Raw genomic sequence first — 144,179 nt, forward strand, 5'->3', positions numbered from 1 at the left:
TTCTACCATGTGTTAGTGCCCGATGGATGGACGAGAGGAAGAAAGGAAGAAAGCAGGGAGGAAAAGAGGGAGGAAGGGAAGGAGGGAGGGAGGAAGGAAGGGCAATCACTCCCGTAACGTTAAAACTGGGAGAAATCAAATGTCAGCTAAGAGTTCGGATATACACTGTAAGTCAGGGGAGACAACCTGCTCCTAAGAGTTTGTGTCATACCCACCCAAAGGCAGAGAAGAAACAGGTGATGTTGAAGAGGATACTGGAATTCTGTCTTTTGTCCTTTACAGACTAACACTTAGTTTCAGGATTTAGAACTGTACCGATATTTTAATCCTTTTCTAATTTGATCTCTTCTCTTTCCCACACCCACTCAGAACCCCACTGAGATCTGTCTTCTGTATCCTCCAAAGTCAACCTTGGCTTAAACTCCATCCTTGTGAAATTAAGGGGAGTGAGGGGGGGGATGAAAGAGGAGAAGAAGAAGAAAAAAAGGGGGGAGGAAGGACAAACACCCAGGAGGGAGGGAGCATTCAAGCCCCTCCAAAGGCCACCCGGCACTCAACAGGTGGCACTCCCTACCCTCACCTAAACCCCCCTCCCCCACCCTCTGTGCCACTCACACCCCCCAGGTCAAGCACACTGTCTACTGCTGGCCTCAGGTGTGTTGGCATTTTTTCTCCTCTGGTCCCTCACAAATGCCATCTGTCTCCTGTCCCTGTACACAGCTCTTTTCCTTCTCTGCCCCCTGACGTTCCCACTGTTCACAGCCAAGTCAGGCCTCCTTTTGGAAGGGGCAGCACCATCCTGTGACCTATCTATGGCCTCTGTCATCTGCACCAATCCTTTAGATGTTCAGTAAATGCTCACGGATGCTGCTGCAGATGGCGACAGAGAGCACACAAGGACGGACTGACAGGCACCTGAACCATCAGAGTCGGGAAATTGAATGCTTGCTCATAAAGTGTGAGGGAAAGAGGAGGACGTGCTGAGTCTTCCGTGTGGCAGGCACAGTACCTGCCACAGCCCCACTTCGCATCGTCCCCACTTTATGGATGAAGAAACTGAAGCCCAGAGACTTGGGGGAGGTCACAGGACCAGGAAGCAGGCGAGCAGGGACACATGAACACACAGGTCTGCTCGGCCCTGATATCTCACCCCCATTCAAGACATTCCTAAGGTCAGTCCACTCTGAGACCTTCCTCTGATTCTCCAGCTACACAGCTGTTTGAGAAACCACTGTGCATGTTTAAGTTTGTGTCTCAACAAGAAGCTATGGAAATTGCAAAGCATATGAACGATCATGCAATACCACTTGCTGCTGTATTTTCCTAACATGATTTTGATGGGAAGAAATTTCCATAAATTATGTGACTCGGGAGCTTAGAGATCCCTTCACATCCATAACAATTCTCTTATTACATGCATGTAGAATTTATTCTTTCCTCCACTCATTCACCTGTGCCAGACACTGTGCTCGATGCTGGTGACACCGACATAAGCAGGACATATGCACATCGTCAAAGAGCTCACAAAGTGACTGGATCAAGGATACCACACAGACAAGGTGTAGTGTCACTGGAAGAGAGGAAGTGGTAGGTGTGGAAAGAGGTAGTTACGTGGCACAGCCTGGACCCCACAGAGCCCTGGGTTTGAGATATTGTGACTTGAGGGTTGAGTGGCCTTGGACAAATCAATCTTTGTGAGCCACCATTTCCCCGTGTGCAAAAGAAAGAGAAAAGGACTCTCCTTTTAAAGTTTTAGGAGGAATTCATGAGACAAATAGAAAAACTACAAATCTATAAGGACTTAGAAAATTTCTCAGAGGAGGTAACAGCAGCTGGACCTCAGAGAATGAGGACTAGCTGGTGAAGCAAAGCAGTGAGGGAAGGTCACTGACATGGGCAAGTACAGAGAAGACGGAGCTGGGAGTGCTGGGGGAGTGAGTGGTAGGCTGGGCTGGTCCACCTGTACAAGGCAGGGACAAAGGGAGAGGATGGGAATCAAAATAATGACAATAATAGGAACCGTGGATGATAGCTCTCACATCTTGAGCAAGCACTCCGCTAAATGCCTTCTGTGATTTTATCTCTCGATCTTCCCAACCACACACAGAGAGATTAAGTAACCTCCTTAAAGCTGCACAGCTAAGAAGGGCCCTGGAAGTCACTGGAATCGAAAGCCACTTGTGGACCATTGTGCCTTTGGTACACATGAGTTAGGAGCCATCGTTACTCTCTGCTTTCCCTTCCTCTCTCCCAGTGACCTCAGTCACGTCACAACAGCAAAAAGGGAGGGTTAATAAGGGAGTCACACTGCAGCTAAGAGGTAGGTTCCCCACGTGGAGTCTTGCTTTCACACATTTTTGTGACATTTGTGCTGCTTAATTAAGGAGGCACCTGGCTGCCACAGCAGGTTTCTTGTTTGTTCTGCAGCAGCAGGAGGTACAGGAGAAGGTCCTTAAAAGGTCCCAGAGTGGTCACATGGTCTCAGAGACAGGTTAAAATGACTAGATTTGCTACTGGAAGCTAGCTTGCCTTTGGTCGGCCATGCAGCTGGCAGCACAGAGCCTGTCACTAGGCCTGGGTGACCTGGGCTGGCAGGAGAAGGCAGGCTCCTGAGTCCTGCCAGCCTGGTCTAAGAGCCTCGAGCAGCATCACGAGTCTAGATTTTATGCTGAGCCCACACCACCTGCCGAGAAAGTCCCACTGATATCATCTCACTTAAAGCCTCTCAACAGTTCTGAGAGTTAGATGTCACTCCTGTTTGCCCCATTTAAAGAAAGACAAAATGAGACCCAGGAGTTAAGCAATGATGCCAAGAGCTCACAGCCAATGCCTCTTAGGGCCAACACTTGAAGGAGCAGATGGGGGGGGGTTCAGTCAGGCCTCCTGTGTGCCCCCAGGAAGCCTGTTCCCCCCTCGTCTCCCACAAGTGGAGGCGATAAGGACCGCCTTGCTGGGCTGCTGAGGGATGCCTGCAGATCTGTCCTACACGCCACTCCTCAGGTTGCTTTAAACCAGGTCAGTGCTCTGTAACAGGAGCTACACATATTGAACAAAGGGGTGTATTAGTTTTCTTCAGCTGCTGTAACAAAGTACCCCAGACTGTAGGGCTCAAACAACATAAATTTATTTACATACAATTCTGAAAACTGGAAGTTCAAGATCAAGGAATTAGCAGAGTTGGTTTCTCCAGGGGCCTCTCTTGTTGGCTTGTGGGGTCATCTTCTCCCTGTGCCCTCACAGTGTCTGTCCCTTCCTCTTCCTATAAGGACAACAGTCATCCTCAATTAGGGTCCACCCTAATGGCCTCATTTAAATGTACCTGCCTCTTTGAAGATGCCTCCAATGCTGAAGTGGCTGGGGTTAGCACGTCATCACATGGATTTTGCGAGGGACAAAATTCAGCTCAAAACACCAGAGAAGCCAGACAATCTCTCTCTCAGCATCTGGTTCCTTTATTCTCATTCCTTAGCACTGGCTAGACTGACCCACATCATCCTTTTACTCAGCGATCACTATGGAGCGTGAACAGGGACTCTGCCAGATGCTACAGTGACAAAGCTGAGCCACTAGCTGTCCCTGCCCTCCAGAAGCTGGCAGTGTCCTCAGTGACTGAGATGTGTGGCATGATTTGTAGTTCATGAGTCATTTTTCACATTCTTCATGGCATTTAATTCTCCTAACACTTCCAGAGGGGAGGTTCTAGCACGGTCCTTCTTCATCTGTGAAGACGGATGCTCAAAGGCCAACCAATTGGCCCCAGGCCATAGTGACCATGTATTAAAGCTGAATCCCAGGTTTCTGATCCCTAGGCCAGAACAGTCCCCACTCTGGAATGTTCTTCATCCAGCCACAAATGTTAATATCTGGTCATATTATTGAGAATGTATTGAGCTCTTACTTTGTGCCAACTTTTATGGAACATCCATAAAAGCAGAGGGTGGTGGGTGGCTGGATACAAAAGAGGGAACAAACAAAAGAATTAGAAATTGCAGAAATGAACAGGTTGATGCAATTGATTGTAAAAGGGAAGAGTGATTTTAGATGACGCTACTGGGAAGTTCCCTCCAATGAGGTGACATTTAGGTGAAGACAAGAGTCAAACTGAAGATAAAGGAGTCAATGCAAAGGCTCTGAGGTCCCTGCTAGGAGCTGGTGTTGGGGAGGTAGGCAAGGCCCAACTCACATGTGATCTTGCCAAATTTTTTTCTAAATAGGGTGGAAAAAAATAACGTGGACTTGAACTAAGAGAATATGAACTATCTATTTGATGTTTGATAGTCTCTCTGATGTTACTTCTAATTATTGTGGTAAATGGGAGTGGAGTTAATAGTTTGGGGGGATGTTAATGGTAGTTAAAACGTAGGTTTTCTGAATTCAGGGGACAATGACAGCCAACGTCCCCTTTGCAGGGAATGCAAGAGGAAGCTGCTCGGAACACAAGGGGTTTCAATGGACCTTTTTTCCAACTCTAACCAAGGACACTATAATAGTCAAGTCGAGTCCACACAGAACCCATTGTGACCTTGCGACCTCAGTCTCTAACCACCCTCAGGGGGATACAGGTCAGCTGGGGACTAACATGGGACAGCCTGTGCCCTGTGACTGCGGTTGAGGCTGCATGAGTAGAGCTATGGACGAGAAGCAAGAGCAGGAACCGGGCTGCCCTCCCAATAAACGTGTGTGAGCAGTGGATGAAGGAAAATGAGCCGCAGTCTCTGGCCTCATTGTGCCTGCTCCGCCAACACGAGGCACATCACGCCTCTCTAAAACAGCAGGACTATTTTCTCCGTCCTAATTGATGAACAGCTGTGCTTTAATAGACTACAGCGCAGAGCTTCACTGATCTCTCCTTAGGCCACCCCAGGAACTAAAGGCACCCCAGGGAATCCAGAAAAACAAAGTTTTGCCTTTATGTGTGAGGGAGGAGTGACAGTGGTAGAGGTGAAATTGTCACTAATAAATTAATAAACAGATGAATGAGAAATACAACCAAGATGTTTTAGAAAGTCAATTTCTTCCCCTTTTTTACTGGCCATTTCATGATAGACACCACCATGAATTTCGGTTTCCCCTTAAGGAGCCACATGGTGATTAACACTAGGAGAGAGAGAATTTTAAGACTTTTCAGTGACGCAGCCCTTTGTGGTATTAATCTCCTTTCAGATCAAGGGTTACAATCTCCATTATGCAGGTTTTGTTTATTCCACAGTGTCTTGGTTTGTGTTCTGTGGTAATAACTGAATCCCTGAGACTGGGTAATTTATATAAAGAAAGGAGACTTGTTTTGTACAGTTATGGAGGCTGGGAAGTCCAAGGTTCAGGGGTCAAATCTGGTGTAGGCCTTCTTGCTGGTGGGGTCTCTGCAGAGGCTAGAGGTAGCACAGGGCAGCACATGGTGAGGGGGCTTACCTGAGACGGCCAAACTGGCTTTGATAATAGACCCACCCTTGTGATAACTAGCCTGCTCCCAACTCCAAATGAATTAGTTGGATTGGAAAACCAACTACCCCTTTTAATCCATTGGTCCATGGATGGGTTAATCCACTCATGAAAGCAGAGTCCTCAAGACCCAGTCACACCCAAATATCTCACCTCTCAACACTGCTGCATTTGAGACCAAGTTTCCAACACATGAACTTCTGAGGGACGCAGTCAAACCATCCCAAACAAGTATGTATTACACATCTGCTCTGCATAGAAAATACACTGGAAATACTGTGAAGAGCAAAGTACATGCTATCCTCACCTACAGGAGGCTCAGAGTGTGGGCCCAGTCTTGCTTGCTTTTCTGTGGCCCTCAATCTGAGAATGTCTTGACATATATAAATGATCGGAAAACAAAAAAGAAAAAAAGTAGAATAGCCTTTCAGAACTTGTTAAAATTATGTGAAATTCAAATTCTAGGGACTTTAACCTTTCCTGTATAAATTATATACTCTAATGGTTTGTACCCTCATGTTAATCTGAAACTAAAAACATGAAATTCAAATAAAGTTTTATTGGAACATAAATGTTTGATACTTTTGTTCATATTGTCAGTGGCTGCTTTTATGCTACAAAAGTACAGTTGAACAGTTGGGACAGAGGCCATAATATATTTACTCTCTGGTCCTTTAAAGAAAAGGCTTTCCACCATCTGGTTAGGCAACACAATGATTCTGAAGGAAGGTAAAAGGAAGCCCACCTTTACTGAGTGCAGGGCATCTTAGAAACATCAAGTCACTTAATTGTTACCACCAGATAGTTGGGACTATTTTCCCCCTTTAAGAAGAGAGACCAAAGTTCAGAAAAATTAGCAAGTTGCCCAAACTTTTAGCAGAGTATGGTTAACGTAGTGTTGTTAATTGCCAGTTCCTACAATAAATAGAAGGAACAGTATCATATCAAGTAGAAGAGTGAACATCACCTAGGGACTTTGCATCTTCTCTGAGGACAGGGAAAGTGCATTTCCAATTATACACAGTATAACTTCATGATGTTAGGTGTACCTATGACCCATTCTCTATATTTACAGGTTAGGTGTGGCTTAAGGACATATGTGTAAGTGTCAAGTTGAAAAAGGGTGAACTTGTGCATGTTAATTTTATGTGCTCACTTGGCTGGCCCATGATACATAGATATTTTGTCAAGCACTACTTTAGACATTTCTTTGAAGTTATTTTTTTTTTAGATGTGATTAACTTTTAAATCAGTAGCCTGTGAATAATGCAGATTGCCCTGTGTAATGTGGGTGGGCCACATCTAATCAGTTGAAGACCATAGGGAAAAAAATTGATGTTTTCTGAGGAAGAGGGAATTCAGTCAACAGATTTTCTTTGTACTTGAGCTATAACATTAATTCTTTCATCTCCAGCCTACTGGCCAGGCCTGCAAATTTTAGACTTGTTAGCCCCCATAGCTGCATGAACCAATTCCTTAAAATAAATTTCAACCTCTCAACTCTATGAAGATACAGAGATAGAAATACAGAGAGAGAAAGACAGCATGCTCAAGAGAGACAGAGAGAGAGACCCTTTTGCCTTGGTAATATTCTGAAATAAACAAAATTTAAAAAAAGAGAGAGAGAGATCCTTTTGGTATATTTCCCTGGAGAACCCTGGCTGATACAGATCTTGGTAAGTAGCAGCTGCAAATTGAAGGCAAGTCCATGAACAGAACCACAGCCAGGACTACAATTTACTGAGTCCAGTTCAGTGCTCTGTGAAATAAAGACTGGTTTTTAAACAGGTCTGGCAACTGCTGAGCTCTGCCGTCTGTAAAATATTGGGTCATAAAAACAGCAACGTCTTGATGATGTCATGAGGATTTAATGAGATGCTGCATATTATAGCCCGTACAGGGCAGCCTGGTACACGGACAGTCCTCAGTAAATGTCAGTTAATGTGATCATTGATGTCACTAATTCTGAGCCCTGATCTCTCCCAGTGGACAAGAGCCAAGTCTTTGCTTTCCAGGCGGCCACTTACTGCCTTTACAGACAATATCTCACTTCATCAAGTCCCAGGATCTGTGTTGACGATCAGTTCTCTACATCTGTCTAAACCTTGAACACACATCACCTACTGACTATTTGAAAACCCACTTTCTATGTTTAGAAGTGCAAGAAATAGTTAAATGTTTCCTATTGTTGTATCAGTGAACCAGTTCAGTATTGCCAACTCAATTCAATCAAAATTAGTGACAAGAGAGCAATTTTCCCATTCCGTTCAGCTCGGAGAGCTTTTTGTTTGGTTTTGTTTTATTGCAGGGGATTCACTGTATCTTTCCTGGAGGTAAGCTGAGTAGCTCCGACAGCTTCGTGTCTCCTTTTGTCTAGGTAAGTGTTATCCAGTAAAATGAACACAATAAGACCATGTTTACCTTACTGCTGTTTAAAAATCACATCGCAATAAGAGATCAATAGCTCTCCAGGACAATTTACCAAAGACCTGGCTGGGGAAGAGAAATTCAAATAGCATTGATTTTTTTTTTCCCCCATGAATGTGGGTGTGTGTACCCAACAGTAATAGTCCATGAGCCGAGTGTTGACAATACAGCACAACAGCACTGAAACCAAAACACAAGGCAGAAGGGCCAAGAGGAGCATCGCTAAACTGCTGCGGCTGTTACCATTGCCCTGAGAATGGGTAGAAATTCAAGAAGACAGGAAAGAAAAGGGATTTTTCCCACACATTTCCCATTTCTCCATAGGTCATAGCTTTGGAGAATGCACTTCTGGAAAGGACTTGAGAGAAGGCCCCAGACCTCGTTTCTCATTTGTACAGGTGGGAAGTGGAAACCAGCGGCCTGGGGTCTGTGCATTACAAAGGAGTTGTGTCTCTGAAGGCACAGGCCACCTCTCACCCAACTGAGACCCTGGAACACACAGGAGGTGCTCAGAATATGTCTAGGAAGGGGAGGGAAGCAACTGACACCCCAAGTTGACCCGAGATAGGCTATGCCCCATGTTAGCTGTCTTGCCTCTCCCAGTCCATCACAGCTGGGGGTGTAAGCAGTAAATGAATTGTCACGTATGCACTTCCTGGTATGCAGTGTGTGCCCAAGTAATGACAAAACAGAGCTGGGACCAGATCTTACTCTTTCTGCTACAAACATCGCATCAAAGTCTGAATTGCTCTGGAGGAGAGGTTTCTTTGGCCGGTGAGCAGTGCCCACGCTATGCAAGGGGACCACCCTGCTCTGTGTCTACAGCCAGCAAGCTAGAGGCAGGGGCTGGGCGTTTGCCTGTCTGATAACCCAGCATCCCTGCTCCGACCACTTGGAAATATGCTTTGGAAGAAGCAGAATTAAAAAAAAAAAAAAAGAAAAGAAAAAGAGGGAGGGGATAAGGGAGAAGGAATGTAAGTGGAGAAATTATTGGAACTGGAGAGGAGTTTTAATGGTAACGTTGGCATCCTGCAATTTCACACATTAAAACATATTTTTAAAGAAACGACTACAGGGCTGATTGTATAAGGGCAAAGCTTTCCACTCTTCAGACTATTAATAAGGGCTTCCCATAGAGAAGACAAATACATGCTTGATGCATTTTTAATCCTTTGCCAATACATTTGACTAAAGCTGTTTGCTGTTTCAATGACAGGATTTAACTTGCCCTTCTGTATTCAACGTTCCTGATTATTAATGACATTTAGGAAACACAAGCTATAGAGTTACATTCCGGTTGAATTGCAGCCTCTCCCACAGAAGGGAACACACATCTGAAGTGGGGGGAAGCCCTCTTCTGAAAGAACCAGGCACTGTGGACCAGGGTGATGGGGGACCCCCAACCCTGTGCTGCCTGCAACCCCTCTCCTGCCCATTCTGCCTGGGAGCCAGTTCAAGGTCAGCGCTGAGCACAGGCACCAGTGGTTCCAGCTCCTTTGGTTACTTTTGCATGTGTTATAACCTTGACAGCCATTTCCAGGAGAATCTCACCGCTATCGGGCAATAGCAGCCCAGCAATATTAAACCAAATTCACGGAGGATATTTAGATTTCTCAGGGTCCCCCTCATTCAAATGCCAATAATGAAATCTTCCAGGAAGAAGAGGCGGTAAGAAACCTGAATAACTTTGAAACAAGGGATGAAGGGATCAAGAGAGAGCTCTTGGATCTTAATAGAATACAAGCAGAGCGAAAAATCCTTACCCGGACACAGCTGATTAGTTTGTGCTTTTTTATTATTTTAAGAAATAAATTAATGCTCAGGTTAAAATGAAATTACATATGCTGATACCCTGCAGGCCACTTCCTTTATTCAGCAGGGTTACAGTATGTTAATAAGAGCATTAACCAAGCGAATGTCACAGAACACCCCCAAGAACTGGTATGTATGAAAAAGCCAGGGGGTGAGGGGCCACTCTGCTTTGGTTTTAAACTATTCCCATTTTTTTTTCTTAGGGAATGGGGACAGACACGCAGATGACATCGCCAGAGGAAGGGAAGGAGAGTGTTGGATTTACAGATAGGATCTGCAGAGGACCCCCTTTTTCCATCCATGAAGAGTCATTCTCACAAAAGCCTTTCAGCCTCCTGGTATTATATGCTCAGCCCTGACCCCCTATTGTAATGAAAAGCATATCCCCCTATGAATCACAGAAAATCAATACCTCATTTTACTAAGTTCGTGTTAATTTTACACCTTTCAGCCTCCGGATGGGAATTATGGCTGCAAAGATGAGAAATCCTCTTCTCCCCCACTCTGTAGCGTCAGGGTTTCAGGTTTGGAAAACCCTATCACTATTTTAAAAGAAAAAAAAACAAGACGATGGTAAAGAAGGAGAAGAAAGAAGGGGTGTTGAGGGGGTTGCAGTTTGAGAGATTTTAATAGCTAATAATAGGAGAGAGCATAAAAGCACAGATCCAATTTAAGCGAAAGAGTCCCTATGTAAGCCTTGCTTGTCAGTCTTGGGGTGTACTGTATAGGGGCCAGCTCCTGAGCATGGCAGCCCAGAAATATAAAGTCCAGATTTAATTCTGATACAGAGAAATACAATTTCAAAACCGGACGTCTTATCATCGGCATGTCCCACTGGAGAACTCATTTCCCTAGCAAAAGGCTGTCAATGCCATTATGTTGTACAAGGAAGCAATTTACCACTACAGCTAAACAGGGCTACCAGGGCTGTGGGAACTTAAGCATTTGAAGTTATCGCTCGGAAAAAAATAGCATTTCAAATGTCAGTGAAATGGGAAGGAATAATTGAAAAGTATCAATCAGAGAAGCAAAGGGGTTTTGGAGGCCGACTGCGGCTGACGACTGAGCTCTGCTCCTTGTCCTTTCTCTCCTGTCCCTTCCCCAACCCCGCTCCACTTACAGGCCACCCCCTCCTCACTTTCTCTCCCTAACCCTACATCTTCCCTGCGGAAGTTCAGGTTCAACTCAGGAGAAAAAAAGATTGCAGCTTGGTCCTTGTTCCCTGTCAGACATCAAGGGCAATTTGAGGGTCTCCTTCCGGACTCCAGGGCCTGGGATTTTGAGGTGCAAATGGATTCCCTGCCAGGGTCCTGAACCTAGAAAGGGGAGATCTAGCTCCCCAGGCCCTGGTAATTGACACATTTTTGTGAAACACCGAGATGGTAGCCCTGGGCTCAGTTCCCCCTCGTGGTGACTGAGAGCACTTCAGTAAAGCTTGAGTATAAAGACCCACCATTGATCAGTCCTGATTCACCCTGACAAGGTAATTCCTCTCTCTGCACCTCAGTATCCTTGTCAACAAAATGAGGATAATGGCATCTACTTTGCAGGGTTGGTGTCAGGATATGACATGAAACATATAAAGTGGCTGGGACTCTGCCTTGCATGGGGGCTGTCATCAATATAACTACCACCATCCCAGGGCAAATCAAAGAACATTCAAACCTCTTGCCATGCGCGAGGCTCTGCATGATCAGACGTCTCCTGACTCTTTTCTGACTGATGGCAATGCAAGTTCATTCCCATTGAGGACATTTACACTTGCTCTTGTCTTTTTCTGGACTGTTCCCCCTTCAGGGTTTTGTAGAGTTGGCCACTCTTCATTCAGTTCTCAGCTCAGATAGCATTTTCGGAGAGCCCTTCCCCACCAACCTACTGGAGGTTGCAGCAGCACCTAACAATTGCTTTCCTGCAGCCGAACTTTGTTTTCTTGTAGTACTTACATTTGAAAGTACTGTTTGTCTTCCCCACTGGAATATAAGCCCCATGAGAAGAAGGCCCTTGTCCATCTATTTCTCTACTGAGGACTTTCCTCTTGGGTCAGGCCCCTGGTACAAAGTGAGCAATATGTAAACACCACCATTCGTTGGTGAATGAATGAACGAGAAAGGAAGACCATCCCATTCGAGTGAAATCTGAATGTGCCCAACATAGAGCCTGGGAAACAGAAGATATTCAACTCACGTCCACTGCCCTCCCTTGCTGAGCAGCTGGGCCTGCACAAAGGTGGGGCATAGGTGACATGCCTAGGGTAAGCAGACGCAGGCCCAGCCCTTTAGCTGAAGCTCTTCGGGACAGGATTACAGAGCCCAAGTGGAAACCGCAGCTTGGCTCAGGCGAAGATAGTTATTCTTTGCTCTGGAACACGGGTCCTCAAACTTTTCAAACAGGGGGCCAGTTCACTGTCCCTCTCACCATTGGAGAGCCGGACTAAAGTTTAAAAAAAAAACTATGAACAAAATTCCTGTGCACCCTGCACATATCTTATTTTGAGGTAAAAAAACAAAATGGGAACAAATACAATCACACCGCCTCATGTGGCCTGCGGGCCGTAGTTTGAGGACCCCTGCTGGAAAGTCCCCCTGCCTCTTCCTTGAAGAAGCTGTAACCCTTCAGGCCCCACACTAGGCTGCTTCAGCCAGCGTGGTGCTCTAGACCCCTGGCAGGGCACCGGTTTCTGCTGGCCGTCATGTGTTGACGCTCAGAACTCCAATGAAGCAGCCCCCACTCCTGGCCTACCACCTGCTCATGTGTCCTGGCCGTGTTGGCCATCCTTGCCCTCTGTGCACTGGTTCCTCTGGCTTTCTCCAACTCCCACCTCTGATGGTGCTGAAGAAGTTCTTCCCACAGTCTGTCACTTGTCCCACTCCTCCCTGCCCTTCCTGACCAGACCCAGGGTCCTCCTCAGGACAGCCCCTCTGGCCTCCGGATGGTTGTCACCTGCCTCACCTGTGTACTTCCTCAATTTACATTTTTCTGAGCACTTGGAATTATTTGGGTTCCCCAGGTATTTCCCCACTGCCTGTGAGTTCCTTGAGCTCAGGGACTTTGCTTATCAGCTACATATCAATCTACCTGGCATGGTGGCCAAATGATACTAAGAATCATGATAAAAACTGTAGTGAGCAATTCCTGCACACCAGGCCCTGTGCTAAGCCTCTGAGCATCATGTCATTGAACCCTCATGACCCAACCTGAGATTGCAGCCACTCTCATCCCCATTTTGCAGGTGAGGGGACAAGGCTTAGAATTGTTACCTTAGCCTTGCTCCACATGGAGCCCAACACTTAGTGAATGGAGAAAATGAAATGAGAAAACATAAAATAATAAAATTCAACTATTTCTAACTACTACAATTTTTCAACTCAAAAATATACATTGCTTCACATTTTAAGATTATTGAAATTCAAAATCACCTTATAATTCATGGGAATATTTGATTTGGGTATGTTTCTCTATTCTAGAAAAATGTGTTGTTATGTCTGACCGTGGCTGGCACTTCAGAAATGAGAAGACACAACCAAGTTACCCATCATGATGTCTGAACTCAGGAACTCTGACCCTCGTTCTCAAAGCTGAGCTGCTCTTGTCCTGGGGAAATCCTGCCACCAGGTAAACATCTAGGTATTCCTTTCAGGGAAACAAGTTACATGGTCTTTTGCAGGTGGCAACTTTTCCCCTTCCCCAGTATATGTGGGGTATGTGTGTGTGTGTGTGTGTGTGTGTGTGTGTGTGTGTGTGTGTGTGTGTGTATCTATGGACTGAACTATGTCCCCTCCTTCTTATATTTATATATTGAAGCTCTAACTCCCAATGTGATGGCATTTAAAAGTGGGTCCTTTGGAAGATAATTAGGGTTAGATAAGGTTATGAAGGTGGGGCCCTCATGCTGGCATTAGTGCCCTTTTAAGAAAAAACACCAAAGATCTTTCTCACTAGCTCTCTGCCCTGCAGAGACACACAAGAAGGTGGCCATCTGCAAGCCAGGAAGAGAGCCCTCACTAGAACCCAACCATGCTGGCACTCTGATCTCAGACTTTTAGCTCACAGAACTGTGAGAAGATAAATTTCTGTTGTTTAAGAACACCCAGTCTATGTATGGCATTTTGTTGTGACAGCCCAAGCAGACTAAGACAGATATAGATATAGATACATAGATATAGCTATAGATAGATATAGATATAAATATAGATGTAGACATAGATAGCTATAGACACAGATCTAGATACACAGACACATCAATAGATAGAGAAAGATTGAGATTTACTTCAAGGAATTAGCTCAGGTGATTATGGAGCCTGGCAAGATCAAACTATGCAGACTCACTCAATATTCAGATAAGAATTAGTGTTGCAACTCAGTATGAAACCCACAGGGTAGGCCAGCAGACAGGAAACCTTGGCAGGGTTCCTAGATTGCAATCTTGAGTCAGAATTGCTTCCTTTTGGGGAAACCTTGGTTTTTGCTCTGAAGACCCTCAACTGATTGAAGGTCTGCCCACATTATGAAGCATAACCTGCTTTATTCAAAGTCTACTGATCCAAATGTTAATCCCATCTTAAAAATAGCTTCATGGCAACATCTAGATTAGCAGTTCTCAACCTGTGGGTCGCGATCCACAGGAACTGTTAAAGAATTGCAGCATTAGGAACGTTGAGAACCACTGATCTAGATTGATGTTTGACTGAACAGCTGGGTACCATGGCCTAGCCAACTTGACACATATTAACCATCACATATGGTTAGATTAAAGGATTCAATAGGAAATATTCTGGAAATCTCCATCAAATATTCCCCATGAGGGAAATCCCTTGTGGCATTCATTGATATCACATTAGGTATTGAGACATCTCCTTTGTATTCTGACCCCTGGGTTTTTTTAGGGCTCTACTGCATGCTCTTAAGTCTTAGGAGGCATTGCCTCTTGGCTCTGGAGTGAGTGAGCTTCTGCTGACTTCCTCTCCACCAGAGTCAGCTCTATCATCTCAGCGGTGTCGAACTTTGGGCACCCCTTTCCCAGCATCCAAAGACTGCTGTCAGCTTCTGTTGACCCTCTCCTAATCTACTTTTCTATTCAAGGCCTGGAGGAAGGGAGCTATGGGAACCCCTCTTTACCTTTGAGATTTAAGTTATCCAACCCTCTTTCATTTTTGGATATGATCCTCTTTTCATATCCTACTTTTTGCTTTGCTTTTCCTTATGTGACCAGAAAAGACCCAGGTGTTCTCACTGACCTCCACTGGGTCCCTTGAGTCTTCTAATGTCCCAATAGCATGACCATGGGTCCTATTTGTTACATTTAAAATAATTTTAACATGAGAGATGTTGCTGAATGCTCTTCATGGAGACCCAAAGGGGTAAGTATGGTGATGGCTATTCTGCTCTGTTTCTGTGGGTTTCTCTTACTTTGCTCAAAGTCCCCAGTTAGACGGAAGAATTATTCTAAGAATAGGTCTGCCAGGCAGACACCCCAGCTCCCAGTCTGTTGACTGACAAAGTGAAATATCTCATCCTTCAGAGAAAAATCTGTCCTGAACCTGAGGGGATCATGTTGGTCCTCAAAGGACAAAGAAGTGCTGAATCCACATCTCTTGACACATAGCCAACATCTGTCCAAGCTGAACTGGCTTGGCATATGGCTCCCATTCTAATAGGTGAAGGTTGGGTGGGAAGGGGATTGTAATGAGGAGAACGATTTTTGCTGCTATGTGACCTTGGCCAAGCCATTTACCCAAACTGAATTTCATTACTTCAAATATAAAATGAAGATAACAGCACTGCTTGCCACAAGTCACACAGTTGTTGGTGAGGATCAAAGGATGCTTGTGAAGGTCATGTGTAAAGTGCCATACAAATATAAAATGAAAAAGGATGTCATAGTATCTTTAATTTACCCTATCCTATGCTATGGTCTCTGAGCCCCATAGACAATGAATCACATAATCCTCACAACAGTCCTCTAATGGGGGCCCTATTCTTCCCATTTTATTTTATTATTATTTATTTATTTATTTATTTTGGATTCCAAGTAATTGAAGTTTTATTGTATAACTGTGTCAGCCCTAATATTTATTTATTTTTTTTAGAGACAGAGTCTCACTTTGTCACCCTCGGTAGAGTGATATGGTGTCACAGCTCACAGCAACCTCCAGCTCTTGGGCTTAGGCGAGTCTCTTGCCTCAGCCTCCTGAGTAGCTAGGACTATAGGCACCCACCACAACACCCAGCTATTTTTTGTTGCAGTTTGGCCGGGGATGGATTTGAACCTGCCACCCTCAGTATTTGGGGACAGCGCCCTACTCACTGAGCCACAGGTGCCACCCTCTTCCCATTTTAAAGGTAAACACACTGAGGCTGAGGGAAGTTATGCAACGTTCCCAAAGTCCCACAAAGAGTTAGTGAAGGTTGAGTGGAGGCCCAGGCCATCTCCTTCAGGGTCTGCGTTCTTGGCCATTACCTAAACTGTTTCTCCCACTGCCTTGCATAGCTTTGACACACAGTTGATGCCCCACAACCATTTGTCAAAGAAAGAAATGTCCAACATAAAAAATACCCAAGTTTTGCAAAGATATAAGGAATTATAGCTTTCTTCACCAGTGCCTTGCTCATAGCCTGCCCTTAGTAAATATTTGTGTCAATGAGTGATGTACTTGGAGAACATTTCCTTAATCTCTTTATTAGTGAAAACTCTGACATCTGAAATTTATTGCCATTAGAGTTGGAGTTTTCACACAAAATTTCAACAAGCCAGGGGCTTCCTGATAAGCAAATCACAGAGAAGTGACTAAATCTGCCTGACCAATTGCTCTCTCTTTTTCACGCCATGGCAAGACCAATAAGTTTCCGTTTTTTCTTTGAGTGATCCCAGTGTAAGACACTGCAGAGTGGAAAAACAAGCAAACAAACAAGAACACCTCTACTCTGGAGAGTGAAAGGCCCAACTTCTATTTTGAAAAAAGTGTTTTTGGACGCTGCTTTAAATACTTGGCATCTTAATTGATGTTAGTTGTTTGTCCTGCTAAATTTTCTAAATCTTTCTTATACCAAATTAATTTATTTAGTATTTTTTAAAAGTTCCACATACTACTACCTTCAGACAGAAATTCTGATGTCAGAATTAAATCCTTACCCTAGAACTCAGGGTGGTGACCCTGGTTCTAACTCAACTTCGTGGGGCAAGAATTCAAATCAGCTCACCTTTGGACAACATGAACCAGCCATTTTGGGGACCCAACAACAGATGTTTACACCTCTTCTAGAATAGCCTACATTAGTTGTACTTCATAGGGAAAAGTTTTGGGGTTTCTTTATAACCTGTTCACACCAGCCTAGAAGTGCCTTGTCAATATCCCTTTTTTGACTGCCATGAATCTCAGGTGTGAGCCAATCTATGAGACAGATTCCTCCTCTTGTTCTGGATGATATACAACTATCAATGCCATTTTAGATACCACTAACAAAACCAGACTGGTAACCAGCCAGGGCAGCCAGTGGCCCTGTTACAGGAGAATTTTGCATATAAATGAATATCAAATCAAAGACCTCCTTCCTATGCATAATTTGTACCTGAAGTCCCTAATAAAACATTTGGGCTAGGCATGGTGACTCACAACTGTAATCCTTGCACTTTGAGGGGCTGAGTTAGGAGGTTGGTTTGAGGCCAGGAGTTGGAGGCTGCAGTAAGCTATGATGGCACTACTGTACTCCAGCCTGGACAAGAAAGTGAGACGTTGTCAAACCTGTGGCTCAAGGAGTAGGGCGCCAGTCCCATATGCCGGAGGTGGCAGGTTCAAACCTAGCCCCGGCCAAAAACAAAAAAAATTAAAAAATAAATAAATAATAAAAGAAGAAAAAAAGAAAGAAAGAAAAGAAGGAAGGAAGGGAGGGAGGAAGGATTGATTTGACTTGAACTTATCTATAAAGAAATCTATCCTTAATAAAACTAGCAAAAAATAGACCTAACACTGAATGGATAGATTTGACTGAAAGTGATCACAATGTCAGCCTATCTGGAGAAGGGAGCCTTTGGGGTATAATACAGCAAGGGTCAGAACACTTTTTCTGTAAACTGAGTATTTTAGGCTTTGCAGGTCAAACAATCCCAGCTGCAACTACTCAACTCTGCCACTGTAGCACAAAAGCAGCCACAGATGATGAACAACAAACAAATGAGTGTGGCTCTATGTCCATATGTCATTTTTTTCATGGATACTGAAATTTTCATGTGTCTATTGGTTTTTTTCAACCATCTAAAAATATGAAAACCATTCTTAGTTTACAGGCCATACCAAAAATAATGAAAGGTTAGATTTGGTCCATAGGCTGTACTTTGCAGATCCTTCATAATGTCTGCAAAGATAATCTTGGAGAAGAATTCGAGTCCCAGCTCAGCCACAAACTCACTGGAAGCTTCAAGAAAGCCACTTCCCATTCAGAGCACTCCATCCCCCACCAGTGAAGGGAAAGGTTATAACACCTGCTCTCTGAGGTCCTTCCAGCTCAGATGTCATGACAAGCTCACCCTGTGAGGTTGTCATACTGAGGACTGCCCTGGCTGCTTCCAAATCACCTGACACAGCTCAAGGATGCCTCAGAACACCTTGTTCTCATGTCACACCTTTCTCTCACAGGGAGGCTCTCACACTTTTTGAAGAAAAAATAATTAATAACGGGACTTTATCATGAAAGACATCTACCTAAAACTTCACTGCTCTGAAGCTTATTTGAAAAGGAAGCCATGGGGGCTGGGGTGCACCTTGGAAGTGCTCAGACAAATTGAAAGATGGTATGCTTTTCTTCATAGAAGATGCAAGGCTCACCAGAGAAAATAAAAGTAAAAGATATTGATACAGCACTAAAAAAACACAGTGTCCCTCTTGCTGTTTCAAATAAAGAGAAAGAAACTCCACGCTTTTCCTTCAAAGTGAACTAAAAACAGCAGGATTAATATTGATGCAGCAATGGGAAAAGCAAACAGACAGGCAGGGACAAGACTGCATCCAGCCTCCAAAACACATGTAAAGTTGGAGCTAAAATGTCATATGCATATGTAATTTATATGCAAAACTCTCCTATAACAGGGCCACCGGCTGCCAAGTCTCCTTTTGCCACTTCCCGATACTCACTGAAACTCTATTATTTCATATTATCAGTCACCTACCAAGGGTAAGTCTGTCTGAGGAGAACACAGAAACTTTCTTAAGGCCAGGATATTAAATTCTTCTCGCTTTCCTAGTCGCCCAGCAGGTTTCGGCAGGAAGACCTATTTTTGCTCCTGTGCGGGCTCTGTCCCTGGCAATGAGTGACTGGAACAGACTGCAGGCAACTCTGCCAAGAATCTGAAGCTCTGATGATGTGAGCCAACCTCAGACTAATAATTTTATATCTCAATATAAGCAAAAGAGTTCCATAAAAATAGACCGTTTTAACAGGATGGTATTCTGTGCTGAGAGAGGGCTGAAGAACGCCGTGCCATGCGAACATCTTTCCCCTATCTGCGGTACCTAACTTTAGCAACTTCCATATGTCTATTTGTCTGATCGCTGAACTTGGGGAAAGAATGTTGAATGAGATGTGACTCTTCAAACTCCACGTCTGGGATTCTTCAGAGGTGACATACCTATCAGTGTGTATATAACACTTCCTTCTTTCAAGTTCCCAGGAGACGGAAAATAAACAAACCCAAGGCTCAGACTATCAGTATTCTTCATCAAATGTAGACATGCAGGAGACCATGTGCATGTGCTTCTGCTTTTATATTAATAAGAAATGCATCAATGGCATGGAAGGCCAGTGTGTCAATGGCCAGGTTACTCTACAACATGTTTTTTTCGACTTTCAAAGCGAGGATCACATTCATTCAGATCTCTTAATTGGCCAAATCTCATGGCATATACTTATTCAGGTGATTTCTTCCTAGGAAGTTTCCCCTATTTGAAGGTGAAAGACTCGCTGCCACAGAGGGAGAGGCAGAAACCACAAAAATGGTACTTTTTTGTCTTAGTGGGAGATGCGGCTCAATCACTGACATCTATCTAGAGAGCAAACCAGCTGGGCTGAAGGGAGCAAAGAGGGTTTAAAGGGATGATGTAATGTCTTTTGTGACCTTGTATATCAGTCAATGTACCTTGGAGAAACAGAACTAATAAACTACATATGTTAGGATTCCTATTTTAAAGAATTGGCTAACAGGACTTAAGGGGCTGGCATGTCCAAAATCCACAGGGAAGGCCAACATTTGGAAACTCAGACAGAATTTGATGTTGCAGTTGATGCAGAATTTCTGATTCTTCTGGAAACATCCGTTTTGTCTTCAAACTGACTGGAGAGGTTCAGCCACATTATCCAGAGTATTCTCTTACCTTATAGTCACTTGTCATAAATGTTAACTACATCAACAAATACTTCTGCAATCACGTCTAACTTTGTATTTGGTTAAACAGCTGGCCTAGCCAATTTGACACTTAAAATTCACCATAACACCTTGCATGCAAAAATTACATTAAATATGGCTGAGAGAAAAGGATCTACTTAGCCAGAAGGAAACAGGTACTCCTGACCACACACCTGAGATATATGAGGCTGTTGGTTCTGAGGATCAGCCAGCAGACACAAGGCTGAGTTCCCACTGCGTGCCAAGCCCTTCAAATGGGAGAGTTAAAGATGGAGCTTCCAGTCTGGGGGAAGCAGACAAGGGGACATACACCAACCATCATTGGATAAGACAATGATTATTCCTCACCTGAATATCTTCCTCGGTTTTTAGGTATGTTTGTGCAGAGGAATAAGCAGTGTTCTTTGGTCTAATTAAGGAATGGAAAGAGTTAACATCTTAGAGGTAGGGAGTGGTCATCATTTTGGGATTCAGGAAAAGTCCTGAGCATGCAAATCTTTCCAGACACGTAAGTAACCCTGGGCACCATCACTGGGACATAGTGACATCAGTGATATCAGCACAGTTCTACCTCCTCCTTATCTTCTTGCGACTCATGTGTTGCTACCTGCCCAGAAGCTGCCACAAAACTTTCTCCCCATCTGTTAATGAGCTGGAAGAGGAATCCTAAGGAGTAGTGAACTAGGCCCCTAGAAACCTGGTCCCAATGCTGTCTCCAACCCCAATTTTGTTTGTGACCTTGAAGAAACCACTTCCCAAGCAAAACCATTATTTTATCATTTTTGCTGCAAGATGTTTAATCCTGGACAGTGGTGGTTCTCAACCATTTACCCAACACCACACCTAGTGGGGTTGGGAAGATCTGGCAGGAAAGTCCAAAGAGCAAAGCCAGAGCTTCAGAGAATGTGATGAGAGGGGTGTATATTGAACCCAGTCACACTCACAGTAATCTGCCAGGTGAAGCACACCTCCTAGCTCTGGGTTCCTGAACACAACTGAGAATTGTCACGAATAAGGAAGCAGCAGTGGACCATGCCCAATGTGTGCTCAGCTCCAGAGTAAGACAGACCTGAAGTTCCAGCTCCAGCACTAACTAGGAAATTCTGTTTCCTCATCTATAAAATGAAGATAATAACAGTGACCATCTCATAGGATTCTCGGTATGAAGGTTAATGAGTTATTACCTGCAAAGCTCTTAGGATAGGGTCTGGCACATAAGAAACACTTAATAAATGTTAGCTAGCATAACTAATAATATTAAAATTATTGCATATTATCTCATTTCATCTCATATAATTGAGTCATTTAATTTTTCTAACAACTTTGTGAATAGATCACTATTATTTTACAGATGAATAATCAGAGGCACAGAAAGGTTAAAATATTTGTTCACAACTATACAATCAGAAGTTTATGAAAGTAGGAACCAAACCTAGAGACAAAGTTCTTAACCTCCACACTATATTGTCTTTTGGTTCTTTACCATAATTCTATGAATATGTGGAAGACAAACAAAAGGATAGAATGACCCACCTAGAGCAGTGGTTTTCAATTGGTGTGCCATGAGAGGATCTTAAGTGTGCCACAAAAATTTTTAAAGATAATTAGCTAATTTTCAAAAGAAGTTGAAAGCAAAGTAAGTATATTATTATTTTCACTCTTGTTTTATTAACATAATTTAAGTGAGTCACAGAAGTTTAACTATAGGTTCAAGTGTGCCGTAAGATAAAACAGGTTGAAAAACACTGATCTAGAGAGATGGGTTTTGAGACCATACCAATCCTAGTGTTCTACAATTAATTGAAAAGTGGAGTTTCTGAGGTTGTTTTTGCCACCTTAGCCTGACTTCCCGGCATATTTCAAACACTGTTTGCTTCTTGGATTACATGTGTGTACTCAGAAAATGTCACAGTTATATTAATAACTCCAATAACTCAAAATTAAGAAAGTATTCCTGGAAAGAAGTTCCATAAAACATACATGCCATTCATCGGTGGTGATAGTAAAGATGTCCACCATTTTGGATTCTCTGTATCCTGTGAATGGACAATCTCAAGATTCTGAGTGTCTCCAAAGAGAAGCCACATAAAGTGGACCTGACATAAACTCAAGAGTTTTCTGGGTGGGCCAAGGGATTTACTTATTACTGCTTCTTTTCCCATTTGAGTTCCATCAGATAGGAGACTACTTCCCCCATTACATTCACAATGAGAAAGGGCAGACCTAAGGTGCTCATTCATATTTTATTTTCTAGAGGGTCCTTGGAAAGGAAGAAAAATGGAAGTAAGAATAAAACAGTAAAAATAATAATTATAATAACATTCAATTCAACTATTTATTGAGTGCCTACTCTCTTCCTGCATTTTGTTGTATAATGTAGTCCATAGAAGAGTAAATGAGGTAGCTAGGTCTACAAGAGAAGGACAGGAAAAAAGGATTGAGCTGAATATGCCCATTTCTACTCCCAAATTCATTGATCAGGTAACTCACCCTAAGCACTTGAGAATAGTTGGTGTAAGGCAAGAGGCTGACAGCATTTCTCTAATTTGTGTCTCTCCATTTTGAAGGAAACATTAAGCATGGAGAACAAGTGCTAACACTTATAACTCACATAACACTTACAACCATTCCTGCTAACAATTTCTGTCAGTAACTCATTCATAGTACCTATAATAGACCTCCCTAAGAGTTTATGTTCTCCCATTTCATTCCTTTATCCTCTGCCCAAGCAGTAGCCAGGAAAAGGGCATTGCCCAATATTTTATTACTTGTAAATAATCACCAGTTACTTTTTTTTAAAAAAAGGAAAAGAAAACTTGGTTTTGAGGTGGTTTAGAACATCCACGCACTGTAATTGAGGAAGAGACAAAACTACTCTTGACCATGATAGAATAGGTGGTACTAGATTATCCCTATTGTTAGAACCAATTATAAAAGTGGGCTACATATATGAATGCCTTCAGATATTGTGCAAGAGTCATCACAGGATTTTGTACCCTGAGATAAATGAAATACATGAAATGAAGTAAATGCTATGATTTCTCAGGCTTTCTGCCTGAAGGGACTTTATGCTCTGCAACACATAAAGGTGAAGCCAAAAAAAAAAAAAACAGAAAAAAGAAAGAAAGAAAACAATCCCATAGTGGAATTACTGAATTTTGGAGACAAAGATCAGGGTTTGGGATTGTCGAAGGACACTGGAATTTGCACAGTTGGATACCAGAGAGGAAGAAGCCGCACAGAAAAAGAAATCCAAAAATCTTCATAGGGGTCCATTGGCCATCTTAATAATATGTGCATGTGCATGAGAAGACTCTATTGTGGCATGGCAGATAACAACCGCCAGGAAGCTGTAAGGCGAATAAAGATTTTGAAGATCACATAATGCTAATAGATGTTGATATTCTGAACATCCAAGGTTCAAGGACCTCAATAAATCCTTCAGGCATTCAGTCCACACTAGACCCACAATATCAAAGCTTAGAAACAAGCCTCAAAAGGCATCAAGCTAATACACTAATGAATTAACTACCAGCTAAAGTAAAAGCTAGAAATTCTTAAAGGAAGACAACCAAATCTAGACCTTCATCAGTGTAACACTCACAAGGTCCAGCACATAATCAAAAATTGCTAGACATGAGAAGAAGCAGGAAAAGGTAACCAATAACCAAGAGAAAAAAGTCAATAGGCACAGACAAAGATATAATAGAGATGTTGGAATTGGTATAAAATAATAAAAAACATAAATATGTTTAAATATTTAAATGAGACAATAGATATAACAAAGAAAGGGATAGAAAAATCTCTGTAGAGAAATATAAAATGTAAGAGAAGAAATGGAAGTTCTTGAACTAAAATATAAAATATGCCAATAGAAAAAGATCCCACTGGATGGATTTATCAGCAAGTTGAACATTATAAAAACAAACACTAAAATTGAAGAAAAGTCAATAGACATTACTCAAGTTGATGCACAGAGAAAGAGGGTAGAAAGAATGAAAAGAATCTGAGGAACAATATCCACTGAAGTACTATATGTATAATCCCCAGATATATGCAGGCCACAAATGGAAAAAACATCAGGCTAAAAAAAATTGAAAATATAATGGTCACAATTTGATGAGAACTAGCAACCAATACCACAAGAAGTTCAGCAAACTCCAAGAAGAATAAACCAAAACAATAACAAAAACAAAAGTAAAAACACACAGACAAGTTATAGTCAAATTGCTGAAAATGAAAGATAGAGAGGAAACCTTAAAAGCATTCAAAGGCAATATTCATATTACTCACAGAGAAAAAACAGTAAGAATAATTATTGTTCTCATCAGAAATAATGCACACTAGAATACAATAACACATCGTTAAAATGCTGAAGGGAGATGTCTATTTAGAATTACATATCCAGCAAAAATATCCTTCAAAATGAAAGCAAAATAAAGACATTTTCAGATAAACATGAGACTTAGCTTTTCTGCTATCACTAGAAAACCAACACACTAAGAAATGTTAAAAAAAAAAATCTTATTGTTAAAGAAAACTACTTCATGTTAAAGAATAGTATACCAGATGGAGGCTTGAATGTATACAGACTAATTAAGAGCCTCAAAAATGGTAAATTCATGCATAAATTTAAAGGAAAAATTTGTCTTTTAATTTTCTTAAAAGGTAATTGATTGTTTAAAACAAAACTAATACTCTGTTTAATATATATGTATAAGGAAGTACAATGTATAACAAAAATAATACAAACTACAGAAAGGGTAAATTGAGGTTTACTTTTACAGAGTTTTTACAGAATATGTAAAGTGGTATAATATTAATTCATGATAGATTATGAAAAATTAAAGATCCATATTGCCATCCCTAAAGCACCATTTTTTTAAAATAATAAAAAGGTATAGCTAAGGAGCCAATATACTAAAAAAGACTCAATTTTAAAAAATGAAAGAAGGGAAGAACAAAAAGCAAATGAAACAAATGAAAAATGAATAGCAAGATAATAGACTTAAACTTGACCACAATAATAATAATTGTATTAAATATAAATGGCCTAAATATTCTAATTAAAAGGCAGAGATTTTCAGCTTGGGCTAAAAAAACACTAAGACTCAACTATATGCTTTTTATAAGAGATGTACTTTAAATAGAAAGAAGAATATGTCTTAAGCCTAAGAGTTTCTGGGAGACTGTTGGGAATGTAAGAAACCATCTAAACACAGCCACCCTAAGATAATCTCAGCATTCATGGGTCCCAGAAGATCTAAATCAGATGATGAAGCCAGAACATGAAGGACTAATAAAAAGACATGGGAAGCAAAAGCATAGCTTTCAAGGCCAGCAATTTCTCTGAAAGATCCCAGCAAGTGTAAAGCAGGAGAGGATATAGGTCAAAGTGAGCTGGGCCAAGATCTGGGGAAAAATTAATGTGACCTGGCTTGATTCATGATAGTTTCCAATTCCAGAATGATCCTTTCCAGAAAGATGAGGCGAGGTAACTGGGCAGACGATAGAGTGGGGATCTGAAGAGAGTCCCTGGCTCAGTATCATGAGTTATGGTAGAGTAAGCAGGGCTTTGGCTTAGATCCTGCCTGGCACCCAACATACGCCCCTAGTCTATCCAATTCTGAGTATGGCTAGAAACCCAAGTTTTTATTTATTCAGTTCCTACACTAATTCACAATGAATTTGGGGCAATGTATAAAAATATAGTCAACACTAAAGAAGAAAATATGTTCTTGAGGAAATCAGGCAGAGAGAGGAAAGGAAAGCAAAATTATAAAGCCTAGCGTCTGCATGCTGAACAGACTCACAGAATTTTTAGAAGTGAGCCAAAAAATTGCTTATGAGACTCCACAGAAGCAAGACAAACAAAGAAACACAGCAAGCCCCTTCTGGAGGGCAGGTTGGACACAGCTGGATAAGCTCATGAGTCAAACAAGATGCAGACTGGAGATGAGGTCCCTCTGTTAATACATCCTTAAGGAGCATCCCCCAGATGGGATCAAAGAAAAATGCCAGGGACTGATATTTTGCAAATGGCAGTTATTCCTTTAAGAAGTCATTATGGAGCACATCCTGGGTGCCAGGCACAGAGCTAAACATAAGAGGAAGTATGTGAATAAAACAAGAGATCTCTGCCTTGCAAACAGTAAAGTCTGGCAGAGAGGCGTGTATTTATTTATTATTTTGGGGCACCTAGCTACTGTCCTAGATGCTAGCTTATAATAGTGAACAAATAATCAGAAAAATAAATGTGACAAATATCATGAGGGGCCAATACAGAAAATGCAGGAACTGTGACATCAAATCAAGATTCTAGCCAGGCCTTGAGGGAGTAGGAGGCTGCAGAGAGGAGGCGATAAGGGATTGTGCCAGACAGGGACAAGCGCACACCACGAAGGACATACACAGTAAGACAGGAAGCCGCATGGTGTGTCTGAGGAGCAGACGGGCCAGTGGGGCTGGAGCACAGGCTGTGGGGGTGGAGCAAGAACTTTGGAACAGAGGACAGGGGACCCGCCAGATGGGGTGGTGCTGCTCCATGATGAATTCAGGACTTGATTCTAAAAGCCATAGGAAGCTATTGAAGGATTTTAAATTGGGGGATGGTGGTATAGTCAGATTTTATTTCTGTAAGACCATTCTGGCCACTACACAGGGAATGGCTTAAAGGGAAGTGGGGTGGACGCAGAGAGCAAATTTGTGTAGAAAGCTCTTTGAGGAAAACAGAAGGGCTGAAGACACAGATGCAAGAATTTCGGGAAGCAAAACAACAGGCTTCAACTTTATTTCTAAAGCCTCTCTTAAGGAATGCTCAGACATCTTCACATTGAGCCAGGAGGTCCCTGGGCTGGTGGAAGCAGATAAGTGCAGTGGTTAAGAACATGTACACTTGGTCCAGTATATAACCTTGCTCTGGACCTTGGCCGGCTCATCTGTGTGGTTTGGAAGATTACATGTGCTCATGTGACTACCTTCCTCTTCTCTGGACGCAGCAAGCGTATGTCCACCTTTGACCCTTGTACCTCCTGTTGCCTCTGCTCTTCCCCAGGCATCCCCATCTCAGAGCTCCTGAAATGCTCACCGCCCACCTGTCTTGATGATGCTATGTAAAAAATGCAAAGTACACCTGCCCCGTCCCTCAGGATGCCCTCTCCCCCTTCACCAATTTATTTTTTCTGTAGCACTCATCACATTCTATAAAATCTACTTATTTTGTATATTTGCCACTAAAACAAAAGCTCTGTGAAAGGAGAAATCAGTCTTTTGACAACACCAGCAATACTAATTTTTAAATTTCTTATATAAATCCCTTCTTATGATGCCATCCACAATTCCAGTGTTATGTTTGGAATGATTTCTTTCATCCCAGTGACTACTTGTTTTAGCATTTGTGAGAAAAGATCTTTCCTGGTGGCCTCAGTTTATTCATTAAAATCATGACTTGACTTTTCAATTAAAAGAGCAAAACGCCACAGCATTCTAGGTTTACAGAAAGATCCCTTAGGATGAAACCCTGCAGAAGTCCCCACTTCCTGTCATACTTCCCCAAGGCCCAGTTTCCTAATGTTGGGTTTATCTGAGGGTTAGTTACACAGAGCTACATGTTTGCTGCTCACCAGTGTATCATGTATTTATATATGTTGCCATTGTGTGTAAGGAACTGGAATTGAAAAGAAGGTAAATAGGACATCTTGATTCTGAGTTACATTTTCCCGTAGTGCAATCGAAACACCATTCATTCTATTCTTACTGCATTGATCGGTAATTTTCATTTTCTAATTTCAAACAAAACCTCTTTCTGCAGTCAAAGTGGCCAGCTCCTGCATGTAACTGCACAGCTCATTTTATCTTCATGGCTTAAAGACATTCTGTTACCATCAGTCTTAAGTGGTAATTCCACTTTTCCAATTAGATTCTGGGAACGAACCAGATAAATGGACTCTTATCCCCGAAGCCATAATCTCAGCCCAGCCATCAAGGCTGGGACAATGAACACCCCAGAAGCTCTTCCCTGTCATTCTGCTCCAGAGCCAGAGCCCTCCCCCGTGAGTCTCTTCCAAATAAGCCACCCTTTTGAGGTAATTGCATTTTGGAAAGTTGACTCAAGTAATAAGAACTCATTTTGAAGAGCTACCATGGTAAAGGTATAGGTAAAGGTAAAGAGATCAAGTAGACCTGGGCTTATTTTTACCATCATTCAAAGGCTAGTCTCTCTCCTTTCTCAAGCCATCATCAACACACACACACACACACACACACACACATACACACACACTCTCTCTCTCTCTCTCTCTCTCTCTCTCTCTCTCTTCATCAAAACCAACTGCAAATACAGAGTCAGCTATTTTATAGTAGAAAGAGCAATACGTTTACATCAGCAGACAGGCGTTTGAGTCCTGGTTGCACTGTGAAACCTTGAGCAAGTCATTGCCTTTTGTCCTCTTGTTCTGGGTTAATTTTCTATATCTGTAAAATGGGCAGACATTTTTTCAAAACATCTAGCACCTAAGCCTTTTGGGAGAGTCACATAGCATAATGCAAGTAAAAGCTTTCTGTGAGAACTCATGGTCAGGAGGCCTCGCATGGGTGGTGGTGGTGGCAGGAGCGTGTCTTTGAGAATCCGATAAACGCTGTGGACACAGCATGTTGCTCTACTCCGTGTCAATGGCAACATTCCATTTCTCTGGTCCCACTGAGGCTCAGTTTCTTCAGCAACAAGATGAAGAAAATGAGCCTTGTCCTCAGTATCTACCCTGTTTCCCCAAAAATGAGACAGTGTCTTATTTTAAGGTGTGCTCCCAAAGATGCGCTAGGTCTTATTTTCAGGGGACATCTTATCTTTCCTGTAAGTAGGTCTTATTTTCAGAGGATGTCTTATTTTCGGGGAAACAGGGTAGTAGTCGGCTGTGAGGACTTAAGTGACATCTTATATATGAAAAAATTATAAAAATAAATACCATATTTTTTAAGAATAGATTATTTATTATTGACATCCATATTGGTATTTAATTACATAACACAAATGTGTATTTGCTGTTTTCTATGAAGATCCTATGTCAAGCATGTCTGGGTTGAAGAACAAAGTAGGGATTAAGATAAATTCTCTCCTCTGAGAAGCAGCAAGACAAAAACACAGTCAAATCTGGGGGTCACACTGCAGGAGAGAGAGGCTGCTCCTTTACCCTTGGCTTTGGGCTGATTTCTTTCCTCTGAGTACCTGTGGCCCTTTTGTTCACTGCTGGTACTGTGACACTCCAAAACTCTCCTTCATATATAACCAGCAGTGATTTTCTTATGGTCTTAAGTCAGATTTCCTTCCCTCTACATTTTATGAACTGGTATGCTAATTCTGCTTCTTGACTGACATTTACCTGATTGCCCAAAGCCCTATTCTCTTTGCCCCTGATAGCAAGTATGAATTTCTTACACAAAAGGCAGAGGGGAAAAAAAAGTTAACTGAGGGGCTGTCTTGGATAAAGTTCCTTCTCCAAATGTCTGCCCCAAGGAGTACCTGGAAATGCTTAGAAATTCCAACATGATGCCATGGAAAAGAAGGGACTTTAGGGTCAGGCCCCCTGGATGTGAATTCTATCTCTACCCTTTACAAACTCTATAAACTGGGGCCTGTTATTTCACCTCATGAGTATTAGTTTTCTCAACTCTAAAATGGAAACATCAGCCTCAAAGGGTTCTAGCGAGGAACCAAGAAAACAACGGAGGTGACGAGCATTGAGCAGTGAAATAAGCGTTAATTTTCTTCTTGCCCTTCTTCTTTGAAGTGTGGAAGGATAATTCTGGTGTAGGAGAGGTTGGAAATGAAATTATTATAAAAGGAAATAAAGGCCTACAAAGGAGAGATGGACATTGCTAGAAAAACAACTCCATGCCCTACAAAAGATAGTACTTGTTAGCTGGGAGATGCAGAAGCCTGAATTCTCTGGAGGGGTGAGCAAGCATCAGTCACTCCTGCCTTTGACCTGCACTACTGCCCTCAGCCAAATCCTGTGCCCTCTCTTGGCCTCAGTTTATCTGAGCCAAAAAAAGGATAATTACCCTTATTTCACATCTGCATGGTGCTGACAAAACGTGAAGAGATGATGCGGTTCTCATTTGGAACCCTCAGGAAGGACATAGTCCAGAAGAGTTTAAAAGTCTATAAAGTACTGTTTTTATCCTTTTATTTGAATAAAAATACAAAATATTACCATTTAGAAAGCGAAAGTCTTTTTTACTATAATAATACAGAATTCTAAAACATTTTCAAAGAGTAAGACCATCATTTCTTATAGTTTCTCCTTTACTTGGGGAAATTCCAATTTTCTATTTTGGAGAAGATAACATAACCCAGAAAGTCTCTGTTACATTCAGTATGAAGAGACCCGAGAGAAGACACAGAGTCTGTGCTGCCCCCACCCCTGTCACAGTTGCCCAGGGTGTGTCGCAGAGCTCACCAGGGCGGTGGCCACAGAGCCCTCCACCAGGAGCAGCGTTGATCTCACTACTCAGCAGCCCAGCTGCCCCACCTGAAGTGCACTCTGGAGAGAAAATCTCCGAAGGAACTTTCTGCAGAGAAGACTCTTGAGGAAGGTCAGGGTCTCAGGTCTTCCTAGGTGAGAGAACTGGGTGAAGACAGAATGGGTGCGGGTGGAGCACAGAGGGAAATAATCCAGTTCCACAAGACGTGCATCACAAGATGGAAACAGTTTCTGTCTCCATTTGTTTCAAGGGCAGCATGTTCTAGGCTGGGCCTAACAGTGGCCACTGCAGTCCCCCGCATTGCAGTGTTAGTACACAGTGAAGTGTGGCAGCCACCCAGCCCAGGTGAGGGCACCTGTGGAGAATATAAGAAACCTCAGATACCCACAGGGGTCTGAGTTGGAAGTGGCAGAGGAAAGACTACCAGCACCTCCCTTCTCCCTGTCTGGGATGGGTCCCCTCGGCTCTTTCAGAGTCTGCAGTTAGGGATCTTGAGTCTTCTGTGCTGCCTGGGAGCTGGGACAATGAAAACCCTAGTGTCCTTTCCAGCCTCTGGATTTGGATCCTGAACACAGGCTGGGTGCAGGCGAGAATTGGAGAAAGGGCGGGAACCTCTTCCCGCCAGCTCACCAGGGGATTCTGTCACAGAAGTAATCTGGTCCCATGGGGGGGCAGAGGCGATGACACAAATGCCCACCACAGCAAGCAGCCTGTGTCACCAGCTGCAGCACCAAGGCCAGAGGAGACAGAGTGACAGGACCTTGGAAGGGTGGAGATAAGGACACCTCTCGGCCACCAAGAGCTGGTGACTTTGGGGGTGGGAAGTGAGAGATGGCGCCTGATGGGTGCTGTGCCCCTCAGCCTTGCGAAAGGGAAGGCAGCCAGCAGTGGCAACGAGACCATGGGTGCACGTGCTGCGGAGAGAACCGCTGTGACTTCCTAGAGAGCTCGCTGAGCCGTGGGGGTGGCTGGCACTGGGGTTCGCTGCACCGAGAGGAAGCCTGGAGGAAGGAAAGTCTGCATTCCACACACAGGGCTGTCCAGGGTCACCACCAAACCCAGCAGGGCACCTGGAGTCAGGGAGCAGCTCACACAGCTCTGTGGTGTCACCAAGTCCTTCTGAGACAAACAAGAGATTCCAGGCCTCGTTCAGTGGCTCTTGACCAGCATTCCCTGAGGATGGGCTCCCGGCCCCCCTTCCAGGAGCAGGAACAGGTATTCTGGGACACAACCCCCACATCACATTGTGGGGACTTCTCACTCCCCAGACTCCTCAGACTGCTAGCTGTGAGCTCCCCAGCCCACTGACCTTATTTGTATGTGTGATAAAATTCACGTAACATAAAAAACATAAAACTCACCATGTGAACCACTTTTTTAAACTCTCTCACCCTCAGTAGAGTGGTGTGTCATCATAGCTCACAGCAACCTCAAATTCTTGGGCTCAAGAGATTCTCTTGCCTTGGCCTCTGGAGTAGCTGGGACTATAGGCGCCTGCCACAGCATCTGGCTATTTTTAGAGATGGGGGTTTCACTCTTGCTAAGGCTGGACTTGAACTCCTGAGCTCAAGGGATCCACCTGCCCCTGCCTCCCAGAGTGCTGGGATTACAGAAGTGATCCACCATGTCTGGCCTACTTTTAACCATTTAAAATGTACAACACAGTGGCTTTTAGTACACTCGCAGTGTTGGGCAACCGTCACCCCATCTAGTTCCGGAATAATTTTATCACCCTATACCCATCAACAGTCACTCTCCACCCCTGGCCGTCACCAGCCTGCTTTCTATCTCTATAGATTTGCCCATGCTGGGCATTTCATATAAATGGGATCATACAACTTGTGGCCTTTTGTGACTGACTTGTTTCACTTGGGGTAATGTTTTCAGAAGGTTCCACCATGTGGCCGCGGGTGTCAACGCTTCATTCCTTTTTACAATTGAGTAATACCTCATTGTTTACGTCTACCACATTTTATTGCATCATTCCACAGGTGGTTGGGTTTTTTCCACCTCTTGCTATCCTTAATGGCACTGAAATGAACATTTGGTGTCCAAGGTTTTGAGTACCTGATTTCAATTCTTTGGAGTATGTAGCTAGGAATGAAATTGCTTTGTCATGTGGTAACTCTGTAGTTAACTTACTGAAGAACCAACAAACCTTTCCACAGTGGTTATGAACTTCCTTTCTGTTGCTACGTAATAGTTATATGTATCAGGGAGGTACCTGTGATGTTTTAAAACATGTGTACAATGGGTAATGCTCAAATCTGGGCAATTGGGACACCATCACCCCAACATTCACCCCTTGTTTATGTTGGAAGATTCCAGGTCCTCTCCTCCAGCTATTTTGAACCATACAACAAATTGTTGTTAAAGTATAGTCACCCTGCTGTACTATCAAATACTGCACCATCTCCCTTCTGTCTAACTGCGTGTATCCACATTTACCAACCTCTCCTAGTTCCCCACACCCCTCCCCTTCACGGGCTGTGGTGGCCACCAATCAACTCTCTATCTCCTTGAGATCCACTTTCTGAGCTCCCATATGTGAGTGAGAACATGTGGTCTTTGTCTTGTCCGCTCCTGGCTTATTTCACTTAACACAATGACCTCTAGCTTCATCCTTCTTGATATAAGTGATGAGCCTTCATTCGTCTTTATGGCTGAATAGTATTCCATGGTGCATGTGTGTTGATGGACACTAAGGTTGATCCTGTCACTTGCCTGTTGTGAATAGTGCTGCCATGAACACATTTTATAAATAGCACTTGCCATGAGATATAAGCATGAGTGTGAGTGGTTACTTGATCAGTATATCCTGCCTGGAGGATGATAGAGACATCACCCCAGCCGGAGGCCAGACATGAAGGAGTCAGTTCTAGAGAGCCAGCCCTTCCACTGACCACCAGCTGACCTCAGAGATACAAAGGTGCCCAGGCCGTAAGATCAATGGAGACCCGTCTAGGCCAGCAGACCCAACAGCTGATCCACAGACTCAAGGGCCCTAATAAATGAGTATTCTTTTAAGCCACTACATTTTGGGGTGGCCTGTTATACAACAATAGACAATGTATACAAAATGCTTTTGGAAAAAAACTTAGTACGTATATCCTCTCACTGTTGAGGCCTCCTCCCAATCCTGTCTCCTCTGATTCCTGTTCTTTGTTCAGCATCCAGTTCAGTCATCCTCCTTCAGGCAGACTTCCCTGCTTTCACCAGCCCACACTACACTTCTCTAAACTGCTATAGCACTCAGTGGCATAGAGCCCTGCTCAAAAGACTTTCCTACACTGTCTTGGTTTGTATGTTAAGGAAATAAGTGATCGACTAGTTTCAAATGCCAGAAGTGTCCAGAGTTGACGTCTCCCTTTGTTGGACAGCTTCGATGTCCTACACACTGGGTTTAAATCTGGCCTTTTCCCCCTTCCCTTAAAGAAGTTGTACATCTGAAGAGGGATGCAAGGATCTCTGGAATTGGAAGCTGAGGTTGTGGGTTTAAATCCTGGTTCTGCTCCTTTGCACCTGGGTGATGTCAGAGCAATCATGTAATAAGTGGTCCCCGGTTTCCCAACTGCAAAATGGACACAATAACTGCCTCAAGGAGGCCCCACAGTTTAGATGAGTTTGTTTATTAATATGCCGTAAGAGTGAAGCTCTAAGCAGACGTCAGAATTTCTTCTCAGCTTCCCATCACTGCCCTTGCTATCTAGACCTGACTTCTGGACAAAACTGTCTTCAAAGAGAAGTGAAGCATCTCACCCCAAACTCTCAGGTCATCCTGGATGCCAAGGCCGGTGTCATGGTTTGGGGAGAGGAGGCATGAACTGACACTGCAGGATTAAAGACTCTCAGGGCACTGCCCTGTCAGCTGGCTGACCAACTATGCAATGGGCCCTTTGCTTCTGCTGCTTCCATTAGAGCAGAGGTGCTCACCACCCCTCACCCTGACATGCTGATTCACTTAATTTGGGATGGACCCCAAGCATGGATACTGTTAAAAGCTCTTCAGTGATTGTGACGTGCAGGCAGAGTTGAGAAGCACTAATTCAGGGCAAGCATTGCTTCTCTCTGAGCCTCATTTACAGTCATCAGTCTGTCAATCAAATATTTATATACATAGGCCAGGCCAAGCATGGGTACAGGAACCACCAACAGCCAACAAAGCGATAAGCCCATGTTGAGAACTACTCATGGAAGGAGGTGGGGAGGGGAGGAAGGAGGGAGGCCTCACCCTGCACTGGCTCTATCACCCTACACCTATTTCACCTGTTTTCCTATCCTCCCACCTCCCAGTTTCCACCCCAGGAGCCTCAGGGAACAGGAGTTTGCTAGGGACTAGACCAGTGGTTCTCAACCTGTGGGTGGCGACCCCTTCGTAACAATGAAAATACATCCTGCATATCAGATATTTACAATTCATAACAGTAGCAAAATTACAGTTATGAAGTAGCAAAGAGGTGGTCCCCAGAGAAAAGGAAGCTACACCAGGGGAAAATAACTTTATGGTTGGGGGTCACCACAACATGAGGAACTGTATTAAAGGGTTGTGGCATTAGGAGGCATTAGGAAGGTTGAGAACCACTGGACTAGACACAAGTAGCTGTCCCTCCTCAGCAGTGCCAGCACAACAGAGAGAATGGGGCTATCTCAAGCACGGCACTTAAGCCCCCTGGGCAAAGGAAATAAAGACCTTGGTGCTAAAATTGAATCATCCCCCAAAAGACACAGTTACCTCTGTTGCTTGCAATGCAGCCCAAACACATTGAAATATAAAGGGAGCCACTAAGAGCAATGAAGTTAAGTGCCTTGCTGGTAAGTGGTAGCAGGACATTGAATGCCAAATTGATGTCTTTTCCAGATGCCCACTGCTGGGGTGTCCAGGCTATTGACAGAGGGGTAGGCTCTGTGCCCTGCCTCTCTTCCTTTATGATAATGATGACCTTCCAAGCACCTTCTCTGTGCTGGGGCCTGTGCTGAGAGCTTTGCACACCCTCTGCCATTCAGCCTTACCTAGAGGTGGCCTTATTATCCCTTCTAGGGTTGAGGAAATGAGGCTCAGAGAAAACTCATCCAGGAAGTGCAGAACCCATGTGAGAAGCGGGTTCGTCCTGGAACCAGGGAGAATGTGCTTCCCTGTACACCAAGCTGTTTAGAATTTTCATCACATGATTGTTCTTCTTCTCAGGGAGGGTCTGTGTCTTATTTGTCTTTGGGTTCCTAGCTCTTTGCACCCTGGGGTCATATATGGGCGCTCACTAAGTGAATGTAACTAGCACTTACTACTGTCGATAAATCTATACTCATCAGGTATTTATTTAACGCTTGTCTCTGTCAACAGCCCGGACACCCTCAAGAACAGGGACCAGATCTGTTTTCTGCAGCTTGTATCTCCAGCATCCTCCCACCAGGCCAACTTTTGTGCATGGATGGATACGTGCCTCTGCTGAGGTTCAGGGACAAGGCCAGAACCCAGTCAGTGCCTGCCATCTCACTTCATGGCTGCCTTCTGATCATCCTAGAAAGAGGTGGTCCCCAGAGAAAAGGAAGCTACACCAGGGGACAAGCAGAGGCCCAGAAAGGAATGAGAAAAGGGCCAGAAGCAGAAGTGGCTTGCTTTGCCAGCTCTTGGCACTGCCTCCACCCCTCCTCAGCCACACACCTGGGGCAGGTGGTTAGCCGGAACCTGGGTGTGTGCTTCCACATGCTGAGCCACAACTCAAGATCTTGGAAGTCACAAGCAGAGCTCCTGGCCTAGGCTGCTCATGCCACAGCTGGGCAAGCCAAGGGCAGGCAAAACGCTCCCCAGCAATGCAATCCGGATGCACCGTGTGTGTGTCTCTGTGTGTCTGTGTGTGTGTGTGTGTCTGTGGGGGGGGGGGTGTGTCTGTGTGTGTGTGTGTCTGTGTGTGTGTGTGTCTGTGTGTGTGTGTGTCTGTGTGTGTGTGTCTGTGTGTGTGTGTCTGTGTGTGTGTGTCGGTGGGTGTGTGTCGGTGGGTGTGTGTGTGTGTCTCATGTTCTTTGCCCTTTATTCACCCAGTTTCAAGGTCATTCTCAAATCCATCAGGAGAGACAAAGGCACTAAATGATGAGTACTGTCTTCATTGTCCTTCATCATAGGTGCATGACCCTTCCCCCTTACACAAAAAGCTGTTACCATAGGAACAGCAGAGGATCTGCCAACTGGACAAGAAGTGACATTCAAGTCAAGAGGGGCACTGACCTGACCTCCTACCCCCAACTCACACACTCCTCTTAAGTGCCAGGGAAGAAGGCACAAAAGAGTGTCCCTTCCTTTACCCAAAGCCCTTGCCTATTCATATGCATTAAAGGAGGATAACAAAGACATAACTTTCATTATAATTTTCTACCAGAGTTAGAGAAAAAAATTGGAGAGGACAGGGTGTCATTGCTTTACGCACCCTTGAATCTCCAATTATCCTTATCCATTAGCACTGGTTGGGCAAAGGGACAGCCCCCTCCAACGGAGGCAGTCCTTAATCAATAAAAGAAAAATGAAACAGTTTTTCCTCAGAAGATGTGTCTGGACATTTTCCTTCTGTTACCAACTCCCTCATTGCGGGGGGTGGGGGGGGTGGGAATCCCAGGAAACCTACCTGTCCTAGCTCAGAGGCCCTCAATCAGAGGAATGATTTGTACATGGGCCAAAAAGAAATCAATAGAGGAAAAAGATTTTGTGACGCCTGAAAATGATGAGAACCATACCTTTCTGGGTCTATCAATAAGTTGTGATTGGAACACAGCCTACCTGTTCATTTCTCTGTCATCTGTGACTGCTGTGACACTGCAGTGCCAAAGAGGGGTGGTGGCAACATGGACATCCTAGCTAGCCAAGCAGGGCCATATGTCCACTAGACCACCAACAGCCATGCCTAGGACCTGAATCACTTTCAAGGGCACGAAAATGTTCTAACTTTATTTCATTTAAAAATCAGAAGACAAACATAAATACATAATAATAATGAATCCAGTCTTCAGCTATGTAAAATGTAATTGTTAGTATTTTCTCATACACAAAGTGACACAAGAAGGCACAAGTGTCTCTGGCCAATGAAAGTGAAGCTGGGGCCCTGCTCCAGCTCTTTACAAAAGAGAGGACCAGCAGATCAGGTCCCCAGGAAACCAAAGCACTCATCCTTACTGACACGGTGAGTGACCTTGAATAACTCACTTGCCTTCCCTCAACTTCTGGGATTAAATCCCTGGTCTACCAACTTTATAGCAGTGTGACTCTTTATGTGGGATTTGATCCCTCTGAGCAATGTGGAAAACAGGAGTGATGACAGCCCCACCTAGGGCTGGCATAAGGCTGGGTTAACAATGGCCCTCCACCCCAGGACTTGGCACTTACAAAGTAGTTGATTCACAGTGACAGAGGTTACGTAGAGATTAGAAGGCAGCGGTTTCTGGATGCGGAGACACCCACCGGTGTGATTCACAGTGGCAGAAAAGCAGGACAAGCCCCTGCTATGCAGGGCTCCAGTGCCACATCTCACGTCCATTTGGAAAGCCTGCCTTGCAAAGGGATCAGGCCCAGATGTCCGTCCATGTAAGGGAAGGCTCTGGAAGTCCCACAGAACATCCCACAGATTCAAGGGGATGCTGGTAGGGTGAGGGGAAACTCAGGGCCTCACCCCTGCCCATCATCACCCGCCCTATGTACGGCTGCCTCAGACCGGACACCGGTGGGTCTCTCCGCATCTGGAAACCGCTGCCTTCTAATCTCTACATAACCTTTGCAACGTGCCTGCATATTTCACCCTTCCAGGCGAGCACTCCCATTTTTTTTGTCATTCCAATTTCATTTCCTGGGCTGTGTGGACTGCGGGCTCAGCAGTCGCTCCGTCTGAAGTGACTCCTGGGACCTCCTCACTGTTCTATATGCAAATGGCCTTGCACCTGGGCAGCCGAGCGGGCTCGCAGACAGTTTAGTTATGCAAATCTGATTGATCGAGAGCATATTGCAGGAGCGGGCCGGCCTGGGACACTGGCAGCTATATTTCACTGGCTAAATTCCCGAAGAAGCGGGGGAAAAAATTAAATGCCAGGCATTTTGATGCATATTCCCTTTCAACCCCTGTAGTGCAATAGTGTTTATTTCTGAATGTGTTCAACACTCGGGTTAGACGTTGCTAATGCAATTTTTGCGTGCAGGGTGTGTTATTGCTGAATTAACAGAAGGCTTGTTTTCAGTGTAAAAAGCCAGTTGCTGTGATGTCACAAGCACAATAGGTCTGTCAGTTGATTTGAAATAATTCCCCAGGCAAATGCAGTAAAGGCAGTGTTAAAAAATAATTAGGTCCTTCGGCCTCAAAATGCTCACCCAAGTGGAGGGAGTAACGTAAGTTACTCTGACTTCATTCTCTTCTACAACAAAAGGTAAAATAAACCGCAGGGATGCTGATTACATATTGTCATCCTGTGTCAAAAGCGTTTGTCTATTTCCCAAACACAGGGTTTGAAGAGGGGTGATGGAGTAGCAGCACCAGGCGCCAACTTGGAGGAAATAGATTTAAACAGACTAGAAAAAAACCCTCAAATCTACTTGAATCTGCTTAAAGTAATAAATTCTGCATCAGACACGTTGCATTCATGTATGTTGAAGTCTGTAACTCTAGAGGCTTGGAAAGCCAGCTCATCGTGCTATTCGGCATTCTCCTTATTGATTTATAATCACTGATAAATAAGATAGACTTCTGTGGCAACGGCTGCTACAGGAGGAAAAAAGAATGATATTTTTTGCTACCGTCTTTCGCCTGCTACCCCACTACGCATGGATCAAAATTTAAAATAAGTCAATGTTCTGTGGGGGAAGAAAACAGGGATGGGAGGGTGATAGAGAGAAAGAGTAAATATAGCCTGGTGTCTCAACCATTATGAACACGGCTCCACAGAGCAGGTCTTGAAAACTGCGGAGCCCTAAGAGAAGAGACAGCAGGTGGGCCCTGCAGTTCCGGAGTTACATGGATGGTGCAGGATAATGTTAAAGTCAAAGTTAGCGAATACGTGCAGTCACTTATTCACTGATGTCAATTACATTGCCCTTCGACTATGGCCTTGGACAATATTAATGTAGTTACCTGCATTAAGTGATCTGGAAGTACTCACGGACACACCCTACACACGTGGACGTTCACACACAAAACACTTGCCGTTAGCTGCAAAGAAAAGGAAAGGGCTGAGATTTAAAGGGGCACTTATGGCAGGTTTTGCCGAGAGTGCCACAGCACAAATCCTTTGTTTTCCCCTAATTCCTGCTGTCTTACTGGCTGGCACACACACACACACATGCGTGTGAATATATGTGCGTGCACACACTTGTATTGTACATATATGTATGCACAAATGTATGTCCCACACGTGCACATCCACATGTGCACACCCCACGCACACACACACAAGGACTCACACACTCTTACTGGGGCGTGGATACACACATTTTATGCACGGATAACACATGCACCCACACCTACATACCTTCTTTAACAATGGCCATCTGACAGGCAAAGCCCAGCCAAAGGGTCAGAAATGAAGATCCAGGGGTCAAGTTTAATCTCTCCCCACGATGGCCCAGTGCACCCCTCCCTCCGCTGACTAACAAAAGGGCCTCAGCACTTTGACTGACAGAATTCTTAATTGTATCCACTCATTCATGACAATTTGATTAAAATATTACGCCAAAGTCTCACCCCCTGTTTGCTTCGATCCTCCAAATCTAATTTTGAATTTTCAGAAAGGAGATTACCTCCACAAGCATGACTGGGATGCTATTAACTTCTACTTAATCTTTATTACTGATGTGAATTTAACATATGTACAGCTTCACTCTGCTCCTGTTGTTTTCCTCTCAAAAGTAACGTCTAGGCAATATACAAGTGGCGGGCATTAATTTTCACGTTGATATTCTGTCAGAGTCCAGCCCCTGCTTGTCTGTGAGGAAGAGGGGGTGTCATCTCAGTCCCAGGCCCTGATTAGGATATGGAACCTCCACCTTCCACCTCACTACAGTGCACCTTCCCCGGGAGCAGAATCCCAGGCGGCCAAGGCCATGCTTTGGAACTCAAGGTTGTGCAAATTCAGGGGCAAGATGCCGCTGTCCTCTCACTGTCTCAATAGCAATCAGCTCATTCCAATCAGCCTCGGAGAGGCGCACACAGGAAGCCAGTGGATCTAGAACCCCCCAGACTGCCCACTTCCCCCTTTAGTCCCTTGCTTCAGAATCAAATAAAAGTAAATCAAAAAAATAAGGATAAAAACATGGACATTAAGGCTTTGTGTTTCAAAGAGTTTCTCTTTTTTCCCACGTTTTTAGGATTATCTTTTTTGACATATTCGTTTTGTCCCCGTCACATGTGGGCATGTGAGAGTTTATAATTACAGGTTGTATAAGCACAGAAAAGTCTAGAACTATGGTCTCCAAGGTATCAGCAGCAATTGGTTCACACAAAGTCTCCTTCTATTGGTTTTCTTTCTTCTGGTGAGGGTTGAATTGTGCCTCCCTCCCCCAGATCATATGTTGAAACCCCAGTACCTCAGAATGTGGCCCTTTATGGAGATGGGGGTCTTTACGAGGTAATTAAGTTAAAATGAGTCCTTAGGGTGGTCCCTAATCTGGTATGACTGGACACAGACGTGGGGAGGGGAGAAGGCGAGGTGAGGGTCAAAGCTGCACAAGCCGAGAACTGCCGGAAGCTCAGTCGGGGAACGGCCTGAGCGGACCCTTCCCTAGTACGTTCTAGGAAGCATGGCCCAGCCAGTCTCGGACTTCCAGACTCCAGGACTGTGAGGCAGTGAAACTTTGCTCTTTAAGCCCCTCACTCCCTTTGTGGCACTTTGTAATCGCAGCCCTAGCAAACTCACACGCGATCCATTCCTGTGCTATTTGAATCAGCTATCACAGTATTATTCTACTGTTGAAAATCTTCTAAAAATGAGTGTATAGTTTTTGATTCCCATAAATTATGCCACTGGCTTTGTTCTGCTTCCCAGTCAGGGGGGTCTCCACTGGGAGGGGCCAGCTGAGGGCATGAGGTTTGTATTTAGGGGCTGAATTCACATTTCTGACCCACCTCTTCCCAGGTGGAGCTATATGGGGTAGTAATTTACTTTTCCTTGGACTCTGTTCTGTTCTGAAAACAAGGATCCACGCCTTTCCCTGGTTCCTCAGGTGGCTGCTGTGAGGGCTGGGAAATGCCACCTCGAGCCCTCTACACATTTACAGAATTAATGTTTCACTCCCAATTCCACAAAACTTCACTGAGCTCTTGCTGAACACCAGACATGGGGTCTCAGGGAAGCCCCAGACATTCTTTTGTCCCTGAGTCACCTACAACTTGGGGACCAAACAGGACCATAAGGAAATAAGCAGGGAAGACTGCCTCCATAAGGCCAGGCTCGGCACGGTGGATCACGTCTGTAATCTCAGCACTCTGGGAGGCCAAGGAGGGCAGATCACTTGCACTCAGGAGTTCAAGACCAGCCTGAGCAACAATGAGACCCCCCACCCCCATCTCCACTAAAATAAAAAAAAAATTAGCCGGGCATTGTGGCAGACACCTAGAGTCCCAGCTACCTGGGAAGGTGAAACACAAGAGATCACTTGAGACCAAGACTGTAAGGTTGCTGTGAGCTATAATGACATGGCACTCAACCCCAGGGCAACAGAGTGAGACTCTGTCTCAAAGAGAAAAAAAAAAGAAAGCAAGAATAAAAAAAAAAAGAGATCCTCCAGAGCTCAGAGGGATGTCTGCAAAGGGCTAGGTGGGAACTCCAAGGAGAAGAAGGGTCCTTTTCACCAGGAGAGCCAAGTGAGACTTCAGGGAGAAGAAAATGGGTTGCCAATGGACAGCAGAGCTGTGTCCAGTTCAAGGTGAGGGTGGAGAGGGGAGGAGAGGGAATAGAGGCAGCACCCAGAATACCCAGTGCATTTCAGTAGAGATGCAAGGGAGGACTGAGACACAGGACCCAGGGGGCAGAGGTCTTGCCAGGCCTCAGTGCCTAGAACAGTGGCTGGAATGTGGTTGGGGTTCACTGAACATCAGCGGGGTGGATGGATGGATGGAGTTCAAGAGAGCCGGAAGGCAAGGGAAGGTGCTGGAGGAACAGGTGGGGATGTGGGGATTAAATTCCTGGGAGGCATAAATGCTTTACAAAGGAGCTAACCTCTGCCTAATGCACAGGGAGCTATTAAAGAGTTTAATATCAGTCTGAGTCATGATAGGAAACAGGTGGACACTTAAGTTGAATAATTTGATCAAAACTGTTTAGAAAAGTGTGGGCAAGCACAGAGAAACTGCAGGGGAGAAAGCTGCTTAAGGAACATGGAGACAACAGCCGGAGAGCCCACCTGTCCCAGGCTGTGGCCTCCACACCCCTCCTCTCCCTCTGGAGGGAGCCGGAGAAAGGAAGCCTCACCTCCCACCCTTCCCTCCCTCCAGTCTCCTCCAGGGCTCCCACTGACCAACCCCAACCAAAACAAGAGGGCAAGGGAAACCCCTTGATGAAGTTCATAATCAAGTTCAGTCGGGTTGGTTCCTGGGCCACTGAGCGAGGGAGAAGGGCAGACAGGGAACACATCTGAAGATAAACCTGAGAATGAAACGGCCCATCTGTCTATATAGAAATATCCCTCTGGGGTGGTGCCTGTGGCTCAAAGGGGTAAGGTGCCGGCCCCATGTGCCAGAGGTGGTAGGTACAAACCCAGCCCCGGCCAAAGACTGCAAAAAAAAAAAAAAAAAAGTCAGAAATATCCCTCTGGCACTTGGTCAAGAACAGATCATTCCACTATAGGACGCAGAGGAGAGGCCATTTGTATCTGGCTACTATGGGCTCTGAGTTTCTGGCACCTACAGAAATGCCTGTTTCATATTTGTGGATTAAAAAATATATTCCTGCATATAGCTTAGCTTGAGCTGTCCAGGGTGGTAGTCTTGTAGATTAAAAAATATTTTTCCATTCCTATGAGCACAGTAGGATTGACTCTATAGCACTCTTCAACTACGCCAGGGATCCTATGATTTAACAGGGCACTGACTATTCCCCAGCCCCCAAACTCACTGTGGCACTCGAGCTCACTCTCCTCGCCTTCATACGTGAGCACCTGATGCTCATGCTGAATGCTACATTTCCAAACCTCCATTGTAGCTCCACGTGGCCACATGGCTAAAGAATGGAGGTGACACTTGCAACCTGCTGGTCCTGCGTTTGGGAAGAAACGAATTCACCTCTTCCCCTTTCGTACTGACTAGCATGCAGCCCTGGGAGTGGACCAAGAGAGGGAGGGTGAGCAAGAGAACAGAAGGGGCCTGGGTCCCTGACACTACACAGCTACCATGCCAGCCCTGAACTGATTTTGCCTAAACAGAGAGAGAGAAATAAATAAATCTCTGTTCTGTCTGAGCTTTTGTTATGTTAGTTCTCTACTAACAGAAAATAAGCTTATATATTTTAATTGACAGTGGCGCTCTCATTGTCCTGCCTCTACCTGCCTTTCCTGTACCATTCCCACTTCCTGGTGAAACCACTGTTCATCTTTAAGGCCTGGTTCAGACTTACCTCCTCTGTCGGTTCAGACATACCTCCTATGTCAAGACTACCACCCTGGACAGCTCAAGCTAAGCTATATGCAGGAATACAGAAGCCCAAATCTCACTGGCTTATACCAGCAAAGGTTCATTCCAGGGCCTAAGCTGAAGCAACAACCATCAGCTGGGGTAGATAGGGCTGTGGCAGAGCGGAAGGAGGCCAGAAAGGCTCCTACAGCTCTTTCTAGCCATGGCACCTGGCTATTTCTTACAACATTGGCCAATGCAGGACACACAGCCACCTCCAATGTCAACAGGAAGCATAATCTCATCACAAGAACAAGAATACGGTTTGCCACAACTTCCTCGATAGTCTCTGTGTGTTTATCTTTCTCTGTTGCTGTATCTACCATGGGCCAATCTTTGTGCCGGGAACTGAATGTTTACCATCATTCACACTTCCCGGCCCCAAGGAAACACTCAGTGTTAGGACTTTTAGGGGAAATGGAGTACATCTGGAATAATTAATTCAAGAGTTTGTTCCCCAAAACCAAGCATAGCCCCAGATGCCTCCACGAGCTGTTTAACCATAAGATGGGGTTGTTAAACTTCTCCTAGTTACCAGAAACTACACAGAGCGTAGGACAAAGCAGACAGTCAGGAAAGGCTTGTTGGATAAGTGGGTGAATGAATGGTTATGAGAGTTCATTGATTCATTCATCAAACATGTGCAGCCCCCCACATGTGCTGGTCCCTGTGCCAGGTACTTGGTGCTTAGCCTTGACAGTTCTTCCATGTAATCAGAAGGGAAGGAGGAATTCCTGAAGGAGAAGCTGAAGATGTTCCCAGGAATAGTCATAGCCAAGCTCTGCATGTGACCAAACCTCATCAACACTGTCAGAAGAACAACCACCAAAACAACAGAAATGCAAAGTTTGGCTTGCTTGTTAAAAGTACTTCTTGTTTTGTATCCCTGAGTCTTGCAGGAGACACTGCTGATGAAATCGCTTTTTACAGACTTTGAAAAAAAAATGTGTTTAACACATTCCCCTCAAGATTAAGAAAATGAAATGCCTTTCTTTTTTTCATTTTTTTATTATTTAGGATTCATCGAGGGTACAAAGAGTTAGGTTACACTGATTGCATTTGTTGGATAATGTCCCTCTTATAATTGGGTCCTGCCACCAAGAGGTGTGGCATACACTGTGATCCCCATCCCCCTTCCTCTTCCCCTCTCCCACTTGTTCTTTCCCCTACCCCGCCCCCTTGTATTATTTCATCTACTGCCTTCATATTACAATAGACTACATTGAATTCTTGCTTCTCCATTCTTGTGATGCTTTACTAAGAAGAATGTGTTTTAGCTCCATCCAGGTTAATACAAAACATGTAAAGTCTCCATCTTTTTTTGTGTCTGTACAGTACTCCATGGTATACATATACCACAGCTTGTTACTCCATTCCTGGGTTGGTGGGCATTTAGGCTGTTGCCACACTTTGGCAATTGTAAGTTGAGCTGCGATAAACAATCTGGTGCAAATGTCCTTATGAAAAAAGGATTTTTTTTTCTTCTGGGTAAATGCCTAGTAATGGGATTGCAGGATCAAATGGGAGGTCTAATTTGAGTTCTCTGTGTAGTCTCCATACTTCCTTCCAAAAAGCTTGTATTAGTTTGCAGTCCCACCAACAGTGTAAAAGGGTTCCCTTCTTACCACATCCATGCTAGCACCTGCAGCTTTGAGACATTGTGGTGTGGGCCATTCTCACTGGGGTTAGGTGATATCTCAGGGTAGTTTTGATTTGCATTTCTCTGATGATTAGGGACAAAGAGCATTTTTTCATGTGTTTGCTAACCATTCGTCTGTCTTCTTTAGACAATGTTCTATTCATATCTCTTGCCCAGTGATATATGGGATTATTGGCTCTTTATTTGTTGCTTAATTTGAGTTCTCTGTAGATCCTAGTCATCAAGCTTTTGTCTGATTCATCGTATACAAATATGTTTTCCCATTTTGAAGGTTATCTATTGCTTTGGTTGTTGTTTCTTAGCTATACAGAAGCTTTTCAGTTTAATTAAGTCCCATTTGTTTATTTTTGTTATTGTTGCAATTGCCACGGTAATCTTCATACAGTCTTTCCCTGGCCTTTATCTTCAAGTGTTTTCCCCACACTTTCTTTGAGGATTTTTATTCTTTCATGTCTTAGGTTTAAGTCTTTTATCCGTCTTGAATCAATTTTTGTAAGTGGTGAGAGGTGCAGGTCCAGTTTCAGTGTTTTACATGTGGTTACCCAGTTCTTCCCAGTACCTATTTATTGAATAGGGATTCTTTTCCCCAGTGTATGTTCTTGTTTGGTTTATCAAAGATCAGAAGGCTGTAAGAGGTTAGTTTCTTCTCATGGTTTTCTATTTGGTTCCAAATGTCAATGTCACCATTTTTGTGGCAATACTATGCTCTTTTAATCACTATGGCCTTGTAGTATAAAGTCTGGTAGGGTGATACCCCCAGCTTTGTTTTTATTACTAAGAATTTCCTTGGCTATATGGGGTTTCTTCTTGTTCCACACAAAACAAAGAATTATTTTTTCCGATTCTTGAAAGTATGATGATGGTATTTTAATGGAGATTGCATTGAATCTGTAAATTACTTTGGGAAGTATAGACATTTTAACAATGTTGACTCTTCCCAGCCATGAGCATGGTATGGTCTTCCATTTGTTAATATCCTCTGCTATTTCTTTTTTCAGGGTTTTGTAATTTTCTTTGTAGAAGTCCTTCACCTCTTTTGTTAGGTATATTCCTAGGCATTTCATTTTTTTGAAGCTACTGTGAAGACAATTGTGTCCTTGATTAGCTTCTCATCTTGGCTGTTATTAGCATATACAAAGGCTACTGATTTGGGACGTTGATTTTATGTCCTGAGACATTGCTATATTTTTTGTCACTTCTAGGAGTCTTGTGGTTGAGTCTTTGGGGTTCTCTAAGTATAAGATCATATCATCGGCAAAGAGCAAGAGTTTGACCTCCTCTGCACACATTTTGATGCCCTTTATTTCCTTCTCTTACTTGATTGTATTGGCTAGAACTTCCAGCACTATGTTGACTAATAGTGATGATAGAGGACAGCCTTGTCTGATTCCAGTTCTAAGTGAAAACTATTTCAGTTTTACTCCATTCAGTATAATATTAGCTGTAGGTTTGTCACAGATGGCTTCAATCAGATTAAGAAATGTGCCACCTGTGCCTATATTCTTCAGAGTTCTAATAAGAAAAGGATGTTGAATTTTATCAAATGCTTTTTCTACATCTATTGAGAGGGTCATATTGTCTTTGCTTTTTCTTCTGTTGAAATGGTGAATTACATTTATGGACTTGCATATGTTAAACCAGCCTTGTATACCTGGGATGAAACTTACTTGGTCATGATGAATGATTTTTTTAATGTGTAGCTATAATCTATTGGCTAGGATCTTGTGAGAATTTTTGCATCTATGGTCATTAGTGAAATTGGTCTGAAGTTCTCCCTTTTTGTTGGGTCCTTTCCTGATTTTGGCATCAGGATGATGTTTACTTCATAGAACATATTGAGGAAGGTTCCTTCCTTCTCAATTATTTGTAATAATTTCTGCAATATGGGTATAAGCTCTCTTTTGAAGGTTTGATAGAATTCTGGTGTGGAGCCATCTGGACCAGGACATTTTTTTGTTGGGAGATTTTTTTTTATCATTTCTTTCATCTCAGTTCTTGGAATTGGTCTGTTTAAGAAATCTGTTTCTTCTTGATTAAGGTTAGGGAGAGGGTGTGTTTCAAAGTATTGATCCATGTCCTCCACATTGTCAAATTTCTGGGCATAGAGTTTCTTGTGGTACTCAGAGATGAACTCTTATAGCTCTGTGGCACCTGTAGTTATTTCCCCTTCACCATTTCTGATTGAGGTTATTAGAGATTTTTCTTTTCTGTTCGTAAGTAATCTTGCCAAAAGTTTCTCAATTTTATTTATTTATTTATTTGTTATTTTTGTAGAGACAGACTCTCACTTTATCACCCTAGGTATAGTGCCATGGCATCACACAGCTCACAGCAACCTCCAACTCCTGGGCTTAGGATATTCTCTTGCCTCAGCCTCCTGAGTAGCTGGGACTACAGGTGCTGCCACAATGCTCAGTTATTTTATTGTTGTTGTTGCAGTTTGGCCGGCACTGGGTTTGAATTTGCCACCCTCAGTATATGGGGCTGGCACCCCACCCACTGAGCCACAGGCACTGCCCAATTTTATTTATTTTTTGACAAGCCAACTTTTTGTTTTGTTAATTTTCTGAATGATTCTCTTGTTTTTAATTTCATTTTATTTATTTTTCATTTAAATTTTTAATTTAATTTTGGTTATTTCTTTTCTTCTGCTGGGCTTGGGGTTAGATTGTTCTTTTTCCAATTCCATAAGATGGTTCATGAGTTTGTTGATGTGTTCTATTTCTGTTTTGTTTTGTTTTTTTTTTAATATAGGCATCTAATGTGACAGATTTCCCTTTTAAGATTGCTTTTGCTGTATCCAAGTTACCAAGGTTTTGGTAACTTGTGTCTTCATTGTTCTTGTGTTTGAGGAATTTAATAATTTCCTCTTTTATCTCTTCCTGAACCCAACTATCATTCAGCATAAGGTTTTTTAATTTCCAAGTCTTCATGTGGGAATGAATGTTTTTGTTGTAATTGAGTTCCACATTTATTGCCTTGTGGTCTAAGAAGATCCAAGGTATAATTTCTATTCCTTTAATTCATCTGAAGTTTAATTTGTGTCCTAGGACCCTAGGATGTGATTGATTTTGGATTGTGCCATGGGCTGATGAGAAAAATGTATATTTTTTTAGCTTTGGGAAGGTATGTTCTATATATATATATATATATATTAATCCCATTTGTTCTAGCATCACATTTAAGTCCTTTGTATCTTTGTTTAGTTTCTGTTTAGAGAATCTGTCTAGTTCTGAAAAAAGGGGTGTTAAAGTCTCCGACTATTGTGATATCATGGCATACCATATTGCTCAGACCCATCAAGGTCTGTTTCATCAATTTGAGAGCATTTAAGTTGGGTGCATAAATATTTAAAATTGAAATGTCTTCTTGTTGTATTGTTCCTTTGACCAATATAAAGTGTCCACCTTTGTCGTTCTTAACTTTAGTGGCTTTAAATTCACTTGTATATAAAAATAAGATTGCAACCCCTCCTTCCTTCTGATTTCCGTTTGCTTGAAATACTGTTTTCCATCCCTTAACCGTGAGCCTTGATTTGTCCTTCAAGGCTAGGTATGTCTCCTGGAGATAGCATATGAATGGCTTGTGCTTTTTTTATCCAATCAGCCAGCCTATGCCTCTTCAGTGATAAATTCAGTCCATTGACACTTATTGAGAGAATTGATATGTATGATGGAGTTCTATTCATCTTCTTTTGTGTGAGTCTGTTGTGTAGTTTTATCCTTTGCACCACTGTGGAAGCTAAGTTTTAATCTTTAGCTTCTGGGTGTTTACTTTGCTGGTGGTCCATTGTGGGGAGCAGTGTTGAGAATAGGTCTAAGTATTTCCTATAGAGCCTGTCTTGTTGTGGTGAATTTCCTCAGTGTTTGTATATCCATGAAAGATTTGATTTCTCCATCAACTTGGAAGCTTACTTTGGCAGGATACAGAATTCTGGGTTCAAAATTGTTTTAAGAATGTTGAAGGTGCTTCTGGCTTGGAGGGTTTCAGTTGAAATGTCTGCTGTCATCCTAATAGCCCTGACTCTGTAGGTCAGTTGGCACTCCTGGTTGCTTGCAGAATTTTTTCTTTCATCTTAACTTTGGACAGGTTCATTACAACATGTCTTTGAGAGGCTCTGTTTGAGTAGAAATGACCTGGGGTTTGAGAAACGTCTGAAAGGAGTGTGTTAGAGTCTTAGTAAAGCTTGGGAAGATCGCATTTATGATAGTCTCCAGTAGGCTTCCATTCCTTTGGGACAATCTTCTTCCCCTTCAGGAATTCCTATTATTTGTATGTTTGAATGCTTCATGGGGTCTTATAGTTCTCTAAGCACTTATTCTGCTTTCCCTCTCTTCTTTTCTGCCTCTTTAACTACCTGGGTTAACTCAAAAACTTTATCTGCTAGTTCTGCAATTCTTTCTGCTCCATGGTCTAACCTATTTTTAATACTTTCTACTGGCTCTTTACATTCCCTGATTGTCTCCTTCATTTCCTTAAAGTTCTACCATATGCTTTCTATATTCTACATATCTCTTGTCTGATTTTTGGTTCTGTCTTTGCATTTTCTCATCCATTCCTTTTATTGTCTTTATCATCCATATTTTTAATTTTCTTTCTGTCAAGTCCATTAATTCTTTTTTTTTTTTTGTGGTTTTTGGCCGGGGCTGGGTTTGAACCCGTCACCTCCGGCATATGGGACTGGCGCCCTACTCCTTGAGCCACAGGCACTGCCCAAGTCCATTAATTCTTTATAGGTGAAGTCTTCTGCAGTAAATGCCTTATGACTCCTTGGGGGAGTTCGTTTTGGCTTTTCATGTTGCCCAAATTTTTCTGTTGGTTTCTCATCATGTGTTCTTTCTTCTTGTTCAGCTCCTTGTCCTCCTTTTTCCTTCTCACTGCCTCCTTTGATTGAAACAGAAGTCCTTGCTCTTGATGACAGTAAGTTGCAATATGTCACCAGGACACTAGGAGGTGCTGTGGGTTTTTTAGGAGACAGCCAGCAACCTCTATGGTCCTTATTTCAAACTTAGTGATGTTTGCCTTAGTGTTTGCCTTCAGTGATCACCTGATTATTTCCTCAGCATTCAGACCCTGCCTGATTGGTATCTTACAGCTCACAAGAATTGTTCAGGGGCAGGTCTCACAGCACCCCTTGACTCCAGTTCCCATGGGATGCCGGAGTCCCTTAGCCTGTTCCAAGAGTGGAGTTATGATCCTGGCAGATGGAATTAAGATGGCTGTGATTTAAGAATGTCTCCCAACTCTCCCACAATGGCAGCCCTCTGGCCACAGAGACCATCTCAGTATGGCTGCCTTGCCACCTACCAACCTATGGCAAGTCCACTCCGACTGGCATTCAAACCTAGTTGCTGTATACTGTTTGAGTCTTCCCACTCTTCTAAGCTTTCCACTCAACACATAGCTTCCCCAACATCTGAAAACTCTGGAAAGGCTTCCTCCCATTCCAGACTTCCAAGGGGTGCCAGCCAATCCCACACTAGGACTCTTGGTAAGGTCCCTGTGCCAGGTATGGCTGAGTTCTCTCTTTTTCCCCAGTCATCCTAGGAAAGCTCAGCTGAATGATCCTTCTGGCCCACCATCTTGCTCTACCCTCATAAACAAATATTTTTCTCACTTTTCAGGTGCAGGCACATCATAGAAGAGAGGTAAGCATTTGTGCCTTTCTGAAACCTGCCTCTAAGTGAATGAATACTCCTTAGCAAATCAACTGGAGTCAATGGAGGGAAGGGCATTACATGACCTTTATCAGTCTGCATGAGACGATGTCTATCAGTGTGAACTGACGTTTATCAGTGTCTGAAATACCTTTCTGTGTTTTCTGTTTTGGGGTCTTTTTTCCAATTATCAAACATTTGATTAATTTCGGTTGTCAATGGAGCTGGAACAAAGAATGAGGCCATCTCAAGGATAAAGAAAATACAGTATCTGTACACAATGAAATACTATTCAACCATTAAAAAGAAGGAAATCCCACCATCTGTGATGACGTGGATGAGCTTGGAAGACATTATGTTAAGTGAAATAAGCCAGGCACAGAAAGACAAATACTATATGATCTCCCTTGTGGGTAGGAGATAACACAGTTGATCTCATAGAAGTAGAGAGCAGAGCAGTGGTTACTAGACACTTGGGAGGTGAGAACAACAGGAAGATGGAAACAAGTAGGTCAATAGGTACAAAGTGACACTTAGGAGGAATAAGTTCTGGTGTTCTACAGCATAATAAAGGGAGTACAGTTAACGATAATGCACCAGCTATTTCAAAATTGCTAGAAGACAGAATGTAGAATGTTCTTACCACAAGGAAATGATAAATGTTTGATGTGATGGCTAATTTCCATGATTTGATCATTACGCATTATACATACGTATCAAAACATCACATTGTAACCCACAAATATGTACAGTTATTATTTGTCAAATTATCTTTTTTTAATAAAAAGAATAAGCTGTTTAAAGTCAGTAGAGCAGAGTTTCTCCTTTGACTCCAAGCATGGAGGGGAGCTGCTCAAGACCCATAGGCAGTCCAGCCTGAGACATCTGGTGGGACTGTCTGGTGGAAAAATGACTTAATCCCCTAGGGCGATATCCAAAAATCCAATATATTAAGTAACTGGCAGAGCAAGATATAGACCCTGCCATTGTGCTAGAACTGGCCTCTGACATCCCCCTTTCCTTGTCAGGCATTAATCTTTTAGTTCTGGGTCACAGGAAATGTCCAGGGAGGTCCTATGGCAGACAGGGAAGCAAGGAACAGTCACAAAAGGAGCCATTTTCCAAACAGTATAGAAGAACTTTGCTATGTAACAATCTGTAAGCTACACCAGGTCCTTCTAGCTAGAAAGAAGACTGCCCTCCTCCAAAGACATCACCAAAGCTGAGACATAGAAGTGAGAACTCAGAGATGTCTATTCCACCCCAGGAATTTCCCTGTGTCCTTGGGCTTACGTATCAGTTTCCTAGGGCTGCATAACAAATTATCACAAACTCTGTGGCTTCAAGCAACACAAAGTTATCCTTTTATAGTTCAGTAGGCCAGAATTCCAAAATCAGTGTCCCTGGGCCAAAGTGTGGATGTAGGCAAGGCTTGTTCCTTCCGGAAGTTCTAGGAGAGAATCTGTCTTTTTGCCTTTTCCAGCTCCTGGAGGCTGCCAGCATTCCCTAGCCCTTTCTTGTACTACCCCAACCTCAATGATCACATGGCCTTCTCCCTGTATGTCAAAGCTCCCTCTGCCTCCTTCTGTCAACAAGGTGATATTGAACTCTCCTCAAGATCCTTGACTGAATCACATCTGTAATGTCCCTATTGCCATGTTAGATAACATTTGCAAGTTCCAAGTTTTAGGATGTGGATAATCCTTTGGGGGAATCATTCAGCCTTCCCCTGCAAAGCATTCAGGGTCTCCGAGGTATCTTCACTTCTGAGCATGCTCCTGCCTCAGGGCCTTTGCACATGCCACTCCTTCTATCAATAAGGCTCTTCCTTCAAATACTGGCTTGCTTTGCTCTGTCAGTTCACTCAGGTCTCCATTCAAATGCGTCTCTTCAGAGAGGCCTTCCTTAAGCACCCCTCTAAAACTGGAACCTTTCCCAGGGCAGTATCTCCTTATCTCTGTACTCTTGTTTGTGGTGCTTATAGCACCAATTGGTACCTTACATTTGGTGCCATATGTGTTTTCTATCCATTTTCCCCACTAGAACATGAGCCCACAGGGACAGAGATTTGGCTGTCTACTTAATGTCTCCAGCCACAATAATCACAGCAGTAACAGGCACATAATAGAAATTCAATTGACATTTGTTGAATTAACATAACATGGGGATAATTATGAAAAATTATCTACGGGTTTTCTGTGAGGATCAGACGAGATGGTAAATGTAAGAGCCATAGAGTTCTGGACAACATACCTCAGCAAACATTTTTTTTTGTTTTGAGTGTCTGTTATATACCAGGCACTGTACTAGATGCTGAGGATACAATTAAAAAGACAAGTTTCCAGTCCTACAGGAGCTTACAGTCAAGTTAAAGAGGAGAACAGAGAGACAGATACCCAATAAATACATGTGTAAATACATAATGACAAAGTATGGAGTAAACAATGATCTGATTGCCTTTTGTGGATACCAAGACACCTCAGAACCGGGTGGCTTACAACAACCACCATTTTGTTATATTTTCCAGTTTTGTGGGTCAGGAATTTGCGCAGGGCTCAGCTAAATGATTCTTCTGATCCATGTGACATCAACTGTACATTCAGCAGGCAGCTGGGTGGCCTGGGGACCTAAGGCAGTTTTCCTCACATGCCCAGTACCTTGGCAGGACCCTTCTCCTCTTCATCTCAGGGTCTTTCTTCATGGTCTATTCCTCAGGGAAGTGGACATCTTACATGGCAGAGCAGGCTCCAAAAGACCATGGCAGAAGTTTTCAGTCCTCTGAAAGTCCAGGCCCCAAACTGGGGCAATACCATTTCTACCATACTCTAGTAGTTAAAGAAGTCGCAGTATGGTCCAGATTCAGCAGAAAAGAAATAGACTCCACCTTCCAGATGGAGGAATGTCAAAGAACAAGGCCATCCTTAACCACCACAAATGTTGTAATAGAAAGTACTGTGTGTAAATGTAAACAAAGAACTGGGTTTCCACTGGGGAGACCAGGGTGTTTCTGAGGCATGTGTGCAGGAGCTGAGCAGGAGAACAAGGTGAGAGGGATAGAAGAAACAGCTGGTATAAAGATAACCCTACGGCCCAAAATAGCTTGACAAGCAGAGGAGCGAGAAGAAGCCTGAGGGGCAGGTGTGGCTGGGTGGGAGCCAGGCCACTGGGCCTGATTCTAAGCTCCTTAACCACTCTGTGCCTTGGTCTCTTCAGCAACAAAACTTAGAATAGAGCCTACCTTATCTCAGCCATTCTTAATAAGTGGTAAGCTATCATTATTATTACCCAATTTTTTTTTTAATTAAGATTACTTTGACTACACCAGTGTGGGGAAGGGACCAGAAAGGGGTCCTTGACCAGTTGCTGACTCATGCATAGTTCCCACTCTTTAACCCTCTGCCCAGCCCTGTCTGCTTTCCTTATCACCACATGTTGGGTCCAGACACAGAAGATGCAATTCTTCCGATTATCTTTAATCCCCACAAAGAACAAATTACACTAAGGTTTAGGAAGGGTCAATTCTTGTTCAAGGTCACCAAGCAAGGTCTGTCTGACTTCAGAGAACTACAGCTCACCCTGATGGAATATTAGAGCCTGGTTGGCTGGTAGCTGGTGGCTGGGCAAGTCCCCCCTTACCTGAACTCAGCTGTGGCTCCAGGACCCCTACCCACATTCAGCACTAGGGAGATTCAGGATACTTATTGTGTAGAAGTTATGATCACCAGCAAAGGAAGGAGGAGGACAATGGTAAGCATCAATGGGGCAGGGACTCATGGAAGAATCTGCAAGTTCATTGAGGTTCTTAAAACAGTACCTGGCTTTTTAGGTGGGCACAGGCCTACAAGCACCAACCCTCCCCTGGCCCAGCCTTGTGCAGGCCTCATCTGCTGCCTTGGGGATCATAGGAGGGGGAGGAAAGAGCAGATATAGACCCATCAGCCCAGCATCCAGCTCATTGTGACATACTGCAAGGCAAAGCGGGACTATGAGGTGTTTCTTCCAATATGAGGCATAATGTTTGGTAATGTCTATTTGGGCCACTTTCACAACTCCCCTCTTTCTCCCTGTTGTTCTCTTGGGGTACAAATAAGTGATGGTGACAGATAGATTAGAGGTCTTTGAGCTGCTGACAGCTGATAACGTGAAATACTCAGGGTTTGGGGAGTCAGGACTACATGTCAGCTCAATGTCCTTTGGTAAGAGATTCACTTTCTGAGCCTCAGTGTTTTCATCAGGAAAGTGGAGATAAAACCTCTTGCTTTGTAGGGTTGCCGTGAGGATTAGCAATAACCGAGAGTGCTGACCTTGAGTAAGAAATCAATAAATCGTAGCTATTGTGAGTGTATTATCGTCACCGTCTTATCAGCACCAAAAGAAATGGGTAGCATTTCATCTGTTCCTTTTATAAAATTAAGTATCTTTGGACATTCTCACTTTTAGGACTTTTTTTTTGTTGTTGTTGAGACAGAGTCTCACTCTGTTGCCCCAGGCTAGAGTGCCATGGTCTCAGCCCAGCTCCCAGAAACTTCAGACTCCTGGGTTCAAGCAATCCTGCCTCAGTCTCCCAAGTAGCTTGGACTATAGAGACCTGCCATGATACCTAGCTAATTTTTCTATTTTTAGTAGAGACAAGTTCTCCCTCCTGCTCAGGGTGGTCTTAAACTCCCAAGCTCAAGCAATCCTCCTGCCTCTGCCTCTCAGAATGCTAGGATTATAGGCATGAGCCACCATATCCAACCCATTGTGACTTTTCTGAATGTTTTATTAGTTCTGATTTGCTTGTCTCAGAAGTTCCCTTTGGCATTCCATCTCCTTCACCAGCCAAAGGCTCACACTCCTGTAGCACATTACAGTTCACAGACAGCCTTCACCTGCATTTGCTTACTTGATTCTCCCTCAAAACCCTCAGAGATAAACAGGGAAAGTGCCTTTAATCCCATTTTGCAGATGAGAAAACTGAGGACCAAAAGAGAGAGAGAAAAACATGGCTAAGGTCACATAGAAAATGGCCCGGATTTAAATACAGATTTTATGACTCCCAGCTGAAGCACTGGATGAGTTTGCATTACAAGACGTTCATTCTAAATTTAATGAAAAGCATAAATATTATGCTGAGTCATTAGTGCTTTCTGTACAACATGAAATATCAAATTGGATGGTAGAGACTTAAACTAACCTAAGTTATTTCCACAGGAATAAGCACATAAGAAAGACATCTTTTTTTACTTGTTTTTTTTTTTTTTTTTTTTTATTGTTGGGGATTCATTGAGGGTACAATAAGCCAGGTTACATTGATTGCAATTGTTAGGCAAAGTCCCTCTTGCAATCGTGTCTTGCCCCCATAAAGTGTGACACACACCAAGGCCCCAAGACATCCTTTTATTAATAGCTCTATTGGGATATGATTTACATACCATAAAATTCACCTGTTTTAAGTATGCAATTCAATAATTGTAAGTATATTTACTGAGTTGTACAACCATCACCAGCATCTAGCAGTAGAAAGTTGAAAAGACAATCAATTTTGGTAGAATGTGTCAAGATCAGTCAAAAATGCCCTTTTGAAAGGGAGTTTGGCAGTATAAATAAAAGCTTAATGTGACTCCCAGGGAAATGAAAACTTTTCAAAATGAAAAGTTCTGCAGAAATAAAAAGCTGTGTGCACTACATTGTTCATTTTAGAATTTATTATCACTGAAAATTGAAAGGATTCTAAATTCTGCCAAATCCAGAAATATTTGTCCAAATGATGTCACGTTCTCCTCACAGAATATTCTATCACTAATAGTAATAGTTATCAGATAACCAAGGTCTCTGTTAAGATTTCTAGACTATAAAGTTGGAACTAAACCTTTATGATACAATGTTAAATAGAAAACGGAATACAAAATTCAGCATAACACAGTCCAAGATGACAAGCAAAAATAAAAATAGTTGGTAGAGGGTATAGAATTTTGATTAAATACATGATTTATCCTCAATGTCATTCGTTCATTTGGAATGCTGTGGTTTATAGCCGACCCCTGGCTACACACTGGAGATGGCTGTAGTCACCTAGGGTGCTGGTCCCCATGGGTCACACTCTGGATACTTCCCCATCTCCACCCTTCCTGCCCTGTACCTTCCTTTCCTAGGTAACTGAGGGTTTCAACGACTGTATCCACTTCTGCAGAACCTAGAGAGCTATAAACAAAAGGAAAAAAATAAGTGTCCAGTGAAAGTCAAAAGAGAGAGAGAGAAGGTTGGGCTCAATACTACAAAAAGAATGGAAACCAGAGTCATGCACACAAGCTCACCCCACCCATATCTGGTACCCACTTACAGATGCCATCGTGTCCAAGCGATAACGTTCAGCTTTCATTGGGAGGTATGTCAATGGCTTTTGGTTATTTTAAGCAGGAAATTTTTTCTTTGCCAGTTCATAAATTCCTTCTATTGTCAATTAAGTGACAAGTCAACATAGATTTCAAGCCACTGGGGTCCACCTGCTTTGTCCCAGGCCTGGGCGTGATGAAAGGAGGCTTGACCACCTTCTGTGCACGGAACAAAAAACACACAGTATCCCTCAGCCCTTCATCACTGGCCCCCAACAGGCCTGCCTGGGTGACAGTCATTGTGGATTCTGCCAAAAGCAAGACTCAACTGTCAGATTCTGTAGCAGAGACAAATACCAGAGAAAGCTCCAGCCATGTTCTTTGAGGAGGCAGCTGAGAAAGGACAGCATCCCACCTGCTCAGCAACATTCTCGAGAACATGCAGCCTCGTCCAGGACAATTCCCAAGGACCTGCTTTCTACCCAGTTTTGAAAAGGAAGATGACAACTGGAAAAGAAATCCCCTATGTTTAGAAGGAGGGAGTGTGCTGTGATGAGAATGAAATGCTGGCTGCACTTGACTTTCCCATGTTTCATTTAATTTTTTAGAAAGTGTATATTGAGACCTCACATGTTTCCCCACCTCCTAATAGGTTTAAAGAGACATAAGACAGTCTCTTTGCTTCATTCTTGGATGGTGCCCTCTCTCGCTCTCTCTCATTTGTTCTTTTCACAGACATTTCCTGAGCACCTGTGAGGTGTGCTGCATGCACCATGTATAAGGGATGAACTCTGAGTAAGACACCATGTGTGGGTGTGAACAGAGGGCTGAGCGGGCCTTCAAAAAAGGAAGGGCATGCCACGAGCTTTCCATAACTGCAGAGGAGATGGAGGATGGCCAGAGCTTGTCCTGACTCCACTCCTCCCGCAACCTATCTAAGCATTTTAGCCAGACACCGATTATTTCGAGCTCAGCCTTGCCTGCTGAGCTGGTCTGTAGACTCCCTACAGGCAGGAACTCCTCCTCTATGCCTATCAGTCTGCAGCACCTGCTGGGCAGAAAACAGCTGTTCAATAAAAACTACAGTGGTTTGCTGAGTGGCAGCATTTGTGCTGGTATCTGATGGATTTCCTGGACACCCAGTCTTAGTCATTCAGAGGCGGCGGAATGTGCAGCAGCCTTACTTTGAGATGTCATTGCAAGCCCTGTCCACATTCAAAAGCAAAAATGCTTAATGAGAGGATGAAGGTCCTTTTATTTGGAGAATTACTAGCTGATCTTCGTCCTCTTAGCTCCTCCCCACATCTCTTTAAGTGGGTCACCTCATGCTTTTCTGCCCCACTGTTTCAGCATTTCGGATACTCAGGCTGGGCAGGGCTTGGCGAGCTGGTGAGGAGGGACGAATATTCCTTTTGGAAACATATCTGTGAATTTCCTCTTGGGGAGCTTTGTCCTAACTCTGAGGAATGAGCCATGCTGAAGAAATAGTCAAAGGCTGAACCTGAAAGCTGAGGAAACACCAGATGGAAGACTAGAATTTTCCATTCTCATGTCAGTGGGACAAAATTAGATAAGAGTCATAATAAGTCTAATTAGGGCTCTACATGAAGATGGAACCCTGCAATGTTTAGAACCCTTTGCAAAAGAAATGGTTACTTTGTGGAGGATAGAATTCCTTTAGAAAGGAAAGATCCCCAAGTGGCACCTGGAGCACTGTCCCCAGGGGCGCATTCTCACTCTGTAAGTTATTACTAGGTGCACACGAGCCAGGAACAGAGCATCGTAGAGGCCCCTGCCTCAGTCAAGCTTCGATGACACTGAGCACAGAGCCAACCTACCCATAGATGGAGAAGCATTCAAGAAGAACTCCCACTCAGACTGTGAGCGCAGCCACCTTGCTCAGAAAGGCTTGTTGGGCACCACACAGCTATGACCCCCCCCCCCCATACTCCCGGGGCTAGTGTGAGTAAGTTTAAAGCAAACTGCATTCAAACTAAATGTAATCCAATAACTTATTAATTAGTTCTTAGAAGTGCAAACCAGCTCCTTGTCCGGTCTTTCAGGTGCCGGTCATTCTCACTTTACCTGCAGGACCGTGAAGAGGACTCAGGCTGGTCTTCGGCAGGGGCCTCTTTTGATTCCATCCCTGGGCATTTTGCTGGACTTCAATGCTGACCTATGGAGCTGATGAACTGTGGGTCATCAGCTGGATCAGGGTCCAATGTCCCCACCAAGGGTTCTCAACAGTCTCAGCCTCCCCTGGGCTATTTCTAGAACTATCGGTACATATACCCAGGAGAACCCACCACTCTCCTTGGGGCCTTTGCACCATCACTTTGCCCCTCCCACTGCAGCCCCCTAACTTACCCCCTTCATCCTCCTGCCCTGAGTGTGTGCCGGTGTGCCTCAGAGTCCAGCCTCCCCTACTCTGGCATCATTCTGTTCAACACATGCTTCCTGGTGGCCTCACCTGATTCCACTGGCCATCTATCAGGTAATGCCTTCCAAATCAAAATATGAATAGAGACTCTCTTCTGACCTTTAAAAACAGTGTCAAATGCCTGTTTTCACAGTCCCAATAGGCACCTCTAAGACATATCCCTGAAGCCAAAGTCACCTCCTTCCCTCCAGTCCTGCTAACCTGTGCCTCCGTGAATGATGCCGTCCACCCTTGCCGTTGTCCAAGGTCTTGCTTTTTAAGGATGCTTCCTTCCACCTCCCACACATCCCATAGTCATGAAGTCTTGCAAATCCCTTCTGCTTTATTTCTCTTAGATCTGTCTCATCTTAGACACTTTCCCTGGTCCACCAAGCTGGACTGGATGCTCCACATCTTGAGCATTTCTGTGCTCCTATGGAGGTATGTCCTTGACTTGAGTATGAGTTGGGTGAGGGCAAGGATGGGTCTACTCACCAGTCCACCCAGTGCCTACTTACCCACACCTGGGCAGGGAGGATGCTCAAATTGAGGGACACTTGTCAATGAATGAAGACAATGAATGAGCAAGTTACTCATAGGTCTGTGGATTTTCTACTGAGTCTTGATAAAAAACAAAAAACCCATAAATGTGTGAGTGGTCTGTTTGCATCAGTGGTCCTCACCAAAGGTTTCCCTTTTACAAGAACATTTGGCTTTGTTTTCCTATAAAAAAAGTTACTCTAAGACTTAAGAAACTATATGGTGGCCAGAGAAGGCATGTGAGAACTCTTTGTATATTCTGCTCAATTTGTAAACCAAAAATTGCTTTATCGAGGAAGTAAAGCTAATTAATTTTTTTGGTAGTTACTTTGAGGACAAGAACAATTAACCAAATACTTTGGCCATTCATCTCCTCCTGCCTACACTCACCTTCCCTACACGCATTCACATAAGGGAACATTTCCAAGACATTCGCATAATGAAGGAAAATCAGCCTCATGGTTTTGAATCCATTTTTTCCTGGCCTCAGTTCTTCATGCAGCAATCAAACGATGGCCAGTCCAAGGGTCAGTCATGCAAAGTATTCAAGCCTTTCCATCTTAAAAAGGCTTTATCTCATTCACATTGGCCCTCTGAAAGGAGCAGCAAAACTGTCCACATCCCCCACAATTGCTTTCAGACTACGAAGGTATCTCCTTACAGGAAGCTGTTGCAGAAGTTAGGGCTCATCCCCTGACCTCAAAAGTTCTTAGTTGTGCAACCTGGAATTCTTGGATACAGGCTCAGGAGCATTCTATGCCCTGTGATTGATTCACCATTCCCCTGAGCACCTCTGTATGACCATATCATGGTGAGAGATGTTGGGGGCAGGACTGAGTCATGCTCGATCCCTGCCCTCGCCTGAGTCAGAGTGATAATTACATCTCTCTGTGCACAGGACCACACAAAGCCAGCGTAGGGAGAGAGGGATTAGCTCAGCTTGGCAGAGGAGGGGGCGGAACAGTGGCCCCCACATCCTTGTAGGATACAGCAGTTTTGCAAAGTACTTTGGCACTTTGGAACCATCTTCCAGCTTTGCAACAACGTTTGTTCATTTTCCTTAGAGATCCTGGGACACAACACACATCCTTTCTGTAAGACTCAGGGAACACTCAGAGACTTGTGTTCTCACCCAGACAGGGGGAATTGGAGGAAGGGAGTTTCCCCATCTGTAACTTGAGGTGGAATGTTTAAGGTCCAGCTGGATCTTAAACATTCCACCTCTAAACCCCGGGGTGAGTTCAAGACGATGCTAGACATCGTGAACTGATCCCAAACGTCTCCAGAGATTTCTGAGCACAGAAAAAAACCCTTTCTTCTGTTTCTAGGTTTTTGTCCCACAATTTCTGACCCATCTGGCATTGACCCACGTAGTCAACTCTTTCTGTCAGCTAACGTAGGATTCATCATACATGATTTTTCAGGGGGGGAAATGCTTTTGTGTGCCTCTTTCCAGAACCGTATTACCCCATGGAGAAATGAAGCAGGCAACTTAACTGAACACCAACTAAACGGGAAACCCCTCCAAAACAATGAGGAGAAATCGTGGAGGAAGAGTTTTACACTTGATCTTTGCTTCCCGAATCATCAAAGTAAACTTCTGAGGATAAATCAGGACTCCCTGACATTTTTTACTCTTATTTTATGTATTTATTTTTTGCTTTTAATTATATATGGGAGGGTGAAAAGAAACCATCATAATCTTTTTGATGTTTAAAGCCTCTAAAGTTTTTCTCAGATCCTACAACTATCATGCCTAAAACAGGAGGCAAAGAAGCATTTGAAAGATTCAGGGCATCTCGGGAGCAGGGAGGGAGGTGTGAGATGCACCCAGGGAGGGAAGGGGGCTAGAGGCAGCACCTCCCTCAGAAGAGCGAGCCAATCTATGTGGCACGGTGACCCAGGGAATAAGTGGGTGGACACTGGGTTCAAATCCTAGCTGTGTCATTGACTGGATGGGTGACCTTGGGCAAATGACTTGCCCTCATCATGCTTTGCTCTCCCATCTCGCGAAATTCTTGGGGAGGAGTAGAGTGAATAGAAAATGACTGGCACACAGGCAAGAGGCTGACTGCACATGGAGTGAGAAAGGAAGAAAGGGTTCTGCATAACTTCCAAGTCCCAGCCCAGGGTGACTGAGTGGACTTGGGGGCCACCAAACCTTGAGTGGGGTTCTGCTGGGGAGACACGCTCCAACCTTGAAGAGCTATCTGGGATCCATTTGGGTTGCTTTGGGCCCCGGGGACTCCATGGCGGGGGACCTCCTGTGCTGGTATTCTCCACACTCTGCCCTGCACCCTGCAGGTTCTTGCATAGACCCACACTCTGCTTGTGGCTTGGGTGGAACTTGGCAGGTGGGAGGTACCAGCAGGCTGCAAGTGGTGGTGACTATCCTCATGCCAGGGACCTGGAGCACCAGCTGCCCATCCAGTTCTGGCCATTGCTTCCCCCTGCTGCCCTTTGCTCCTTGAGGTTCTCAGCTGCTGGTGAGAGACAAGGGCTCCCCGCTGCCCCTGGCCCAATGGGCATCTCCATCTCTGTTGCTCCCCTCCCCCACATGGGCAGTCCCTTTTTCAGACTCTTTTATCCCATCCCAAGAGATTGTTGTGCCTTGTCCTGAGAAACACTCCTTTCCTGCCTGCTGAAGGAGGGCATCCTCCATCTCTTCCCCCAGGGTCACCAAATCCACGAAGAGAGGAAGCACAAAGGAGCCGTGATAAGGGCTGGGGACAAAGAAGACCTGGTCCCATCCCAGAGCCAGAGACCTTGGGCCACTCTGCTGGACAAGAGGAGAGAGAACAGGTTCCCCAGGGCTACCCTGGGCCTGGGGGCTGCCATGGCCAGTGGGCTGTGAGGGGGTTTGAGGGAATATGGACCACAGAGCATCCCTGGGGCTTGTGGAGAATCTGAGGGGAGAAGGGCCTTAGGGACAGTTGAGTGGGCAGGATTTGGGGACTAGTGCCTCTTAACTTAGAGTAAGAAGTGCAAGGTAGGCTCCTTGAGCTCAGGAGTTCAAGACCAGCCTGAGCAATTGTGAGACCCCATCTCTACTAAAAGTAGAAAATTATCTGGGCATTTTGGCAGACCACTACTTGGGAGGCTGAGACAGGGGAATCACTTAAACCCAGGAGTTAGAGGTTGCTGTGAGCTATGATGATGCCATGACACTTTCAAAAGTGAAAGGTGCTCTCTGGAGTGCAGAGCAAGTGGAGCCCCCAGGGATGAGGAGCTCTTCTTCAAAAGGTGATACATGTCCTCCTTGGGAAGGGCAGGTGTCACCTAAGTTTTGAGGCAGTACCTCTGATTCCTGAGGGCTGTATCTTAAAGGGGAACTATGTACCCTTGGAAGGGCTTCCTAAGGTAAGGGTGGCTGTATCCCAAAGCCAAGCTAGGCCAGGGCCTTTTACACACCCCAGTCCAAGCAGTTCTTCATGCCACCTCCATCCTCCTACACTGCCCCCAGCTCTGTTCTGCTCCCTTCCTTCCCTGTCCACACCCTTGCCCTGTCTTCTGGTTGCCTCCCCAGCCCCCAGCTGTCCTCCCATTTCCCTGTTCACCTTCTCCTTCACACATGGCCATGGGAATGGATTCTCAATCTGACCTTCACCCCTCCCTGGCAGGTGTCATTTCCACCCCAGCCTCTGCATCCTGGCCCAGGCCTCCCTCACCCCAGGAGCACCCTCCCATCAGGCTGGCCCCAGAACACAAACAAAAAGCCAGACAGGCTAGAACCATCCCATTTGTAAATGCCGCCACCAAAGAGCTAAAGTGAAGCCTTAAAAGCCTGAGAGCGCTAAGCTACCTCCACAGAACGATTCATTTGCTTCCATATCCCTGGAAGGATCAGCCCATTATATTTAATGGACTTTGATACTTCTTATTGTAGTACATAAAGGCTATTATTAAAATGAAAGATTGTTACAGTTAAGTATCTGATCCTTGGTACTTTCCTTTTTAAAGCTATCCAAAGCAATTGGTAGCAGAACTCCTCATGAGTTTTTCTGATTACATGTTGACGTTGTCTCACAGGGAGGTGCTTTAAAGATTGCACTGACTTCATTCATTCCCTAGTCTGGGAAGGTGCCTGTGGCTGCGACCTTCACTGAGGGCAGGGGAGCATCGTGGAGGCCGTGATAAGAGTGTGTCCCTTATAAGCATATTTATGAAATAAGAACAATGACTTGAGCCTGGCAGTTTGGAATCTAGCATTGTGCTATATCTACCTCACCTGCAAGATCAGATGCTATTAATTCCTGGAATTGTTCTCTGGAATATAAGTGGCAATAGCTGTAGCTACCTGCTCACTGCCTTTCCATGTGGACTCCCCCATACATGGGAGGCATGAACACACATAGTGGAAAGGGTTCTCCCTATTCCATGTGGGGGAGCTGCGGCAAGCTTGCTACCAACGGACAGACGGTCCCTGCGAAAGCATCAGGGCACTGGACAATGGACTAGGTCCTGATTTTCTCCCTCTATGAGCCCAATCTCAGGCATGTGCTCTGACCACGGAGAGGCGCTGTGCACGCACCACCCTGGCCTCACAAAGGGCTAAGCATCACGTTATTCCACTCTAACCTTGTTAAGACGTGGTTTCCTCATCTGAAAGGATGGAGTGGGTTGATCATTTCAAGAGGGTCTTCCTGGCCCCTAAAACACAAAGCAAGCTAACAAAACCTCCTGCAACCTCAGGACCAAGCTTTGTCAAAACGTGAGAGTGCCAAGTTGTCAAAGAAGAATTATAAGGCATTCGTGTACTCAGTTATGACGTAATAAAAAAATAAAAAAAGATAAACTTCCATTAAAGTAACAGGTATAAATGACTATTACATTTAAGTCACATTGACTAGATTTTTGATTAGAAAAATTTAAATAGAACAAAAATGGTTTGTAACTCCCAAATCCAGATAACCTCTGTTAGGTATACATATGGTGATGGATGGATGGATGGATGGATAATATAGTACACATATCTTTAAATATGCAAATCGTCCAGAAAGGAATTATATGAAATGCAAAAATCTCTCTGTCTCCCCCACAAACCTGACTCCTCATCTCTCTCTAAAGCCACACTTTGCTGACAGTTCCATGTGTATCTCACCAAGAAAACAAAATTTTTTACACTGATACCAGCATCTATACTAACATATGCTTACTCAAAAGGGAAACATAATATATTTGGCTTTCTGCAAAGTTTTTCAAACATACAGAAAATAATATAACAGACATCCGTGTATGTACCATCCAAATTTAGGATATGTTTGCCTTATTTTATTTGCTTCCAATCCAAGAAGAATAAAGAAAGCAAAAAAAAAGAAATAAAGAAAAAGAAGGGATGGAGGGGGGAAAGGGAGAGAGGAATTGAAGGAAGGAAGAAAAGGACAGAGGGAGGATGAGAGGGAGGAAGGAAAGAAGGAAGGAGGGAAGGAAGGAAGGAAGGAAGGAAGGAAGGAAGGAAGGAAGGAAGGAAGGAAGGAAGGAAGGAAGGAAGGAAAGGAAGGAAGGAAGGAAGGAAATGAACTTCAGTGGTACAGATAAAGCCTCCAAGTTCCATGCTATCCCCTACCAAGGAGTAGTCCCTATCCTGAAGGATGATGTATATAATTCTCATGTACATTTTTTGTAATTGTACTACATGGCTCTATACTAATAAACAATATACTGTGTTTTTTTGTGTATATATTTATTGTTATATAAGGAGAATATCAACCATATCTTCCTAGAATTTGCTTTTCAAAATAAACATATTTATAATAATTCATCCATTTTGGTACAGATAGACCTAAAATATTATCTTAGCCTGTTCAGGCTGCTAGAACAAAAATACCAAACACTGAATGGCTTAAACAATAACACTTATCTGTAACACTTCTACGCTTCTAAAAGTTACAAAGTCTAACCTCAAGGTGTCTGATGATCAAGGTGTTTGATGATTCAGTTTCTTTTAAGGACCCACTCCCTTGTTCATGAAAAGTGTCTTCTGGCCGTGCCCTCATGAGGGTGAGAGAGCTCCCTGGGTTCTACAAGGGCACTAATCTCATTGATCAGGGCTCCACCTTCATGACATTATCACCTCCCAAAAGCCCCGACTCCCAGTATCATCACTTTAAGAATTAGGATTTCAACAAATGAATTTTGGGATGACACAAACATTCAATCCATAAAAGATGTATTTAAATTGCTTTATGGTATTCCATTGTATTAAAACAATGTTAATTGTCCTCCACTAATGGATAATTAGGACATTTCCTTTTTTGGTTTTGTTTCTGCAATTAAAAAAACATAATAATAGGTATTAGAGCTCTTCCCATATGACCATCTGCATCTACCTCATTTTTAATCATCTGGAAAGAATTATATTGTGGCTATACCATACTTTACTACTATTTATGGTCATCTGGGTTGTTTTAAGGATTGTGTTCTTATATGCAATGCCCCCAAGGCATTTCCCTGTATCTATTTCTTAACATATTTTAAGGGAAATTTTCTAACAAATAAATAGCTGGGACGATGAATAAATTCAATTAAAAATTTGATCTAACAAAATTATCCCCTAAAAAGTGTGCAGCAAATCACATTCCCACCAACAATATAAAAAACTTGTATTCTACAACCTGACCAACACTCTTTAATTTTGTCAACCTGATAGATAAAAATGGTATCTCAAATGACTTCCAGATCGTCTCTGAGTTCTCATGTTCATTCCTCATTCTTTTTTTTTTTTTAATTACTCTTTTTTTCTTTTTTTTTTTTTTTTGTAGAGACAGAGTCTCACTTTATGGCCCTCGGTAGAGTGCCGTGGCCTCACCCAGCTCACAGCAACCTCCAACTCCTGGGCTTAAGCGATTCTCTTGCCTCAGCCTCCCGAATAGCTGGGACTACAGACGCCCACCACAACGCCCGGCTAGTTTTTGGTTGCAGTTCAGCCGGGGCCGGGTTTGAACCCGCCGCCCTCGGTATATGGGGCCGGCGCCTTACCAACTGAGCCACAGGCGCCGCCCTCATTCCTCATTTTTAACAGCTATGTAAAATGTATCTATTACACACATGTAGATGTATTTAAATTCAGAAAAGGGCCTGTGAAGGATTCTAGTTCACGATATATCATGCTACCCGGTGTTGACGAAGGGTCCATCTATTCGGTCATTAACCATTTCCTGTGTGTTGACTCTGTGACCATTTCCTGTGTTGACTCTGTGACAGTCCCCCAAAGTACAGAGACAAAAAAGACATGGCTTCTGCATTCAGGGAGCTCACACTTCTTGTAAAGGTGATGCAAGTAAAACCAGAAAACTGTGGCACACCTACATAGGCAGACCAACCCTCTTTAATTTTGTCAACCTAATAGGTCAAAGTGGTATCTCAAATGACTTCCAAATCATATGTGACTTCTCATGTTCATTCCTCATTCATAATAGATATTTCAAATGTATTTATTAAATACATTTAGATGTATTTAAATGTATTTAGATGTATCTACATTTATAAGACATCTTTATAAAAAGTGTTCAATCTGGGAGGAAGGGATGTGATCCATGCAAAGATCTCACAGAAAAGAGGACATTTGAGCTAGACTTATGGTTGAAGTAGATATTTTCCAGGCAGAGACAGAAGAGGAGAAAATTCCAAACAGAAAGAAGGACTCAAGCAAATATTCAAAGATGAGGACAATATCATAGATGTTTGTGGTGTTTACAAAGGAGCAAGTTGTCTCTTACTACCAAACATGGGCACTCACTCAAGAGAGGCTCAGAGACGCTGGAAATGATGAACAACCAAGAAAGAACCATCATGGTGCAAAGAGGGCTAGAAAAAAGAGTTCTCTACAGAAGGACTAAAGCTACCTGGGACACCCCAGAAGTCAGGTTTTGATGCCCTGCGGAGCTGGGAGGAGAGGAGTGGATAGTGAGCTTCCCAGAGCTCCCCCTGCTGGTGGATTGGAGTCCTATAGTGCCCATGACTTGGCCTCTGGCTCCAATCCCAGCCTCTCCTGCAAGCTTCCACTGGCAGCACCAGACTTATTTCTGTTCTTTGAAAGCTCCAAACCTGTTCCTATTTCAAGCTCTCGGCCTCTGCTGTTTTGTGGCCCAAATGTTATCTGTCTGGTTCTTTGCGTAACTACATTCCTCTCATCATTCAAACCCGGCTCAACTATCATTTTTTCAAAAGGACTTTCTACAACAACTTTACCTAAAGGGTTCCTTCCATCCATCATCATTTTCACATGATCCTGATTTATTTTATTTCCTGAAATTTTCTTACTTGTTCACATCACTGGTTCACTTAACAATGCTTGTGGAGCACCGTCTAAGTGCCAGACACTATGCCCGTGCTATGGAATTGACAATAAGTCTGATGAAATCACTGCCCTCAGGGAACTTTCATTCAACGGGTGAACACAAGGAAGCAGACATAAACCATATCATATCCAGTCATGTGCTGTGAAGAAACAATTCAGGGTAAGAATAGGACATATGAAGGCTGCTTTTTTATTTAGGTCAAGCAGATAAAATGTGTACAGGAAGGTAACTTTACAGTAAAGATGTTGATGAGCTGAGAAAGCAAACCAGGTAAGTACCTGGAACAGCATTCCAGGCAGAGGGCACAGCCTGTGCAGAGGCCCTGAGGCAGGAGTGTGCTTGGCATGTTCAAAGAACAGCAGGTACTAGAAGGATTCCACAAGGGCCATGACTTCTATTCCACTAGAATGCAAGCTCAGTGAGAGTGCAGCCTCATCAGTCTCATCCATCCCCAAATCCCTAGCAATTGGCCCATTATAGATGTCACACAAATATCTGTGGAATGAATAAATTCATTACTGCAATATTGCTTCCTGAGCCTTGCAAACTCACACTATTTGAACACTAACAATCTGAACATTCAAAGTACATTTTAACATCCCAGACCAAACCTTCCTTTTCTTGGGGCCAATTTGACTGATATTCAAGATGCCAACATCTTCACAGGTCTCAAGCAGCTAGGAGAAGGTCTCTGTTGTTCATTTACCCAAGTCAGATTCTTTGTGTAAAGAGGGTCTGTGTGCACACACTTCTCTCCAAAGAGATAAATGCAAAATCAAGTTTTAATATGCAACTCTGATGCCACTGATCTCCCCCCTCCCCCAATTTGGTAGTCCTTAAAAACTCACTTCTACTCATTTAGCATGGAAAGAATTGTCATTGTGTATTGATTCTTGGACCCCTTACTTCCTTAAAGGTGATTTCCACCACCCTGAAGGCATCCCACAGGCATGGGAAGGGTGAGTTGTCTGGAAGTTTCTGACAATTCCTTAAATGTCATCCCCATCCTTGGCAACTAAATGTCATTGAGTTCTTAGTAAACATCATAGGGAATGCCCTTTGCTAAATAAGCTTTACATCACCACTAGCATTGTAAATGTAGCACTTAACTAGATGTTTTAAAGGGGGGGAGTAGGGGGGGAAAGGCAACACAACAGCATCTTTCCAACCAATCAAAATCAAATTATACCTGAGCAACGTAATTGGAGTTTAATGAGTAGTTTTATGTTTTGCTAATCAAATCACCATATTGATGGGGTTTATCAGCAGAAATACAATGTTAATTACTAAGGAATGATAAAAAATTAATGCAACTCCAAATGCGACATCCCACATTACGTACGGAAAGGCTTATGTGGACAGTCAGAAAACTGGTCATTTTTCCTTTTAATGAGTCCAATAGCTGCTGGGCATGGGAGCCCTGGCTGGGCAATGTTTATTTGCCATTTTCAATTAAATATGGTTCAAGGACTGGATGTCATCGGTGTGTGTTAATGGGAAGCATTCATAAGTGAACCAACTCTAACTCTGGCTTTCATGGGAAGAAACAAAGCTGTACATTTTGAAGATAGCACTAAATCCCTTCCTTTGGTATTCACAGTGTTGGAGAGAGCCTGTCATTTGAAGGCAAGAATAAGTTCAGACTCATAAAATAAACTCAGATTCAAAAAAGATTTAAAAAGTCAACTACTTTTATGCCGCCCCCCCCCCCCATCCAAAAGTGGTTTTAGAGCATATTGGAACAGTAGAGAAACTAAATTGGGGCCCGGTGTTGCTGAGAGCTTTATAAATTAATGCGTTGATATTTAGTGTTTCGTGGACAAATTAAGACAGTCACAGCACATGCCTGTTACCGGGCCTTCCTCCAGGGCAGCCTAAAACATCTTCCTGGTGACCCAAACAAGGAAACATCCTGCAACAGAAAGGAAGTTCACAGCTGCACCTTCTATCCTAGTCCCTGCTGAGCTGCAGTGACATTTGTTTCTCTTCCAAGGTTAAGAAATACTGAGGGAACTTTATCACCAGTGAGAAAACAAGTTGGTTGGTTTAATTAATTAATTAAATGAAGCTAATTGAAACGTCTCGGATTTTTTTTTTCTCTAAACATTTAGCAACATTCCTCTCTAATTTTCTGCAGAATATAAGATATTTTATGGTGTCAAGAAGAACATGTGATCCCCGTGTCCAGATCTATCCATGGAGGGGGCTCTCCCACCTGCACTCAGCATTTCTGATAACGTGGGCATGACTTACCTTCTCTTTCTGAACATTGGAATTCAGGTCCAGAAGGAACGTCGCAGGTCATGGGTCCAAACTTCCAATCCAATGACCAGGAATGGTCATATTGAGTGACGGCAAGCACACAGAGCTTTGCATTTATAATGGAGGTTCTCATATGCCATCTTGAATAAATCTTACAACCCCATGAAGTAGGCACTGTTGTCCCATTTTAGCATTAAGGAAACTGAGGCTCAAAGAGTTAGGAGACTCACCTGAGGTTATGTAGCTGGGGAGTGACTGAGCCAGAACTTCAACCAACTTGCTGTCTCCAGTGGTTCTCTGATGTTACAGTTGAGGAAATTGGGCACCTACCCAGGGCAGTCAGCAAATTAGTTAGGGGGGCCAGAGCAGAGCTCAATCTCCCAAATTCTAGTCCAATGCATTTTTCTACTACACAAATAAGAAAATTTTCTCAAATATATGGCTCCTGTTTTTTTGCCACTAACCTGTTAAGTTCCTTGGAGGCAGAGACTAGAACATGGTGTGGTCCAAAGACAGTGTTTTGTCACCATCTGTACTTCTAAGTCTCTGTAAAGTGTAGCCCACACAAATGCATGAGGACCTCTGACATGGTATGGGAAACTTCAGCAGAGATATGGCTCTGGATTAGATTTCATTATCACTCAAATACTGAGGGGGAGGAGAGTTATAGCAATTGTCTTGTCCTGTGTTTCTCAATCTTCCCTGGACCTTGGAACCTATTCTCTCAAGTAAAATCTCAACAAGGAGTCCAATTTGTCAGCAGGAATCAGAGCATTCGGATCCTGTCCACTGTCTCTACTTCCATCCCCAAGAAGGGCCCCTGCATGGGCCCCATGACACAGTTGAAAAAGCTTTCATCTAGTCTTCTTCATCTCTGTATGCCAACCACCATGACAATGGTGCCAAAGATTTAAAACCTCTCACTGATTTCACAGTTCAGTGCAGTGCTGGCTCCACTCCACACAGTCACTCAGGGACCCAGGGCCCTTCCATAATATGGTTTCTCCGCCTCCTAGGTCTTCTGCACCCTCCACAGAATCCCCTACATCTCTCCAACATGGAGAGATAGTAAGTGGGGGACACACAGGAGGTCTATACTACTGTCTTCTACATGGCACAAGCTGGAGATCAATTCCATAGTCCCACCTGGGTGTAAGGAGGAGGCTGGGAATTATAATTGGAGTATCCAGGAAGGAAAGAAGATGGAGTATGGTGAACTCATAGCACTCTCTGCCACTCCATCGTTTTATCGATCAGAACTCTGAAGTCCAGAGAAGTTCCCAGGCCACACAGCTTGCTGGCACCCAGGTATATTGACTTGCCAGCCACGGCTCATCCATGCAGTGCAATCTGCACTCATAGGAGGCAACATGGTCAAACAAGAAGTAAAACAAATGGCAACCATAAAATGTAAACCTCTACAGATAGATGAACCCAAGTTCAAACCTGGATTCTACAATCGACCAGCTAAACCAAGATGGGCAAGTCTCTGTCTTTCTTTGAATCTGTTTCCTCATCTGTAAAGAATTCTAGGCTCATTGGACTCCTAGTCCAGGGACATAGAGGCAGCAGGGGAGAGAGATTTGACCACAGTAGGCTCCTGTTTTGCCCCACCTGCACCCCATGGGACCTCCTGGCCCCATTTTTCCTGCTCTAATATTTCTCTACAGCATTTATTAACTTCTAGCAAAGTATACATTTACCAACTTATCCTCATTAGTTATGTCTGTCTCTCCACCTAGAATACAGACTCCATGCAAGAAGAGATTTAAAGGTATTTCATTTATTGAGTGTATCCCAAGATTCTGGAAGTGTACCTGGCACAAAGGAAGCCCTTGGTAAATGAGCAGGTTACTGGCTTGCTCATTCACTCCATCACAAGGTGGCCCTCCACTGTCATCCAGCTCTTCATCAGCCTCTCCAGGCCTTGCCCTCTTAGGGTGTCCATCCACGAGGTTCCCTCCCTCGTTCCGACTGCCAGATGGAAGGAGTGTAATTTGCAAGAAAACCCCCTTTTCATGAGGAATCTGTTATCACTCATTGCCCAGTCACACCTCAGCGGGGAGTTGGGAAGTGCTTTAGAATCACAGCCCATAGCATTAGAGTGCTTTTCAGAAAAGCCACCAAAAATAGAGAAATGTAAAAATACTCCAGTTTCTCCTCCACCTTTCCATCTTGTACAATTGTCTCCCATTGGCCAAATGTATCTGGAATCCAGAGGGAAAGGAATCCTGGGAAATACCATTTGCTGAAACGCAGAAGGCAGAGGACAGCAGGAATGGATTCAAGGACACATTGGCACCAGGTGCTCATTTATTTATTTTTATCTCCAGCATCTGGGCATACCTAGCACATAGCAGGTGGTCATGAAATGGTTCTGTAGAAGGTAAAAATTATTCATTCTATGTATTTGTGCCTTGCACATTTTCTGAAGTTGAACTCTGTGTCCTCCCTGACACTTGAGTGTGGATGGAAACTGTGACTTTCTTCAAACCAACAGAATACAGCAAAGGTGATGGAAAGTCACTCCTGTAATTAGTTAAATTAGACTCCAGCAGACTCTTACTGCTGGTGATCTGATGAAGTAAGCCATCATGTTGAGGAAATCCCCACAGCAAGGGGCTATCAGAAGCTTCTGGCAGCCTGAAGCTGAAGGCAGCCTCTCAGAGCTCAGGACAATCGCCCGCTGTCAACCAGAAAAAGCCACCAGCCTCAGTCTCCCACAGACACAAGGAAATGAATTCTACAGACACTCTGAGTGAGCTCAGAAGCAGATTCAACCCCAGTTAAGGCTTCATATGAGAATGCAGCCCAGGAAACACCTTGCTTACAACCTTGTAAGACCCTGAGCAGGGGGCCCAGCTCAGTTCAGTCATCCTGGACCCATTTAGCATACAAGATGATGAGCAAGTGTTGACTTAAGTTGCTCAGTTTGTGACAACATGCTGCACAGCAAGGGAAATGTAATGTGAGCAGTAACTTCTTGCGGGTGGGGAAGGGAAGGGCGATGCATGCTACTGAAGATCCTGCTGTGTAATCATCAAATTCCATCTTTTTTCTTTCCCAAGCAGATAACCAAGCCACAGTCCTCAGCTTTCCTTGCCAGCAGTGTGGCCAGGTGCCTGAGAGCTGCAGCACAAGTGACAGACGCCACTCAAAAGCCCATGTTACCGAGTAGCCCTTCACTAGCTTTTCCTCCATCTTCTGGTTGAATGGAAAGGCTTTCAGACACCCAGAGGAGGCTGAGCTGAAGTGGAAATGACCAGATCCCCACCTCACTGCAGGAGGTGCTGCCCAACATACGCTCCTAAGTTAGAAATTAACTTCTGCTAGGTTAAACTACTAATATTTGGAGTTATCATTTGCAGCTGCTAAGTTAATGCAACTAGGATGTTAAATAATCTGTACGGAGTGCTTAGTATATACTAAGCACTTGGCTAAACACTTTACATATGACCCTCCCCTCAACCTTGTTATGTCAATTTTGTTTCTGCATCTTAAAGTTTAGAAAACTGAGGCTCTGAAAGGCAAATCACATGGCTAATAAGGGATGGAGGCCAAATTAGAAACAGGACTGTCTGACTCCAAAGACAGGGGATCTTGAAAAAGAATGTGATGTGTGGGAGATAGAGACAAGGCACTTTGGGACAGGAAAGTAAAAACAATTCGCATCTATCTGATCAAGAAGATCAGGGTGACTGCTTCTCCCAGGAAGAGGAGGCCTATGAGGTGGTCTTTGGAGGATGGGCAGGACCGAATATGATCAAGTGAACAGTGCATCTCGAGCACAGAAAACAGCCTGAGCATGCGAAGAGCTGGAAAAGTACAGGACCTAGGGGGAAAAGAGAGACGGGAGCCGAGTGTGTCCAGAGTGCAGATGCAGTAGGAAGTAAGGGGGTGGTGAGGCTAGAGAAAGAGCTTGGGCTTAAATCCTGGAGGATCTTGGATTGCCAAAAATAATAATAATAATAAATGAAGCCATTTGTACTTACAATATTAGAAATTTTGAATAGAGGAGTTATATAATCATAGCTGTACATCAGAAGTCTAATTTAGCATAATCTTATGTAAGCACAAATACTCTCTTCTCATGCTCATATTGGTGAAAATAGCACATAGCTCTCTTATTTCAATAAGAACTAATGAAACCCCTTCCCTTAGCACACAGAAGAATTATGATGGTTCTGTTAGATGACAGTCACACTTGTCTGTGATTTGCTGGCAGCAGAGCTGTATCTATAAGCATGCATGTGTGCACATGTGTAACACAGAAATGCACGCACAGCCCGTGCAGAAAGCACACTTTCTCCAGGCTGCTGTTGCCACTGGCACATACACAGGACAGCCGGTGATGGCAATGCTTCCTGAAATGCTGGGTATCTCTTTTACATTTCACATGAGGGGCAGTCATCTCTTTTGCATTTCAAGTCCCTGTCAGCTCTTCAGACAGGTGGTAAATTTCTTTTCCATAAACAAAAGACTTGTTAGCCCAACCATGACCACAGATAGCATCACACAATTTCAGGGTCTGAACAGCAATGAGATGTCTGAAACACTGCTGCTTCCTGGGTTCCATTCAGTCCCACAGCCATGTGCCGGCCCTGGGCTGCCCCTCTGGCCATGGAAAGGTGACCACCAGACTGTCCTCCACCTCCAGAAGCTTCTGGCCAGGCGGGGGAGCTGGATATATCTGCAGATGGTCGCAGGAGGTGGTGGCTCAGGCTGCCACAGTTCCTGCCCCAGGTGCTGCAGAGACAACAGGGGGTGTTGATTAGCCCAACACTTGGATGGACATCTTCAAGACTACCATAAAGTCCCATGCCCCCTACTCTCAGCCCTCCTCCCATCCACTCCCCCATTCAACTCCAACCCCCAAGCAAAGAGAAGGAATTCCTGCTGAAGTCATGCAGACCATGAGGCACAGCAGGAGGAACAAGAGCTGCATGCCTGGATATCTGGGTTGAAATCCTGATTTTCCTCTGAGGATTCCCATAACTTCGAGTTACCTTCTTTGATTACCTTCCTTGAATAGAGAATATTGGGAGAATTAAAAGAGACGGATAATTTATTAGGTGCTTGGCACATAAAAGGCACTTGATAAATAATGGCTATTACTCTCCACAGTTGCTTCCTTTAGTGAAAATAGTGTTTATAAATGGCATTGCTGAGCTATCTGGGATGGCAGATGTTTCAGGGAGCCAGAAACTTCTGGGCAGTGTGTGCTCTGTCTTGAAAATTTAGACCCAAGACTCCAAGCATCAAGATCATTTCAAATCTGGAATTGGCAACCAATACATCAGCCTTTCATCCCCATTTTGCGTCAGCTGCAAATCTGTTAAGAAACCTTCTCATCCTTCATCTGGGTTGTTAAGGAATATGATCCACTGGACGGGGCTTGAGGCAGTCCAGGGCACAAACGGAACTCCTCACTGTATGTTGACATAAGCCCAACCATTGATTGCCTCTGGGTGCAGTTGTTGAGTTTACAACAACCTCTGACACCTCCTTGCATTTTTGCCCCCATATACTCACCCTGTCTTCCAAGACACCTTGAGAGATCTGACCAAGTTTCTTGAGGACACCAACATCGGACAGGCCTGTGACATTCCCCAAGATGAAGAAGATGGAAGTTTGCTCACCAGCTGCCCAAGAAGTGTCCTAATTACAGGTCAAGCATGAAACACTCTTGATACGGATTCAAATCTTTAAAAAAAAAAATACATTCTTACTTTGTCACCCTCAGTAGAGTCCCATTGCATCATAGCTCACAGCAACCTCAAACTATTGGGCTTAAGAGACACTCTTGCCTCAGCCTCCCGAGTAGCTGGGACTACGTGTGCTCACCACAACGCCTGGCTACTTTTAGAGATGGGGTCTCTCTCATGCTCAGGCTGGCCTCAAACTCCTAAGCTCTGATTATCCACCTACCTTGGCCTCCCAGAGTGCTAGGATTATAGACATGAGCTGCCACCCCCAGAAAGAAACTCAAATCTTGACTTCACCATTACCATGAAGCTTTCTTCAGAAAACTGAGAACAATAAGCACAATTCATGGGTTTTAGAGGAAGTTAAGTGAGATACACACAGCATAATTCCCAATAGCCCAGCCCCAGTGGAACAGAGGCCCGGCACCTTTGCTCCCTCCAAAATAGCTTCCAGCCAGGAAATTGGCAGGGAAAAAATACCTGTGCCTTTCTAAGCATGGGTTTGTTTGCATGAGCTTTCAGGAAGACACGCAAAGAGGCACCAGTCCTGGAGCCGTCTCAACAAATGGCTTACCAAATCACCTATACCTTTTGCCAGAACATTCCAGCTTCTTGCCTATAATAAGAACAACATTTGCAAAAGTACATCAGGATAGACACATTAGTGTATCTGAGACTTGGGATAATTCTGGTCAGGGCCAAGGAGACCCACTTTCTCCCTAAGGGTTCCTTTCTGAATTAACAAAGGGGTATCAGGGCTTCATTTGAATATTCCAACCATTAATTCCGGGCACTAGCTGCAGGGCTGTTCCAGTTCTTTGGGTGTTTTGAATACATTTTAAGGATCATTGCAAATTTGATTGCCATCAATAAAATCGCAAACAATATATTTGTTTGCTTATGTCTAAATAGGTGCACACATGTGAAATGGGAGTATGGTAATACAAGCAAACACCCGTGCACATGCATGTCTGTGCTTTCACATGTACGTAGATTCATACCTACGCAGCACACAAATGCACTTATATAACTTGCAGAAAAGAATCTACTTCTTTTATGCTATAGTGGGGGGGGGAATCAAATCTAAGCACGGAGGAACTGAAAAAAACTACATGTATCATTCACCTGATTTCAATTGTGCCTCCCTTTGAACCTCAGCCAAATCATTTTGTACATTAAAAATTGGTCAGGGATGATAAGATTCCATTTTCATGGTTGGTAATGCAGAACCAGGGAAAGAATACAATTACAGACCCCTGGGTAAACTCTGCGAATGTCAACTTGATGTAAATGATCAAGTGTCGACAAAGGGGCCAGGGAGGGAGGGAGGGAGGGCTCCGAGAGGAAGAGAGAGCTGAACTCCAGAAGAAGCAAGAGACAGACAGATGGAAAGAGAGAGAGAGAAGAGTCTAGCATCCCTGTCAGATCGTCACACAGCCAAAACATGGAGGTCCCGGAGCCCAGGAATTGTGAAAGCACTCACTCTTGGGCCACTCTTGAGTGAGCCAAGGTTTTGCAGCTAAATGCACTTATTCACTCCCCAAACATTTCCTGAGCCCTCACTTGGGCCAGTCAATGCCAAATAATCAAAGTAAAATAGGTTAACCTCAGGAGGCTCAGGTCAATCCCATAGCCTTTCCCACAGGGATAGGAACAGCAGAAGCCCAGATGGGGGAACTATACTAGCAGCCAGGGCTTTCCAGCAGGTGGACACAGATACAGGGGCCAAGGTCCTTCCCCACAGAGAAAACCCAGCTGACTCAGCCAACCCATCCCACCATTATCCAGGCCCTGGGATGACACAGGATAGCCCTGCTCTGCTCTGAGGCTGCCCCTAATGGGACGTCATGCCGGGAGATAAAGTGTCTCAAGATGACATCATATAGAAAACTGAGGCTCAACTTAACAATAGGGGGAAGTGGGAAAGGGGGGGGTGGGTAGAGGGAGGGGAATCGGTGGGATCACACCTGTGGTGCATCTTACAGGGGTATTTGCGAAACTTGGTAGATGTAGAATGTAAATGTTTTGGCACAGTAACTGAGATAACGCCGGAAAGGCTATGTTAACCACTGTGATAAAAATGTGTCAAATGGTCTATGAAGCGAGTGTATGATGCCCCATGATCATATCAATGTATACAGTTATGATTTAATAAAAAAATAAATAAAATAAAGTAAGAATACACACACAAAAAAAAAAAAGAAAAGAAAACTGAGGAATGAACTGGAACTGTTTCTCTTGAGGACCATGATCCCTGTCATCAAAAACTTAAAGGGCTGCAGAGAATTGGGACAAGGTTAGCTTCCCAGAAGGTTTTGGAAGTCATATTCAGAATGGGAAGGTAGAAATCGGCAGAGTGGATACCTGTGCATCAGAACAAAGCACAGCCAGCATCAGAATGAGCTGCTTTGGAAGGTAAGGAACTCCGTGGCAGTGCAGGTATGACAGAGGGCTGGTTGACCACTGTGTAGACTGTTGTAGGGAGCATTTCTGCATTGGTATGAGAGAGGTATTAACTAGATGACACTGAAAGGTACATAAAAGAGGAGACCATTAATTAGAATCCAGGAAAGTATCAGCTTTGGGAAGGGGAGGGGAGCCTGAGTGCCTCGCCTGCCTTCCATGTCCCCTGTATTTTTTTCTCTGGGTCATGGTCTCTCACATACTGATGCCAGGGACACCCAGCAAAACCTGTATGGCCCAGGTTTCTCCATCCCTTTTCTCTGGTTGGCACCTGAGGTTCATTCTCAAATTCAGCAATATTGGGTACCTATTGGGGGGCACTCTTCCAGGCGCTGAAGCTACAAAGGTACACAAGACACTCAAAGCTCCTGGTGTTGGCTGCACGTGAGGGCAGTCAAGCCTGAAACCCAGTGTTAGTCTGAGGTCAAGATGGCAGAAACCCTCCCATCCCCCACCCCACCCCCCGGAAATTCATCAGTGCTTGTGGGGGACATTATACAGCATCTGATCTCTGGAGCCCTGCCAAGATAAACTTCACTGACCAAAGACAAAGTCCATGCCTTCGGTTTTTCTTCACCTGTCTTGTCATGGGATGTGGGTTGTTATGGTGATGGGAGATGGGTGGCAGAATAAAGTAGCTAAGGACTGAACTGTGGCAACAGCCCAGTGAGTTTCCACCCATGAAAGGGACTGTGCCCATGTGCACTTTCGAACCAGGCCTGGGAAGGCATGTTCCCATCGTGTGAAGTCAGACCATAGATACAGGGCTCTGAGCTGCTGGTCTCCAAACTGGTTTCTGTCTTCTCTCCATTACCATGGGAGTTCAGGGTTTGGGAGGTAGATTTCCACTCTGGTAGTTTTCCACTCTATAACTCCAGCTGGACCCCAGAATTCCCTTTTCTCCCATCCTGGCATCTTCACAAGGGAGTCCACTGGCTCTCCTTTAACTCAAGAAATGTGGAAGGTACCCAACAGGAGGTTTCTCTCTTACATCTGATATCAGTTCAGCAAGTGAAATCGACTTACCTTGAATTACATGTAGGGACATCAAGGTCATACGCCCATCAACAGGAGAGTCAGAAGGGTTGTTCTGTGGACTCTTTCTCATGGCTGGAAGGATGTTTGTTCAGCCAGTGTTCACCACAGGACAAGCTTGGAGACAAACAGGAGGCCAGCAAAGAAGATCTGCAGATTAAGACATCAGAGGACCATGAGGATCTGGTTTAGAGAATGGGGTGTGTTGAACAAAGCCACTTTTGAGGTTCCATTTTACTCAAGGGACCTCAAATTACATCCACCTCCATGCATTAAGGGCAAGACCCAGGTCTGATTCCTGTTTTCCTGGAGTCTCCTGTAATGCCTGGGCAGTTGACTTGCTGGGAGTGTTTGCAGAACACTATGAGGAGAAGTGATTCTACGTTTTCCTCCTAGGTGCTCAGGACCAACTCACAGTGCTGACTTGGGAGGTGGAAATGTTTGAAAAATAGAGACTTCCAAACCTGCTTTCCCAGTGACCTGCCAATGTTATCTTCTGAAGGATCCTGAGTTGTCCTTTGAAAAGCATGCTCAGAAAGGCAGGTCTGGGGATAATCTAATCGTGCAAACAGTGCTTGGTGTGGTGAAGACAGAAACTGACCAGGGATCCACTGGGGGCTGAGGATTATGTCCTTGGCAGGACCCAACAGGAACAAGCATTTTCCGGGACAAAGAACGCACGTCCCCCTACCATGCCATCATCATTCAAAAGCTGAGAGCAAGACTGATTTTTCCAATTTATTTTAGAATTATCAACCGCACTGATTAAAGCAGCTATCAACTTGGGTTGTTCTTTATGTGTCGTCCTCATTTCACATTTCCAGTGTTTTTTCGTGTGCAGGCTGCATAAATTATTGAAACATTATTTTATTTATCCATCCCCCTGTGACAGAAATAGGTTTTCTGAAAGCAGATCTTTCCCTAATCAGTTTTGTTTTTCTTGGTTTTGCTTCCAAATAGCTCTGTGAATTTTAGCTGACAGATGTGTAGCACTGGTTTGCTTCTTTAGGGTGAACTGAGCCATGGTGGGAAGATAAAGAGAGCAGCTCTGGATTTCAGATTCCCTGGAAATACGTTATTGGTGCCTGGGAAATAATAGACTCCCAAAATGTGCCCATCGAGTGTGCAAGAGGGAGATGGCATAATGAAGGGATGTACACTGATCAGGGCTCGGGGCTGGGGGCCTAAGCTCACGTGTTCACCCCCTGGGTTAAGGACCTCCCCTTCCAGACAGTGGATCACACCCCAAGGGGAGCCTGGGAAGCAACCAGGTCCCAAGGGCACCGCAGGCAGTTGTGGGTTTCTGTCTTGTATAAATCTGACCTCGTGTCCACACCGTGATACACGATAAATATTCCTGGGAAATCATCGTGAAGGGCCACTTTGACAGCCACACATATTTACAGTGCGGGATCTGTTGCATCTTCGTGGCTTTGATGTGGTGTATCTGGGAGATGAGCAGGGATATGTTTATTCAAGAAAGGCTGGTGGGACTGCAAACTAGTACAACCTTTCTGGAAGGAAGTATGGAGAAACCTCAAAGCACTCAACCTAGACCTCCCATTCGATCCTGCAATCCCATTACTGGGCATCTACCCAGAAGGAAAAAAATCCTTTTATCATAAGGACACTTGTACTAGACTGTTTATTGCAGCTCAATTTACAATCGCCAAAATGTGGAAAGAGCCTAAATGCCCACCAACCCAGGAAGTTGTGGTATATGTATACCATGGAATACTATTCAGCCATTAAAAAAAATGGAGACTTTACATCTTTCGTATTAACCTGGATGGACGTGGAAGACATTATTCTTAGTAAAGCATCACAAAAATGGAGAAGCATGAATCCTATGTACTCAATCTTGATATGAGGACAATTAATGACAATTATGGTTATGGGGGGGGAAGCAGAAAGAGGGATGGAGGGAGGAGGGTGGGGCCTTAGTGTGTGTCACACTTTATGGGGGCAAGACATGATTGCAAGAGGGACTTTACCTAACAATTGCAATCAGTGTAACTGGCTTATTGTACCCTCAATGAATCCCCAACAATAAAAAAAAAAAAAAAAAAAGAAAGGAAACATGCTGATGGAAAACCAAGATGTGCCAAAGAATGCCTTGCAAATTTCCCCATGTTTTGCAAGACAACACCAGGCTCCATGGGCCAGCATTCAGGGTTCCTCATCGTCTGAGGCCATGGGACACCCCAGCCCCACTCTCCACTGCCCACCACCTGCCTCTTGTTAGAGAAAACCATGTGTTCATTCCCTGAAAGGGTCCTGAGCTCTGAACACAATGAGCCCTTGCCATTCTAGTCTTTCTTTCCCCTGCACTTGTCCTCACTCTGCCCCATTCTGTTCCTGGGACAGATGTCACTTCTTGATAACAACTTCCTTATTTCCTCAAGTTACTAACTCAGACCTGACCCATGCTGATGATGACGATGACGATGATGGCAGCTAACTGACTGAGCACCCAGGGTGAGAGACAGGGTTCTAGGGGTTTTATGTGCCTTATTTAATCCTCACAACAACTTGTATGGGGGTGGTAACAGGAATACATTATTTTTATTATATCATCACCATTTATGATTGTTTGTTTTTGTTTTTGTTTTTGTTTTTTTGAGACAGAGTCTCATTCTGGTGCCCTGACTAGCATGTCATGGCATTAAAGCTCATAGCAACCTCAAGTTCTTGGGCTCAAGTGATTCTCTTCCGTCAGTTTTTCCATTTTTAATAGAGATAGGGTCTTGCTATTGCTCAGGCTGGTCTGGAACCGCTGATCTCAAGCAATCCACCCACATCGGCCTCCCAGAGTGCTAGGATTACAGGTGTGAGCCACCACACCCGGCCTATCATCCCCATTTTAGAGATGAGGAAACTGAAACTAGAGAAGTTATGAACTTTATCCAAGTTCCCCAAAACTCTTTAATAAGAACACAACAATAACTGCTTATTAGCTGTTTGTATGTTCCAGAAAGTATTTTATGTATACTCTCTCTTTAAATCTCCAAATCAAGTGCTCTTATTCCCTAATATTAAAACAAGCAAAGGTGTGAGAAAAAAATAGACCCATTACAAAATCCACAATAAATAACCTGTAATTATTAACATTGTGCTGAAAGAAAAGTATGATTTAGAAGACTGGAAGTGACTTGCCCACGACCTGAACTTGCCAGTCTGTGTATGCAGGGAGTGGGGGGATGTCACACACAGGCCCCTGGCTCCAGGGTCATCTGCTATCTCCTGGAGACCTCCACCTCTCCTGGAGTAGATGTCGATATCATGGGTGCCCAGTAAATGTTCACAAACGGCTAGGCTGAACAAATGAATGAACAAACAAATGAAGAAATGTCCCAGAGAGGAAATCTGGGGAATAATCTCTCCTTAAGACACTTCAGAAAAAGCTTAATTCTTTTGAACTTCCAAATTAATACTTCCCCTAGTATCTAAGTATCTAATAAGAAAACCCAGGGATGTTTAGCAGATCATTGCTGTGCCCTTGTCCTCCTTTTAAATAACATCTAGAAGCAAAACGAATTGTCAGCAACTCAGGCATTCTCACCTGCACATGTGGCCTGTGACACGCCAGAGGGCTGATCGTCCTGCCGCTCCCACCCTAAACTGTGGAGCATGGGAAAGGGCAGGGACCAGAAGGAAAGGGGCACATCACTCAACGGGGTCGCCAAAACCCACATCTACTCAGGCCGAGAATGAAATGACAGCTTGATTTTCTCTTGCCAATTGCCTGGAGATCACGGATTTGCTTCCAGAACCCTCCTTCAATTGAGGTCTTGGGGTCTCTGCCAAAGTCACAATCAATGCTGGCCCTGCCATTTCTGTTCAACTGACAGATAGAGATACAGCTAAGATCTCCAGGCTCCACCTAACATGGGAAAGCGTTTGTGGGCTTAGCTCTTCAAGAATCCCAGAGAACCATGCAAGGCTAAATCTGGGGTCCTGTTCAACTCCCCAGTGCACTGAGACCATGTCCACACCATTCCTAACACAGTTTCTCAATTGTAATTGCCAATGATGGTGAGCTACCGTCCATTGAAGCAGTTTATCACTGCAATATTCCAATTCCAGAAGACAGGAAGAGGAAGAAAATGCCCATTTTATGATCAAGGAGTTATGATAAGTATCTTTGCTGTTCCCTTTTCTTAGAATGCTTCTCCTTGTCTGAATTCACTAAACTTCTACTCATGTGAAAGTCTGGGGTGAACCCATGGCTTCTCTGTAAAATCTTGCAGGCCTCTCTCAAGAAAACCTAATGTAATCAAAGATTGGAAGTAAGGCCAATGGCTGAGTGCACAGAGCAGAGACAGCGGTATAAGTGGAGGCTAGAGATCCGGCTGGCAGCCAGCACTACAAGGCCTTGTAGGCCATCTTAAGGATTTGGGTTTTGCTTTTAAAAGTAATGGGGAGACATAGAAGGGTTTCCTGCGGGATTATTCCACTAACAGTTGGGTGGCTTAGGCATGTCATATGATTTTTCCAAGCTTGATTTTCTTAACTGTCAAATAATAATGCAGAACAAAATGGCTTCCTTTGTTTCTTTCAAAGTTCCCCTTTTTCTGCCTCCATTTTGTGGTTTTAGGAAAAGAACATTCCCATAGTGAGACACAAGTGTTTCACACCGTAGAATCATCCTTGGGAAGATTTGCCTAAAATGAGGATGATATTCTCATCTACCAACTCTCACATCACACTGTATTTCTAACCTTAGTCAATAAGAAAACAAAAAATCAATTTGGTTAATCTTCTTTAAACAGCAGAACACAGAAATCTCTTAATAAGAAGAAAATAGGCCCATTTATAATCAGATCAAGAAAACTACACATAATGTGCTTTGTGCCTCAAAACTAATTTCTTCAAAATTTTTAATTTGGAGCACACAAAATAACTACTTTTAAAAAATATGCAATTGCATGACTAATTCCATATTAATGAAACTCAACATCTGTGGCTTTTCACATCTGATAGTGTTAAAATATGACCAAATTAAAGCAAAAGATTAATTTGTTTTGACTTATTAACATTGGTTAGTCGTTAAAGTTTATTTTCTCCCATCCTGTGGTTCTTTTTTTCTTTTTTGGTCATTAAATAGCTCTGTACTGTCCTCCAATGGTTTTAGAATTACAGTAATCACCTTAAGCATCTTGCCATTCATGCAAGGTATCATTATTCATAAATGTGCACTCTGCTCCTTTTTAGCTGAACAAAGTCAATAGTCATAAAACATCATCATCATTTTTTCATTCAACTCAATTCCCAGCAACTTCATCTTTGAATTTCTCTTTACTTAGATTATCTGATGTCAAAATGAAATTGGAGCAATTGCCAACACAAACATATGTCCCTCTCCAGTACACACATGCGGCTTTTCTTCCTTTGAGTTCACTGCACAATGAATGCTCAGAACTGTATTTGAATCTTTCTCTCCAACCATCCGTGCTATAGGCCACTATCACCTCCACAATGATTGATTTATGCTCGAGACACACCAGTTAATTTTACAATCAACTAAACCCAAGTGCTTTCATCGTCTCCTATGGGGAAAGGCCAGTGCCCAGTCCTCTGGGAGGCACGCAAGGGACCGCGCCTCATCCCGCCCTTCCGGAGTTCATAGTTGAGTACAGGACACAGTGACAGCTCATACACAGGATTCTGAAGTGAGACCACAGTATCCAGCCTCACAAATCAAAACTTTGTTTTCATTGACATAGCTCTTCGCAACCAGGGAACCAGCGAGGAGGAGAGGCCAGGGACTTGTCACCTTGCTGCCTTTGTCTCTCTGGTCCTCAGTTTCCCCAGCTGTATGATTTGGGTAACAATAGGTCTCTACTTTGTAGGGTTGTTTGAACAAATGAAACTGAACATCGGGTTGTTGACCAGCCAAGTACCTAAGCATTTAAACACTAAGCATAATGTATAGCACCGGATAAGCACTCAGCGTTAACCGAATGGCTAAATTTTTTTTAAAATAACTCCTCGATGGGAAAAGCTTGTAAAGGAAATCTCAGCTTCTCATATCAAGGAAGCTCATGCTACCTATGATAGGATGCTGAAATAATCAGTAATTTTATCAAATCATTAGGCTTGGGGTGGAGGTGGGGGTGTTACTTGAAAGACAGAAAGAAATCTCAGAGTGCACTGCCACAATGCCTACAAGAGCCATTCAAAAGCCTGCACACAGACCTTCTGCATCATGACTTCTGGAAAAACGTCAAAACATGAGATAATGCACAGGAATGTTCTCTGAAAACTGTAAAGTGCTTTCCAAGGCTTGGTTAAGAGTGATTATTCTAAGAGTGATTATTACTTTAGCACATGAATAAAGCTTCTATTGCCTCCTGTACTTTTGATTCAAAAGTATGATTTCATATGGAAAAAAAAATATCCCCCCTAATTTCCATAACTCATCATGAGGAAAAGTATTATTGAGTTCTTTGTCTAAAGTTTGCTTAAAATTTGGTTAGCTTGCCTTGCTGGAGAAAAAAAAAAGATCAAACAGTTTTGTGGAAAATTCAGTGTTCAGATCCGTGGGGAATTCATAATTGGCATTTCCATAACCCAGCTGTCTGGCTATTGAATGGAACCCTAGAATAAGTAAATAAACTAACAAATGAAAAAGCAAACACTCAAGTTCTGTGGTATTTACAAAAAGAAAAGACAATACAGAATGGAAATAAACTCTCTCATGAATGGGCCTTACTTAAACTGGCTTGATTGAAAACCTTCTAGTATTTTAAAAATTGAAAGTGACTTTTGACAACTCAAAACTATGGCAAATTGGGAAAAACACGAGGTCTTCCTTTCAGTCTTATTATTTTAGAAAAGTCAATTTTTTTTTCTGCTATAATTTAGGATATTCTGTGACTCAAAATTTTTCATGTTTCTTTTTTTTTCTTTTTCTGGACATTCTAAAATGGGTGCCTTGTGATTGGAGTGAAAAGGGCATTTTATGAAAGGGATTAGCAAGAAACAAAAATAGGGTTAAATTTATACTTTATTCAGCATCACTGGAAAAAAGAGTAAAGAAGGATCATGCAGGTCTGTGACAGAGACTGCTAATAAATATTCAAAGTCTTCTTTTCCTTTCCTCCTCACTAATAAAACCCCTATATTTTACCAGATAGCAATTCGCCAACTCAAAAAGGAAAAAGTACATTCTCCATTTTCCCTTGTAGTTGCAGTGGCCTACAAAATGTTGAATAGTTTTCTGGAAAGTTCTTTAAAGGCAGCTGACTTAGCTGGGAAATAAAATTTTGCCCCTTATCAAATAGATTTAATAGCTGGAGCTGCAGCAGCCATACTAGCACCAGGAGGAAAAGACTGAAAAAATTATAAATGTGCTGACCTTGATATCTTTAAGCTCCTAAGCCCACACTAGCAGCTATCTCATTCTAGAATGTCTTAGTAAAAGAAAAAATAAAATTGTATTTGTTTAAACTGCAATGGTCTGACCACTATTGCTTCAAATTCCTAACTGACACAAGATCTTTAGTTTTCAGACTGCTTTTTCAGTGGGAGACTAAGGATGTCTAAATAAGATTAACCCAGAAAATCACAAAACAAAGATCAAAAAATATTTGCTGTGGGTGCCTAATAAACGCACTTCTTCTTCCATTTGATTCTGCGATCCCATTACTAAGTATCTACCCAGAAGAAAAAAAAATCATTTTATCATAAGGACATTTGCACTTGAATGTTTATAGCAGCTCAATTCACAATCTCAAAGATGTGGAAACAACCCAAGTGTCCATCAACCTTTGAATGGATCAATAAACTGTGATTGATTGATATATACATATATACACACCATGAAGTAGTATTCAGCCATTAAAAAAGATGGAGACCTTACATCTTTTGTATTTACCTGGATGAATATGGAGAACATTCTCCTAAGTGAAGTGCCTCAAGAATGGAAAAGCAAGCATCCTATGTACTCAATACTATGTTGAAACTAGTAGTTCAATAACTACAGGCCCCATTAAAGAAAAACACAATTAAATTCAAGAAGGGAGGAGGTGGGTGGGGGGTAAGTTTCCACCTAACAGATACAACATAGGGATATATGGCACACTTCCTGAGTGAAAGACTCAATTGCAACTTGGACTTTAGCTTACGAACACAATGTAACCTAATTGTATGTACCCCAGATTAAAAAAAAAAAATGTCAGACACACTCTGAAGGAGGTTTAGCATTTATAAAGATTTTGATCTAATGGTCATCTCTCAAATACATGGGACATTTTGCTCTGAAATATTTAACATGTACACAAATTTAGAGATAGCAAAACAATCACCATCTATGTGCCCTGCACAGTTTAAGAAACAAGGCACCACCAATAGAGCTGAAGTCCCATGTACATGTCCCCACCACATCCTCTTTTTCTCCTATCCTAAATTGAGAAGTGATCATTTCTTTATACTTTATACTCTCCAAGCAACATTTAATACCTAAAATCATTTTTTGTTTTGTTTTCTTGTTTACCACCCTCAGTAGAGTGCCATGACACCACACGGCTCACAGCAACCTCCAGCTTTTGGGCTTACGCGAGTCTCTTGCCTCAGCCTCCCAAGCAGCTGGGACTACAGGCGCCCGCCACAATGCCTGGCTATTTTTTGGTTGCAGTTTGGCCGGGGCTGGGTTTGAACCCACTACCCTCGGTATATGGGATCAGCGCCCTACTCACTGAGTCACAGGTGCCACCCCCTAAAATCGTTTTTTAAAAATGCTCTAGCCCCAACTTCTTAAGTTCAAACCCCAGCCCTGACATCTATCACATACAGCTAGGTGTCCTTAAGCAAGTTCCTTAACAGGTTACTTTCCTCACTGTGGAGCTATCTCTTCACAGATTTATTTACATACAATCTGCCACCTAGTAAAGTCTATGTAAGTGTTTATTACTATTTCCATGAGAATGCATATAGTTTTCTTCAGTTTTTACACACATTTTATCTAGATGTTTGTGTAATTTTAATTATAAACCATAATCTAATAAAAAGGCTATTACATTTATAATAAATTTTAGTAAAAATAAAATTATTTATATTTGCTGTCACATATGATAACTTTTTCTTTTTTTTTTTTGCAGTTTTTGGCCGGGGCTGGATTTGAACCCACCACCTCCAGTATTTGGGCCCAGTGCCATAGGGCTCCTTTGAACCACAGGTGCTGCCCATAACTCTTTCTTATAGCTAGAACATTGTCACCTGACCCAATTCTCTACCTCAATAAGTAACACCACTGTCCCAAGCCAGCAATGCAGGTGACATCCACATTCATCTGATTGTCCTCTGATATCCCTCTCTGACGTGTACCCTGTTTTTTATCCCCACTGCCATCCCAGTGTTGCTCACTCATCACCTCTTGCCTGGATCATGGCAATTGCCAGTCATGCTCAGACTGTCTCCCTTCCCAGTTTCCAATTTACTCTCCACAAGGCAGCAAGAGCACTTTTTCATGAGGAAAAAATAAACCAATTGGATTGTGCTCCCAGTTACAGACCTTCGGTGGTTTCATGCTGCCCAATAGGGCTAGTGAGACTCCCCTCAGCCCTGGCCCCATTTGATCCCTTCCTCATCCCAGCCATCATCAACCCTATAGTCGTTTATCCAGTCCAGGGTGCCCTCTCTCTCAGCCCTGTGCATGCAGTTTGCCTTCCCTGGGTCACTCTCCATCCATCCCCACCACCCTGCACCCCTTCCACCTGACTAACTCATCTCCCTCCTGGGAGAGAGACCTCACTTGCCTCAGGTGCTGTGCTTGGTACAGGGCTTGTTCTAGCCACACATCCCTCTAGGATTATGACCTGATGGCTCATTTGACTCTTCCTCTAAAGCCCAGACTCTGGGGCAGGATGGAGCATCTGCTGGTCACCACCATCTGTCCTGCATTGAGCATTATGTGTGGCAAGTGGGAGTCCAGGGATGGATGGGTGGGTGAATGATTGAGATACACAACGTGTTTCTTCCTTACGTGCTCTGATTTCCTTTTCTTTTATTATCCCTTGGAGTCCATCTTTCTTCTCATCCCTTAACCTAATGTATTCACTCTCTCACTTGACGGTGGTAAGGACAAACATTGAAAAGACAAATGAATCCTGTTATTGATGAGGAGAGGGGAAATTAGCTCTCTGATGGAGTGTTAATAAAACCCTAAGTACAGCTTTTGAAGGGGGAAGAAAACTAAGCCATATTTAACTAAATTGCAAAATTGAAAATACCTTGACCCCTAAGTTCCCCCTTTTCAACAATATCCTGTAGAAATACTAGGAAATATGTCTCTAGGAACATTTATAAGAATGTCCATTGTCTATTATAGAAAATCTAGAATCCACTTTAATATCCTTGAACATAGAAATGGTTAAATGAGTTAATTCCTATCTGTGCTATAGAAAGGGTCCTTGAGCACCTTATTAAATAAAGAAAAAAACTTAGAATGTATTATGTATAACAGGTTATGCTTTGTATAAAGAACAATGTAAATATGAGTGTGTAAATAAATACAGACATGTCTGAAAAAGACATTATTAGCAGTGATTACCTCTGAGGCAGTATAAGCTTGCCAGAGAACTGGAGAAGGCAAAGAAAGATCTTAATTTTTAACATGTTTTCTGTATTATTTAAATCTTACCAAGCACATACTTGGATATTACCTGCTATTTTATACCCAAATAATTATTTTTTTAATTTTAAATTAAATTAAATTATAGTTCTGTGCAGAAATCGCAGAACTATAAAGCTATGGTCACTGGTTCAAAGAATAAAAAGAAGTAAATAAAAATAAGTGGGGTTCTTTTTTTCTTTTTCACTATCTTCCTTACTTCTAAAGACATCATACATAAACAGTCTTATAAAGTAAGAATGAGAGGTAAAAACAGTTTCTTTTATCATTCTCATTTAAAACCCAAGGGGAAAAGAATAAAACCAGCTCAGAGAAAGATAAGTGACCCATAGCATCCTTTTCATTCAGCAAAAATTTCAAAACCCTTAGCACATCACTTAAATTCTCTCGGCCTCAATTGCCTCTTTTTAAAAACAGGGAAACAAATACATGTGGTTCAGAAGATTAAGTGAAAACAAATATGAAAATCTCTCAGCATAACACTGGGCACATAAAAGCACATGTAATTGTCCCAAAATGACAGAACCACTGTTCTCTCTTTGCTTGTTTTTCTTTATTTTTACCATTTTTTTGATCATTATGCTCTGTCTAGATGTGAATTTTTTTTACACTATATGGAACTTTTCAATATACACTCCTTGGCTCCATGCCTCTCTCTTGTTATCTATTCCTACTGTTCTATGTCATATCTGGAGGATGAAAAAAGATGTTATTCACTTGAAGCTTCCAATTCACTAATTCCTTCTTCAGCTATCTCTAATATCTTATTTACTCCATAATAACTTCTTAAAAATAACTGTATCATGCATTTCTTTTAGGTTTTTTCTTGTATTTAATAGCTTCTCTTCTTTTTAAAGTTGATATTCTGACTTTAATCTAGTTGAGAATTATAAAGGTACTTACTGTAATTCTTTCACATTTATTTATATCTACAGAGCCACAGGTGACATAGCATAGCAGTTAAGCATGAGGGATTCAGAACCAGACTGGCTGGATACATTTTAGCTCTGTCACTTTCTACTTACGTTACTTGGGGTTAACCTTATTGTAATTCTAATCTCCTTCTCCTTAATACTTTTGGTCATTATAATGAAGAGTTCATTAAGCTTTTACAGACTAAATGAGTTGATACATATAAATCAATTGAAACAGTGCTTGGCATATACTCAACCTTCAATACATATTCACTATTATTATTATTTCTGTTTTCTTAAGTTTTAATTTTCTCATATGTTTGGGTATACTGACTTTCTCTTGCTGCACTGAGTTTCTTCATGTGCTTTTTAATTTTGGTTTAAGAGTTCATTTTGCATGGACATTTTCCCATCAGTCCTTTCTTCCAGTTGATGTCATAGATGTTTTCAGTCCAGACCTTCAATTTCACAATCCTGAAACAGGTCTTACATTAGGAACCTAGGATCCTTGAAACCATAATTGCCATTGTTATACCTCTGCATCATTTAGGCCTATGGAAATGACTTTTAGACCCAATTCTTCTGATTCTAAATACCAGCTCTTATCGCCACTCCACAGCTGCCTCCTTCACAAGTATCATGAAAATACAAACCGGCACTAGCTTGCAGGGGATTGAGGAAAGTAATGAACTGGAAGTAACAAGTAAAATGGTCACTGGATTTATCAGCTCTGGCTGCCATAACAAAATGCCACAGATTTGCGAGGCTTAAACAATATAAATTTATTTTTTCACCATTCTGGAAGCCTGTAAGTCCAAGACCAACATCCAGCAAGGTTCAGTTTCTGGCGAGGGGCCTCTTCCTGTCTTATAGATGGCTGCCTTCCTGACGTGTGTGCACATGACTCTCCTCAGTGCATGTGTGCATACTTGAGCATGACAAAGAATGGTGACCTAACATGGGGATGATGGAAGTCCAGAGAATAGTCGAAGGGGTAAGATGGGTAGGAAAGAGGAAGGAAATCAGCATTTATGGAGTGCCTGCTATGTGCTCAGGCACAACGTTAGGCATTGTTTCTTTACCTATCTACCAATGCACATCAGTTGTTTCCATATCTTGGCTATTGTGAATAATGCTGCAATGAACACGAGAGGCAGATACCTTTATGAGGTGATGATTTTATTTCCTGTGGGTATACACCCAGAAGAAACATTGCTGGCTCATATGGCAGCTCTAGTCTTCATTTCTTTAGGAACCTTCCTCCTGTTTCCACAGTGGCTGCACCAATTTCTACATTTACATTACCAGTATACAAGGGCGCCCTTCTCTCCATACCCTTGACAGCATTTATTGTCTCCTTTTGATAATTGCCATCCTAACTGATGTGAGGTGAGATCTCAGTGGGGTTTTGGTTTGCATTTCCCTGATAATTAGTGATTTTGAGCACCATTTTTATTTCTTCTTTGGAAAAATGTCTATTCAAGTCCTTTGCCCATTTTTTAATCAGGTTATTTGTTTTTCTGCTATCACATTGTGTGAGTGCTTTATATTTTTTGAATATTAATCCCTTATCAGATATATGGATTGCAAATATTGCCTCCCCAACCATAGGCCACCTATCCATTTTGTTGACAGTTCTCTTTGGTGTGTAGAAACTTTTTAGTTTGATGTAGTTCCACTTATTTATTTTTGCTTTTGTGGCCTGAAATTTTGGTATGACATCCAAAAGATCATTGCCAATGCCAATGTTGAGAACATTTCCCCTGCTTTCTCTTCTAGTAGTTTTATGATTTCAGGTCTTACACTTAGGTTTTTCGTCAATTTTGAGTTGGTTTTTATATGTGGTGTAAGATGAGGCATATGAACCAGAGAGGAAGAAGTAAAATTATCTCTATTTGCAGATGTCAGGATCCTATAAGTATAAAACCCCAAAGACTCCACAAAAATAACTGTTAGTACTAATAAATGAATTCAGTAAAGTTGCAAGATAGATAGTGACTCACAAAATTCAGTTGCATTTCTGTACACAAATAATGTCCCATCCAAAAAAAAAAAGAAATCGAGAAAAACATTCCATTTAAAATGGCATCAAAAAATAAAAGAAAATATTAAAGAGTAAATTTAACCAAAAAGGTAAAAGATCTATACACTGAAAACTAAAAAATTCTAATAAAAGAAATTGAAGAAGAAACAAATAACGTGAACATATACCATGTTCGTGCATTGGAAAAATTAATATTCTTAAAATGTCTGTACTGCTTACAACAATATACAAACTCGCTATAATCCCGAAATTGCAATGCAATTCTTCACAGAAATAAAAAAAAAAATTAAATCTGTGGGACTATAGACCTCTAACAGCCAAAGCAATTCTGAGTAAGAGAAACAAAGTTGGAGGGATCACATTTCCTGATTTAAAATTATATTACAAACCATATTAATCAGAATAGTATGTATAGGCATAAAAACAGACACATGGACCAATAGGATAGAAAAGAAAGCACAGAAATCAACCTAAACATAGATGACTTTTTTTTTTTTTTTTGAAACAGTCTCACTCTATTGCTGTGGGTAGTGTGCTGAGGCATCATAGCTCACAGCAATCTCAAACTCTTGGGCTCAAGGGATCTTCTTACCTCAGTCTCCCAAGTAGCTGGGACTACAGGTATACAGCAACATGCCCAGCTAGTTTCTACTTTTTAGCAGAGACGGGGGTCTCTTGCTTAAGCTGGGCTCAAACTCCTGAACTCAAGCAATCCACCTGCCTTGGCCTCCCAGAGTGCTAGCATTACAGGCGTGAGCCACCATAACCAGCCTGGTTAACTAATTTTTGACCAGGACACCAAGAAGACACAATGGGGAAAGAATAGTCTCTTCAATAAATAGTGCTGGGAAAATTGGATTTCTAAATGCAAAAGAATGAAACCAGACAGATCCTTATCTTTGGGGCATACTTATGTTTTTAAAAATGTGCTATTACTCTGAGATTCAGATTTAACTGGGTATCTTGTATTTAACCTGGTAACCTTCCTCTGTTTGCTCCTCTGCAATATGGACATAAGTCTCTACCTCACACATAAGTTAAACTATGTAAAGTATTTAGAACAGTGACTAACACATGCTTGATAACTGTTTTATTATTTATCTTTCCGTTCTTTTCATGAGGGAGCCATTAACAATCTACCCTGGACACACCTATACAGAACCCCAGGGCTCTGTGGCATATAGTTCAGGAAACCATTCGTCTCCACCTAACCTCTTTTTTTAACAAACCGAGAAAGCTCTCTGAGGGCAGGGGCCTGGCCTGTTTTCCTTAACAGTACATCTCCAGGCTGGGCGCCTGCAGCTCAATGGTTGGAGTGCCAGTCCCATGCACTGAGGGTGGTAGGTTTGTACCCGGCCAGGGCCTGCTAAACATGAGCAGAGGACCCACAATAAGTTAAAAGTCAGTTGATACGCATTGAACAAGCTATTAAAAGATCATCTTATAAATGAAACAGGTCAAAACAGATGAAGACCATGTGGCTAGTGGCTGTCCTGATGCTTGAATCCACAGATAAACGTGTACTGAGGAGAGTGTTTAGGTCTTAATGAGCATGTTGTCCGGCTAAAGAGTAGTGAAAACCTCCAGAAAACTAGAGAAAATGCCATAAAAGGGGGTACCTGAACCATGGAGTCCTTTTAGAGCCTTCAAGAATGAGGTTGTTTTGTTCAGAGCTAATCTGCGCCCCGCGCTGTGAGGCCACAGGCTAACATTGCCTGTTCAAACTGCCCTGCTGAATTCTCCAAATGTACTTTTGCATGAATTCATACAAGCGCTCAAATATGGCCAGCAATTGTTGCTTTAATATCTACTGTGAAAACAGGGCTAATTCAGAAAAGCAGAAGCTGGTGTCAGATCTCAAAAGCTGTACAATCAGGCTAAAAAAATAAGTACTTTACACCTCTGCAAAACAATTGATAAGGCATAATGTTTAACATGGAAGGGAAAGTTCATGTGTTCTAGGGAGCCCCTGGGGAGGAAATTGGGGCCAGTGGTAGGAAATTATAAGGAGGCATATTTGAAGATAGTTTCCAACAAGCAGAATTATCTGAAGACAGAGTTAATAGCACAGGGAAGTAGTGAGTCCCCTGACACTGGAGGCATACAAGGCGAAGCCTGGACACTCCTTCATGAGAATATTATACAAAGGAGTCCAAAAGAAGCTGGGAGTGCTGGTCTTTGCGGTTCCTCCTCATTCAGAGACTCTATGAGTCTGCACTTGGTATGAGAGGTAACTGGTGTCCAAACCACTGTGTCTTCCACTTTGGGGTGGTCCACGTTGCCTAAGGATGGTGCCTGCATCTGAGCCAATACTGTTTGACAGCAGAGCTAAGGGCTGGGCTGGAGCTCTGTGCAAGTACTTCCTGTAACTGCTAAGCATGGGAGGAGGGTGTGGGGAGGGCAGAGGGGATATGTGTGCCAGTAGGAAGGGGATAGTCTTCCTCTCCCCTATTCTGTGCTATTCAGGCTCCAAGCAAAGCCAAATTATACCCAAACCGGGCCACTTCCAGGGATTGTTTTACATCTGAAATGCAACAAGATTGTACAAAGCTTTTTTTATTATTTTAATTTTTTTGCACCATTAGAAGATATTGTCTGGGTTATGCCAGAACCATCTGGAAAGGCAGGAAGATGCTGGGCCTGCTGCCTGGATCCTCTGCTCAGCTCAGCAGGCCTGGCGTGAAAAATGAAATGCCACGGCCCTCACCAGCCACAACTGTCCCTCCACCCACTGCCTGAACATACCTCTACCTCGACCACAGATGCCAGGCAAACACACATTTCAACACTCCTACCTCCTCTCGGGCCTTCCCACAACTATGTCTGGAAGATACTGCCTGGGCATATTTCAGCATGGTATTGTTGTTATTGTTTTCCAATAAGAAGTTCGAAGGGCCATGGTACCTAATTTGTGGGCAGGAGAAACTTGAACAGATAGAATACAACCTTAGCCATTCCACCATTTTTCCCCTTGGACTTGTGTGTCTGCAGCCACCTGCCCCCACCACCTCCACATCCACCCTACTGCCACTCAAACTAGCAGAGACTTGTCCAGCAGAGACAGAATCCTCTCTGATGGCCAGGCAGGCTGAGAAATGGCCAACCAAAGGCCTGAATACCACCTAGAGAAGCCCGCATCCTGAGTATGCTTTGATGCATAGAGAGATATCATCATCCAGAAGGCTGCAAGCATCGGCATATTTTCTTTAAGAGAAAAAACATATACATGCTTTGTTTATAAACACCAAAGAAAAGAAAAAAGATGAAATACCTGGAAAATATATATTTACAAAAAAAAAAAAAAACAGATCCTGGTGATACTTTTTAATTGGGTTGGAAGGGGTTACTTCATTATGCAGCAAATTAGAAAATTCGTAATTTATCATTGCACCCAGTCGAAATGCCACCCAACTGAGTCGCACCCCTGTGAAAACCATCACATAGTAGCAAACTGTCAAGCCTGCTGCAGCCGACGGGCAAAATTAATATGCAAATGTATGCAAGAAATTAAAAAGCAGAATTACCCAGGCAAATGAGGTAGCTATACTTGAATTGTTAGAATTATGAATAATTACTGCGAATTTTCTGCTCCTAATATAACTTGTTTTTTGATAAACAAAGACTTAATTATCGAGATGCGCTGGAGAATTTCCGTGGCGCTCATTAATCTTGCAAAAAAAACAAGTCCCTGGTGCCCAAGCCGTAATGAAGAGCGCGTGCCCTGAATCTTCAGAAAGATCACAGGCACCAGGGTGCCAGGGCTGGAGAAAAAAAATGACAGTGCCAATGTCCCCTCCTGTACCCTGGAGTGTCATAACGTCTTCCACTAACTATCAAAGGGACTTATTTATGCCAGCAGCTGAGCTATAAGTCCAATTTACGATGCCTTGAGCAGTGGTGAAATGATCTGTTGATGTGCGGTGGAAATGCCATCTTGCAGTGGCGTGCGCTGGTCCCAGTGATACCAACATGATGAGCACCCTGAGCTCCAGCGCTAATGGATACCGCGTGACAGACCGCAATCCACAAGAGGGACCATCTTTTAGGACCAGTCTTGATGGTTCTCCATTAATCTTGGTTGTGCAGTTCACTGGTGTCCATGGGAACACGGGCATTATCATAAACACTGGTTTTAAATTTTCCCATCAAGAGTGGCAACCTGGAGGAGCAAGACTGGGCGGCGCCTGGTGGGACAGTGTCCCGTGCAGCAGTCACGGCTTCTCATGGTCAGTGCCCACCCCAATGGGTGGACCCGGGAAGCTATTCTTTCTTTAGGTTAGTGACCAGCAAGCAGAAGGGAGCCATGCAGGGTCCCAGGCAGCCCGAGGGAACTGTTTCCACAGCCCAAGAAGCCATGTGGCCCTGTGGGAGCTGAGCTCATTTACTAGAAGCTGCAGAGGGGCCATGCCCCCAGGTCCTCTCAGCACACAGCCAAGGGGGCCTGCTGAGTGCGTATTATTACTTAAAACCTGGCATCTAAGTGGGAATGACTGAGCTCCCGTCATCATTAGGCCGATTAGTGCCATGATAAACCCTCACAGATCATAAGGCAAAATTACAAAACATCACTTCTGGAGCTCTGCGTTGACTGAAGGAGCTCCCGGCTGCCTGCATTTTCAAACACCTCCTTTCTGAATTCAGGTCCCCATATACCCTGATGTCTTGACAGAACCATTTCACTGTGTAGGCAAATTGTCACCTTTTACACCAGGGCATCTGTCATTTTTATACTCAGTGCTGCCTCTCCCTCCTCCTCACTCACCTCTCTCTCTCTCACCCTGTCTTCCCTTCTCTCTCCCTCCCTTTCTCACTGTCTCTCCCTCTCCATCCCTAGTCTCAGGACAGCTCCCCTGGGAGCTCAGCACCCTATCCAGGAATGGGCTCATATATCTCTTGCGTTATACTTACACAAAAAGAAAAAACCTCCTGCAAGTCGGATAGACATGATGTATTTCCAACATCATTCATCTCCAGATTTTATTTTTATGCAGAACTCAGAGCAGCTTGTCTTGCATTCTCTCACCTTCCCTGAGATTAATTCTCACCACGGGCCTGTGATAGGATTGTGAGGGTGAGAAGACATCCGAGCTGAACAAGAAATAAAACACAACTCAGCAACTCCATCTTCAGCCCCTCAGACCAATTCCTGAGGGGAAGTTCCTAAATAGTCATCCTCCTCTTCAAGTGCAGTACTCTCCCAGAAAGGGAGGGGCAGGGGAGTTGTCATCCTCTACATGTTCCTCAGTCCTCTGTTACGCACTCAACCAACAAGCAAAATGGAGTGGCTACTAAATGCCTAAAGGGTCACAGTGGGATATAAGTGGCCAGAGAGATAGAGCCAAGTTTCATATCAAACACCACCCCTTAGAAAGCTGTGTGGCTGTCTTAGTCCATCTCTTGCTGCTATCACAGTATATCACAGACTGGGTAATTTATTTAAAAAAAAAAAAAAAACAGTTTATTTGGCTCATGATTCTGAAGGCTGGGAAGTCCAAGACCGTGGCACTGACACCTGGTGAGAGTCCTGCCATGGCAGAAGGGCAAAAGGCAAACCCAAGCTCAAGACAGAGAGGGAAAGAAAGCCAAACTTGCCAGGATCCCACTCCTGTGATATTTAACCCACTGCCCAGATAACCTCTTGGCCTAATCACCTCTTAAAGGCCCCATCTCTTAATAGCATTGTAATGGCCATTAAATTTCAACATGAGTTTTGGCAGGGACATTTGAACCATCGCAATGACCTTGAGAAATTACTTAATGCCTCTAAGCCCCAACATCCTCAAAAGCAAAAAGGAGACAGAGTTGTGGTAAGAATTACATGAGTATTAAAAACTTATCTCAGTGCCAAGTACACGATGGGAAATTTGCATAGTTTTTACTAAACAGTGAGGTAAGCGTGGTCTCAGGCTACCCTCCGGAAGGGCAGTCCAGGTGGGTGCCACAGTGTGGGGAGCAGGCTAGTTTATAAAGATGTAATATGTGAAATAATTAGCAAATAATTAATAGCCAAGATAAAGCAGCCTGACTTTAGCAAGAGCCGATGGAGATCAGAGTGGTCAGGGAAGGCTTGGCAGACACCAAGCCATCCTCTCTCATGTCAACCCCATGCTTCAGAGCACTCTGCTGGGACCCAGCTCTGCAAATGCATCTCTGCCTTGTCTCCAGCTCCCTGCTAGGCTTAGGTGAAAAGGACTTGTGCTTCCTGCTCCTCTATCATTCCTGTCTGGCTTCTTCAGGTAAATCCACTTAGTGCTTTTTTCAACACTTACCAAAACCAACTTTTTGTGCCCCATGCAAGGGATACTAAGTTTTAATGCTGTAAAGTCCGACAGCCTAGGAACTCCCTCACTCTCAGGCAAACCAGGACAGTTACAGTCTCTCCTCATGTCTGGGACACCAGCCCCAGCCCCTCAGCACCTGCTCTTCCTCGGGGGTCTGGCTCCAAGCTCCACAGGCCCTCCTCTGCTTTCTAAGTTCCAGTAACTAAGCTCTTCCTTCATCCCCAGCCCTGGGGACAGGGTAGGGCTGCTCCTGCTCCCAGATACCTTAGTGTGCTCTTTCCACTGGCTTAACAGTCTCATAAACAGTTAACATTTCTCTATTTTTACATGTGGTAAATATATACAACACAGAATTTACTACTTTATTTTTAAGTATGCAATTCTGTGTGGTGTTAAGTATTAATACATGCATATTGTGCAACCATCACCACTATCCATCTCCAGAAATTTTTCATCTTATAAAATTGAAACTCTGTCCTCATTAAACCACTCCCTCCCCATCAGCACCCCCAAACCCTGGCAACCACAGTTCCACTTTCTGTCCCTATGAGTTTGGCAGCTCTAGGAACCTCGTGTAAGTGGAATCATACAGTCTCTGTCGTTCTGTGTCTAGCTTATGTTTTTAGCATTATGTTTCCAAAGTTCATCCATGTTGCAGCATATGTCAGAATTTCTTTCATTTTTAAGGCTGAATAATATTCCACAGCATGTACATACCACATTATGTTTATCCATTCAGCCCTCGAGGAGCAGGGATTAATTCTATATTTTGTCTGTTGTGAGTAATGCTGCTATGAACATGGGTGTATAAATATCCTTTCAGGACCCGGCTTCTAACTCTTGTGAGTATATACCCAGAAATGGAATTGCTGGCTTACGTGTATAAGGTAATTCTGTAATATTTTTCATAAAGGCTGCACCATTTTTCGTGCCCGCCAGCAGTGCAGAAGGGTTCTAATTTCTTCACATCCTTGCCAGCACTTGTTATTTTTGTTTTGTCTTGCTGATAGCCGTCCTAATGGGTGTGAAGTAGGACTCTTCCTTATGTTAGGTTTGCTCTGCTGGAAGAACCAGTGTGGTTCTGTCTCCTGGCTGGCCCTTGGCTATCACAGAAAACTTCCTGGAGGAGGTGGGATCTGACCAAGGCAGAGGAGGATGAGGAACATGGAGAGGAACTGAAAGGGAGGACGTGGGGTGGGAGCCACGAGGCAGGACTGAGACTGCAGAGGGGAGGGAGCCAGAGAGGAGGGCAATCAGACCCTTGCTGGGATGGGGATGAGGCCAAGAGACTCACACAGCTGGGTTGGATTTTATTCTCTTAACAACCTGCCCCGGTGTTGGAGAAAGTGTCCTTTGGCTGCAGCCAGCATGCTGCCCCCAGACCTCTCCAGGTACTTAAGGAGTGGACTTGGCAAATCTTCTAAAAGAGCAAGGTGCCCACTGAGCAGATGCAAAAACCGAGGCTCACAGAGGTAGAGTAACTCAGCCAGAACACCCTATAAGAACTCGCTCTCCTGGCTCTCTCCGTTCCACAGCACTGGCCTCACTACCCCAACACAGAGGGGAAGCCTCCTTTTTCTTCCCAGACCCACTCATGGCTGTAACAGTAAGAACCAGATTTAAGTGAGCATTCGCAGTGGGCCAGGCACTTTACCTGCACCATGCCACTGTCCCACCTCAACACTGCCCAAGGTCTGTTCTATCACTGTTCCCATTTCATAGATCTGGAAACCAAGGGTTCTCAAGTTTAATGACCAGCGGAGATGGTAGGAGACACAGGGCCAGGACTGGAACCAGTGGTCTGACACCAGCGCCCACCTGCGCTGGGGGCAGTGGGACTTGCCCAAGGAAGGACTCCCACATATGCTTGTATGGAGTATGCTATGAGGTGCTGAGAGGCAGATGCCAAGAACTTTCCAGCAGGAGTTGCTGATGGAGAGTCGACTTCGCGCTCCTATGGCAACCTGCGGCAGGCAGAAGTGGTAATTGGGAGAGACAGAGAGAGCCCAGGGCCAGGCAGAGCAGGCCTGTCAAAGTCCTGAACAAGGCAAGTGCTTTCTATATTATTTTCTCTGCCCATATTTATTATTTATTTAGGAACGTGTTTTCCCCCCAAGCTCTTCTGAGGCTGTGGTAAATGGAGAGAAGCTGGACTCACCCTGCACAGCACCCCTGGCCTATGTACCCCCTACTGGGACCCACAGGGGCAGGGCAGCCCAGCCAGCTGACACCAGCCCTAGGTCCGAGCCTCTTAAAGATCTACCGAAAGCCTCAGACTTCTGACTTCCAGGTCTGGGGGGTCATAGAGCCCCCTGAAGCCTCTGTGGAAAGCCTCCAGGCCTATAGATCCCCAAATGAAGCACTTCTGGGCTCACTCCAAGTTTCTTAGGGACAGGGACAGGCTCTTACTTGCCATGAAATCCCTGTATCCAGCAAAGATTGGCCTGTCCAGGCCCCCCATGTGTGTGTTGAATGATAGAGTGAACCACAGGTAGAGATTCTTATGCCCATTTTGCAGATGAGAAAATTGAGACGCAGGGAGGGTATGCAATTTGCACTATACCACAGCCTGACTCCAAAGCCTAGGGAATCATAACGAGAGGTCAGCAGTTCTTAGATGACACAGGAGTGCAAGTGCATCAACACTTTGCAGCATCCAATCTCCAAAGCAGCCCTAGCAACAGGTTCTCACACTGTGCCTATTTTAAAGCTGAGGAAAGTGAGGCACAGAGAGACTCGGCAATGCACCAAGGGTCTCATCAAATAATGGCAAACCTGGGGTTGGAACCAAGCCTCCAAGACCCCTCGCACCCACTGCGTAAGCTGTAGCAGCTCCCTGTGGGGCTGGCTCAGGCCTTGGAAGGCGGGAAAATCCAAGGCTCGCTGCCCTGGGGAAGGGCCTTTGGAAGGCAGCAGTGTGTGAGGCCAGAGGCCAGGTACGGAAGCCAGCTGCTCCCCACCGGCAAGGCCGGGCGCTGCCACCTGCCCAGGTGGGAGGACCCCAGGCCTTTGCTGACTCAGCAGGAAGGAAAGGGAGGAGACAAACACCTGCCCTGAGCCGTGTGCCATATGTGTGGCACAGAGACGCAAGGAGGTGATCTGCAGAAAGCACTCAGAGAGGGAGTATGCCTGAGCACCAGTTACTGCTGTTGTCACATTGTGGCTGATGCTTGTGGCCTAGTACTCCCCAACATCCATCACAGAAAAACTGAAACCCCATGATAGAGGGAGGTGGATGGACCAGGGGGAAGTGACCAGAAGGAGACTGGAGTCCGCACCCGTCTCCAGACCAGCCCCAGGCCTGGGGACAGGTTTCCAACCTCTCTGTGACGAGCCCCCACCCTCCTCCACCAGTGGGAGCAACAAGAGCTCCTACTTCATTAAATGAGGCCATCCATGGTAAGTATTCAGAGACTCAGTGGCATGGAGGAAGCACTCCGGAAATGTGGCCTGTTAATCTCATTAGCTGTTAGACCTGCTGTGTCTTACAACTTCATTAGAAGTGTCTAGTTTGGTCAAGGCAGGGCACATTCGCTTCAGATGGCTGGGTGAGACCCCAGGCTGGGCACTGAGGAAAATCAGATAGCCTCTAAACTCAAGAAACTCACGGGGGCAGCGCCTGTGGCTCAGTGAGTAGGGCCCTGGCCCCGTATACCAAGGGCGGTGGGTTTGAACCCGGCCCTGGCCAAACTGCAACAGAAAAAAAAAGAAAGAAAGAAAGAAACTCATGGTACCACGTGGACCAAAATTGGCCTCACTTAGTTCTTGAGAAAGGTTGACTGAGGGCTGAGCCACAACTGGGAGGTGCAAGGGAGTGACAGTGCTTACAACTAGACCCAGAGAGAGGGCTCAAGGGATTGGAGCAGGGCCTCCAAGAGAGGAAAAAATGGGGAGAAATGGTGTGCCAGCCATAAGGCACTATGCAGGCAAAGGCCCGAGACAGGATGTTCACAGGTCACTACTAGTACATGGACCACCTCTGTGTGAACCAGACGGAAGGCACCTTTCCCCCAGTGCTCGCGTCCTCTGTCTCAGGTGTGTGGCTGGGTAAGTGGGCACCAGGCAGTGTGCCCTGCCCTCTTCACTCCTGGGCCAAGAGCCCTCGTGCAGTGAACAACCTATTCCACCACATGCAACAACCCTGAGTGTTTAAGAAAACGAAGACTCATTGGATGTTACTGGAACACGAAGTCCATGGGGAGAAAGGTCCAGGGAGAAGTAAATTTGGAAAGACCCGGAGGGCCCTCTTCCGCCACAGGGCTGGCAGATTGACTGTGTGCGCACATCTGGTCTGTCAGGATTGCCCGCCTGGAGTATGAGTGGGGGCACAGAGAAGGCGCAACCTGGATGGACGCGGAAGACATTATTCTTAGTAAAGCATCACAAGAATGGAGAAGCATGAATCCTATGGACTCGATTTTGATATGAGGACAATTAATGACAACTAAGGTTATGGGGGGGGAAGCAGAAAGAGGGACGGAGGGAGGGGGGTGGGGCCTTGGTGTGTGTCACACTTTATGGGGGCAAGACATGATTGCAAGAGGGACTTTACCTAACAATTGCAATCAGTGTAACCTGGCTTATTGTACCCTCAATGAATCCCCAACAATAAAAAAAAAAAAAGAAGGAGAGCTGAGATTGATGAGTGATGTCTGCCACGGGCAGAGACAGGGAGGGCACTGCAGAGGCAATTAACATATGCTCTCCTTGTCTCAGAAGGGCCAGCAAGCAAAGGAATCCCCATTCATTCTGGTGGTGTTACCAGGAGAACTTTCCTCACAAGAGGTTCCTGTGGGGCTGAGTTAGACTGCAGCTATATGGGCCTCCATCCCCCCTCACATTTAATCCTCTCTCAAAAAAGCAAACAAAATGGAGATAGGGAAAGAAGGGAAAAAATTCAGCAACTTTGGCGTAATGAAGCTGCAGCAGCTTCAGCTTTGCTGAAACAGACCTGCCTCTGCCTCGTACAGACAGAGCCTTGGGCACAGACACTTGCCCCCAAGGAGTTTGTGAGACAAGTGCATCTCTAAAAATTAATTTTTAATTGGCATACCCTTGCCATGGGAAGGAACAAAGGAGGGAAGGAGCTGGTGAAGAGAAGGCTCCTTTTCCTCTTAGCACCCAACCTCCTTGTTCCCCCAGGTTTCTCAGGGACTGTCTATACCCCTGTTGTCCCCTGAAGTAGCCATGGACTCCACGAGGATATGGCCAGTCTTAAATACTGACCAGATTTCAAAGACTTAGTGAGAAAAAAATGCAAAATATCCCACTGATAATTTTTATATTAATTACTGGGTATATGTTGAAATGATATTTTGTATAATTCAGTTAAATAAAATATATTCAAGTTTATTTCTTCCATTTCTTTTTACTTTAATGTGACTACCAGAAAATGTACAATTAACATGTGTGGCCTGCTGTATGTTTCTATGGGACACTACTGCTCTCAATATTCTGCAGGTGATTCTGGCATCCACTGGGGCTGGTTCCAGAGGTTTGGGCTCTGGCCACTAACTTACGCGAGAAGGGTATGTCCCCAACCCACAGCATGACCCCTTCCTCTGTAGCTTACGACGCCAACCTGAAATCCCAGAAGAGAACCCTTGGGGTCTCATTACATGAGATTTGTGTTCTTTAAGGGAATCTCTTCATTTTGTTTTATTAGACTTTGTTTTCTAGAATACTTCTACAGCAGAAAATTGAATGGAAGTACTGGGGCTCAACTACTCTGTGCCCCTCACACTCACAGATCCTACTATTGTTAACAGGTTCGCATTAGTGTTACCATTACACTTGTTACAAGTGATGAGCCAATATTGATACTTTATCAATAAGGGAAGTCTTTAGTTTATCTTTGGGTCCACCATTTGAGTCTTACCGTCCCTGGACTTTGACAAATGTCAGCATCATACAGAATAGTTTCACTGCCCTAAAAATCCCCCAGGCTCCACCTACTCATTCCTCCCCACCTCCTCCCAACTCTTGGCAACGACTGATCTTTATAGTGTTTCCACAGTTTTGCCTTTTCTAGAATGTCATATAGTTGGAATCATACAGGATGCAGCCTTTTCAAACTGGCTTCTTTCATTTAGCAATGTGGATTTAAAGTTTCTCCATGTCATTTCATGGCTTGACAACTCATTTCTTATCTCGAAATAATATTCCATTGTATAGATGCACCCCGGTTTGTTTATTCACTCACTTATCAAAGGACATCTGGTTGCTCTAGGTTTTGTTTCTGTTTTTTTTTTTTTTATGGATTTTTAAAAGTTAGACTCTTCAGTTCTCACTCTACTAATAATTTACAAGAATAATAAAACAGGCAATCTAATACCTTGACAGCAGATATGCAAATTCCTGTCCCTGTCCTCAAGGGTGTGCCTCAGATCCCCAGGGGAGAGGGGTACAAAACACGCCCAGGGGCCTGGGACTCAGGAATGCCTCATGAGCACCTGCTCCCTCCAAACCAAACTGCAGACACAAGACTTACTGAACAATGGGGGCTGAGAGGCTGGGGGGGACAATGAGGGGACTTTCATCAGCTGAATACTAGCCAATTTCCAGGCTGCTACTCATGTTTTCAAACCAAATCACTACCCCATGGAATCTGAATCACTAAGGCTATTTTGAGCTCATAGGGCACACAAGTTAAGCCAGAGCTGAACTTGGAGGCCAGGCTGCCTGACCCAATGCCATGCATGTACATTCCAAAGTAGAGCATGCCCCCACCCTAAGAACAAGGTTCTCATGTCTGACACCTCTGGGATGTAGTATCAACCTCAATCCTTGAAGGTCTTACTCAAAATTTCCATTCCAACATCTTGTTACAAATGCAATTTCCATAAGTGTATGAATCTTACCTGTTCCTGTAAATTCTTATCTGTAGTGCCTAGTACAGTGCCTGTCACCTAGTAGGCACTCAATAAATATTTGCTGAAAAAACACATGGAGAAATGAATGAATAAATGGCACACAGTCTGTGCTCTCCAAGAACTCACATTCTGGAGGAGGAAAAAGAAGAGAAACATGCATGGCTGGAGAGTGATAGAGGATGCAAGTACCTGGTGTACCTCCTTAATGAACAGGTGGGCTAAGCACTAAGGAGGGCTTCCTGGAGGAGGTGATGCTTATGGCGAGTCTTGAGAACAAGCTAGAATCAGGAGATGAGGTAAGGAAAGGAAATCCAAATAAAAGGCAAGGAACAGAACAAGAAAGGTGGATGGATGCAAGGGAAACCAGAGATGTGGCAGGCAGAAAGCTGAGCCACCTGTGAATATAGCCTTTTAAGTCAATGGAAGAATCCTGGTCTATTGCACGGGTACAAGGTGATGGTTCCCAAAGGAAGGCACTGCATGTTTGGGCAGGGGAAGGCCCCTCCACCTGGAGGGAGACCTGGACCCAAAGAGAGATAGCAAAATATAAAAGGGGTATGTGATCCCATGCAATAGAAAGGCTACCTCACATGATGGTTAGCAGTGTCCCCTCTGGCACCAAGGGATAGAGTTGGGGTTGGAGGCAGCTGTATGATTTCTGCTCCAGCAAGATGACTCTCCCTCTGCACCTGTGTCAAAAATTAAAAGCAAAAGATGAATGGTAACCACTTTACTTCTCCCAAAAAAAAACCCTCAGGAAATGGCCCGTGGAGGTGATGAGCTTTCACCAGACTCTCTTCTCATTCAATGACACCACTGGAACCATGATGGCCCAGCATTACTTACAGAACTCCACTGTTGCATTTGTAGAAACACAGTGTGTTTTTATGAAAACCTTTGTGCTCCATTTGCTGGATGTCTACCAGTTGAGATCAGCCTTACTTCCTCAGGTGGACACATCAACCAGATTGACAGTCACACTCCCCAATCTGACATGCTTAGCTGTGTTGTGGTTTTCATTCACATTGGTAATTACTCTTTCCTTATTCATTTCTTGCTCTCTCCTGCTCTCTATTTTCTTCTCTTTACTTACATGAAGTTGCCTTAATGGTCCCTATAATCATACTTAATACTCTGCAAATTAATAGCTATTCTTCCACAGTTAGTGTCTATTTTTTTTTTTGCAGCTCTCATTGCCTCCCCCACTTCTGCACATACATCGTATGAGGTACGCTCACTGCATCTAAGATCCAAATTCATAAAAGTAGGATGCGTGAAGAAACCATCAGTGACAGCCAAACAAGATCCCTCAAGCCCCATCGCTTGAGGCTCAGTAACAGATGAGAGCACAAAGTATCTTCACAAGAGAGTATTTACAAAACTACTTTAAAAGAATTGCATGTCATTAATCACAAGTTCTTAAAAACCAGTCCTCTCTTATTTGTTCTAATCTAGCTAAATGGCCCTGGAAATACAGTCCGTGGTTTGCTCAATAAATGCAAGTTGAAAATCATAATGTCCTCATCCAATTCCCAACTCATACATCGTGTTATGGATTTTTTTTTTCTCCTAGCGTTTCTCCAGTCCACTAAATATTCCAGACATATGAGAGTCTTCATCCAATTCATTCTAATAACTTTTTTCATCAATATGACTTTTGAGAATGCATTGGTATAGCAAATTAAATATTATTTATGACTTTAATTTGTGTCCTATTTGGATTTTACATTCACAGGGCCAACTTGGCTATCATCATTATCATATTGTTTTAGACTACTCCTAAAATTAAAATCCATTCTTGTCTTTAAATGTTTTATTGTGCTTGTCGTTCTTGTTTTGTGCCGTACCGAACATGATTAATTCTGTTAGCCAAGTGCATATGGCCTGCCTGGCCACCATCCATTTCCTTCATCACGGCTGCCTGCAATGAGCACTTTATTATTACTTTTTTCATTTTTTCAATTACCAGATGTGCTTCCCCATTCTCGGGGCCTCTGCACCATCTAAATCCAAACCTTTGCTGTGACTTTGGAGGCCTGTGTGATGCGGTCCCGGCATCAGACTTGTTCTGTCCCTCTCCCCCATCCTTCCCTTGCTAGCCCCAACTCCTTTTCACCCCTGCCTCCTCTCAGCTGCTGGGACTCACCCAAGCCTCTCCCTGCCTCTGAGCCTCCTGCATGCCTGTCCCTCTGCCTTCAAATGCTCTTCCCTCACTTTCCACGTGCCCTGCTCATCCTTTAGGACTCCTCAGAGAGGTCTTCTCATACCCTTCTCTAAATTAAGCTTCATCTCTACTATCTCCCCCAGTTTTCCGTATCCCAGGGTCCCATCTTTTCTCCTGTTCACATGCATCTTTATCTGTGGTATTTGTTTATTAATTGCAGGTGCATTTTCTATCTCTCTGCTGCATCAGTATACGAGATCTTACCTGCCTTGTTCATTGCTGTGTACCAGGGACTAGTACAGTCCAGAAACCTTAGGTCCCATGAGAAAGAGAGAGAAAGGAAGGGAAGGGAGGGAAGGAATTTTCAGAAAAACATCCCAAACCCCAGAAGTCCAGATATTCTTCAGGAATCTTCTCTCCCTTCCTGCTCCCTTCTAGAATGTCCAGGATGAGTAGAGAACGGCAAGCATTTGCTGGTGAGTCTAGAACATGAAGAAATAAGTATCAAGGCAATTGAGAAGGTGCTGGGGTTCCAGGGCCTCTTTGGGAGATTTCTTTCTGAGGATAGAATTAAAATAACACTGTACTGAGGACTGTCAACACCAGAAAGTGTTGTAGTCTCTTCCTTACCATGAAGCCTTCAGAAAGAGGCTCATGTACACTCAGATCTTGGCTGCTAAATAACCATTCAGCACTAAAAGGAACCAAGCCTCCTTAGAAAAATGGTGACCTCAGGGATTGGGCAAGAAAAATGTAAGACAAGCCTGGAATAGTTTATTGTGCCAAAAAGTCAAAAAGTGCTCAATGATGGGAAGGTGTCGAATAGACATGGGACCCAGTTTTAAAGTATTCCCCACTGGCCAAATCTGATATCTTTGAGCACTTAAATAAATGGCAATAGTAATCAATTATAACCCACCAAATAAAGCAAATTAGAATCTGTGGGTACATTCTGATATTTTAAAAAATGAATAAAGAAGGATAGACCAGAAGTAAAAGACAAAATCACCTTGTGATCAGAAATCCAGGCACACCTGCCTTTAGACGCCAGTTCTGCCAAGCAGGATGTATCCGGGAAGAGGTGCTCAGCTGGTAACAGCTGTCCCTACCAGTCTGTAAACAGGGGTAATGTTTGCTCTTTGCCTTAGAGCTGCTCACAGGGCTGTCACGGGGAATACATGAGTGATCAGCACAAGAGAAGCACTCCGTCCCATGCTCAACACTGAGGAACACACATGACTGACTTCTTGACATTATCATGATTTTTTTTTTTACTGCCTCAGATGCTGACAGCAGAGACTTTGATGAAACAACTTCTGAGCTGTCTCTCTTCCTTTAGAAGGATGCATTCTAGGATCTAGAAGAAACTCATCTCACCACAATAAAATGCAAAGCAGCCAGTGCCAAGTGGATTGCTCTACTGCTCCTAAAAATGCTCCCTTTACACATTGAACCTTTGCAAGGCTGGCAGCAAGGAGCCCCATAACTGACTATATAAGGCAGGATGGAGCCAAGCCTGAAGTCTCCCCAGCCTCCAAAGTAGTGGTGGTTCCTGGTGTTCCAAAAAGAGAGGGTGTTCAGGGAACCACAAAGGGGGGAATTGTGGCTTCTAAGAACTTCACAACTTGCTCAGATTCTCATAGAGGACCTAGAATGATCTCAGGTTCCCTCTTTCAGAATCCCACCATTCATGTTACTACATCCTTACAACAATCTTAGGCATCAAACCCTATGGCTGGGTCCTTTGAAAGAGGACTGGGGCTTGTCTGGAGTTAAACAAAGAGTAAGTGTCAGAACCACCACCTGAGCCAGGGGTCCTTGAGCCTGGGGAGGAGCCCAGAGTAGCTATGGCAGAGAAGCAGGTCCAGGTAAAAGAGAACCCAGAGTACAGGCTTATGGAGAAAAATCTCAGGTGAGCCAAGGGAAAGCAAAGTGACAGTGGCTTCATGGAGCTAAGAAATTTGGTCAAATGAAAAGGACTTTCCTATTTGAAGAATGACTTGAACTCTGATTGGCCTGGGTTAGAATAATAGCTCGGACATTAAGGTGTATACCATCTTAGACAAGTTAATTTACTTCATTGAACTTCTGTTTCTTCATCTATAAAATGGGCTTATATTAGTCCCATTAAGAAGGAGCTTGGTGAGTGTTAGTTCTATTCCCTCTTATCCTTTGCACAAAGAACCACGGTTATACAAGGAGAAACAACTAAGGAGTAACATCTGTAAAACACCTGCACAACCATCTCATTCCATTCTAGTTCAACCTGTGTTAATCCTATTTTACAGATGATGCAGTATACGCCACAGGACTATTTGCGGCTTTAAATTCATTTATATCCGAAAACTAGATTGCAACCCCTCCTTTCTTCTGATTTCCGATTGCTTGACCCCTTAACCCTGAGTCTTGGTTTGTCCTTCAAGGCTAGGTATGTCTCCTGGAGATAGCATATGGATGGCTTGTGCTTTTTTATCCAATCAGCCAGCCTGTGCCTCTTCAGTAGTGAATTCAGTCCATTGACGTTTATTAAGAGAATTGATATGTGTGGTGGAGTTCTATTCATCTTGTTTTGTGAGCGTCTGTTGTGTAGTTTTATCCTTTGTGTCACTGTGTAAGCTAAATTTTGACCTTTTTCTTGTGGGTGTTTACTTTGCTATTGGTCCTTTTTGGTGGTCAGTGTTCAGAATAGGTCTAAGTATTTCCTGTAGAGCCTGTATTGTTGTGGTAAATTTCCACAGTGCATGTATATCTGCAAAAGATTTTATTTCTCCATCACTTTTGAAGCTTACTTTGGCAGGGTACAGAATTCTGGGCAGAAAATTTTGTTTAAGAATGTTGAAGGTGGGTGACCATGCTTTTCTTTCAGAAGGTTGCAGCTGAAAAGTCTGCTGTCATCCTAATAGCTTTGCCCATTAAATACTCAGCACAATTCCTAGCATATAGGAAGTACTAAATAAAAAATTTTAATAGTCATTACTATATTTCCTCATATCTGAGCTATCACTCATTGCTAGATGCACTGTTTATTTTATGAACCAAGAAAGAAAAAATGCTGCCATTCAATTGTAAGGGCATATCACTTGTCAGACGTGTTCTGATTTCTCAAGTTGCTAAAGCATAGAGCAACTTTGAATATGCTATATCTCATTTTATTCTTGTTGGATGCTGCATATAACAAAAGAATCATTCAGAAAATTAACAAAACAAAAAGTTGACTTTTTAAAAAAACAAATAAAATCAATAAACCTTTGACCAAATTACTTACAAACAGAAAAGTAAAACCTCTAATAACCTTAATCAGAAATGGTAAAAGGGAAATAACTACAGATGCCAAAGAGATACAAGAGATCATCTCTGAGTACTACAAGAAACTCTATGCCCACAAATTTGACAATGTGGAGGAAATGGACCATTACCTGGAATGATACCTTCTCCCTAGACTTAATCAAGAAGAAATAGATGTCTTGAACAGACTGATTTCAACAACTGAGATAGAAGAAACAATAAAAAATCTTCCAACAAAAAGATCTTTATCCAGAATTCTATCAAACCTTCAAAGAAGAGCTTATACGCATACTGCAGAAATTATTCCAAAAAACTGAGAAGGAGGGAATCTTCCTCAATACTTTCTACAAAGCAAACATCACCCTGATACCAAAGCCAGGAAAATACCCAACTAAAAAGGAGAATATCATACCAATTTCATTAATGAATATAGATGCAAAGGTTATCTATAAAATACCCCATAGATTATGGCTACACATTAAAAACATCACTCATCACAATCAAGTTGATTTTATCCCAGGGATGCAAGTCTGGTTTAACATATGCAAATCCATAAATGTAATTCATCATATCAACAGCAGCAAAAACAAAGACCATATGATCCTCTCAATAGATGCAGAAAAAGCATTCAATAAAATTCAGCATCCTTTTCTAATTAAAGCACTTGAGAACATAGGCATAGGTGGCACATTTCTTAATCAGATCAAAGCCACCTACAACAAATCCAAAGCTAATATTATACTGAATGGAGTAAAACTGAAAGCTTTTCCTCTTAGAACTGGAACCAGACAAGGGGTTGTCCTCTATTGCCACTACTATTCAATATAGTGCTGGAAGTTCTAGCCAATATAATCAGGCAAGAGAAGGAAATAAAGGGCATCCAAATGTGTGCAGAGGAAGTCAAACTCTTGCTCTTTGCTGATGATATGATCTTATGCTTAGAGTACCCCAAAGACTCAACCACAAGACTCCTGGAAGTGATCAAAAATACAGCAATGTCTCAGAATATGAAATCAATGTCCACAAATCAGTAGTCTTTGCATAAGTCAGTAGCAGCCAAGATGAGAAGCTAATCAAGGACACAACTCCCTTCAGTGTAGCTTTAAAAAGAAAGAAAGAAAGACCTAGAAATATACCTAACAAAAGAGGTGAAGGACCTCTACAAAGAAAATTATGAAACCCCAAGAAAAGAAATAGCAGAGGATATTAACAAATAGAAGGAGATATCATGCTTATGGCTAAGAAGAATCAACATTGTTAAAATGTCTATACTACTCAAAGTAATCTACAAATTCAGTGCAATCCCCATTAAATTACCATCAGCATACTTTCAAGAATTGGAAAAAATAATTCTTTGTTTTGTATGGAACCAGAAGTAACTCTGTGTAGCCAAGGCAATTCTTAGTAATAAAAACAAAGCCAGAAGTATCACCCTACCAGACTTAGGCTATACTACAAGGCCATAGTGATCAAAACAGCATGGTATTGTCATGAAGATAGAGACATTGACATTTGGAACTGAATAGAAAACAATGAGATGAAACTAACCTCTTACAGCCACCTAATCTTTGATAAACCAAATAAGAACATACACTGGAGAAAAGAATCCCTATTCAATAAATGGTGTTGGAAGAACTGGATGTAAAAGACTGAAACTGGACCCACACCCGTCACCACTTACAAAAATGACTCAAGATGGATAAAAAATTTAAATCTAGGCCAATGCACAGTGGCTCATGTCTGTAATTCTAGCACTCTGGGAGGCTGAGGCAGATGGATTGTCTGAGCTCACCAGTTTGAGAACAGCCTGAGCCAGAGCAAGACCCTATCTCTAAAAATAGCTGGGTGTTGTGGCAGACACCTGTAGTCCCAGCTACTTGGGAGACAAAGGCAAGAGAATTGCTTGAGCCCAAGAGTTTGATGTTGCTGTGAGCTATGATGCCATGGCACTCTACCCAGGGTGACAAAGTGAGACTCTGTCTCAAAACAAATTTTAAACCTAAGGCCTGAAACAATAAAAATCCTTGAAGAAAGTGTGGGGAAAACTTGGAGATATAGGCCTGGGGAAAGATTTTACAAAGAAGACTTCCTATGGCAATTGCAATAATAACAAAACTAAACAAATGGGACTTAATTAAACTGAAAAGCTTCTGTACAGCTAAGGAAACAACAACCAAAGCAAATAGACAACTATCAGAATGGGAAAATACATTTGCATACTATGAATTAGACAAAAGCTTAATAACTAGGATCTATAGAGAACTCAAAATAATCAACAGAAAAAGACCCAACAATCCCATATATCACTGGGCAAGAGAAATGAATAGATCCTTTTCTAAAGACAGACGAATGGCTAACAAACATGAAAAAATGCTCATCATCCCTAATTATCAGAGAAATGCAGATCAAAACCACTCTGAGGTATCACCTAACCCCAGTGAGAATAATCCACATCACAAAGTCTCAAAGCTGCAGGTGCTGGCATGGATGTGAAGAAAAGAGAACACTTTTATACTGCTGGTGGAACTGCAAACTAATACAACCTTTTTGGAAGAAGGTATGGAGAATCTTCAAAGAACTTACATTAGGCCTCCCGTTTCATCCTGCAATTCCATTACTAAGCTTTATCCAGAAGAAAAAAATAATCCTTTTATCATAAGGACATTTGCACTAAACTGTTTATCGCAGCTCAATTTATACTCGCCAAAATGTGGAAACAGTCTGTATACCCACCAACCCAGGAATGGATTAATAAGCTATGGTATATGTACACCATGGAATACTCTTTAGCCACTAAAAAAGATGGAGATTTTACATCTTTTGTATTAACCTGGATGGAGGTGGAACACATTCTTCTTAGTAAAGCATCACAAGAATAGAGAAGCAAGTATCCAATGTACTCAATTCTATATGAAGGCAATAGATGAGCTAATACAGGGGTGGGGTAGGGGAATGAGCAAGTGGGGAGAGGGGGGAAGGGCGGGGGATGGGGAGTCATAGTGTATGGCACACCTCTTACGGGAGGGACACAATTATAAGAGGGACTTTATCTAACAAACGCAATCAGTGTAACCTAATTCTTTGTACTCTCAATGAATCCCAAGCAATAAAAATAAATTTTAAAAATGTAAAAAATAAAAATAACTTAAAAAAATTCTCTGTGATATATTCAACTATAGCCACTTCACCAACAACAAACTAAAACCCAAAATGATTGAGTAACTTGCACAGAATCACACACCTAATATCTTAGTCAAGGTTCTTCAGAGAATCAGAACCAGTGAGAGAGAGAGAGAGATGATTGATAGATAAATGTTTTTGTTTGTTTGTTTGTTTGTTTTGCAGGGTTTTTTGTTTGTTTGTTTTTGGCTGGGGCTGGGCTTGAACCCACCACTTCTGGCATATGGGGCTGGCGCCCTACTCCTTTGAGCCACAGGCACTGCCCGATTGATAGATAAATTTTATATACTGTATATATTCCCCACATATACACATAGATTTATTAATATACTAAGAGATTTATTATACAGGTGGCCATAAAGTTGGTGTGCAATTTTAAATAGTGTGCAATTTAAAATTGCACATGAACTTTATAGACACTCTGTGTAGGCACATATATATTTATGTTATATCTATTCATTAAATGTGTAATATATTTATATAAAATTAATATGTGTACAGGGTATCCATAAAGTTCATGTGCAGTTTTAAATTGCACACAAACCTTATAGCCACCTTGTATATTTTGCATATACATAAAGAGTGTATGTAGCATGTTTTTGGAACTAGAGAGATAAATATCGGGAAAAAACTATTAAAATAATCAAAAGTGTTTGCTTCTGGGGAGTAGGAAGCAAGAGTAGGAGGTTTGGACAGGTGGCTATAACTTTTCACTATGAGCCAAATAAAACAATTTGACTCCTGGTAAAGAACTTTATACTCACCCTGTCTCCCTGAAAGATCATCACAGGACTAAGATTCGCTGTGCCCTAACCGGAGAAAGAAATATATACACTTGAGGTATGACGTGGCCCCTGCAGACCTCTGCAGTCTCATCCCAAGCCACTGTCCCCAGCCCCAACACTGGCGTGCCAACCTCTTTCCCACTTTGGGGGCATGGCAGACTCTTCCCATTACTCTGGACACCCTCCACATTCCCACATACCCCACAGCTGGCTCTGCCATCTCCTGCAAATTTAATTTGCAGGTATGGCCTTCCTGCAAAGATGTAGCCTTCCTTGACGTACCATTTAATCAGGCCCCTCATTCCATTTTCTCCTATCACTTATCAAACCATAATAGCCATCAAAGTTTTAAATTACTCTATGTATTTATTTGTTGGTTTACTTGTTTGATATCTTTTGTTACTAAAAAGACTGTAAGCTCCATGAGGGAAATGAGTCCCCTAAGTCCATTTTATTATAAATTTCATCTCAGGAGCCTTGCACAGCACCTGACAAATACCAGGTTCTCAACTAAATGAATGAAAAAAGAATTGTGGTGGCTATGTGTCCACAGAGGCTACTGTCTTTACAGCAAGTCTCTGTGCTACCCAATTAGTTTCATCAGATCTCCACTTAACAGAGTCACTGGGCATTAGAGTCTCTAACTCAGACATTAATATGGAAGCATAGCATTGGTTATTTTGCAGGGTCCTAGACTTCATAGCAGTTAACATTTATATACAGCATTTCTATGGTCTTAATGTGTGTGTTCCCCCAAAATTCAGACACTAAAACTCTAACCTACAAGGTGATGGTGTAAGGAAGCAGGGCCTTTGGGAGGTGATTAGGTCATGAGAGTGGTCCCCTCAAGATTAGGATTAGTGCCCTTATAAAAGAGGCCTCAAAGAACTAGCTTGCCCCTTCAACCCTGTGATGGCATAGCTAGAAGTCACCATTTATGAACCAAGAAGTTGGCCCTCACCAGATGCTAAGTCTTCCAGCACCTTGATCTTGGACTTCCCAGCCTTAAGAACTGTGAGAAATAAATTGATGTTGTTTGTAAGCCTCACCCAGTTTATGACATTTTGTAAGAGCAGAGCCCAAATGGACTAAACAAGCACTCACTCTCTGCCAGATCCTGTTCTAAGCAATTTACACACACTCATTGCATTCTCATCACAACTCTACTAAGTGGGTATGTTTCTAATCCCCATTTCACAGATGAGAAAACTGAGTCAACAGAGAGCCTAAGAGAGTCTCCCAAGTTCATACAGTTAGTTCAGACCCAGGGAGTCTTTACAATGCATAATGTCAGAGAGGAATTCAAAGTCAGGTAGAAAACTTGAGCTGGAGCATATCTTAGAAAAAGCAATAGTCACCACTTATTATATGCTAGACACACACCTGGGCACTATCATATTTTGCTTTCATACTCTTCCAATGCCCCCATCAGATCATGCTAGCATCCCCACTCACAGTTGCAAGGATCCTCAATGCTCACTCAGCAGGTGAGCTGAAAGCTGCCATTTGAACCCAAGATTTCCTGCCCTGAAAGCTCATATGCATTTTCTGCCACTTTTTGTACTTTCATGCTAGAAGAAAAGGATGGGGTGGGAAAGTGGCAGGAAAGAAAAAGAAAATTCAGCCAGCATCTCCACCACACATTTCTAATGGCAGAGAGGTAAATGATAAAGTGCATGTGAGCATCACGACCGGCTTCCCAGGGAAGCCAGCACGCCCCCTGCCCCTTTTGACAGTAGGCTTTGGCAGCATTGAAACAATTCTCATAATCCTTGTGGAATGAAGAGTATTGTAAAACAATCTTTTTTCTTTGTTTTCTAAATTTGCATACTTGCAAGGACATTTTTCTTCTCAGAGGAAGGTGGTTAAGGTCTCCCTCCACGGAACCCTGGGACTATTTCTGAGCAGGTAAGTCAGTATCAGTCCTGTACTCCACATCCCTGTGCTCAGATTCCAATATTCCAGAAGCGTGGCTGCAGGGGCCGAGGTAGGATTCAAAGCTGAGCTCCACAACCAACATGGCAAATTCCAGGGGGATGAGGGAATCTACCAGGATGGGAAGACCCTAATCCATTATGACTGTTGTTCTTGTAAAAGGGGAAATTAGGACACAGACGTGCACAAGGGGAAGAGCAGAGTTCTGCTGCCACAAACCAACCAGCTACTAGCAGTCAGGAGCGAGGCCTGGAACAGACCCTTCTCTAGCGCCATCAGAGGGAGTGTGGCCCCACCCTCACCTTGATCGTGGACTTCCAGACCTCCAGGACTGTGAGAGAATGAACTTCTGTTGTTCAAGCCACTTCGTTTGTGGTACTTATCATGGTGGCCCCAACAGACTCGTGCACTGTTCGTTCCTATGTTATATGATCAGGTATCACAGTATTACTGCAGGAAACCAACACAGTAGGTGATGGTATCTGTCTCCATTTCACAGATGGAGAAATTGAAGCTCAAGGAAAAAGAGTTGCCAGCAGACCTCATGTCTGGTAAGAGGTACAGAAGGACTAGATCCAGCTCAGGCTGTCTCTGTGACCCCCAGGGACATGTGGCAGTGAGAACCTGGTGATTTTGTCTGTGGTTTCTAGGCAAGGACTAAATGAAGGGCCTCAGAGGGGCAGCTAAGAGCTCCCTCCAGCTGAGGCCCTGGATGGGGTAAGAGGCCTGGGAAACTGCCGGCCTTTCTAATTAGCAGCTGATAAGTGGCCTCAGGGACTGTCCTCACCTTTCTTGTTGTGCCCTTTGCCACATTCTTTGCTCAGGAAAAGTTAAGGCATATTTTTTAAGTCCTCTTGTTGGATTCGTCCCTGTGGAAAACATAGACCCCACTGTGGGAAGTACCAATCTCTGTAGGATGTTTCAGGGTCAGCTAGACACCAGGCCTTCCGAGGGCTGCCCTTTGCACAGAGAAAGGGGTTTTCTTGGACGTGATTGGAAACAGTTCCATCCCAGTGGCTGTGGCGCCTTGGAGGAGTAGAGTTAGTGGATCTCTCTCTAGGACATGGGGGTTAGGGATCTGCTCTTAACTGTGCAAGCAGCACCACGAACCTCAAAGTGCCCCACCCCTCACCATAGCACTACACACTCCTGCTTGCCTGACTCATCCCCTCCTGGTCCCCAGCTGGGTTGAGTCACAAGAAGCGTTCAAAAGCGGGAGAAGAAAGGAGATGCCTGGCGGGGCAGAGCAGCATGGGCAGGGAGCTGGGCTCTGCATCCTCCTCCCCACCTGACGTGGTTTAGCCAGGTGAGCCTTGCCTCCACCCTACCTCTTCCGACCAACAACTGATCCTCCTTCAAAATTAGTTCAGGCATTGCCTTTTCAAAGCCTTCTGGGCCCCAAGTCTCATCGCACACAGCCTCGGTAGGTGCCCTGGGCCCACTCATCCCCTTTATTATCAATGTCTTGGTGCTGTTTACCAGGGGGGCTGAGGTATAGAGGCCACTGAGAGTTGCCTCTTTGTAATGGTGTCTTAGAAGTGACCTAAGGGACAGTCCTGCAGGCTGGCAGAAGACTGCCTGCGAGGGGGCCTGAACTTCATCACTCATTATTTGATGAGTGCATGAGAGAGTTATATGATATGTGGGGATGCTGGCCATGGGACCAGCCTGCATTCAAATCTTGGCTCTGCTATTTACTAGCTATATAGAATCTTGAGTGTGCTGTTTTAACTCTCAGTGTCTCAGTTTCCTCATCCACAAAACAGCAAGAATAGAAGCGATTCACAGGAACATTATGGGGCTCAAATCCACATAAGGCACTGAGAACCTGCCAAGTGCAAAGAGCCTGCTCAATAAATGGCAGCTCTTCCCATCATCACTAATCTAGCCCCCACCTCTCTCTCCAGCCCCTCAGCTTTGAATGCCTCTAGCACAAATGATGTCCCCTCTGCAGAGAACTCCCTTATTTACAAAACAGTTCTGTGGTACACTTCAGATTGCCTTGAAAAGTCCTCTCTCAGTCTTCTGGACTATCCCTGAGTCTCTTCCAGTGCTAGAAAACAAACACACCAGCATGAAGAGGCAGGGAGGCCATAGTGCAGGACAGAGCCCACTTGTGCCAGTAGAAAAGCATAAACATTTGTGGAAGGTTAGAAACTGCTTTCAGAAACCTCTCAGGCTGGTCTGTTTAGCCACATCCAGGTAAGTACTTTATTTATGCCCAGAAAGCTGAACGATGTCAATTAGGTTCCAGCTCTGTAATAATGTCCCCTCCAATCATTTAGATCCCATCCTCCCCACTCATTAAAGAGAAACTCTTGTTAGCAGCTTTGCAAGTTTGGGGACAGGAAATAATCAGAAGCAGGTGGGTGGGCCCCTGCCAGCACAGACCTTGCCTTTCTTTTCTCCAGAAGCAGCCCGCGGCCCTCTCTTCCCCACCTCCCTCCTGCCAGGTTTGCCTCCTATCCCTGGGCAGGTGGAGCAAATGCTTATCATCTCCCTAATGGTTGAACAGGATAATATGCTGGATTTCAAATAATTAGGTTGATGATAATGAGGGTTTGATGGTGTCTGTGCAATTAGATGGATGGACACAAACACTTTGTTTTTAACCTTTGGTGAGGCTAATGACCTCAGGTGGGAATATGGCAGCGTTGCATTTTGAAAGGAGGGAAAAAAATACCCTGGGAACCTCAGAGAAAAGAACTCACAGGGTGGGCTCCTTTCTGCAGATTCGTTGCTCTGGATACCTAACCAGATGTTCCCTAGACATCAATAATGAGGGCTTTCAGACCAAGAGGAAAGTGACATCATAAGGTCCAGCTTGTTCTGGATTTGAATTTATTCTGCAATACTTCATGACTCTGTGACCTAGAGCAAGCCACTTAACCTTGCTGAATCCCAGGTCTTCATCTATAAAATATAGATGGTAATATCTACTGCACAGGGCTGTTGTGAGTGTCTGGCACCCAGTAAATGTGTGATAAAGATTTGGTGAGGGTGGGAGGAGCAGGGGAAGCTTGGTGCATAAGCATCAAGAAGTCAGAACATGGCAGAGCCAGAAATGGCCAGTGGGTCCCTTTCATACAGCAAAGCAGAATTGGCATCTTGAAAAGTTCAGTTAACAGTGGCTATTTAGAAATTGCTTCAAAACAAAAAAAAAAAAAAAAAAAAGAAGCCACCAGCTTAATTAACGCTTAGAAGATTAGAGTCATGGTTCCACCATTACTGAGCCATGGGGCCTTGAAAGAATTCCCTTCCTCTCTGTGAGCCTTGGTTTTCTTGTGCAGTCAAGCAAAGCACATCTCCATCTCTCCTGAAAGCATGTGAGTACCAAGATCTGTAAGGTCAAAGTAGGCATCAGGGACCTAGAAACCAGATGAAATGGGGCAGGACAGTCAGAAGATGTGGTGGCTGTGATGGGTCCCATGAGCTATATTATCTTCAAGACAGGTGTCAGGTCAAGTTGAGAGAAGATGATCCAGGCTCTGGGCGAGTGAACAGTAGTGGGGAGGGGTTTGCCTACTGAGCACACATCTTCTGAGCTATTGGCCTATCCAGGGTCCAAGGCCCATGCTTGGGACACAGAAAGTAATCATATCCAGTGCCAGCCAGGTGAGTTGTCACAATATACAGTGACAGCCCACCTAAGTGAAATTGGAAAGGAGTGTAGATGACAGAATAATCAACTCAGCCAGGACTGGAAGGGCTTCCTGGAAAATTTCAGTCTCGGTCTTGAAGACAAATCAATGTGACCCCATTCCAGACTGGGAGTCAAGATTAAGATTGCAAACTTCTATGCATGTGGGTGACTCATAGGAATACATTTACCATTAATTCCAAGAGGGGGAAAATTATTCCTGGCAACTTAAATCATGTGAAAAGCCCATTTCCTCTGCCTCACAATTCTGAATGCTAACCTGCTCAGTAACCTCTACCAAGGAGTCACCAGCACTGTCAGAAGGAATGGCCCCCGAGGCTGGTGTCTGTCAGCACCCTGGACAGAGGCATGGCAGCCCTCTGTGCCCCAGTAGTGTTGCCCTGGCATGCAGCTCTTTCCTACATGCCCACTTGGGTTTTTACAAACTGTCTTGCCCATATTCTTGTATTATGACATTCTGTGGCACTATGAGTAAACCTGGTGCTAAGTTTTGCTAGAATCCGTTCAAATGCATACAGCCGCACTTAGAGATTTTTTTTTCAAGGTGCCATTTTGATCCAAATTAGCAGAAGCCCCAAAGATGAAAGGGTGTTCTGACTCCCTCTGTGAGTATGGGAGTAGGAGGCTGGAGCCCACCTGGGCTCGGATCCTGGGACCAAAGGGAAAAGAAGGGCAAATGTTTAATTAAAGGCAAAGACCTCCAGACTCCCCTGGGCCTTGGGTGAGTCCCAGGCGAATGCTTCCTATAATCCCCCATTATAGGTTAGAAGCCCCAGCGGCCTTGCTACAGTTAGCCCTGCCTCCTTTCTGGCCCTAAAAGCTACCCTCCCCCAGAGGAAATCAAGGTAGCTTCAGAGAAAACCTTTAGCTAGGACCATGGAAGAATACAGGTTCCCTGCTAAAAAACTCAAGATCAGCCTGAGGAAGTGACACACTCACTCAATCTCACCCAAGTCCAACATCTGTTCCCAAATGAAATGGTGGAGCTCAGTAATACAGCAAAAGTTTTGCTGGGAGCCCTGAGCTCTTGTTTGCAGGCATGTCTTCCTTCAAGCATCACCAAACCAGAAGAGGCAGCAAGAAAAAGTTGCTCTGATGCTGTAAGAATCCATAAGAAGTCTATTGCTGCCAGAACAGAGCTGGGGTGGAGGGGGTTGGGAGTTGTTCAACCCAGACCCAAGGCACAGAGGCTGTGGCCTCATGGAGCAGCCACTAACCCAGAAGTCAGAACCTGTGGTGCTCATCCTGTTGGCATCACTTTCCTGATTACCCAATGTCACTCCATGAGCCACCCTGAGGACTTGTGCCCTGTGCTCATGACACCTGCCTGTCTTGCAGGGTGGCCAAGCAGGTTGTGGGGCCCCCGTGACCCTTCATCACAATTCTCTTTTCCCTTGTGCCTCACTGGATAAAGCAGCCCCATGGCATCCCTTAAGTGCCCATTCATTTTTAATTTGGAAAATGTTGCATTGCTCCCAGTAAATCTTCAGTGCATATCAGCCACTAGCATTATAATTAGAACACCTGCCATGTACTGTGTAGACATTAGGATTATAATGATGGACACAGGAATCTCGTAGTCAGCTGTCAAATGCCTGTATTTTATGGTGTCATCTCACCTAATAGATAGTAACTTCTCAATGCACTAACTCCACAGTGCAGCACCACAGCTAACATGCAGCAGGTGCTCATCTTAGCTAGCTGAATAAAGACAACTGAAACTGAAACTGTTTTGAAAATACTGTAAAGTGCTATGAGGATGTGAATTGTTATTAACAATAGGAATAACAATGTTAAATTCCCTAGCCATCTGCCAGAGATATGAAAAACAGAAGAAAGAGTAAGAAGGTGGAGGGTCTACTCATGCTTCTGTTCATGGAATGAAGGGTTGTGGGGGGGTCCTGATGATGATAAAAAGGCTGATCCAATCAGCTCCTCTGGGTTCCTTTCACTGAGGATGGTCAAAGATCCCTCATAGTGGAGGGGGCATTTCAGCTTGGAGGTAGGGAGATGAGCCAGGGGGCTCATGGTTTAGGAAGGTCTGTGGGCACAGATAAGAAGCCAAGATTTGTTGGGTTGACCCTATCAGCTGGTCCCTTCCATAGACCATACTGGTCTTTCTTTAACATACACTCTCCCAGGCCCCTCCAGGATTAGGATCTGTGAAGAAGTCCAGGAATCTCTATGTAACCAGTTCCTGGATAGGATTCAGATGCAAAACTAGACCTCTGAATGGATCCCCACAAGTTCATAATGAGGTGAGTAAATGGGATTACAGGCTAAGGACAGACTATAATGGCCCTTGGAAGGTGCTTTAATCTGAAGGCATGCTAGAGCCACAGAAGGCTTGGAGTGCAGAAGTGACCCCATCAACACCGTGAATGTAGTGTGAAAGATGAGTTGGGGGAGGGGAGAAACTGGAGGCAAAAAGCCCTCCTGGGGAGCAGTCACAATAGTCCAGGCATGAAGTAATGACGGGTAGGGATGGAACTGAGAAACTCCATGGAATAGAATTGATGGGACTTGGTGACTGACTGGATGTGGGGAGGATGAGGGCAGTCAAAAATGCCCTATTCAAGATGCCCTTGGTGCTTTTAATATAAAATGTAAATACAAACATGTGTGACCTTATATTCTTTAATATTTATCTGACTTGAAGAAAGAGATCCTTATCTCTCAGCTCCCAAAGACTTAGGATGGCTCAAGACAATATTAAGAATGATGTATTTTAGAGTACATGAACTTTGCCATTTGTGGTACTAGCATCAAAAAGTCAATATTCGTAAATCGACAAGCTTGTCAATGAATAAAATTAATTTTCTTTTTCTGCTGCATCACACATAATTTCAGAATGTCATGGTAATATTTGCTGTTGATTATCATGGTCATGAGATAAGACAGTCAAGTTAAAATATGGAAAGAAACGGGTGGCTATTTCATATGTAGCTTCTAACACACGAGAAGCACACACATGCTAGAATGGGCATTTGTTCCAGTAGGTACACAGCCCCCAATATCTTGTCTCAGAATTTGTCACATTTAGAGCTGAGAGACCTTTGAACGTGAGAAAATGGATTTTAACACATTGCCCAGTTTTAACCTATACCCAAGTGTTCTCTCATAGAACAGATGGCCAAGCCTGGGACAAGACTTTGGGGATCAGAAAGTCCAGCCTCCTCATTTGAAAAATAAGGAGAAAGGTTTATAAAGGATGCCACATAACAGAGCCAGGATTTGAACCCCCAGCTTCTCAACTCTGGAATCCTGTCATATGGGCAGGCCTTCCTGGCACAGAGGAAGTGGAAAGAAGGGCTGCCTTGATGTTGAGGACCATTGTCTAGAAAGAAAGCAGAGTTGCTTCATCAGCCAGAAAGAACACACAGGTAAGAGTGCCAGCTCATTTGTGCTGTCAGCCGATCTCTGGGCACCTACAGCACACAAGCACTGTCTTACTTTTGGGGGGCACAGCAGAGGACTAAATGTATGAAGCACCTTCCCTCACAGAGCTCCTTGTTTGGTGGGGAGAGACCAAAAGTACATAGTCAATGAATAGATAAACAAAAAAATGCACAACATGGTGAACGCGCTGAAGGAAATCAACAAAGTGCTGATGAAGTAGGCAGCTGGGTCTGGCCCAGTGTGGATAGCAGGGACCTCCTTGAGGAAAGGACTCCTAGTTTCTGGGCCTCTAAGTCACTCTTTCCAGATACACAGAGAAGGAAGAGCAGCTACCATTTCCAGGGTGCTTCTAGCATCTCTTTGCTGAGCATAACCTTATCTGGACCTCACAACAGCCCACTAGGGTAGGTTCCACTATCCTCATGGTACTGACAAGGCCACCGAGAGTCCAGAAGAGCCATGACAATCCAACAGGTAGGTCCAGGCCCCAGACCCCATCTGTCTGACATTCGATTCTGCTAATAAATTCAACATCTCCTGTTTGGGTTATACTTTCTTCTCCACCCTCAACTTTCCAGAACACAGGCCTCCTAACAGCCCTCACAGCCATGAGGGGAGGGTTCACAGGTTCTCTCAGGAGCCAGCATAGGGCATCAGAACAAATGTGGGCTGCAGGACCTGGTGAGAGCCACCATGGTGGCCGAGGGTTGAGGCTTCAGTAAACCACAGGTCTTGCTGGGCCTCACATCCTTCACCTCTAAACTGGGAGCCACAACATTCACCCTGGCCACATCACAGGCTCGTAAGACAATGGCATGGATGATACAGTTTATGAAAAGTATCAGCTTGCACATGGCCTTGGCCATAACATGATCTGGCGGGGGGCTGAGGGGGTGGGTGGTGGTGGTGAATGTGTTAAGTGCCTGTGATATACCAAGCACTTGATAACATCTATGTCCTCATCTATATCCTCAAGATGAAGACTCAGAACAGCTAACTGACTCATCTGTGCCAAAGTCAAAGCTAGAAAGCAGGTCCTTCTGAGATCAAAGCCCACACTCTGCCACGCTAAGGAGAAATACCCTCGTCCCTGACCGAGGCACACACCCTCCATGCCACCTCTCTGCCTCCTCTGCCCACTGCCTTCCCATGGGGGCTTCTCTGAGGTGCCCGGGCAGAGGGAAGAGCAGCTGCCGCTGATGTGTGCAACCACTGGATGATGCTTTTCTCCCAAACTGAAACCCAGTAGCTTCACAAACCCCACCCCCTCCAAATGACGTCCAGCTCTGTGCCACATCTACCTGCCCTTTTCTTTCCTTGCCAACAGAGGAAATTGCCTCGTGAAAGCCAGCGGCCTTTTTTATTTTCCCTCAATGGTTGGAAGGGTTTTTTTGCCTTCTGGTTGACAACATGGATGACAAAGAGGGATTTTCTGAGCAAATATTTGTGTTGTTTGTAACCATGTTTGTGCAGCAGGAAGCAGGCAGCTGGATAATGGAGCCCCTTTGGGAGAGGAGTGGGGGGACTGTGTTTTTCTGCACCTTGGTCTGTTGGGCCGTGCCACTAATTGGAACTTACTGTCCCATTAATGAGTTTTCTCTCTAGAGATTCATATGACCATTTCGCCTCTCAAGTCCCTGCCTAATGGACTATTGAACAACAGAGAACCCACACGGCTTTGTCTCAGAGGCTCCCTATTCAACATGCAGCAGTCCCCAATTAACCCCGGGCTTAAAAACCAGTGTGGCAAAGCAACTCTCAGGCCGTGCCTGGAAAGGGCTACATTCATATGATTTAATTGCTCCCCTCCCTGGAAAAGGCCAGCATGGCCACCAGCTGAGCAGTGGACATCAGACCCCTCAGTGGCCAAGAATCAATTTTCATTCTCAAGGTGATACATCTTCGTTTCTAAGTTACCAGGAACCTGACAATGACCCCAGTGGGTGAGGCTTATCAGGCCAGAGTCTTCAAATGACTCCTGGGTTGCCTGGAAAATAGGTCCATGAGTGAAGCCAGCAATAAGGCCAGGTCCTAGAAGACCCAACAGGCCATGAAGGCGAGCACACTCCTCCCAGCTGGAATAGTATAAGGATTTCTTCTCCAGAACCTCCTTGTTTCACCCTGAGTATAGCCTGCTAAAATCCACAACACCTCTCAACCTAACTAAAATACAAGTCTGATTACAGCCTGTCCCTACTCATAATCCTTTCTTGGCTCCCTATTGCCCTCTGAGTAAAATGCAAGCCTCCTGGGGTTTACTAATACAAGGGCTCAGATTGCTTCTCCGGTCTCACCTCCCCCCATGTCCCTCCTCAAACTTGATCTCTAAAAATACCAAGTTCCATCTGGTGCTTCCATACCCTTGCCATGTCACACCCTGGGCCTGGACTCCAGCTAAACCCCCTCCCCAATGTCCTTCTGTTCACTGCTCCTGGTCTCACTGCAGATTGATCTCCTTGAGGAAAATCTGATGGAGTCCCATGCCTTCCCCCCAGCTCAGGTTGAAGTTCCCTCATTCTGTTTCCATAGTAGCCTACATTGACCATGAACACCACATTTGTGCAGAGAGCTGACATCACTTGTTCAGGTCTCTCTCCAACTAGACCAGTTTCCCAACCTTCGCACTACTGAAACTTGGGGCCTGTTCACTGCTTGTTGTGAAGGAACTTCCTGCGCATTAAGACAACCAAAAGCATCTCCAGATGTTGCCAGATGTCCCCTAGGGTGCAGACAATACCTACTGAGCATGCCTGGGACAGACTCTAAGCTCTTGAGGGTCCACAGAGCAAGTTTATGGGCCAGAGACATGTGAGGATATCCCTCACTGCCCTTCTCCCCAGCAAGTTGCTTTTCCTCCTTGACCCTCAGTTTTCTCACCTGTCAAATTGGAATGACAACACATAGCATAGGGCTGCTGAGGTTAACTGCCATGGATGATGATCGGTACCATTGTTCTACCATCTGACTGGATGTCTTATGCTAAGTACATAGAAAATTTAGTGTTAGCTTCAGATTCACCTAACCATTGTTGAATGCTGTACCATACCAGACTTCTTTTTTTTTTATAATTCTCATCATTTTTGCTGTCAACATTTTACAGATAAGGAAACTGAGGTCCCAACATCAGCTGCCTGCTGAAGCTCAGGTGGGAACCGAATCTTCTGGCTCTAGACTCTTGGGGTTTCTTCTTCTCCATAACCTGGCAGATGGCCTCCTCTCTCCTGGCCAGCTCCCATCCCTCCTTGTCTGGTGGCCCCTGGCCAGCCTCAGGCCCCACCTTCATGCCAGTTCCCAGTTCCTGCAGGAGTTTGTGCACATAGCACCTGCCTTCCTCACTGGGACCTCAGCTCACATCCCTACTGAGCCATAAGGGACTGACTGCTCACCACTTTGTCCAGTGCCTGGCACATGGCTGACACTGACTATCTATTGAATGAATGAATGAGTAATAAACAAAGAAAAGTGAACTAATAGGGCTAGAAACGTGGTACATGAGACTAACTAGAAACATAGTACGTGAGACTCCTCAGCCCTGAAATGGTCTTTTTCTATGCAGGGGACTCCATTCTCTTCCAGAAGCACTACCTCCTTATAACAAGTCCAACCCAACATCAAACAGGAAAGATTATATATAATGTCTGAGCCTGTATTTTTTTAGAAGTATGGCTCAAGTCCATTGACATACAGTCAAGCAGAAGCCTGGCAGTGGTCAGCTCCATTGGCAAAGCCATCCCACAGCCTGTCAGCTCAGTGCATGTGGAGTTTTGTCCGATGCCTGGTCCTTCTGACTTCCCCCAGCAACTCCAGTCCTCCAGTGTGCTCTGAGCACCAAGCCTTGCCTCCTATTGTTCCAGCTTCCCCTAGACCAGTGGTTCTCAACCCTCCTAATGCCGCAACCCTTTAATACAGTTCCTCATGGTTGGGGGTCACCACAACACGAAGAACTGTATTAAAGGGTCATGGCATTAGGAAGGTTGAGAACCAATGCCCTAGCCAGGGGTCCTCAAACTACGGCCCGCAGGCCACATGCAGCAGTGTGATTGTATTTGTTCCCATTTTGTTTTTTTACTTCAAAATAAGATATGTGCAGTGTGCACAGGAATTTGTTCATAGTTTTTTTTTTTTTTAAACTATAGTCCGGCCCTCCAGTGGTCTGAGAGGCAGTGAACTAGCCCTGTGTTTAAAAAGTTTGAGGACCCCTGCTCGACATTGTTGGGCGCTGACTGCTGCCTCTGGTCACCTGTGCTCTCCTGCCTGTCTCTTAAGCCTCCACCTAGATGTGGCTTCCAGGAAAGGCCATTCTCCCTCTTGCTCTGACCAGGCTCTGTCATGCCTGCATTTCCCTGACAAAAGTCTCCTTCATCTGTACCACTGTTGATGACCATGTAACCTGACCAGTTCTCAGCTCTTTTGCGGCAGCACCCCTAGTGCTGACACATCATAGGCGCCCAGTAAATACACAATGGAGAAATGAATATGTTTTGCATAGGTGCTCACCTCTGCGATGGGGTAGGCTGGTGCGCTGAATAGCCTGAATATAGCCAGAAGATGGGGTTCCCACCTGAGCTTCAGCATATAGCCTGAGTTTCTATAAGTTTCCTTGCCATGTCATGATCCCCAAACAGGCCTTCGATGGTGTCTCCACATCTCTATGGGGTCTCCATCCAGTTGTAACTCAGGAATTCTGAACAACATGCTGTTTATCATTCTCACTATAATAGAACAAATTAGATTCTGGCTTCATAAAAATAAAAACAAGTACAGGGTGACTCCTCGCAGGGAAGCATCCATCCATGTTTGGACTGCTTTCCTCTCTCCCAGGACAAATATTAAAATGGTTCTCCCTTTGTTTCCTAGAAAGGCAGGTAGAGCAGGAAGAGGAAAATATCTGCACTAATCTTGCCTCCCAATCTCATCTCTCTGCAAAGGAAAAGCAATGTTTACTGAAATATATTGTACAAAAGAAATCTCTTCCCACCACAAAAAAATGTAATCACCTCTTTAGTGGGGGTGTGGGGAATACAGTTTCTTAAAGTACAGCCACACCCTGCATACAATCTGTTTAAATGCATTTTATTAAGATTTATACCACTTAATGATGGCTTAAAGAATCGCTACATAAACAATACCATTTTAACGTAAGAGGGTTGGAATATTTCTAATTCAAGCCAGTAAAATCTCACTCCTCGGTGGTTGATGAAACTTGAATACATTGATGTGGCAGCACTCAATTAATGTCAGGCCGTATGGATTTCAATCTGGCTTGAAATATATTTAAACAAATGAAGTAGATACAAATGTTGGCTCTTTGGCCAGCCGGAGCGAAAAATCCATTTTCTAGCCTATTTATAATAAGAACTAATTTGAATGTAATTTATCTAAAGCACAATGTTTCCTAATTTTTACATGCAACAATTACTTATAGTTTAAGTAATAGTTATCTACACAGATCTTAGTGCACTTAATTGAAAATGCATGTTATTAAAATGCAAGACTTAATCCTTCAAAAATAAAAGCATTATCCTAACAAATAATTGAATACTCAAACTCAGAGCAAGAGAGAACAGGGGAGAAAAGGCTTTTTTTATTTAAAAAAAAAAGTAAAAAAACCTCCCCTTTAAATACAGCACTTCTCTCTCTTTACGTGGTATTAGAATTATGTCAGAGTGAAATTAGCCACTCTCAACCCGTTATTTCAATTCAGATTACCACTGCCTCTCATCCAAGTGTCAGACTTGGCACTGGAGTCAGATCCGTCTGCTGAGGAGTGACATGTCAAGGGTGACAGTGACAAATTGTCACTAAGTGAGGAATAACACATGACAGGGCGTGTGTCCGTAATGAGGCATATGCATGCCAGGGAGCCTCGGGACGCACGGGGCTGAGGGCGGAATGCTGGAAGCACTCCCCAGCCGCGAGTTCTCATTAGGACTCCGTGCCTCCTTAGATGGGGGTTTCCAGCATTAAAATAAATAATAAATAAATTCTTAAATGAACAACACAAGGACAAAGCCCTAGTCGAAAGAAAGAAAGAAAGAAAGAAAGAAAGAAAGAAAGAAAGAAAGAAAGAAAGAAAGAAAGAAAGAAAGAAAGAAAGAAAGAAAGAAAGAAAGAAAGAAAGAAAGAAAGAAAGAAATGAAATCCAGACATTAGTAAATTTCTTTTTGTGGGCTTAATATATAATAAAGCTTTTCTTCCTGACCTCATCTTTTGCCTTCAAAATTTGTTTCTTTCTTTCCTCCTTTAACTTCACCAAGATCAAGGAACTTCAGACTCCAGAATGAAATGAGTCTTCCTCTGTGTGTTTGCACAAATATTTACATGAGCGCTTTGAGAGAGAATCCAACTTACCAAGCAGAGGTCATCACAGAGACATTTCCAGTGTGAAGGACGGCCTGCTAACCCCACGTGAAGTGCGAACTGCTGGGAGGAGGAATATAAAAGCAGGTGAGAGATACCACTGTGAAAAATTAACTCAACGGGCCGCAAAAATAGGAAGCATTACGAAAGGGAGATAGAACTCCTTGTTTTGTTTTGTTTCATTTTGTCGTTTTTAACTTCCCATATGATCTCTGAAATTGTTGGTTGTCCCAATGAACCCAAGTCACACAGATGCATGAAGAAGTGCTGTTGGATTTTATTGGATGGATACATAGATGGATGGGTGTATGGATGGGTGGATGGATGGATGGTGGATGGGTAAATAATTGAATGGGGGATTGGTAAGTGGAAGGATGGATGGATAGATAACTGGATGGTAGGCACAGAGGTGAGTCCTAAAGTGATGGCCCACAGGTATGGTGCAGCAGTTCCTTTGAGGAATCAGATGTCATGCTAAGAAATTAGACTGTGTCCAAGATGGATGGTTTTAAGTTGGAGAGTACCATGACCAGGTCTGCCTGGTAGAAAGATCACCCTGGCTTTAGTGTGTACAACCAGTGGCGGTAGATAAGCGTGGACCAGAGAGTGACAAGGGTGGCGTTGGCTACAAACTTCCACCTATGAAATCATAAAGCCCAAGAGAAAGTGCTGAAAAAAATTGAGAGAAGTAAACAGATTTAAGATACGTTCAATAGAAACAATGAATTGGTTAACTGTTGGGTTTATAGAGTAGAGAGAGACATCCTGGATGAGTCCCAGGTTTTTGGTAGAATGGTGGAACTATTGACTGTGACACCAAAATACAGAAATATCACGTTTGGCAAATGTTGAAATCGTAGGAACAAATCAAGATTTAGGAGCATTCAGCCCATTGGAACTGAAGCTACAAGGGTGAACAGAGAGCTCTGTAATCAAAGATTATATTTTAGCAAAATTGGAAAAGATTCAAAGGGCAACATTTGTGCATTGCTATAGTACGCATTTTCTACATGCAAATCTGGGGTTTTTTTTTTAATTTTAAACACTAGTTTGTAATAAGTTTTTGTCTTCTTAATAAAAGTATCATGGACATTTTTCTTTATTATTTTACTGTGATATCCTTTTCAATGGCTGTTTCAATCTATCATTATGTCATAAATTACTCAATCTATTCCTTATTGGGCATTTTGAATACTTCTGGGTCTTAACTACTATGTGCACTTTCCTGTGATTTCAAAATCACAAATCAGTTCTATACTGATCTTTGCACAGGCTCCCCAGAGCTCCACCATGTTCAAAGTGAGGGTTCAGGCAAAGGTGAGACGTAGAGAGCCTCAAGACTCTCAGTGAGCACGCTAGGGACAAAAGGTCCAGGGGTGGTAGGTGATTTAAAGATCACACATCATCTGGGGTGAGAGGAAAGACAGAGATACCCAGAGGGGCTCTTTTAAGAATATCTTTCTGTCTCTGCAGTTCCATGAGTTCCATGAAGCCTCTCCAGGAAAAGTCTTAATAAACCTTCATTTAGGCTGGGTGCAGTGGCTCATGCCTATAATCCTAGCACTCTGGGAGGCTGAGGCAGGTGGGTCACCTGAGCTCAAGAGTTTGAGACCAGCCTCAACAAGAGCATGACCTCATCTCCACTAAAAATAGAAAAACTAGCCGGACATAGTGGTGCCTGCTACCTGGGAGGCTGAGGCAAGAGGACAGCTTGAACCTAAGAGGTTGAGGTTGCTATGACCTATGACACCATGGCACTCTACCCAGGGAGATAGAGCGAGACTCTGTCTTGGGGAACAGGGGCCACAAACCTTCGTTTAAAAGTTACTTATTAAAGTCAACCTCTCAAACATCCATGTATTGATTCTGACCATGCATTAGATAGGCAGGTGAAGTAAGCAATCTAAATGTCTAGTCATGCAGGCGTCCTCAAACTGCGGCCTGCCGGCCACATGAAGCAGTGTGAATTGTATTTGTTCCCGTTTTGTTTTTTACTTCAAAATAAGATATGTGCAGTGTGCAAAGGAATTTGTTCATAGGTTTTTGTTTTAAACTATAGTCCAGCCCTCCAATGGTCTGAGGGACAATGAATTGGCCCCCTGTTTAAAAAGTTTGCGGACGCCTGGTCTAGTGGCTTAACAGCAGTTTACTTTTTGCTCATGCTAAACGTCACATTGTGGGTCTGCAGAGACTCTGCTCCAGAGAGTTCCTCAAAGACCTGGGCTGACAGAGGTTCCACCGCCATACAGTTTCACCATCTGGAACAATTTCCCTCTGAATCACCATGGTGGATGGAGAAAGATTAGAAAATTTCACGTGGGGGCAGCGCCTGTGGCTCAGTGAGTAGGGCACCAGCCCCATATACGCAGTGTGGCAGGTTCAAACCCGAGGGTGACAAAGTGAGACTCTGGAGGGGAGGGGAGGGGAGGGGAGAGGAGAGGGAAAGAAAATTCCCCATGGGCTTTCCGTAGCCCCTGCTCACAGCCATGGGATGCTCCCTACCTGCAAGGGAGCTGGGAAGCATAGGAAAACAAATGGAATATTAGTGGCGTTTTCCTGTCTGTTCCATAGATGTAAACGGCATATCCATCCTGCCCCAACAGCGGACAACATAAAGTCTCCCTTTCGTTAAATGCCCGCTGTATAATAATAGCAAAAGATTAGAAACAGCCTAAATGTCCATCAGGGGGAACCTGTTATGTTACACTCATCAAAGAATACATTTTAATCAACAAAAAAGAAAATGCATCAATATAAAATAATCTCATGATAATTATGAAGTGAAGAAATGATTAGCAAGGAACAGAACACAATCCAACCATTAGGTAGCAGGGGGTATAGACAGTTACTGGTATGTTCACAAAATGTTTCTGACAGGACACACAGGCAGCTGGTGACTCTGACTGTCTTTAGGCAGAGAGGGATGTCTGAGATACAGGGGTGGGGAGGACGAGTAGGATTTTCCCTGCTGCCCTCTCCTGCCTTTGTAAGTGTTGAAACATGACTTATTTAAAAACAATAAATAAATAAATGCATGACCTAGTCAAAAATTCTTAAAATTATTTTGTAAAAAACCTGCATTAATAGTAACACTGAGTCCCCCACATTGCCACGTAGGAACTTCACACACACACACACACAGACACACACACATCTCACAAGTGAGACCTCAGAGGTTCAAGGCCCCCGTCTCCTGCCGCTCTGGGCCTCGTGTAAAACCACCTTGTCACAGTGGGGGTTGCCAAGAGCCCGAAGGCTCCACTTGCCTCTGTGCAGAGCGTCCCTCGGGTGGTAATTGAAGCTAACACTGCCCTCTGGCCTCGGGGAGGAGCAACTGCTCTCATTCCCTCTGATGCAGCTGAGACTCAGCTCTAGCGATTTTCAGTTGGTCCGGGAAGTCTCCAGTGTAACAAGCCAAGGGAACATCTGCTCTGGATGGAGAACCTGGGATGCCACAGACCCTGCTGAATGCTGCTCCTGCCTCCCAGCCAGAGGGCCACTCACCTCCAAGTCCAGGCCCTCAGCCAGGAGGCCCAGAGAGAGCAGCCTGGGGAGGGCTGTCCACAGAGTAACTGACGGTGAGAACAGCCAGTCCTGTGGGAGCCCCAGGACCCAAGGGCCTAGTCTTGGCGCATCAGGCGGGGGGTGCAAGTGCATGAAGACTTGCCCTGGGGCTGTCCCACCCACACAGCAGTGCACGGAGGAGGAAGCCTACTGGCACAACAGTAAGAGGAATCCTGTGCCAAGCTCAGTCCCGGCAGGGGTGAGACTCCAGCAGAGAGAGAGGTTCATGAAGGCTCTAGTCCACTAATTAATTTCCAGTGTTTGGGGAAATCAGAGAGAACTTGCTGAAGACAAATCCCAGACCTCCAAATGGACAACTGCTCCCACTGCTCATCCCCCCAAAGTCTAGTTTTCATGCACATGTGTCCTCAGCCATCCTCCACTCTCCCCAACATTCCTCCCCAGGAAGGACATTACTATCATGGCTGCCACAGGCTGCCGCTCCTCACCCGGGGCAACAAATGAGTCATCTGAAGGCTCGGATTCCAATGTGTGACTCATGTGGCCTGTGAGTCATTGGTCTACCCGCAGAGACCTGGTGTTGATTGCAGAGGCCCCAACTGGGGCTGGCCTGTTTCAGGGGTACTGACTGTTTTCTCAGCACTGGGGAGAGAACAGTTAACAAGAAAAAGTCTTCATGCCCTGGAGCTAGTGTGAAGACACAGCACATAAAACCAGTAAAGGAGAAGGATTCCTCACAACATAAAACACCTGGAGTTAGACCAGGCCCTGTAGGAGAGAGGGAAGTTCAGAGTTGGCCACTGGCTGTGTGGACAGAGCCTGAGGTCCTAGGAGGGCAGGGAGGTGACCAACAGCAGAGGGAGAAGAAGAGGAGAAAGGCTGGGAAAGGACAGAAGGCAGGTATTAATCCAGGCAAAGTAGGAGCAAGTTTGACATGGACCATAGGGGAAAATGGGCTGGTGTGTTCCAGAAGCTGGAAACTCCAGCACACTAGGAACAGATGAACCAGAAGGAGAGAGGAACCCAAACAGGGTGGGGCAGGCCTGGCTACCCTGGAGCCAACCTGGGAGGGATTTTATTCCAGTGGCTCAGAGTGGGAATCCATTGAGGGGTTTTAGCAAAGGGACAGCCTGATTACGGAGGCAAACATGGGAAGAACAAACTCAAAGTCCATTTGAATTAAAAAATTTTAATCATCTGGAATTGAACATTCTTCTTAGTAAAGTATCACAAGAATGGAAAAGCAAGTATCCAATGTACTCAATACTAATATGAAATCAATAGATAAACTACATGCCCACATCAGGGAAAAACACAAATTCAAGTGGGGGGAGCAGAGAGGAGGGAAAGGGGAGAGGGCAGGAGGGAGGAGGATTGGTAAACTCTCCCCTGGGTATGTGCACAATGTAAGGGTATACAGCATACCCCCGGGTCAAGAGCTCAACTACAACTTGAACTTTACCTAACAAGCACAAACAATGTAACCTAATCATTTGTACTGAAAGAAAATATTACCATGAGAATGTGACCACCTCTCACTCCCTACCATAGGAATGTGACCACCTCTCACTCCCTACCATAGGAATGTGACCTTTTGTAACTGTTCCAGGAGATAGCCCCAGGAGCTGCAGCAAGTGTTTACTATTAAGCAAATATTTGACTGTTAGTCTTGTCTTAAGACAGTTGAATAATGAACCAGAGTTCTTCTTATCTGGAGAGCCCCTGCTATGTCTCCTCCCCCCCCCCCACTTTATGGTTAGAGTCCCTGCTATGTCTGCTATTCCGGCCTACTTTGTAGTTTTTGCCTTTATAAGCTTGTAAAAACTGCTGTGCAGGGCTTGACTCCTCGGCTTCTAAAAGAGTTGTGGGTCAAGCCCCGGCACGCAGGAATAAAAATCCTCTTGCGTTTTTGCATCAAGTGCCGTCTCTTGCGGTTGATTGGGGTGGTCAGAGCTCCGGGCAGAGTGGGGGGTTCTGCCCCAAGTCTTTCAGTACCTTCACCATAATCTGAAATAAATTTAAAAAAATAAAAATAAAGTTTCCAATCTTCAAAAAGTGAAAAGAATAAAGATAGACAATTATTACATACCCATGATAATTAAAATTTTAATTTTTTTTTAAAAGCCAAAAGACAAGGAGGAGGGAGGGCAGTTGGTGGGATCTCAGCTAATGTGCACAATGCAAAGGGTACACTTCAAAATAACTTAGAGTAGATTATAAATGTCATACCACAAAAAATAAGTGAGGAGATGGTTATGTTAATCAGTTTGTTTTAAGCATTCCATATTGTATATCAAATCACATTGTATGCCATACATGTATACAGTTATGATTTAATAAAAATTAAGTTTAAAAAAAGAGAGAAGACAAACCACAGATTGTGAGAAGGTATTTTCCATTCTCATCACCACTAAAGGCAGATGATCTGAACATATGTAAAGGACATGTACAAATCAATAAGAAAGAGACAAAAACAACTCAAGATGAAAGACTTTCAACAGGCTTTTCACAGAAGAAGAAACACCAATAGTTCACAAACATATAATAAGATCTTCTGCCTCAAAAATAATGGGGAGATGGAATTTGAGAAGTTGTGGAGGGCCCAATAGGGACATGTACCCCATCAGGAAGCAGTTGTGGACATCTATGGTGCATCTTACAAGGGTACATGTGAAACTTACTAAATGTAGAAAATAAATGTCTTAACACAATAACTAAGAAAAAGCCAGGAAGGCTATGTTAACCAGTGTGATAAAAATTTGTCAAATGGTATATAAAACCAGTGTATAATGAAAAAAAAATTAAAAGAAAGAATAAAATAGGAATATTTAGTTTTAGTTTATATATATTATATCTTTGGATGGCTACTAAGTCATTAGGACATACATATCTCTATACATATATATTTTGGACTTATTATCAATTAATCTAACTCTTGAGTATTTTTCTTGGTTGAGGGGTAGGTGGGAGAATTCCTGAGATCCTAAGCGTCCCAGGATTAATCTGTAGCTTGGAGATGATGGGGTAAGCCCAGAAGGCATTCCCCCAGAACAAGGAGAATGGAGAAGGACGAGCTTGAGGAATCTAGGGCTACACCTCACCAGGGATAGGGGTGAGGGAAGAACAGCCAGACATCTTTGAGGGCTGTAAGAATTCCTCCAAATGATACTGTCAAATTCACCCTGGCCTATTTCAGCATGGTGTGGGCACAGAATGGCAGGAGGTCTGATGGGGCTCAGAGGAAATGGTCCACTCCCCGTGTAGGGGGTTCAGTCATGTCCTCCAAAAGAGATATGCCCAAGTCCTAAGCCCTGGAACCTGTGATTGGGGCCTTATTCAGAATTAGGGTTGAGAGTTCTTACATTACGATTCATAACAGTAGCAAAATTACAGTTATGAAGTAGCAACGAAAATAATTTCATATCAGATATTTACATTACGATTCATAACAGCAGCAAAATTACAGTTATGAAGTAGCAACGAAAATAATTTAATGGTTGGGGTCCCCACAACATGAGGAACTATATTAATTAAATATTAAAGGCAGCATTAGGAGGTCTTAGGAAGATTGAGAACCACTGCTCTGGAATCACCCTGGTTTCAGGGTGGGACCTAACTCCATGACAGATACTCTTGTGGGAGAGTGGCAGGAGATGTGAGACCCAGAGGACCAGGGGAGACGGGCACTAGGGGAGGACAGAGGCAGAGAGGACAGCAAGGCTGCCACAAGCCCAGGAGCTGCGGGACAGGCAAGGAGGACTCCAGGCCTGGAGCTTTGCAGGAAGCTAGGTCCTGCCCACACCCAGAGACTGTCGACTCTGGCCTCCAGAACTATAAGAGAACAAATTCTCATTGTTTGGAGCCACCCAGTTTGTGAGGATTGGTTGTGTGGCCCCAGGAAACGAATGCACCCTCTTTGTCCACTGCAGAGGTGTCAGCAAAAGTGACATGCAGATCTGCCTGCCACCAGGATTCAGGAACCAGGCTGCGTGGGGAACACAGGACGGGGCTATCACTACTAAAGCTAGCAGGCTCTCCGCACCACAGTGCCCCTGGGCCTCCACGTGGAGGCCTCCTGATGTGGGCTCACTTATTTCCCCAAAGTCAACAGTTTATTGGGGGAAAGTAATGGGCACACAAATACCTTGTCAGACATGAGGTGGCAGTTGGGGATCCCTGTGCTGAGCTCTGGTCCAGCCCCTCCCTCTGTGTTGTGAGCTCCTGGGCCTGCCATTTCCCTGCTCTCGGCAACCGTGAGCCCAGGGGTCAGCGGCCTGGCTGGGAAATGAGTTAGCACTTGGACTTTTAAAACCCATAGCTTTCGGCTGCTCCCTGGAGGCACCACGGTGACAACACGTCTACCCAGGGGAGAGCAGGGTGGGGCAGTGTTCCTGGAGTTTTCCTTTGCCAGAGTGGCTGCAACAAAGCACCACACAGGGTGTTGTCTCACATAGCCAGAATCTACTGTCTCACAGCTCTGGAGGCTGCATGTCTGAAATCACTGTGGTAGGGAGCTTGGCTCCTTTGGACGGATTTGAGGAAGAATCTGCTGCAATCCTCTCTACTAGCTGGTATAGCCTCAAGCTTTCTCTGGCTTGTAAACAGGCAGATTCTTCCTGTGTCTCCGCATCATTCTCCCTCTGTGTGTATGTGTGTCTCCAAACCTCCCCCTTTTAAAAGGACACCAGTCAAGTTAGATGAGAGCAGTAATTTTCAACCGGTGTACCGTAAGAGGATCTTAGGTGTGCTGGGACAATTTTTAAAGACCATTAATTAAATTATTTTCAAAGGAAGTTCAAAGCACTGTAACTATGTTCTTTTTTTGCTTTTTTTTAATCAACATAATTTAAATGTGCTGCAGAAGTTTAACTGTAGGTCCAAGTGTGCCGCGAGATTTAAAAAGGTTGAAAAACACTGGATTAGAGCCTACCCTGACAAGCTCATTTTAACATGACTTCCTCTGTAGAGACCCTGTCTCCAATGGCCACATTCTGAGGTATTGGGGGACATATTTTGGGGGGTGGACACAATTCAACTCATAAAACTGACACAACCACCACAAAAATGTAGTGATACAGCCCTTACATCTAACCAGAGAGAAGGCACAGATCCTTCCAGAAGTCATTTTACCAGGCATATACTTGAGAGTGGGGGAAGAGGATAAGAGGTGACATCTCTTGAGTCACCATGGTCAAGGGGCAGGGATGCAGCCATACAGCCTGGGTTCGACTTCCTGACTTGGTTCTTTGCTAGTTGTGTGGCCTCTGGCAATTTTCTTACACCTGATAAGCCTCAGTTCTCTTTTCTGCAAAATGAGAATAAAACGCCAGTATGAATACCTACCCCACAGGGTGACTGTAAGAATTAAATGAGAGGCCATGTGTGGAATCCCTCAGCAAATGATAACTATCTTTACAGTCTTTGTGTCTTCGGTTTCTAGAACAGTGGTTCTCAACCTTCCTAATGCCATGGCCCTTTAATACAGTTCCTGTGGGTTGTGACCCCCCCAGGTTGAAAACCACTGTTCTAGAACATCGTGAATGTTTTATGCATGTGTGTTGAGTAAGAGAAAGAATGAGGGAACATAAAAACATAAACCAATAAGTTAGCATAATTTTTATAGGCTTAGAACCACTAATTTTATGTGTCCATACAAAAAAAAATGACAAATGTACCTGGTGAGTTGAAAGATTGCTGATATCACTGCTCATTCCCACCAGTGAATCCTCCATGGGAGAAGGTAAGTTCACCGTTGTTCCCACTGTCGACTGGTAAATGTTTTATACTTATTTACAAGGCAGAGCAATTATGTATAATTATTCCATAATGCAAACACATTATGAATACTTACAGCACCATTTTTTTCCCTCCTCTTAAGGAATCTGGTTGAACTCTATGTTAAAGATATTTTGTGTAATTGAAATTTGGAACAGGTGTGAGAAGGAATTAAAAGGCTTCCTGACTGAGGGTTAGAAATGGTGATGAGCTCTCTTGTTAAAATAGGAAAGCTGTTTTAGGAAAACTCGAAAAAGGGTCTGTCCTGGAAGAATCCTGCCCAGCAGAGAGTCGAACATGGATGCGCTGAACAAAAATCAAGAATTTTAATGAAGAGAACCCCCCACCCCAAATACAGTCCCTCTCTAACATAGCACCCTTTTCTTATTTTTTGACAGCAACTACCACTTCTGAAATTATCTTCATTTCTTCACTTGTCCCAGGCCTACTTCCCCCACTAGAAGGTAGAATTGTTGGTCCAGCTCACCAGTTGTCTCTGTAGCCATCGCACCCAGAACAGGGCCAAGCACACAGTGGGTGCTCAATAAACACCTGCTGAATATGCAAGTGAATAAATGAACAAGTTGCTCCCCAAAGGAAAGGAGTAAGTGAGAAAATGAATTATCATTAAATGAGCACCTGCTACCTGGGAGAAGTCCCAGGATCTTGCTTACTCCTCACAAGCACTCTTGGGGTTCAGTATTTTGCTCCCCGTCAAAGCACAGAAGAGGAAATCAAGGCTCAGAAACATTCAGTTGTTTGCCTAAGGTCACAGAGATACAAAGTTGTGCAGATAAGATTCCCATCTAGGCCTCGGCTCCTCCCACCATCTGGACTGTCTTCTGCATCAAACTTCAAACACCCTGATGAAAGGAGCATTTCGTATAGGCAGCCAGCACACCCTGGATCACCTACTTAAAGAATCCCACTGATATCATAAAAGAGCAATCATATATGAAAGCTGTTTTCAGAAAGGAAAATAGGATTGCAGTGGCTGGGGAGGCCATTCGTTCCGGGAGCTTGTTTTCCTGACAGCTGAGTGGAAACTTGAACTGCAGCCTCTCAACCTGAACTTCGACTTGGACTGATCTGTATCGAGTGACAACAGTTTGCCATCTGTCCAGGGTCTGGCCTCCAAGGACCTGAAAGGGCAGATTTGATCTCCCCTCGGTTGGCCTTGACATACAGACCCTATCTGTTCTTACCCAAGAAACAAAGACAACATTCAGTCCACTGCCCCTTCGCAGATGGCTGGACATTCGCCCCTTCGCAGATGGCTGTATCTGCCACTCCACCTGAGAGGGCTGGGGTGGTCACTTTATAGTGAGGATGGAGTTGATAAAAGCACTCATAGTCAGAGAGTATTTTAAGTGGAGCATGACAGATGAACCTCGCTCACCTTTGCCCTGAGTATTGACTTATAGGGTCACGAGGAAAGGAGTGCAGTCTTGAAAGTCAAATGCACTGTTGCCTCCTATGCTAGCTGTGCGACCTTGAGCTAGCCACTTTGCTTCTCTGCTTAGCTGTCTTAGCAATAAAAAATAACTTCTTCCTTATGGAGTTATTGTGAATATTTAATTTAAAGGGCTATTGTATGTAAATCACCTTGGATCTGATGTTGAGGATCAGCTTCTTAAACAGTAGGTATTGTTATTATTAGATTACAAAGACTATCACAAAATGTCGCTTTAATTAAGGCCAAGAGGTCTCCAGAAACATGGCCACATTCTTTGTTGAACTAACCTGTTTCCAAAACTCATCCAGAAAATCAGTACAACATAGAGCTGTAAGAGACCTTAAAAGTCATTTGATCTGCTCATTTTATAGATGAGGACATGAAGGCCCAAGGAAGGAAAAAGAGTAGGTGAAGGCCACCCATAAGACAGTAGTAGGGCCAGGAGTAGAACCCTTATGCTTGAGATGCTGCTCTTAACTTCCATAGCTATGAATATTTTATATCAGTTACTGTTGCTGCATAACAAATATCCCCCAAATTAATGACTTAAATCAATACTTTATTATCAGTTTTCTAGAGCTGCCATTATGAAATGAGTGGCTTAAAAAATAGTAATTTATTTTCGTACAATTCTGGAAGCTCTAAGTCCAAGGTGCCAGCAGGTTGGTTTTCCCAGTGGTATCTCTCCTTGGCCTGCAAAGAGTTGCCTCCTTGCTGTATCCTCACATTGTCTTTTCCATTTGTGCACAACCCTGGTGCTGCTTCCTCCTCTTAGAAGGACACCAGTCCTACTGGATTAGGGTTCACCCTCCTGACCTCATTGAACTTAATTACCTCCATAAAGGCCCTATCTTCAAATACAGTCACATTCTCAGGTGCTGAAGTTAGAAACTCAACATATAAACAATGGGAGATAAAGGTTAGTCTGTAACATCCTCTCTCACTGTTACTGTGGGTTGGATGTTCAAGAAAGCTCACTGGGCAGTTCAGGCCAAGTGTCTCTCTCCTGCCATTGAAGTCAATAGGGGCTGGAGCACCAAGCCCAGCCAGGCATTTTGCTCTTCTCTCTCAAGACTTCTCCAGGTATCTCCCCCTGTGCCTTGCACTATGCGTGTTCATGGCATCTAGGCCCCCGGACCGTCAGACGGATGATAGGACAGCGCAGGCTGCAGCCTAGTGACCCAATGACCAAGAGGGCAGAGGTATGGAGCCATGCTGCAGCATTACTTCTGTCTCTTTTTTTGGCTTACAAGTCCCGAGCTGCATTGGGTTGAGCGGTACCATGTCTCCACCCTCTCAAATTCATGTCCACCCCAAACCTCAGAATGCCATCTTTGGTGATAGGACCACTGCAGATGTCATTAGTTAAGATGA

This window comes from Nycticebus coucang, chromosome 9, assembly GCF_027406575.1.
Source record: "Nycticebus coucang isolate mNycCou1 chromosome 9, mNycCou1.pri, whole genome shotgun sequence".
NCBI classification, from domain to species: Eukaryota; Metazoa; Chordata; class Mammalia; order Primates; family Lorisidae; genus Nycticebus; species Nycticebus coucang.